This window comes from Equus caballus, chromosome 1 (genome assembly GCF_041296265.1).
Source record: "Equus caballus isolate H_3958 breed thoroughbred chromosome 1, TB-T2T, whole genome shotgun sequence".
NCBI lineage: Eukaryota > Metazoa > Chordata > Mammalia > Perissodactyla > Equidae > Equus > Equus caballus.
In genome coordinates this window covers 120,213,489-120,335,384 of record NC_091684.1, presented here as the reverse complement: position 1 = coordinate 120,335,384, position 121,896 = coordinate 120,213,489, and the positions used below count along the sequence as shown (strand labels likewise).

Genomic DNA, 121,896 nt, shown 5'->3' with positions numbered 1-121,896 from the left:
AGCTTTTAAATTCAACTCACCAACATTCCTATTTTATACATAAACCTAGCAAATTTGAACCATCACCATGATGAGGTGGGGACTTTGATTAATGTTTTGCCCATTCTCATATTTTGTTCCTTAAACCCCTTTAAACATATTAAACTACACTTGTACATTTAATTTTTAATTTGCTTTTTAAGTACGTCTATAGTCTCAATGACAAAAAAACCCAAGCCCTTCCCAAATACTTAAGTACTATTTTATAAACCTAATACATTAAAATATGGCGACTCACATTCTCGAGTGTTCCAATATTGTATAAGAACTTAGATTTCAAGTTAAAAATCTCAAGTCTAAATTAATTACTCGGTTATGACTTTAAATTCTAATCACAAGGCTGGCCTGTAACTCTAACAGCCCAGATTATTTTAAACATAACAAATGCTGAAAAGACCAGATGCGCAGGTTTAAGAATGTTAAAATTATGGGTTTGCTTCTTGAGGACATTTGGATGGACAATTCTACAGTTTTGTCATCCAAAACAATATCAGAGTTACCTTTCCGAGGAATGTCGGGTCGCAGTCTCGCCTGGCAGAGCATTTCATGTCTGGAGACGCCCCGCCTGGTGCCCACCCAGCCTGGTGGGCTGCGCCTGTGGCACGTTGCTCTGCCAGTCCCTCTCCAATCCCGTAGAGGGCAAGTCTTCCCAGTCAAGTCTCTGGACATCTGTCACCCAACACCTAATTCTTGTCTCTAGTCACAAACACTTGCAGTTCCCGCCCTGGTGGCTCCATTCTTAACTAGTCTATTTATGGCTTCATTCAGCTATGGATTCTTTTCCACATCTTCCTATTAGCAGAGCCAGCAAATGACATCTGGCTGACTCTCCCCCAACTCTGTGACACCTCACTGGGACTACCTGGTAATGTGGTCCCTGTGCCCCGATCATCTCTCTCTAACCAGGCTGTATTGGCCTGGTGGATTGTGCTATCTGGTGGCCGCAGCCTACCCCAGCCAGATGTCCAACAGCATGGACAGGATGACAGGGGTGTCTTAGCCCCTCCATGGGTCCTGAGTGCCAATCGGTGTGGGGAGCAAGCCCCACCCGCCAGCCATGGGCACCCTCCCAGAGCCAGCCTCCCAACAACAAGCCTACCCACCCATCCACCCCAGAGTGTTCAGAGATGGGCAATAGCAAGTGTTGGTAAGAATGTGGAGTAACTGAAACTCTCATACACTACTGGTGGGAATGTAAAATGGTGCACATGGAAAACAGTCTGGTAATTCCTCAAATGGATAAACACAGGGTTACCATATGACTCAGCAATTCCACTCCTAGGTATAGACCCAAAAGACATGAACATATGTCCATGAAAAAACTTATACAAGAGTGTTGATAGAAGTATCATTCATAATAGTCGAAAAACGGAAACACCCCAAATGTCTGTCAATTGATGAACGGATAAAAAGCAAAGTGGTATATCCATATAATGGGTAATTATTCAGCCATAAATAGAATGAGTACTGACACATGCTATGATGTGGACGAACCTTGAAAACCTTGCGTTAAGTGAAAGAAGCCAGACACAAAAGGCTGAATATTGTATGGTTTCATTTCTATGAGATATTCATAATAGGCAAGTCTAGAGACAGACAGTGGATTAGTGGCTGCTTAGGGCTGGGGTATGGGGGAATAGCGGGGTGAGAGCTAAAGGGAATGTTTTCGAGGTGATGAAAATGTTCTAAAATTGACGGTGGTGATGGTCACACGTCTGTGAACACACCAAAATCCATTGAATTGTATACCTTAAATGGGTGAATTGAATGATAATGTGAATTATATCTCAATAAAGCTGTTTTAGGAAAAAGGCGCACCCAGGGAGGCCCTGCTTCCACTCTTATCCCCTCTGCCCACAGCCACAGGACTTTGTGCAAAAATAAGCAAAGCGTATATATGCACACACACATATATATAATTTTTTAATGTCCTCTACTTTCTTACACAAGTAGTAGTGCCTTGTATGTAGTATCTGACACCTTACCTTTTTTTTTTTTTAACTTAGTGCACCCTAATGCTGCTTCCGTCTCTCTCCTTTCTGATGGTTGACAGCACTTGCTGGTGGAAGCGCCACGCACCACCAGGGACACCCGCGCCGCCTGCTGCTTCATCTCTGTCCAGCTGGCTCCCTGGGGAGGTTCCTGGATCCCAGGGCAGGTGAGTGCGGGCCTGGCGATGTTGCACACTCCCCTCCGTAGCAGTGGAGCCGCTGTGTCTCCCTGCCGCCAGGTAGTTGGCCCCTGATTGTCCACAGACGCCTCTGCGTTCTCATCTATAAACCGGCTGTTGTAGGAATCAAGCGAGTCAGTACAGGTCAAGGACGGAGAACAGTGTCTGGGACATAATGAGCATGATTTAAGTGGGAACTCTTATTATCATTACCCTCACCTTCAAGGCCGAGCCAGCCACTGTCTGGCTGGGAAGCTCTGCCCACCGCCTGGCACACAGCCTCCTCTTTGCTCTTTGAAGGCGGAAACAGCTGTGGCTTCACCCCAGAGGACAGTGGGCTTGAGAAAGCCCTTCTCACGAGGAGCATTTGAGCAGAGGCCTGCACGGAGTGAGGAGCAAACCTTGATATCTGGGTCAGAAAGTGCAGAGGTCCAGTCAGGGCCCACTTGCTGTGTGCCAGAAGCTGCAGGGAGGTCCATGGCTCCAGTAGGGTGGGGGCTGGCAGGAAGGTGGGGGAGAGCAGAGCTCTGAGAGAAAGGCAGGTGCCAGGTGAGGTAGGGTCCAGCGCCACTGTGATCAGGAAGGAATGCCTTCTTCAGTTCTCACCAGAAAAGGACTTGTCTGTCTGCCTCTGCATTTGAAAGGCTCCCTGAGGGTGTGGGCTGGGAATAGGTTGCATGCAGCCTCTCAGCCCAGGCACAAGAGGATGGGTCTGGACCCAGAGTGGCAGCCGTGGAGGTGCTACAAAGCTTTCAGAGTGGGATCTGCCTTGAAGGAAGGCCAACAGAATTTGCATCTATCCATCTCCATGTGCAGCAGGGCCTAGCTGGAGCCTGGGTGTGCATCCAGAGCTGTGAGCAACAGGCCTATAGCTGCTGCAGAGACCTTCTAGAAGCTTCTAGGGTGTATGTGTGGGGGGCGGGGTGAGAAAAGCAGTTGAGGAAAAAAAATGACTGTGGGTCCCCAGATGGGTCTCTAGGCCCACTCCCCACCTGACCCACGTCTGGGGCCAGTGCAGAGCCCACATTATTAAAATAATATGACCAGAACTTCCAAAACGTCACCTGCCCAAGTCACTCTGCTTTGTGGCCCTTGTATGATCCAACCCAAGATATCCCCAGGGGTCCTCTGGACACTGTGGCCCTAAGGGCTCCAGAACACAGAAGCAGCAACCACATGGGATGAAGCAGAGCAGCAGTGGCCCCAAAGGACAGGCATGAGGGGATGGAAGTGGCTGTGCCTCTGGAACACCCTTGCAGGCCTCTGCAGGGAGCTGGACGCCCACTTGAGCAGGTGGAGGACATAGGACATGTGGTCATGCAACAGAGGAACCTGGAGGATCCCAGTTATAAGGACACTGGTGAGGGTCAGGGGAGAGGGTGCAGGGCCACTTGTGGCAGCTCCAGGTTCAGCCCCTCACTGGCTGTGGCCACAGCCATGGCTTGCTGAGCCTCGGAGGCCCCCTGTAAATGAGAAAGATGGAGTCTCCCCTCCCTCTCTCTGGAGATCATCGTCAGCATCAATTGGGCTCACGTGAATAAAAGCCCCTTAAAATTACAAAGTGCAAAGAATAATGCAAGAGATGATTGTTATCATTATTACCCAAGACCGCGGCATCATTTTTCTATCGTATAAGCAGTGAGTATGTCTGTGTGTGTGTGCGTCTAGAGTGGATTCAACGCAGTCTCAGAACCAGAAGGCTGAAAGACATTTGATGGGTTAGAGATACAAACTGCAGCAGCAGGAGGAGAGCATCAAGGGGTTCCTCAGCACAAGCTGAGCCCAGAACTGACCAGGAGGCCAGCTGGGTTTTAACTGTGTCCCTCTGCTGTGTGGAGAATGGCAGGGTTGTTGGGGAGGGAGCAGGGAGACCAGGCAGGAGGTGAAGGGTTCCTGGAGCAGGGTGCATGGTGTGTGTGACAGTGGTGGGATGTCGACCACCCCATGAAGGGACCAATAGCTGGATTTGGTGGATGTGCCATGTGGGAGAAAGAGTGAAGATGAGTTGGCTATGAGATCCGAGCCTAAGCACCTGGCAGTGCGGAGTTGCCATCACCTTATTGACGCCTGCAGGTGGCCTTCTGAGGAAAGCGCTGTAGTAAATCTGAAGCCCAATTTTGGAAAATAAGAGACATGTTTTTTGGCATGCAAAGTTTTGCTCTTTTCACTAAGCCACTCATCCCCAAGTCATTCCAGATAAGAAGAGTTATTCAAGAGCACTTCCCACACTGGGGTCACAGGGAGGTCCCTGGGGGACAGGGAGGTGGCCCATCCAGGAGGTCCCTAAAGAGGGGCAGGAGCCTCCGAACTGCCTGGGACTAAGTAGTCTGAGAGGACGTTCACTGGAGGGGAGGCTGGCCCTGAGGGCCTTGGGGTTTGGGTGCAGACACAATTCCAGTGGACATGGCACCTGGCACCTTGTGCCTCCTTGTGACCCTACACAGGTCCCAACCAAGCCCATTTTCCCCGTGAGGAGGTGAGGCTCGGAGAATGACCTCTCTATGGCTGTGAGGGTAGCATGTTCCGAGCTGAAAGCCTGGTCCGGCTGTGTCTGGCGCCAGGACCCAACCTCGCCATGAGGGAGGGCAATGCAGGCAGCCCCGGGTCCACTGGGCGGCAGCTCTTAGAGGACCAATGACTTTCTTAGAACTATAGTGCAGTGACTAATATTTTCCTTGTTATTTTTACTTTTCAGAGCTGAGCAACTGAAGGGAAATACTATGAAGGACCACAAAATACAGGTGGAAGAAGCTCAGTCCAATTTCATTTACCACGTTTATCCTGCCCTTCAGGGGGACTGCAGGGTTCTCCCAGCCACGCAGGAGTTGGTCAACCCTGCATTTCTCCAACTGCAGCCTGAGCTGCTGCTTTGCTCTCCCCGGCTCAGAGAGGTGCAGGAAGGACATGAGGGACAAGAGGAGAGACTACCCTGGGTTATCCAGGTGGTCCTGATATAATCACAAAGGCTCTTATAAGAGGGAGGCAGGAGGTCAGAGAGGGGAGAATTTGCAGGATCTGAAGATGGAGGAAGGAGCTAGGAACCAAGGAATGCAGGCAGCTTCTACAAGCTGGGAAGGGCAAGAAACAGATTCTCCTCTGGAAACTCCAGAAGGAACCAGCCCTGCTGACACCTTGAGTCTAGCAATGTAAGCCTCATTTCAGACTTCTGACATGCAGAGGTGTAAGAAAATAAACGTGTGTAGCTTTAAACCACTGCAATTGTGGTCATCTGTCACAGCAATAGGAAACTAATACAGGCCCTATGCTTCCAACACCACCTCCATCAGAATGTGCCTGTCCTGTGTACCACTGCTATGGAACTCTGATCCATCATGGTGGAGTCAAGTCAGTGCAGAGACAGCAGCCCTGCCAGGAGTAGCTGGATGCTGTTGCTGGGTGAAACTGCTTTCCACCTGGAAGGCCTTAGGAGTGGTGCTAATGGCAGGAACTTTATCATGGGATAGAGGAGGCCTGACTGGCGGGACTGAGCTACCCATGTCCCCAGAATAAGTTACAGTCTAACCTGTATTCAAGGCCCTCTGCTGTCGAGCCCAACCTATCCAAGGCCAGCCCACAAGCCAACATGCCAGACGAGGCCATAAGGAGATAGTTTCAAAATGTCTTGATGATTGTGCCCAAGTTGGTCGCCCTGGAAAATACCTTTGCATACTAACCAGGCTACCTTGCAGAATGTAAATCCCTGTGTGGCAGTCCTGGCAGGCAGTGTTTCAGCTTCTGCTTGAATACCTCCAGCACTGGAGGGCTCACTGCCTGCAGGCCAGTACCAAGTAATGGTAAATTCTTGTATTTTGTGAGCCTTGGCCAGCTTCTGTCCCCTAGGACGACACTCCCTCCACCAGATGCCACTCCTCACCTATTCAAAGACAGCTCTCTGGTTACCCCAGGTCCTGTGTTCACTGGAGACCTGCTGCAGCCCAGGCTGGCACAGCCGGGGTCTCCTCCAGATTCGATCCTGTAAGATGGGTCTGTCTCAGCCAGTATTTGCAGCTACCTTTTGCGGGCTTTGGTCAGGGACTTACCATCATCCGCTGGTCTGTTGGCCTTTTGAATTCTCACTCTCCTAACCAGCATATTAACTACGACATTCCCACCTATGTGCAACCTTCCCTCACACTCACAGCACTTCACCTAACTGCCACAAGTGGGACCTTTTAATCCAAGTCCTAATAAAACGCAGAGGGGGTGGGGCCCACGAGTGTCCTGACGCTGCCCCCTACCAGACAGGGAGCCTGATATAGCCCCGAGGTCCTGTCACCACAGACCCTCCCCCAACTCTGCTTATGTGCTGTGTTTGTGCCACACACACTATTAAGTTTGTTTCTTAAACACCAGAAAAACCTATTGCTTGAGTATTTTCTTCCTTCTACACTCCCGGGGGCCTCTCAAGGTCGCAGGAGACCTCTGGCGCCTGAGATGAGGGGTCCCTGAATGTCGGGCCCCCAGCTTCTGCAAAGGAACCCCAACAGGAGCTTGCAGCTTCTTGTAAACCCCAGCAGTGACCTCACACCGAGGGCCTGCTTCTTTCCCGTCAATATTTTTAAAGCATTCGGGCTTCTCTCAACACAACTATTTATGGAAGCGGATCCATCCGCGTCGCCGCTATCTGGGGAGTTCCTGAGCGACAAGGCACCATTTCCGAGAAGGCAGAACAACGGCTGTCCTGGGAAAACACTCCAACCAAGACTGGGCTCCAAATGTCTCGGCACCAACAAGACTTTTGTTTGAAAACACGTGCTTGTTATCATGAGGGTTCAGCATGTACTTGGGTGTGTTCACTTCACACCCCCTGCTCCTAATCTGATACAGAAAACAAGTTTTTATCAGGAAATGCCTGCCGGTGTAGATGTCTCTTTAGGCAAAGTCTTTGACCACCAGCAATACCTTTCGTTATTACTATTTCACATTTCTTCGTGGTTTTCATGTACCCTATAAACAATAGGTGGTAATCTAAGGATCGTGTACAGTCCCCACGCAGTCCTGGGTCTGCACCTGGCTGGGGCTGTGAACGAGGGGCGGCACCGCACCTTCCTTCCACGTGCTGTGGCTGGCACAGGGCATGGACTGGTTTTCGTCCCCACCTTCTCCGCCGGCTGTGGGCTTTCCGCTGCCCGTGTGGGTATGCCCTGTTTTGGGGGCAGCCAGGGGTGCTTGATGATCACAGGAGGCTTAAATGAGCTCTGGTATCAACACAAACAGTTCTGCTGGCCAGACCCCAGGACCCTCCGAGCACAGGGCTGGCCCATGCGGCAGCAAGCTTTGAGATCAGTTCCCATGGCAACCTTAGGAACTTCAGTGGCTGCAAACAGGGTGCTTTCTGGACTCTAGGCAGAAGGGCAGGGGAGCAGACATCTGGCTGAGTGACAGTGTGGTTGCACTAACTTTCAGAACCTCCGAGGCGGCCTGGGGTTGAGAGATGTGGCTGCTGCTAGGGAGAGGAAGCACAGGTGTCTGTGGGGAGTCCTAGGGAGAAGCACTGCCGGGTGGGAACCTACCATTGCTGCCTCCCCGCGAATCCAGCTTTCTCCTTAGTGCTCTTGGAGATGGAACTGTGAGGCTGAGCTTTTTGCAAGGGCCAGAACGTTTGGGCCCAGAGGTGGGAATGTGATAAGCTGAAATGGGCGGGGCTAGGCGGGAGGGGACAGCCCAAAGAGCCTTCACTCTCTGCAAACGGCTCTTCTGCAAAGCCTCCTTTCCCTCTGTGGGGCCTGCAAAGTTCCAGGTTGTTTTCTGCCCATCAGCCAGTTTCATACAACTGCTTGAGTTTGTCCCTTTTGGTTCCCCTCCCCTCCCAGATCCTCCCCAAAGCATGCCCTTCACAGGAACCAGCTCGGCAAATAAAATAATGAATCATAAATTTTATTTCAAAATGTAAACGTCACTAAACATGCATACACGTTAAAACAATAAAATTTACAATTTAGTTAATTTTTTTCTTTTTGCATAGGACATCATTACAATATAGAATCTATGCCATACAAAATACATACAAAGTTTTATCCGAGCAAGCCAAGGCCAGGTTGGGAACTGTACAACTGTAATACTTCACTGTAGTGATCCAGGAAAGATGAAATGTGGCTTTCAGAAGCATGGTGTGGTGCTGGTTTAAAAAAAAAAGTTCCTACAGAAAAGGAAAAATGTGTGCTTGATGGAAATGGTCTTGGACCCTTGGATTCTGCCTTGGGATTTTGGCAAATGATTCCAGAGAAGCTCCATCAAAGGCTTTGGATGGGGAAGGGGTCATTTGTGAGGGTCTGGGGGTGACTGAGACCCCAGTGCATGCACCCAACACACCCACACAAGCAATTCCCAATCACGTGGAAGCCACAGCAAGCCCCACATCTGACAATGTATAGCTGCTCAGGAGAACCTCCTGCCATGGCCTTCAAGCCCTGGGGTCCTCACCACACTGGGACCCTAGAAGGTGAAGCCAGGGGAGTGACATCTCTCACCCACACTCCCAGAGAACAGGCACCCTGACCCGGAAATGGATGCCCCTGACCCCAGCAGTGTCTGAGCCATACTGGGAGGTGGCCGACTCCCTCCACATGGAGGGTGGGCTGGGGAGGGAGCCACCCTGGGCTCTGAGTGAGAGGAACAGCCTTCAACCAGATGTGGTCACCTTGCAGGCATTCAGTTCATATACTTGCTTTCCAAATGAAAGTGTGTAGCAGCCTGTCCACTGGTCATAGGATGACATCCCTGAGGCCTGGGAGAAAGCTGATCGTGCGGTCCACCCCATGCTTCCTGTGTCCCCCACAGGCAATGTATGATGCACGGCGTAGGGGACGCTACTTCTCTTCCATCCTGTTCATCTTTAAATAAAAGTAGTAAGGTTTTAAAGCTGCATGAGAAGGGGAGAAGATGGGCAGGGCCAGGGGGCTGCACTGCAAGTCTGACATCGCGGAAGGGGTCAGCAGAAACCAAGTGTGGCCCCTCTGCCCTTGTGAACCCTGAGCTCACACCTCCCACCAAATTCAACTCTCCTAACCAACGAGGGATGGAACCGCCGGTGGAGGAAGGCCTTCTCCCTAAATGATGTTCAGGTATTTATCAGTAGTAAGCTGGATTGGGCATCCAAATTCTGGTACAAAATTCTGTGGAATGTGTCTAGGATGAATCTTTGAAACCTAGCTTCAGAATCAGGAAAACCAGTCATAGGAACTGGCTCTTCCCAGGGTGATCCTCAATTAAAAAAGCATTGGCCCACACCCTCAATTTTAGCTTTGGAAAATATGGTCACCAGAATTGCATATGGATTCTTTGGATGGCAAATGATGTGGGTGACCCAAAAAGCATTTTTTACTGCTTGTGATGTGACTAATATATCAGACCCTTACCTTCTAGCACTGTGCCTTTGACTGAATGACCTTTTAAAAATGGGCTAAAAAAGAAAAAACAATCAGTGATACCTGTCAGAAGTCAAAATAATCATGTAGCCTCGTAAACACAGCCAAAACCAGGAGTCAAGAATGAGGGGATGCTATTGCTCAGATCATGTTTTCCTGTTAGGTGGCACTCCTGCTCGCTGAGATCAAGGATGAAGTCCCCGGAGAGTGCCATGACCCTGTGCAGTCCACCTTAGCACCTACTTCTGTCAAGAAAGGAGGCTGGGTCTCCTGGAGGCTCTGGGCTGGGTGGCAGAAGACTTGAATGGAGACCTCAGTTCTGCCACACTTCACTTGGGACCACAGAAAGCCATGAGCCCTCTCTGCACGTCTCAACAAGTGGGCTGGGGGCTGCCTATGGCCTGGCTATCTGCCCTACCTCTGAATCACCCTTCACTGATCTGAACTGTGACCCAGGGCATGGTGAGGTCTGGGGACGCCAGTGCCACTGATGTTTGCACCTGGAGGCTGCACCGTGGCGAATCCTGCACCGGCCCGATGCATAGCCTCAGAATAAAGAGGGTGTGTGTCCCAAACCTTGAGTGCCTTGGGTGGGGGTGCGGGATACAGGTAGGCTACCTCCAGGACCATGTTCCCATCAAGGGCATCACTGCCCGTTCCTACATAGCACCTGACAGGAAAGGACCCCGGGACCCTTTGTGGAAGGGACTGTGTCCATCTGTCTTTCTGGATGGCTGTAAGATTCAGTAGGCATTTGGGGAGCTGAGAACTGTTCCCCTAATATGGCTGACACAAAGAGGGGATTTCTTGGTTGGGATGTGAGCCGAACACCAGCCTCCTGATGGTTGAGTCCAGGGATACTTTTAGGCTTTATTGGAGGGGAACTCTCCCTTCACTCAGGTAACCTTTGCTTTAAGACCTCTGCCCCCTTAGCCTGTGAGAACTGAAGTCTGCTACAAAATAAAGGTTTGAGTTTTCACTATGATTTCTAGGAGTCCTATGGGTTGGTTCCTCAGTCACACGGAAGCCAGCAAGCATGGCCATAAACCAGAAAAATGAAAGACCCTGAAATAGACCCAGGCTGGGAAGACATTCTATATCTTAGAAGAAAATGCAGGCTGTTTCAGGAGGGTCCTCCCGTGTAACTGCTTTCCGTGGGGCCTGAGTGAGGGCGTCTTTCCGAGGCCCACCACCCTCTTCCACGTGCATTCCACATTTCATGATGATGAGATGCTAGTGAGAGCCCATTTGAACCCAGCATGAGAGTCAGAGATCTTTCCTGCCCTTCAGGTGAGATGAATTTTAGCCCTAGATGGGTCTGGACAGTCCGCTGCCTGAAGCCCCAGGCTGAGTGTCCAGAAGTCGGAGCAGGAATTCCCTCCGGGTGCCCTAAGTCAGAAAAGCAGTGTCCCACCTCACAGGCCAGGCCCATGGCGGAAGGGCCACACCCTACCATTAGACAAGAACTACTTTGGGAATGAAGACACACTCGTTTGCCAAAAATAGCCAATGCCTGCATATTTCTGTTTTAAGGCAATGTTACCCTTCCATCTATCAGATGGAACAGCCCTGGGTCATTTAGAGGAAAAATTAAATTAAGTGCTCTCTTTGGAAACAGCAAACGCCCGCTTTCCCTCCCCCACCCCCCCATCCCACCTCTAAAACAAACCGGCTCTTCTTTTATTCCAAGACAACTGGGTTTAGAGTCCTTTTCCCCCTTCCTATGTGCAGATAGACGTGGGGCTGCAAACCCTCCTTCCGAGATGCCGTGGGCAGATCACAAGGAGACCCTGCCTCCTCCAGGGACAGCACTGTGTGGCCTCCGAGAGACATGCAGCTCCCTCTCCCTGCCTTCGGGGACCTGTGGACGGTGAGCACACCAAAGGACTTTGGAATAAAATTCCCGAACCTGGAATGTGAGTTCCTGAGACATGAAATGTATTCAGAGTGTGGCTTTCTCCACCTCACACAGACACGGCTTTGGGAGGGAGCTCTGAGGCCCACTGGGCCTCGCTCTGGAACTGGGCATGAAGGTCTCTCACCCCAGGCACTCAGGGTGCTCTTCATCCCAAGGCTCCACAGCGTATTCTGCTCTTTCTCCTGAACCAATGCAAGCAGGGCTGTCATGCAGCCCAAATGGAGCATGGCGGCAGAGGCAGCCAGCCCTGCACCTGAAAAGAGAAAGGCCGCCCTCCCCACTGGTCCCCACCCAGCTCCCACCCACAGCAAGAACAAGACTACTGCCCAACTTGGTACCTAGCATGCTGCTCAGAAGCTACCAGCACACCATTGGCCAATTCCAGCTGACATGCAGTAGAGTTAGAAGTGGGCACCCAGAGTGTTGCAGACGGCAGACTGCCACCCTTGTGGTCACTGTGGACAGAGGGCTCCTGTCCACTCTGGAGTCAGCCCAAAGCAGCAGCCAGGGGCTGGGGGCACCAGCCAGGCCTAGGTCTCTGGGTTTCTCTGTGCTGCACCCCACACCATGGAAAGGCGGGGGTGGAAGCAGAATGGCCACCACCAAGGCACTCTGGGCCCAGGAAGCTCATCTACAGCCCTCTGAGGTCCCAAGGGTCGTTCCTCCTCGTCAAAATGAGCAGAGGTCTCTGAAAGATATCCCACATTTGCCCCAAACTCACACCCCCGCCCCAACACACACACACACACACACACACACACACACACTCTGTCCTGGGCTGTATTTACAGGCCCTAATTCTCGGGAGGAAGGGAAGGGCAGTGCTTGGGCAACAGTGCTGGGATGGATGCTCCAGCTGGATGCAGAGGAGGAGAGCATTGGAGCCCAGCCTGAGGGACCCACCAGGGCTCGAACCCCAACCCAGCTCAGGTTGGGGCTCCAGGAGAAACTGCTCTGGGAGAAGATGCCCAGCCCTCTGCTACTTCTCTCCTAGCAGAAGCAGGCTGGTGGTGGGGCCCCGCAGCCCCAGCACTGCACAGGCAGGGTGTGGGCTGGGGCCTTCCGGGGTGGGCAGGAGGGGAGAAACAGGAGGGAAAGGGAGGAGTCAGGGATGCAAAGCTTGCAGAGAAGCTGGAGGTTCGCTAATTCTGAGCTGGGCACACGATGGGTCTGAGAACAGCATTTCCCAAAACTCTCCGTCTGGTGTTCCCTGGGGAGAAAGCAGAACGCACGTTCTCCGACGGCATTTCCCATACCATCTGCCTCACCACTCCCAAAAGTTCCAAGTCACAATGCTCTGCCCTCTGGCTACAGAACAGTCTCTGCGAAGTACCGACTGCGGCCACATGCAGGGCCCCATACACAGAGCTCTAGCAAGGCGGCCCACAACCTCCCCCACCACTTCAAACAGAGGAGTCTCAGGGCAGGGCCGCCAGGAGAACTCGGGAACTGAACGCACCAGCGACACTTGCAGACTTTTTTGCAGAAGATCAGACTTCTCAGGCTCGTTTTCCAGTCAGAGAACATGGTGAAATAGTGAAAGGTCCCATGTGCCTTCTGCAGGGACCCAGGGTAGAGGCATCCCTGTACAGGGCACAGACCTTGGGCAGGTCCCAGGCCAGCGGGCGTGGCCGGGCCCTGTGGGCTGTGCAGTATTCTGCCCACCAGGGCCTGCCCCTCTGCTCCCAGTGCTCTGGGACGCCCAGGGAGAGGCTCCTGGAGGCAGGGAGACAGCGGACAGCCCTGGGGTGGAATGCCCCTTTGCCCCACATGGCTTAAGGCAGCCCCCTGAACACTGGTGTCCTCGGCCCGGCTGGGCTGCGGGGCAGGGGCTGCAGGCTGGGTGGGTGGGCAGGATGAGGGTGACGGGGGGCCCCTGCTTAGGAACAGGCCCTGGAAGCAAATGTCAGTGACATGCCTGCTCCCAAGTGATGAGGGGCCGCCCCACAGGCCTGCCAAGTGCTGCGCTCCGCCTGCGCTGCTCTGCCTGCTTTGTCCCAGTGTGTTCTAGAACCTACCAGAAACCTCCAGAGTGCAAATCTATGTACAGAGTAAGGCGGCAGGAAGAAAGGGGTGTCCTCACTGACCTCGTGGAACATGTCCATCCCTGAGAAAGGGGGTTCAACACCGCGAATCTCACCTTCGTGGGCATGTCTATTGTGCAATCTGTGGATGGTGTTTTTTGAAATTTTTTTTGTTGTTTTTTTACAAATTAACTTTAACACCTGAGGTGAAGAAAATTTTGCTTTTTTGTTGACTTCATAAAGTTCTCTCTTCTTTCTTATTACAAAAGGAAAAGACACGGAATCACAGAGGGAGTGAGAGCATCTGCTCATGGCTGTCGTGGGCCGGGCCGGCTCGCGGGCCGGGCGGGCTGGGCTGCTGCGCAGGCCCGGCGGCGGCCCCGCTCAGGGCGAGCTGGCCGGGCTGATGGTGGGGCTGCTGGCGTCGGAGCGGCTGTAGTCGCTGAGCGAGCCGGTCCGCGAGCCCCCGCCGCGCCGCTGCAGCATGCCCGGGTGGAAGTTGGCGTGGCGGCGCGCGTGCTTCGTCAGGTGGTCGCTGCGCATGAAGCGCTTCTCGCAGATGGGGCAGCTGAACTTCTTCTCGCCCGTGTGCGTGCGGTAGTGCCGCGCCAGCTCGTCGGAACGCGCGAACTTCTTGTTGCAGTCCTGCCAGCTGCAGGCGAATGGTCGCTCACCTGCGGGCGACATGGATGGAGCGTCAGTCTCAGGGCAGCCCACAGCCTCTCCTGTGTCCCCAGACCTGCTCCTCCGCAGCCTCGCCATTCCCACCCCTGGGTGCATCCCCTCCCTCCGGCCCTGCCTCCACCAGCCTCTTCCACAAATCCATCAGGGCAAAGGTGCGCGTGCCAGTGCCCTCCCGCCCGCACCCTGGGAGGTAAGCAGGCATCTCCCAGGATGAAATGGCAGCATCTCAGGTGCTGTGGCATGGCAGCACGGCCCGGGGCCCCTGGCAGTGGCTCCCCTAAATACACAGCAGAGCGTGCCACCCAACAGCCTGTGCAGGGCCACCTTCTCCAGGGCTCTGAGGAGCACAGGCCTGTGCTCAGGCTCTAAGATGGCAAGCCAGGAAGAAGGGGTGGAGGGAGTCCAGGCGCCTCATGCGAACCCCAATGGAGCCACACTCCAGAGCCCTGCACCCCTGCAGGGCCCTGAGACAGTTCCCCAAACAGAGCGCCCTGCCACCATTCTGACCCTCCTCGGTCTCCTCATCTATAACATGAGGGGGTCAGATCGGGCAATTTCCAGGCCCTCAGAGTCTATGACCGAGATGTCTGGTTCACCTCGGCAGGCTCCATCTAGAGTCTGCTGCTCCTTCTCACAGAGAAGTTCCAATGTGGCAAACCGGTGACAGCCAGCAGCTGTCAGACAGCAACAGGCTCCTGAAGACCCAAGCATGGTGACAGACAAGGGTGCCTGCCCAGAACACCCTGTGAGAGGGAGGTAATGAAGGTCAGCTACAGTCCAGACCCTGCTCCATCTCTTCCATCTCCTGCTCAGAGCAAGGGGCAGGCCAGCATTTACCCAGACAAACTGAACCACAGAAAATGACATCCACTGCTCAAGAAGAAACAGCAGAGGGTTCTAGCACCCCAGAATGCAGTCCTTCTGGCACTGGGGGGTGGCCACACAGGTACTCCTCTTGCCCTGTGTCTCCCTTTCCCTCCCCTACTCGGGCCCCAAAACAGAGAGCCAGTCCTTGAAGCTGGCCCACCAGTGCCTAGCAGAGGACATCCACACTACCCACCCCAAATGACCCCATCAACTTTAAATATAAACAGACACCCAAAGAAGGCCAGATGGCCCAGGAAACAAGTGGCATGAAAGGGAAAGGCCAAGAGCAATGAAACCACCGACCCCAGAGGAAAAAGAGCAAAGCCAGAAAACAGAAGAGAATGCTAACCTAAAAATTCTCATTAGTATTCTCAGAGATATTTTAGACAAAATTTTATGTATAAAGTAAACAGGATACCACAAAAAGAAAGTTCAGAAAACAAAAAATAGTCCTTAAAAATCGAGAGTAGGGGCTGGCCCCGTGGCCGAGTGGTTAAGTTCGCGCACTCCGCTGCAGGCGACCCAGTGTTTCGTTAGTTCGAATCCTGGGCGCGGACATGGCACTGCTCATCAGACCACGCTGAGGCGGCGTCCCACATGCCACAACTAGAAGAACCCACAACAAAGAATACACAACTATGTACCAGGGGGCTTTGGGGAGAAAAAGGAAAAAATAAAATCTTAAAAAAAAAAAAAATCGAGAGTAGTATTGCTCAAATAAAAATTCCATAGACAAGCTGGAAATATCCTCAAGGAAATAACCCAGAAAAATAGAACAAAAAAACAGCTCTAGAAAATACGTGAATGTCACAGCGTTCTCGGTCTCCTAGTAATGCTGCAGCTGAGGGCTGTGTGTGGCTGTATTTGCTCTCCTTATTGATTTTATGTTTTGGGGAGAAGCGGGTGTGTGCGTGGGTATTTGAAATCAAATAGGACAGCAAACTGTCATTTCCCAAACCTATCTAATAGTTACAAACAGTAGGAGCTAAAAGTTCAGAGTCTCAGGGAATCAATTCTGGGGGTGCAACATCTAACTAACAGAAGGCAATGAGTAAAACAACAGAAAAAATAGAGGAGAGGAAATTACCAAAGAAACAATAGAATAGTATCTGACAGAGTTAAAAAGGAAGAAGGAGGAGACAGGAGACTAACATGGAAAGGAGTGGCACAGAGCGGGACAGGGTAGTGAGTGAAGGCTCCTGCTGCGAGAATTTCTGCAATGTCAGAACACTGGGTAAAAAGAGGAGATCACAAAACTTAATCGAGGGAGAGAGAGGGAGAGAGAGGAGAAACAAACACCAGGCCATCCATGAGGGAACAAGGCTGGGACAGACACCAGATTTCTCCTAAGTCACAGTGGATGCTAGACAACAGAGGAACAGGGCCTTCCAAGTTTACCTCTCACATTCCAGCAAGAACAAGAAAAAACTGAGAAGTCAGGGAAGTGAGTGGACAATGAAGGGGCGTTTCAAGACAAAAGTGAGGCAGAGACCTGGGGGGCCATGGGAGCAGTGGGCCAGGACTCACAGGGGATACTTCCAAGAAGAAAAAGAGTTCTATGCATCAGAGAGTATGATCAAGAGGGTGAATAAACTTCAGGACACGGTGAAGGCACATACTATTCTTGGGTTAAAAAAAAAAAGGCGAGGCAATTAGAAACTCCAGGAAAAATAGTAGACATGCAAGAAAACTGTGATCTAAATTAGAACCAAACTAAAATGCCACATGATTATGAGCAATCAGGGAAGAGCTCTGAGCCAAGCACTGTTGTAGAGGCTTTTTCTGTGGTATATTATTTATCCTTCACAACAACCCCATCAGGCGGCAAAAGGGAATGAAATCCCAGCACAGGCCCTCACACAGGGAAGCAATCTTAACACAATCATGATCGTGTGAACCCTAGCACTAGCTGTCAGCATTTAGAATCAATCTTATAGACCGAGCCCATACAAGTGACTCACGGCCCCAGTAGAGAATGTGGATTTAAGAGAAAGGAACACATACATGCAAACGAAATCTCTAAATGAGATTAAAGTTATAAGGATAATTTTTAAAAATTTATGAATATATCCATCAATTCAGGTAGAGGTTAGCAGAGGGATGGAAATAGGTAAATCCTTAAATTTCATGGCAGGGATTTAACAGATAGTATCTAAATTTGATAAATCAAGAAAGAGCAATAAAATCATATCGTTTATGGTAGCAACCACCAACATAACTAAAATCAGAGGAGTGTTGGTCTCTGGGGAGTGAGGCTGGCTTGGGAAGAGAATTTTTTTTGTGATAAGCTCTTCTGTGTTACGTGTCTTTTTAAAAAATAATATGCATTTATTTATTTGACAATGATAAAAGGAAATGTTTAAGTATAATTCTTTAAATATCTAGCCCAACATTTCCCAAACCATATTCAAAGCAATGTTATAACTGAATAAATTGATAATCAGTTCCAGGGAAAAAAATCTTGTCAACAAAAAAGTTTGAGAAACAGAGCATGCTAATTCCACGCTAGGAGATTCACACCCACATTTGTCATTAAATGCCTAGAAAGGTCCAGCATGAAAGAGAATGGTATTATTTTGTGTGACTGGCTGCTGAGCTCAAGAACTTGGTGCATCAAGGCTGATGGATGAGGCTCAGATCCAGTCTCCTTGGTGTACTGATGGTGTGGCCTCAAAGAAGAAAAGACTCATTGTCCGTAATAACGTAAATAGTGGCCCCTCAGAAGATATGTCCATGGGGCCAGCCCCGTGGCACACTGGTTAAGTTTGCGCTCCCCGCTTCAGCGGCCCAGGGTTCGCAGGTTTGGATCTTGGGCACAGACCTACACTGCTCATCAAGCCATGCCGTGGCAGTGTCCGACATATAAAATAGAGGAAGACTGGCACAGATGTTAGCTCAGGACATCTTCTTCAAGAAAAAGAGGAATACTGGCAACAGATTTTAGCTCAGGGCGAACCTTCCTCACCAAAAAAAAAAAAAGAAAGAAAGAAAGAAAAGATATGTCTCAGTCCTGATCCCTGGAACCTGTGAATGTGACCTTATTTGAAAAAAGGGTCTTTTCAGTTGTAATTAAGGTAAGGATCTTGAGAAGAAAAGGAGAAACGTCACAGATAAGAGAAGGTCATGTGACAACCAAGGAAGAGACTGGAGTGGTATGTCTACAAGCCAAGGAACTCTAAGGCTTGCAGGCAGACACCAGAAGCTTGGAGAGAAGCATGAAATGGATTCTCCCCGAGGCTCTAGAAGGAACTAAAGCTGCCAACACCTTGTTGTGCCAACACCTCTGCCTTGTGCCCTCCAAAACAGTGAGAGAGTACATTTATGTTGTTTTAAGCCACTCAGTTTGTGGGAATTTGTTACAAAAGCCACTGGAAATGAACACACTGTCCTATTCTCATAGTGGGGTCCACATGCTGATTCCATAGGGTCACACACAACCACTGGCATTGTGCCTGGCACATGCCAAATGCTTACTCCTGAAATGTTAGCTATTATTGTTGTGCTGATCCATTATTCTTATGAACCAGGTCTTCTCAGATCTGGGTCTGTGAGGGGGGAAAAAAACAAACCTAAATTCAGATTCACCCTTGCTTTATTTAAATTTTTTTTAATTTAATTTTATTTTCATTTTTCTCCCCAAAGCCCCCCAGCACATAGGTGTACATTCTTCGTTGTGGGTCCCTCTAGTTGTGGCACACGGGATCCCGCCTCAGCGTGGCTTGATGAGCAGTGCCACGTCCGAGCCCAGGATCCGAACCAACGAAACACTGGGCTGCCTGCAGCAGAGTGTGCGAACTTAACCACACGGCCACAGGGCCAGCCCCTCACCCTTGCTTTTTAATAAGCCCTGGGCCCTCGGTGGGGACTTGCAATTCTGAGAGGCACGTGAAGTGGGTGTAATTATAGATGGGCTATGTGATGTGGGACCACAGAGAACTGCAACATGAATGGGATGGAACACTGGCACTCAGCAGCCTGGAGTGACCAAAGGGGGTAAAGTCTAGCATCATGACTCAGTTAGCACACAGCTCTTGGCCTGTCTGGGCATCATAAGCTCGACGCTTTCATTGAGCACAAACCCAGTGCCTGGGCCTGGGGACACAGTTGTGACGCAGACAGATAGGGTCCTCCCTGCTTCATTCTCTATATCTCTGTCAGCCTTTTCCAGGAGAGCAGACAGCCGTGGCCCACAATAGATAAAATATTTAAAAGTTATGATTCATGCTGGCAAAGAGCAGAACCGTGGTCTGGCTGGGCTGGCCTCTGGGTGGTGACATTCAAGCACACCCAGGAAGCTGACCAGGAGCAGCCAGAAGAATGGAGAACAGAGGCTGGCCTGGTGGTGCAGGGGTTAAGTTCACACGTTCGGCTTCTCGGCTGCCCAGGGTTCGCCAGTTCAGATCCCAGCTGCGGACATGGCACTGCTTGGCACGCCATGCTGTGGCAGGAGTCTCACATATAAAGTAGAAGGAGATGGGCACGGATGTTAGCTCAGGGCCAGGCTTCCTCAGCAAAAAGAGGAGGATTGGCAGTAGTTAGCTCAGGGCTAGTTTTCCTCCAAAAAAAGAATGGAGAACAGGTGAGGGAAAGAGTCCTCTGGGACAGCACCTCTCACGCTTGTAGTGAGGAACCCAAAGACCATTTGTTTATATGCGTCATGTCCATTGATATTTGTCATATTAGAAGTTAAAAGTGAAAACAACTGAAACTCAAGCACACATCCCAATAGCTGTCAGAGGGTGTCATGTCAACACACATCATGTAGCCTCTGGAATGCTCCATTGTACTCTTTTGAGAGAATGAGGGACAAATAATGTTATTATTATGAAATAGTTTTAACCTCTTGGCCCCCTGGAAGGGTCTCAGGTACCTACAGGTGTCCCTGGGCCTCACTTTGAAAACTGCTCTTCTAGGGACTGACCCCAGGGTGGTGTGGGGCTGAGGGAGTACATGGGGCATGCACCCACAGTGGGGTGGGGAGGCTAGCAGCTCTGGACCCTACAGAGTCAGCCCACTGGACTAAACAAATCTGAGTTTCCTTCTTGCTGGGCTCAAATTCTGCATCTGCCTCCTCCTGGGCATGTGACAAGGATACTGCAATAGTACCACAGGGCAGCTACAAGGAGAGTGTGCTCAGTCCAGCTCAGCAGAGACACTGGCCCTCTCAGGAGGGGAAACCTGATTCCAGATTCCAGAACCCTGAAGGGAGCTCAGCTCTCCTGCAGCATTCTGAAGCCTAAGCCTGGGATGGGCCCACTCTGGTTGGGCTGCCCCACTTTCAGGAGGAGGGAGGGCTGCAGGGGGCTGTGGCTGGGTGTGTGCAGGAGGGGGTGTGGGACAGGATGGTGAGAGGGCCTTGAGACGGGGAGGCAGGGTGAGAGGAAAGGGGTTGAGGTCAAGTCTTGCAGGGTGCTGGGCGTAGGGGGCGGGGGAAGGGGGAGGCTGAGGGAGGGCCAGGGTCACAGTGGGGAGCTGGGGAGGGGCTAGCCCTTGCGCGGGGTGGGCTGGCATGGGGGCTGCCGGTGTTGGGCCGAAGGGGTGAGGGCTGCAGGTTGGTGGCTGGGAGTACGGGGGCGGGGGCGCACAGCGAGGCGGGGGCTAGGGGTACGGGGCACCGGCGCGCAGCAAGGGGAAGTGGCTGAGGGTACGGGGCGCGGGTGCGCGAATCGGGGCCTGAGGGTACGGGGCGTGGGGCTCGCAGCGAGGGAAGGTGGCTGGGGGTATGGGGCGCAGGCGCGTGAGGGGAGGGCTGGGGGTACGGGGCGCAGGCGCGCGTGTGGGGGGCTGGGGGTACGGGGCACGGGTGCGCAACGAGGGGAGGTGGCTGGGGGCGATGGCGCGCCGTGAGGGTAGCCAGGCAGCGGGGGCGCCAGGGCCTAGGGCGCGCGGGGCGCAGGTTACATAAATGTTCCCTGGCGCCGCAGCGAGGCGGCCGAGAGCGATTGCCTCATCTTATCAAGGAACAGGGCGTCCCACACGCTGCTCTTGCCCAATCTCCAGGCCGGGGCGGGACAGCGTGTTCCCTCCGAGAAGCCATGAGTGGCCGTGTGGGGAGTGCAGGGGCACTCCTTCCACCTAGCCCCCGACTCAGCGCCCACCCCGGGGCCCTGCCCCCTTGTCCCCCTCTGCCGCGCCCCTGCAAGTGCAGCCGGGCTCACGCCCATCTTCCAGCTCAAACCTTGAGCTCAGACTGGGGCGGAGGTGAGACTCCCTCCCGCTCCGCCCTCCTGTCCAAAGGGCGTGCTCCCAATTATCTCGCTAGCTCAATCCAGTGTTGGCCAAACTGCCAGCCCCCACAAGGTGAGTGGGCTCCTCCTGGCCCCAACAGCACCTGCACAAACCACCACCTTGGTTCTTTTCTGTCTGTAAGCCTCTTGTGGGCCCTCTGAGAGGGCATTTTTTTGCTGTCTCCACAGTGCCTCGCGCTGAGCCGGGACCAGAGCAGCATCTGCAGACCAGGGCCTTTTGTGCCTGTGGGCAGTGAGTGCCTGTCCCGACCCCTGGCCTCCTGCTGGGTCTTTTCAGTTCAGGCTGGCTGTACCAGCCAGGGCTCTGGAAAGCCTGGCTGAGCTCCGCTCTGTGGAAGGGAGAAGGGAAGAGATGCATCTCTACCAGGCACACCGAGAGAGACAGGCACATGAGTCCATCAGCTTAACAGGGGTGCCCAGGATCACAAGAGCAGATCGCAGTAAGCACTAGGAATTCACATGGGTGTGTGTCTGGGGGGTGATGGTGAGAGGCAGGGGCAGAGTCAGAGGGTCAGAGAGAGACTCAGGGAGAAGGCTCCACAGAGAAAAAGCTTTTCCCGGGCTCCCAGGCCCCAGTCTCCAGCTATTCACCACCAGTGAGTGGGCTGTCATTCATCAACAGGTCTGATCTGTGGCTGCTGGCATGGGGCCACTTCCAGCTCCCAACCTCAAGATTGCCGGTGTTCTTCACTCCAGGGAGTCCTGCTCATTCTCCTCCTCTGGGTCAGCTTGGCAGACGGCCAACCACTGGGGCTGATCAACTCCCAGCCTCCAAGGAAACCCAGGCCCACAGCAGCCCCAGGGTCAGCAGAAAGGCCTGTCCTCTGTGGTGGGGAGTGGACTTTCCTACTTTGTTTAGGAGGCCATTTGGCTGTTCTACTGGTCACTTAAAATGCTGGTGGTTTATAGACCCACACAGAGCTGATACACAGATGCCCCGTCTCCTGGGAAGTCCAGATGGGAAGTTGTTCCCCACCATGGGAGAGATGAGGGAGGTGAGGCCCTGGAGAGAGAGCTGCCACTCAGCTGACACCCTTCTCACCTAGGGCTCGGCCTGAAGCAGGCGAGGAGCTTTCTGCATGGAAGCAACCCTCGCAGTGGTCAGCACCGGCCCCACCCCCACCACAACACTCCTACTCATTTGTTAATGGCCTCATCTCACAGTTACTATGAGGGTTAAGTGGGAGTGCACACATGCTTGTACATACGAGATATGCTGTTATCACCGGTGGGTCTCCTGGGCAGCGTGTGCCTCAGTGAGCCCATAGCAAACTGTTGGCTGCATGTTTAAGCCCCACGCCAGGCAGTGTGACCTGGGCCCTGGCCCTGCCCCAGGGCGCTCTGGTCTAGCGCTGCTGCGGTGCTCCAGCGTTGCCGATCACATGCTCCTTTACACTCCTGCACATGCTAGAGCTGGCAGGACATAAAGGGAGGCAGTGCCTGGCTGGAGACTGCTACACACAGCCTCAGGAGCGCAGTTTAAACAGGAAAATCTGCCTTCCGCAGATGTGTGTGTCTCGACATTTCTACAATGGATGCAAGTGTAGTCATAAAGTAGGCATTTTTGTTGTTGCTTTGCTTTGTTTTGGCACAGGATAACTTGATCCTAAAAGTCATCCAGAAAAATAAACCGAAAGAAATAGCCAGAAAAACTCTGAAAAAGAAGAATGATGTGTGGGGGTACTGGACTATCAGATATTCAACATACTCTCCCATAGGCTGATAACTAGCCAGTGTAGCTGAGTGGGATGCCAGAACTAGACCCTAAGACAGGGGGAACTCTGCTTAGCATAACGTAACATCTCAGATGGGGTGGGGGAGAAGGTCTAAAAAATGTGTTAGGACAACTAGGTAGCATATGGAAAGAAAGTAAGGTTCACGCTTCACACCCTACACCAGGATAAATTCTCAATGGGCCAAAGATTTAAATGTGAAAAATGAAACCACAGATGTTCTAGGAGAAAACATAAGAACATTCCTTTCTAATGCTAGGATAGAAATTCTTTCTATGAATCAAAGTCCAGAAGCCATAAATGAAAAGATTGATAAATTTGACTACAAAAGTATAAAATACTTCTCCATGGACAAAGTCACCATAAGCAAAGGCAAAAAAGATAAATGACAAACTGAGAAAAAAATACTTGATGTTCATATCACAAAGGGCTAATCTCCAATATAGAAAAAGCTCACAGAAATTAAAAGGAAAAATAAATACCCAATCGAAGAATGGGCAAAGGCTATAACTGACAGTTCATAAAAAGGAACCACAAATGACCCTCAAACATCTGAAAAGATGCTCAACCTCACCCATCAGGAGACAAATGCGAACGACACCACTGAAATCCTCCTTTTTACCTCTCAGAAGGGTGAGGCTGTGGGAACAGGCCCTCTCGCTCTTTGCCAATGGAAGTACAAATTACCACAGTTTCTTTCCAGGGTGACCTGGCGGGCAGACCTATGAAAATTACAAATGTGGGCACCCTTTGACCCCACAGCTCAACTTTTAGGAAACTATTCTACAAATATACCTGCACACCTACAAAAATGGGATATGTGCCAGATTATTCAGTGCAGCAAAAGCCTCAAAACAACTTGTGTCCTTCGACTGGGGCCCGTTAAATAGATTATGGAACACTCATATGATGGAATACTATGAAAAAGAAGCAGAATGAGTTCTTCCCGAACTGACATGGAAAGATCTCTAAGGGATACTATTGAGTGACAAAAGCAAAGTTAGAGCTCAGTGTGCGAGACAGGAGGGTAAACTGTGAGTACACCTGTGTGCTTGTGTGTGTCTATGCAGAAAGGTCCTCTGGGAGGACGCCTGAGAGAGTAATAGCAGAGATGACCTGGGGACAGACAGCTGGGTAGAGGAGGACAAGGGGCGTTGGGAGAATTTTCCTTGGAAAACTAATTAAACTCCTTGGATTTTGAAACACACAAATGTATTTATCTATTCAAAAAATTAAAAACAAAAATTCATTAACAAACTAGGAAATGCTAGCCACAAATAATGCAAATTTAAAAACAAGTGTTAAAGGAACAACACTTCGCACATTCCGGGCCAGGCCCATTCAGGCCGCGTGCGGCCTCACATTTTCCTCAGCACATTCAGAACAGGGCCCCCAGAGCTCCCCTTCAGCTAGGTTCTCCTCAGAACATGGCAGGGGTGGGGTGGGGGGAGCTCCTTGGAGTATGAGAAACTAAAATATGGTAATAAAGTCCAATCTATCTTTCTAGAAGGTGTTCCCATGGCAGGAATCCAGGGTTCAAGAGCCCCTGGGTCACACCTCAAATTGTTTTGGTGGAGGACATTCCCTGATAAATGGTCTGGCAGACACAGCCTGACTTAAAGACGACAGTGAAGAATTTGAACGGCAGCAGACCTAGGGTTGTAATTATGTTCCAGAGGCCCCTCCAGGCTCCTGAATACCATGTTCCTGTCATAAAAATCATTTTATCCTTCCTCACTGGACTGACCGTTGAGAACCAGCCAGGGTGGATGGAGCAGGCGTTGGCTGCCTGCCCTTCGTCCCTTCACAGCCCAGGCAAGTTTGTCCAGCTGTCCGGACACAGACCCCAAGTTCAACGCAGGAGACTTGGTCCCCTCTGCCAAGGACTGGTGAGGGGGCAGGAACCTGTGCAGGCTTCTGGGAGAAGGTTTTCTCTTGAGACCAAAAAAAGGAAAAGGGAGGGAGGATGGGAGGGAAGAGAGAGGGCAGAGTGTGTGTGGGTGGGGGAAGCGGGCACAGTACTGAAAGGCCTCTGGCGAGCTGTGCTAAGCTGTGACGTCTGGGGTGGCCCCAGTCACTGGTGGCCACCTGGGGAGGTCTGCAGAGACTCACAGAGGAGCCAAACTGCTCCTTGATGGGACAAGCCTTCAGGCGACCCAGGCTGCCCACACCACCCCTCCCCAAAGAAACAAAACTCTTCAAGGTCAGCCAGGCCCCCTCGGAGAGGAGGGCCTAGCACAGAGCAAATGGATCCCCTTCCTGCTGCCATCTGCCAGTGTGCACAGCCAGCCACCCTGCTCTGCACCCCAGGGCCCCATGCCCACACCCCGGACTCTGGGCAACCAAGGGAGGGGCCCCTCTCTGCAGAACCTTTGGCAACATTCTGTCCCACTTCCTCTTCCTGTGTTTCCCCTTCCCCCAGTCTTCATGTCTTTACTCCTGTCTTCTCCCCTATGCCTCCTGATGGGTCTTGCAGAGGGACCCGCCCGCTCCAGCTGGCTGATCCAATCCACAGCACAGACATCTGCAAGCACACAGCTTCGCAGGTGCGCAGCTTTTACTTTTGACATGAGCAAGCTCATGTGACTCTACCAACCCTGAGAGACAGGAGGGTGTCGAGATGAAACCCATCTCAGAGATGGGAACTGAAGTAAAAGGACAGTCAAAATGACCTCACCAAGGTCACACACCCAGAATGGCCAGGCCTCAGAGTCTAGATTTCACCTAGAAGGAAGACATCCTTACAGCCCCTCCCCACCGTGGAATAGAATCTGCTGTGCAAGCTGCCCAAGCTGACCTTGGCCATTAATGTCCCAGGAGGTGAAACCAGAAGAGGAACCATGGAGGCTGATGCCCCATCTCACAGACAGGGCACTTAGGCCCAGCACACTCCAGGCTGAGGCGACCCTCCTGACACATACCCCATAAGGTCCCACTGTTGGCACCCTGGGGGCTCCAGTTTCCCAGGGAAAGGCCAGCAGTCCCCAGTCCCTCTGTAGCATATGGCTGCACCTAAGAGTGGAAGGAGCTGGGCAGCTCTTTTCCAGGAGGCCCTGCCTGTTTGAGGAGGGCTGAGCTCCCCCCCGGCAGCATACTCCAAACAGTGGGGCTAAGAAGTAGCCCAGCACCCACACCTGGCCTGCGCCAGGCGCAAGAAGCAGACCCCGTTTCCCTCAGGAAAAAAGTCACAAGCTTTCAAAGAGAACATAGCAACACAACCTACTTTTCAGGGTTGGCTTCGTAAAGCAAATAAATCAGAGTAAAAATGAGTAAGTTGTTTTACTATACTCCAAAAATGCCTTTGGATTTGAGGGAGCTGATACAAAAGAAAACTCAGTCACTGACCAACCTTTTCTAGAACAGTGGAAGAGTGCTGGGCAACTGCTCCAGACACCCAGGGAGGAGCCCGAGAAAGCTCCCAGGGCCTCTCCTACAGCAGCCCAAGTCACTAGAACCCCCCCAGTTGCTGGCTAGCCTCAGCCACTTGGAGCAATTTGTACCCAGTGTGTTCTGGGTTCAAAAAACCATCTGCAGAGAACAGGCTACTGGAGCAGTAAGCCAGAGGCCTCACCCCTCAGCAAACCTGAGTTCTGTTCAGGTGCATCCCAGCCTACGCACGTGCCAGAGAGGAGGAGGCCGCCGCCACCTTCCCCTGCTGAAGAAATGCACACTGCTGTGTAGAAGCATGGGTGCCATTCTGATATGGGGCAGAAGAGCACTCCCAGGGGGCCTTCAAGGCTCAGGGGACAAAGGCCAGCCCCTTCCCAGTCACAGGCCTGGCCAGGGCCTGTCCACCGCTTCTCCAAGCCCATCCCTTCCTCCTCACATCCTGCCTAGCCCTCCACCCTGTTCCTGTGCCCTTCTCTGGCTTAGCCTGGAACAGGTCTCAAAGGGAGCTGACCCTGGGGACACTGGCCAGGAAGAAAAGCAGGTGCCGCTCTGCACCGCCCATCCACAGCCCCCTAGAAGCCCCACGGCTGGAGTGTCCCCTTCCTCAAAAGCTTTGCAGGAGATTCTATGACCGGATGCTACCTGGGTCTGCCTGAGCCAAGTGAGGACTGGGGAAACCTGGGACAGGCTGCCAGGGCAGGAATCCAGTCCTGTACCCTGCCTCCTTCCCCAGGATCTCAAGGTGGGATGTGGGGGACCTGGTGCTCCTTGGTGTCACCCCCAAGGCTTCATGTGTTGAATGGGGTGGGTGGACAAGGGGAAGGTGAATATGGAGTTCGCCCGGCTGTCTCTCTCTAATGTCCTCATAAGCCACAGACAGGCCCACTTATAAGCAGTCCCATTCATGTGGGCCAACCAAGAAAACAGACCCCAGAGTAGCTGAGCCCCACTGTCCCAATGCCTACAGGAAATGCACATGCTGTGGAGCTATGTCTGCAGGAAGAAAACACAGCCGTTTATTTTGGGAAGACAGGATTCATGCACGTTTGTTCTCTCTGCATTCCTATACTTTTCAACTGAACTGCTTTTAGCAGTCAGAAAGAATGCAATGCATTATTTCACAGAGTTGTATGTAAAGATATTTATATATACATTCATATATATATATATTACAAAATAATAATGGTTTCATCCCAACTCCAGCTCATAACTGGCCTGCTTCCACAGAACCCAGGACCTCTAACCTCTGATGAGAGAGTAGCACTAATTTACATGCACTGGTGCACGTGTCTGGAAAGGTCAAAAGGACCACATGCCAGGAATTTCAAGAAGGTGTTTTCTCCCCTTTTTGCTAAGGGTTACAAAACACATTTGAAAATTTCCATTCCCAAGGTCTCTTCTAAACAGCAATAATAAAATACTAGTGGTTTCTGCCAGCAAGTAGCCAGAAGCCACCCCAGGCAAGGGATCTGGAGTCTCTCCCTCTCTCACACACACTCCTTATTTCTCCTAAAGGGACATGCAGGGAGAGGGACATTGGCTCCCACCCTCAAAACTTTCCCAATCCTAGACTGCTTCATGCAAGGGTCCTTCTTCAGGTGATCGAATGCTGTGAGGGCACTCATGTGAGCTGCACCCAAAGAACAGATATAGATGTTTCCATTTCTTTCCTCTCTATTCTGATGGTCACATGACTAACTGCCTCCAAAGGGAAGCCAGGAGCATCTTCCCTGAACTGAGCAGAGCGACTTACACCAAGCCCCCAACTCCCCTCTCCTTTGCAGTCTCGAAGGGAGCATCCTCGGCTTCAGGAGCCAGCGTGCTGTCAACAGCCACTTCTGGGAACCTGCGATCTACTGCCCACCCAGCACTGACAGCCGCTGACAGCCCAGGAATGACATTGCAGTCAGTCTTTTCAGGGATTTCTCAAACAAGGAAAGGCAAGGACATGAGTATGGAATTCACACTTAAAGACCCAGGTTTATTCACTTGATAAAAATGTTCTCCATTTGAGGCTGATCAAAAGTAAAGGCAACTCATGTCCAGAATACATAAAGAACTCTTAAATCTCAATTATAAGCAAACACTTGATTTTAAAAATAAACAAAAGATCTAAACTCAACCAAAGACAATATACAGATGGCAAACAACTATGTGAAAAGGTGCTCAATATCATTTGTCATTAAGGAAATGCAAAGTAAAGCAAGGAGATGGCACTATACACTTAGGAGAATGGCTAAAATCAAAAAAACCTGACAATACTAAATGTCAGTGGAGCAACTGGAACTCTTGTTCATTGCAGGTGAGGGAGCAATAGTCATTTTACAAGATAGTTTGGCAGTTTCTTATAAAGTTTAAACGTGGACTCACTATGCATTCATCAGGTAAACTGAAAACCCATCCACAAATGTTTATAGAAGCTTTATTCATAACCAGCAAAAACTGGAAGTAAGAGCTTTCTACAGGTGAATGGATAAACAAATTGTGATATATCCATGCAATGGAATACTACTCAATGATAAAAAAGGAAGGAGCTATTGATTCACATACACAAAAAGGATGAATCCTAAATGCATTTTGCTAAGTCAAAGAATCTAGACCCAAAAGTCTATATACTATATGACACTATTCATATGACACTCTGCCAGAGGCAAAACTACAAGAATGGAAAATACATCAGAGGCTGTAGGGGTTGGGGAATCAGGTGGCTGACCACAAAAAGGAGTTCTTAGGGTGATGAAACTGTTGTGTCTGGTACTCAGGTGGTAGATACAAGATTCTCTGATGGTGGAGCCAGTGTCTCACGGCTGGAGAGGGAGGTTATGAGAGATAAATGACTAAAGGTATGTGTGTATAAACAGGCTAGGACACATACAGGTTTCTGGGCTCTGTCCACTGAGAGGGGCCAGGAACAGTGACACTCCAGGACAAAGGAGTATGTCAAGCACCCAGATCTTGGTTTCTAAATACCGTTTTCCAATAAAAGGAAACAAGGATGCTTGGAGAAATGGCTGATTCTAGAACTACAGCAGGAAAAATACAAGATGAGCCTGAAACATCTCATAATGCCAAAAATTAGGAAATGCACAAAAATCCAAATTGATGGGGGTGTGTCAGAGGGACAAAGGAACCAACCTGACAGAGGTCCTAGCCAAGGCTGGAATATTTGAGCAACAAAATAAATGACAGTGGTAAGTCATGTGGATATCATTCTCCCAGCTATGTGATGTGTTGAGAAGGGCACTTCACTTCTGTGGTATTTTCCCCAAAAAGCCATAAACCCAATCTAACCAGGAGAAAAGCATCAGACAAACGCAAATTGAGGGACGTTCTACAAAATATTTGGCCAGTACTGCCCAAAAGTACTGGCTCCTCAAATGCTTTGGGAGCTCTGGCTCAAGCAGTGGTCACCTTTGCCAACTGGACACTTCCCTGATCAGTGATTACCCACCTTGAGGACTAACGCATGGGAGCTGCCTGATGACTATGGCAGCGACAGCTAAGCACCTACTGGTCCAGCAGCCATTCTCTCTGTCTTCTTTCCCCAGAGAACACAACTTTAGTTTGCAATAGCAATGTACCAGGTAAAAATGCCTCCTTCCTGACTCCCTTGCAGCTAGAACTGGCTTTGTGAACTGATTCTGGCCAATGAGTTGGGGATAAGCCACTGATGTGTTTTCATGATAAAGAGAGCCATATTCCCTCAGCCCTTCACCTTTGCCCTTCTTCTTGCCTGTAGGATGTTCTAACATTGTAGGAGCTCAGCTGTTGCATGATCATGGGGTGGCAAGTATGACTAAATCCACATGCCAACAACGACTGAAGAGAAAGAAAGAAGGAGCCCCCCTCTCTGGTGGCATCCTGGAGCTGCTACACTAGCCCTGGACTATCCATGTCAGGACATGTAATCAGAGAAAAAGAAACCTAAACCTGCCATCCTTAGGTTTAGACCATCTCCTTTCTGCATACAACTGTCTTCTTGTGCGCTGCCTTTGAGAATACTGTTTGCTGCAGCTCTGGGTGTAATTCCTAGCAAATACGGTTGGACAAGAACAAAAAGAGGACACAGGCAAACTGGGGCTGCAAGGTGCAGCCCATGACAGTGGGTGGTGGGAGTCTGCGATGGGAAGGAGTTCTCCTGCTGATCAGGGCAGGTCCCCACAGTATCCTCTCATCTCTCCCAGACCTCCCTGCACTGAACCTAAAGCCAAACAGGGACTCTGGATAAAGATGGCAGATCACCACCTTCCCATCCCCAGTGCCTCTAAAATGAAAAAAAAGGGAGATTTTATTTAAAGAACAAAGGGAAAGGAAAAGGAGATAACAATAATTTGGAAGCTGGAAATTAGAACGATGGCAGAGAAAACAAAGAAGCGACCCACATAACCCTGTACACCATGTCCCCCAAAGGCTCAGGAGCCCCTGGCAGTGGGTGTGCAGTGGGGCTGAAAGAGGGGACCCCTGAATGTTAGTTAAAGAAGCAATGGACACACCACAGTCCTCCCCCTGCCTCACAGACGGCTGCCTACCTTTCTAGTACCTGCCAAAGACCAGTTTACTGTCTGAGCAGTTCAGTGGAGGTAGGGGCTCTGGGCTGGGGACCCTAGACATGGCTCAGGGCAGGCCAGCCTCCTGGACGGGAGCTTGAGGAACAGCTCACCTACTCCATGTTGCCACTCCCAGTCCTCTCCCCACCCGGCTTCCAAGAGCTGCAGTCAGGACTATATCCCTGGGCAGGGATAGGGAGTCACTGAACCCACTTGTGCACCCGGACCCCCAACCAGGTCCTGGCCTCTGGGCAGCATCCCCAGACACCAAAGATCGCCAGATATCTGAGAAGAGCCTCCGACACAGAAGGTGGGCAAGAGATCCCACCTGCCAAGCAGAACAAGGCAACCCCAGATAATGCAGAGGCCACGCAATCTGGAGAGAAGAAAACTTCCAGAGCTGCCACTCATCCTCAGTGGTGAGATACGGCATCTGGGAAGCAAGAACAGGATGCTCCTTAAAAAAATGAGATCCTGAGGGGGCTGGTCCCATGGCTTAGTGGTTAAAGTTCCACTCTCCACTTCGGTGGCTTTACAGGTTCAGATCCTGGATGAAGACCTACTCCATTCATCAGCCATGGTGTGGAGGGATCCCACGTGCAAAGCAGAGGAAGATTAGCACAGATGTTAGCTCACAGCAAATCTTCCTCAAGCAAAAAAAAGAAGATTGGCACCAGATGTTAGCTCAGGGTGAATCTTCCTTAGCAAAATAAATAAATAAAAATTAAAAAGTGTAATTAAAAACAAAAAAGGAGATCCCAAAACCTCAGTCTGAAAGTAAAGGCACAGGAGGAGAATACTGCAGAGAATAAAATCTCAATTTCAGAGTTGGAAGAGAACATTGAGAAAGTCTCAAAGAAAACAGAGCAAAAGACAGCTACATGGATGATAGGAAGAAAAAGGTAAGAAAATGGAAGGGTCAGCCCAACAGTTCCAACTCAGATAAAAGGAACCCAGAGAGCCCTGAGAACAAGGAAGATGGGCTATCAACCAGAGCACGTGCAAGGATGAGTTCCAGCAGCCGTGGGTACCGGCAGCCACACCAAAGGGCATGCAGCAGGAAACAGAGCTGGGGCGAGGCATCGGCTGCACCTAGGAACCTGGGATAAAGACCCAAAGCCAGAAGTTCCAGAGAAGGAAAGAGAGGTTCAGGAATCAGAATGGCTTCAGCCTTCTCAACAGCAGCATCTGAGGTCAACACGGCACAGTGAGGCCTTCCAAACCTGAGAGCAAACCAGGAGCCATGACTGGACACCCGGCCCATCATGAATCCAGTGTTAGATCAGGAACAAGACTTTTCCAGACACTCAAGTCTCCAAAAAACAGCCTCCCATGCCCCCTTTCCAGGCTCCACAAAAAATCAGAGGTGTGGGCTCAAGGAAATGGAACCCACACAGCAGGGATGTCTCAGGACGATGAAGATGACCAAGCCAGGGGTTGTCAGAGGTCTGAAGGAAGACCCCCAGAGGACAATGCTGTAAGGGCCACATGGCCAGGGGGCAGGGGACAAGTCAGTGACAACAGCACTGGGTAAATCAAGCAAAAAAGGTAACTATTAATTCCAAGGAAAAGAAATGTGTGTAATACCTGGGTCACCCGCAACCAGCATTCACTTAGTCCCGATCGTTACTAAATCCTGAATGCTGACCTCATCCAAAATATCCTGCTGTCATAATGGGGGGCAGGGGGAGGGTGACAGGGAGCCTGTCTCCTCTGCCATGGTGGAAAGTCAACAGATATGGAGAAGAGGCCCTGTGAGCACGCCATGGAGAGCTAGGATGGTAACTACCAAGAGGCAGCTGAAGAAGCCAGCACAGGCTGCCTCTCGGGGAGGGATGAGGAGGGAAGGGACACAGCCAGGTACCTGTTTATCATAACAAAACGCGCAGGACGATTGGGGCCTTAGGTTACATGTATACTCTGGTAAAAATTTACAAAATGGGATGTTTTCTACAAAACATCTTCAGCAGCCAAGGCGTTCCTTAGAGAATCACCTTGCCATCCTTGTCACCCCTCTTTGGAAGCTGTGCGAAGTGTGGGCCCTGCCTGCACCAAGGTGTGAATGGAGCACCTGTCTTGCTCCTCCCTGTCCTCCTAGCCAGAGGAAAGCCCTTGTTGGGCAGCTGGGCACCCTCCCTGCCTCCTCATGTCACCCCAGTAGCACTTCTATTGTCTTTGTTGTCATTGCTTTTGACTTCATAAACTTCTGTGTGCAGACAGCTCAACACTGACAGAATGGTTGTTTCCTGGGTGCCTTCTTACCTGGAATGAAGCTCTGATGTGAGGGGAAGGGATGGTGAGATGGGAGCCACATCACTTCCCAACTCTAATGAGTCACCTGGGGTGACTTCAGGCTTTGGCTTTCTTTATTCCACGTTTAATTAGTGCTATTCTAGCATTAGACACACTGGGCTTTCATTTAAAAATGTGCAGCACTGAAATATTAATGGATAAAATGATACAGTGTCCAGGATTTCCTAGAAAACAACTGAGGGCAGTGTGAAGGGGAGGCTGGGGTGTGGGCATTAGTTACATGCTCCTCTCAGCCGAGGTGTCTGTCTGATGTTTTCCCTGACAGAAGCTAATGACTCTACAGATGTGGGGTATAAGCGCATGCCTCAGGCCCAGCCTGGAGGCCACACTGCTCCCTGTATTTCATCCCTCCTCTGGCTCTCCCAAGGCCCACTCACGGCACCCGAGGTTGGGTTTGGTCGGCTGCTCCTCTGCCCGCCCTCCCATGGGCAGGGTGAGGCCCTGCAGGCCTGGGCCAGTGCCCTGGACTCGCCATCACAGTTGGTCCATGCAGGCCCTGCACTCACTCCCATGGTTGGGAGAGCAGAGTGCGCTGGACGGGGACTGGGCCTGGCCCCGGCCATCCAGCCGGAGGCTGTCTCCTAAGTCTCGCTGTGGCCAAGCGCCACATCTGACCCGAGACTACGCATGTCTGTTTGGTCCTGGTGTCTTGGTACTCCAGAGAGTTCCTGACTCCCAGCACCCTGTGAGCTAGGCAGAGTCACGGGGGTGCTTTTTCCCAGAAGCAGCCTGCTTCCCGTTTAAAAGGAGAAACAGAGACTCGACAAGGAGTCCCTCTTCTCTTCTGCACATCAGTGCCCTGTGGGTGCAGAGTTCTCGGTAAGAGAGGGATTGGTGGGTCCCCGCCCGCTGGGGGACATCCCCACCGCCCAGGCCCACCCACCCCACCCAGCGTGGGGAAGGCCGGTTGTAGGGAGCTGCCCCACGTACCCTGCCAGATCACTGTGGGAACTCTGGCCACAAACGCCACAGCCCCCCTTCCCGGCAGCTATTCTTGGTCTGTGTCTCCCTTTGGGGGGGAGGATAAGGGTGGAAATGATCAGAAGCTAAAATTAGCAAACGGCAAACAATTGAGGCCAGGAATCCGAGGTCAGCTGAGGATAACGGTTTGTTTTCTGCGGCCCTGAGGTGGTTTGAGCAATAAAGGGAATTGAAAATGAAAACAAATCTGGAAACAGCCAAGACCCTGCCAGGACCAGGCCAGACACTGGGACAGCCAGGCCAGATGGTAGGTACTTTGCCCAGCCCAAGACCCTCCCAGGGCTCCCCTCCTCCCAAGGGGGCCTCCTGCTGTTTCCCTTGGAGCTGGCTTTCTACAGCGGGAAGAACACCTACAGCTCCAGGTTACAGAGGGCTCGGAGGGGTTGTCCAGGCACCAGCCTGGTTCTGACTTCCCTTCCTGGGAGGGCCAGCATCAGTGGCTGTAAAACCCCCAGTAACTGTGCTGTAAAACCAGGACTACCAGCCCCTCTCTGATTCCACAGGTACTCGCCTTTTAACACGACCCAGTAAAACTGCCTAAGTCACAGACCAGGAAATGAGGCCCAATAAGGGTCTGCGGCAGGTGGGGTCACACAGCCAGCAAACGGTGGAGCCACCCTGAGCCTGGCTGCCTGAGCCTGGCTCCCTGCCCAGGGCCCCTGCCACCACCCTATGCAGCCTCCCCTACTCCTGAAGGCCCACCACACACTCAGAGGAGGTGCCAGCAGAGCCTGCAGCCCGGGCCACAGGGCTCAACCACAGCAAGGCATGGCTGGGAGGCAAGGGCCACGGCCCCAGGCCTGAGGGAGGCAGGAGTTCTGGCTCCTGACTGCCACAAGGTGGGCTGGCTGCACAATGGCTACAGACAAGACAAGGGGAGGATGGCCTGGCCTCATCACTGCTCCACGGTCAGGCAGCTGCCATCCCTGAAGAACTCCAAGTAGCCACCCTGGAGGTCCCACTGCCCAGTGGTCTGCGGGTTCTTTCTTGATACCCATAACTTTGAACCTGGAAACAATGTCCTCCCTTCACCACTCAGGGCACTCAGCTCGACGTGATGACACGCAGGACTTAATACAGCCTCTTTCTAAAGCACAGAGGAGCCTGGAAGTACAGGCCCTTTAAAAAGGCCCCAGACCCAAGGACAGGGCTCCTGTCCCCAGGACAGAGCAAGTGCCCAGAGGAGCTGGAACCATACCAAGTGACACCACCACACACATGTGCTAACCTCAGCAGTTGCTGAAGCTGCCACAGCCAGGCCAGGCAGAACTCACCCAGCTTGGGTCTGCCCAGGCCTTCCTTGCTGGCAGGATCAGAATGACATTCTACCGCAGGGGCTGACAGAATCAGTGAGTCCAGGGCTGCTGTTTCCTGTCCTCGTCCCTCAGAGGGTGTGCCCTGTGGACCCTGGGGCTGACAAGAGGGATGAAAACCCCTAGGTGTGGCCTGAGCCCCAAAGGTGAGAAAAGCTCCCATGGCTGCCTTCCAAGGCCAGGCGCTGCTGCAAGAAAAACTCACCTTTCCCTGGACCAGGAGATTTCGGCACCCTGGATGTCCGAGGCCAGACCACACAGCCTCCGACCCTGAGGGTCCAGAGGTGGGGCGCACAACAGGAGATTCTGAGGCTTGTGGGGTAAAGACCTCTGTTTATCTCATTCACTGCAAACCCTTCTGGACATTTAATAACACGCTCCCTGACAGGTGCCAGACTGGACGCTCTCATGCATTGCTGGTGGATGTTAGACTCATTCTCCCTTTCTAGAAGGCAATTTGCCCCTAAATGCACGTTCCCTTGCTGGCTCCCAGGCATTCGTGCTGTGAAAATAACGAGGACGAGCCCACCATGGACAGGCTGTCGGTCACATGCTGTTCCAGAAGAGCAAGTCACTGGAAGTGGCACAGCTACCACCCCAAGGCCCATTTAGGACACCGGAGACCAAGAGATGAGGATGCACTGGGCAACCACGAAAGGCCAGGTCGGAAAGCCAGTCAGCACCTTGGGGACATGAGCAGGACAGAATGTCAAAGTGGGAAAGGGCAGAACATAAAATGTGTGAGACAATCTCAAGTTTTATATTAAAATACACTAAGGCAAAAATGCTGACAGTGGTGACCTGTGGGTGGCAGGATTAAAGGTATTGATTTTCACCCTTGTTAATTTCTCTCAATACTTTTCTGTTTCCCAAATCCTCTTTCACGAACATGCGTAACCTTGACAATCAGAAATAAAAACAAATGCAATACACTCAAATCACAGTCCCTGGGCAAGGCAACTTCTCCCAAGAAACAGGAACACATGCACATCTAGCCCCATCCCAGAGCACCAAGAGCTAGTCCAAAATACAGGTGAGCAAACATCTTCTGACCATTGACTGGACCCAACTCAGAAGCTGCCACTAGGTCCAGGGATGGCGGATTTGGGTCATCTGAAAAGGCAAGTCATTCCTGAAGATGCCATGGATTCTCTACTTGGATGTCCTCCAACGTTCCTGCCGAGCATCCCTATTCTCGCCATCACTATCATGTTCATACAGAAAGGCCAGTAAAATCTAGGCTCCTCACCTCTTCAAAACTGCTGTAGCCCCAAAAGCCCCCTGGGCAGGGGGTGCCAGCCTGGGTTCTGGCCTGGCCATGGGGCATCTCAGAGTTCCATGGGCCTTGCCTTCTCCACTGGCCTGGGCCTCCTCTAAAGCCCCCTAGATGGCTGTGCCCCGACCAGAGCCATAGTGTGATCCTTTGAAGTCAGACCAGAGACTGCTTTACACACCAAACCACTTTCTGTAAACACTGGGTAGGCGAAACAGGTGCAAATACCAAGCCCTGGGCCTCGTTTCCTCTACCCCACACCCTGGGGACACAGTTCCCTACACCCTGAGCATGAGCATCCAATGTCGACAGAACCTAAGGGAGCATCCTCGCCTGGAGCCTCACACACTTCCCCTTGAGATCTACAACGAGATAAAGTTCACAGACGTCCACCTGGCCGGCCAGTCGTCCACGTGTGACCCAAGCGGAGGAGCCCAGGACGGTTCTGAACAACGGACCTGCGTGACCTGTGGGATGAGCAGATGGGTGTCTAGGGACAGATTCTACCCTCCCCTCCCCTTCCCAGCCAGGATCCCCACTCTGACCCGGGCAGACCCTTCCCCTTCCTAGCCTGGAATTTGCACACTGGCTTAAAAACAGAGACCGCATGTCGCACCACTCTTCAAGTTCTGGGAGGTCAGGGGAATTCTCCACAGGGCTTCGCTTGGTAGAGAAGAACCACAGCATCCCAAGAAACATTCACAAATACTACAGGGCTTCTCTGAGGACTTGGCAGTTTCAGCAACTCTCTGAGCACTCCTGGTTCAGCCCAGGACACATGGCTAATCACTTGTTCTACTGTCTCGCTTTATGTGGAATTCCAGAGACATTTCAACTCATCTGCTTTTTGTTAATTCACGTCCAACTCCCCACTGGTGGGGGGGCACTGGAAGCTGTGACCCCCAGGGAGCCCTTGAGGCCCAAGAGAGAGGGGTCCAAAGCAGCCTTGAGGACCTGAAGCCCTCTGCTCCTGACTCCAGTCCTCCCATACCCGACCACCAGGGGCCTGGCTGCACCCATTTCCTCCCCACCACCTGCCAGGTGCTAAGAAGATGGCATCAGCCACACACTCACAGAGCATGAGGCCCATGGAGTGTCAGAGATGAGGTGGCTGACTAGAGGCCGGCAGTGCTGACACCCAGCCGGGGCCCAGAGACTCAGGTCCAGGATGAGGCACAGCAGGAGGCAAGCACACTCTCAAACCCCGGTCCCCTGGCTGGCTGCCATTCAACCCATGAGAGGGCTGCTACTCCCACTGCAGCCCGACAGGGCACACTCTTCCCACGTGGGCCAGGCCAGAGGGTGGGACAGTAGCTGTTGGTCCATCCCCGGGTCTGGGAAATTAGTACCCAATTCAGGACCCACACAGGTGGGTCGCTGGAAGGAACTGGGCAGCAGCATTTCCATAGGTCCTGGGAATCCACCAGATGAAATGACAGTCACAGACCATGACCCTGCAAAGTCAGATGACAAAAAGCCCCTGCGAGTTGGGGGAATAGGTCTGCAGGGGATACACCACCCCACCCACTCGACATCTGCACCCTGCGGTTCTGGAGAGGATGCCAGGCCTCCACAAACGGCCCTGAATGATGCTAAAGTCAATGGCAGCAGCTGAGGCTGCACACCAAAGCCCAAGACACAGAGGCCTGGCGTGCAGGCCGAGCCCCGGGCTCACAAAAACAATGCTGTCAGTGCCTGTGTAGGCAGTTGCACATCTGCAGTCATGACTGGCCATGCCAGGGGCACCAGGAGGGCTTCTTCCTGGGGCTGTAAGTTGGTAAATGAAAGTTCACTGAGGTGAGAACAGGGCCAAGCAACAGTGCTCTCTGGGAGGTAAAACTGCATGTGCCACTTAATCTCTTCTGTGAGCTTTTCCATATTTTCCAAATTGTTTGCAGTTAATGTATCATTTTCAATAAAAACGTGTGTGCATGTGTACTTGCGTGTGCCACGCGTGGCGGTCTTCCTCCCAGAAAGCACTAAAGCTGGGCTGACACAGCCATACCCTTGGCTTCCACTGTCACTTTAGTGCAAGACCAAATGAAAGAGAAGCGCAGGAGCCACCTGCTACCACCATTTGCTTCTGCTGCATACTCTTCTCTTTTCTAGACTTGACCCCTCCTGTGGTCTTCCTGACCAGGGATGAGCAGCATGTCCCACGCACCAGGCTGGATCCCTGGGCAGAGGGATGGTATGCTCCCATCCCACCAAGTCCTGTGTGTCTTCCACTTTCCTCCACCAGCAGGAAAACCTGAGGTTTGGATCTTGTCTCCAGAAATAGACAAGAGGTGCCCCAAAAGAGCAGGAAGAAGCCACTGAGATTGAAGCAGATCCTCAAGCAGTGTTCAGGAAGGCCAGGCTGGAAACACTCAAGTACGAGACACAGACCCGACTTTTGGAAACACAACTTCCCTCCTCACATATGGCCTGGCACCATCCTCATGGGAGGTGGGTATGTGCTGCCCGGAGGGGTATGCTATCTGTGAGAAGCCAACAAAATGCCTGAGTGTTCTACCAAAGATGCCCAAGGAGGGGGCATGCACGCAGCCTTGGGGCCCCAAGGCCAGGGACACGGAAGGGCACGATGGCTTCCTTTAGGCCCAGCCACCATGACACCCACTTCTCCTTTCTTCTTCCCTTGGTTTCCCAAGTCATGCTGCCTCCCTCTCTCTCTCTCCCCTCCCTTGGGTCCCCCCCATCCAGATCCGGCTGGTGAAAGGCTGCCAGAGGACGTTTCTTCCCACCACCTCCGAGGACCAGCACAACCACCCCGTGGATCTCTACACCCTAGTGCCCGGTCTCTCATCACCAGGGTGACACCCCCTCCAGCCCCAGCCCTGCCTCCTTTGCTATCCAGCCTGTCACATCCTCCCCCTCAATGACTGGGGCTGCTCCTCTCTGCTCCCACGCACTCCGCAGTCTACCTCCAAGCCACCCCCTCCCTTACAGGAACATTGCTCACAGTTTTGGAAAGACCCCCGTCCCCTCTCGCCACCCACAAACACCAAGAACGGCACTTCCCAAACCACTGTTCAGTCCAGCACAGTCTCGGGAAAGAAGCCGGTTGCTCTGATGGCCCTGGTCTCCCAGGCTGTTCCCAAGCTCAGCTGCAGAAGCCTTCTCCTTGGAAGGCTTGGTGCTGCCAATCAAGCTCCGGGGGGACACCTGTTGATGCCGGGAGAGCATCCAAACCCCAATTCCTTGCCTAACTAACTTAGTTTCTTGAGCCCTCAATACTCCTACCTACTGAGCTTGGCGCCCTGTCACAGACCGAAGCCCACCACGGCTCCGGCTGAAGGCCAGTGGGCAGGGGAACCTTAGATTCCCACCCAGAGCGCCTGCTGTGCTGCCCAGCACTGAGGCTGCACCTCTCCCTTGCCAGCCCACCCAATCTGCCATTCCGGTCTACACCTCCCTGATCTCAGCAGCCTGGCTGCTGACCCTTAACCCTGATGGTATGGGGGTTACAGAGTGGTGGGCGAGGGGTGAGCCAGCCCTGCAGGGCCACCAGCCCACCCAGGTACTGACCCATACAAGGTCAGCAGGAGTCCAGGCCTAACTACTGAGTGCCTGAGACACGCTAGTCCCTATGTAGAAACTGAAAGGCTTTGAGGCACAGCTGGTGTTTTCATTTCTTCTTCCAGCTGAAGGTGATGCTTTTGAAAGAGAAAACAATGTACAGAAGTGAACCACTGTGACAAAGTGGGTCATGACCTTATGGGAGGGCCACCCCAGAGCAGAGGCTGAGGTCATAGGGGCAAAAGCAGGAGGCTTTGGGCCCCTGGTCTGGAACCCCCAAGTCCCTGAGTCCAGGTAGGATGTGAGGAGAGAGAGGAGGTGGCAGTGGCAGCAGCAGTAGGCCTGGGGTGTGGGGGCACCAGGGCCTCATGGAGATGAGAAAACAGAGCCACACTGTGGCCAAGAGGAAGACCAAGAGCAGGGCTAGGTGCGTGGGCTTCCCACAGCCATGTGGGATGGCCCAAGCCTGAGCCTCTGAGGATGACCCAACAGTGATGAGGTAACACGAGGAGGGATCCTGAGCACATCCATCTTACTTCTCACCAACAGGACGGGTCAACGTTAGAGGGAACCAAACCAGGAGGGAAGGCAGTGGGCTGCTGTGGAGAGCTCAGGGCTGGGCTCTGTGAGACGGCCGCTGGGGACAGCCCCACTCCTGACTTCCAGACCAGGGAGGGACAGAGAAGGCTGTGGGTTTCAGAAAAAGGAAGATGGTGCATCCTGGAACCACAGATGAGTGATCTTCCCAGAAACAACAGAGTCAAGAGCATCGACCTGGTGTTCTGTGCAGAGCAGGCCTGGACTTCCGCTAGGACAGGCTGGAGGCTCATGAGGGGCACTGGGAAGTGGGGCATTGGGGTTCATGCTGGGCAGAGACGGGCACTCGGGTGTCATGCTCCCTCTGCACACAGGCCCCATCTGAGCTCTGAGGACATCACAAGAAAAATCTGCCCTGTGATATTCTTCCTCTAGAGCCGAGGTCAGAGCACATTTATTCCTTGTCAGTGGCCAAAAACTTTACTTGTGGGACAGCAAAGGCAAGGAGCTAATGGGAGCTGGGGGGCAGCCGGAGCCCCCCCAGGAGGCCTGCCCATTGTAAATGGGTGGTGTGAATACAATTTCATGTGGCTGAAATCACTTGAAGACTAGCTCACCTCTCTGGCTTTCAGGACTCCCTCCACTCCTCACACTCACTGAAGTGCTTCCTTTTGCTATCCGAGTGTACCTTCCCTGCCGTAGTCAGGTGGAGTCAGGTAGGAGCACCTGCCATGCCTTAATTAAGCAGGGTGAAGCTGGGGGGTTGGGGTGAGGGACACAGGCTCCCCAGGCCCAGAGCAGCATACGCAGACAGGGCCACATGGTACTGGCCTCACAGATACCATGTCCTCAAGGGACAGAAGCACCATCCAGAGCCAGCGCCCTCACGGCACTCAGGGAGCTAATGAAGAACCCCATGTCCCCCTGCCCCTGGCACCATCTGCTGACACCCCACAAATGCAGCTTTACACTGCCCTGGGCCTGGCCTCAGCCTCCACATGTAGCCCTGTTGCCTTGACCCCTGGCCACCTTCTCTCCCCTCTTGAGAGCCCAGTGCTTCTTAGCCAGGCTGCAGGATGGGTTGGGAACCTACTTCCTGCTGGCTTGTGACCTTACATGCCTCCTCTCTGCTCCACTCTGCCCTTTGTTCTGGCCAAGCTCTCATCACTGCCTCCTCCTGCTGGACCCCACAGAGCCCCGACCCAATCACCATTCTCAAAGCCTGGGCAGTCAGGGTGGCACCCCACTGAAAGGCCAGAGAGGACACCAACCCACAGCCCCAGAAGCACCTACCCCAGACCTCGAGGGCCCACACTCCCAGGCCCAGCTCCAAGCGTCAGCCTGCACATAGCCTGCAGCCTTGGCGGCTGAACCTCACTCATCTGACTTCCCTCCCCTCCACATCACCAAGGTGCGGAGGCAGGACCCTGTGCTAGCCTCCAGACAATACAGCCAGTCTCAGTGGGGCCTGTCCTCAGAGAACAGGGAGAGTGCCCAGGACTGCTGAGAGATGAAAGGGTCACAGCCCAAACCCCGCCCAGCCTTACTCCTGCCCCTGCCAGCAATCCTCCCCAGCTCTTTCCTGCACTGGAATCTATGAGATTTTGTTGAAAGGTTCTACTGCTTTTAGGAAAAAAATCTACAAATCCAAGGACCAGGACTCATTGCCCACATTCTTAGGATACATCCTGGGTCAGCCATGTTTGGCCCTGGGGAGAGGTGTAGGATGACAGAGGAAACAGTGGAAACAGGTCCTTCAGTGCGGGCTCCTAAGAAGAGGGCGCCCCCTACCCTGCCATGGGCCAGGCAGGGGGCAAGAGCAGGCCACCCCCAAAAGGCAAAGGCCATTAGCCAAGGCACCAAGGAGCCAAGTTTGCCAAGTACCTAGGCTGCTGTCAGTTCCCAGCCTTGGTCCCGGCACCCCCAGCACCCTCCCCAGAACCCCGTCAGCTGGATGCACGGAGAGGTCTGAGCCACAGCCCACTGTCAGTTGGTCCTGGCCTAAAAATGCAGGTGAAGGCTGTGAGGAAGACATCAGGAGACCACTCTGCCCACACCCCCAGCCCTGCTCGAGCGAGGGGGTAAGGCCAGGTGCCAGCCACCCTCCAGGTGCAGGCTGCTGTCAGGATAGACCTGGGGGCGCCCCTGTTGGCCTGGGGGGGGATGAGGGGGGTAGCAAGTCCTGCCTCTGGAGCTGAGTGACAGACTCTAGACTATGCAGGCACCAGGTGCTAACCCCAGGTAGCTGAGAAGGTGTTGGTGGGTGTTTACCCAAGGGGCTGGGAGCGTCTTAGTCTGTTCTGGCTGTAACAAAATACCACCAACTGGGTGGCTGACAAACAGCAAAAACTTACTACCAACAGTTCTGGAGCTTGGGAAGTCCAAGGTCAAGGTGCCAGAATGGTCGAGTTCCAGTGAGGGCCCTCTTTCTGGTTTACAGCCGGCACCTTCTCACTGTGTCCTCATGTGGTGAAGGGGCAAGGGAGCAATCGGGGTCTCTTTTATAAGGGCACTAATCTCATTCCTGAGGGCTCATGACCTAATCACCTTCCAAAGGCTCCAACTCCAAATACCATCACATCGGGCATTAGGATTTCAACACATGGACTTTGGGAGACACAAACATTCAGATTACAGCAGGGAGCATGCCCCAGGCCAAAGTCATCCTAGAGAACTGGCCATTTGTGCCACAAGTATTCACCGAGCAGGCATGAGCCTCACCCTCTGTTCAGTGCATCCTGTCTCACTGGGAGGAGAGACACCAAACAAACTATCACACAAAAATGCACCCAGAGGAAAAGTGAGGGCAGAGTGGGTGGGGGCAAGACATTTCTCCCAGGGAGAGACATGAAAGCAGGATGACCAGGTGGGGGATCCCAGAGGGGTGAGCCTCAGCCCTCCAGGAAGACTGAGAAGGCAGATACCTTGTACCTTCCCAAGCCGATTCAGGAACCTGGACCAAGAGATGCCAAGTCATGGTGGCCCACAGTCAGAACATCCATATCCCACCGAGCGTGCCCACAATCCAGGCTAGCCGGCTCTCGACAACAATGGGCAATTTAAGTAGAAACTTTCCCGGGCCATTTCCTGTGGTTGGAAATCATCCCCTAATACATGAAACCCAGTTTGCGTTACTATGGCCCAGGGTGCTGCTGGCACAGGTGGGCACACGGCCCTGCCAAGACCCAGGAGCACCCAGGCCACCCGCTGGCTAAAGCACCTTCCCACTCTGGTTCCCAAAGAAGGCTGGACATCCCTCGGGTCCTTGACTTCTCCATGTAGGTGAGCATCCTGAAGGAGGTCTCCCCTCATTGCCCAGGGCAACGACTGGGACAGTGCAAGTGCAGAGGCCGGTTCTGCAGGAGGCTCTTCTGGAGGACGCACCTGTCCAGCCTGTCTGCACAGACAGCTCTGGCCTGTCCACCCCCAGCCTCTTTACTATGAAGGACATCCAAATGCAGCCACCACAGGTCTGGCCGCTGTTTCTCTCAGGGTAGTGTTGGGAGGAGAGCTGTAGCAGCCACATCTGAACTCATGGGTCCTGTGCAAACCTGCAGGGTGCACCCAGCTCAGGGGCCTCTCCAAACCCAAGTCATTTGAAACAGAAAAGGGAGAAGACATGCTCAAGACCCCATGAGCAGGGCATGGCAACAGCACAGGTCCTCAGGGTCCTCCATCTGAGCAAAGGAGCTGGTCCATGGGAGGACTCAGAGATCTCACACCCCTAGAACAGCCCCAGCCCCAACCCAGACATTCACAAATATCCTCTGGAACAGTCAGATGCCAGGAGAGAGAAAGGAAGGCTATGCCAGCACCCAGGTGTTAACTCAGAACAGATGCCCTCAGCTCTTATATTCATTCAAAATGGTCACCTCAGACCACACAGGAAGCATCCTGATGCCAAACACACTTATAGAAAGATGAAAAACAGGCAGAAAAGGGGACAAAATCATGGTTGGATGACTGAAAAGCCAGCCCCAAGAACACTTTCATACTTCCATTTGGGAAACAATTCTCATATCTGCAAACATAGAATTGTTGCCCCCCAAGAAAGAGAAAAGAAAGGAAAAAAAATATCCGCAGATGGCCCAAAGCTCAAGAAAGCAATTACTCCTATAAACACAAGTGGAATGTGTGCTGAAACCAGAGAAGCCCAGGAAAGTTATAAAAATAGCAAACGTAGGTCCTCAGTGGGATTCCCTGGCTGTGTCTGTCTAAGATGCTCTGACAGCAGAGACAAGCACTCTCCACTTGAAGGAGCCACTACGAGTGGTCTGGGGAAGCGAGTCTCACGGCAAACAGGATTCTGTTGTTCTTAGATTGAAGAGGCTGCCAGTTATGAAACCCGTCATGGCCCGGGCCTCCCTGAGGGGTGCGCATCCTCCCCCAGAGACTGCATGCTTCTGGAAGTCTTGCCCAGAGCACACCTGGACTCAGAAAGTCCTTCCATTTGGGTGGAGTCACCTGGCAGGACTAGCACAGCCACTTGTCACTATGAGATTGTCCAAGGGTACTGACATCCAGAGGAGGGAGAGGGTAAGGCCCAACCCTGTGCCCATCTCAGGCAGGCAGGCACCTCCAGAACTGCTCTGATGACCAGTGACCGTGTCTTTCACCTCAAACTTCTAGTTCAGCTGCTTCTGCTCTTTAGCCTAGCCAGGTACAACCGGCTGGTACCTGGGAGGGCTCGGTTACCTGGTAACAAATGAGGCTCACCTGAGATGGGGCTGCCACTCCCTAATGTGAGCACAGCGGCCCAGGCAGTAAGTCTCCATAGCAACAAGATGCTCATGGCACCTCGCCGTCTGCTCTGCCTTTCTGCTGGCGGCTCCTAGTTCATCCTCCCACAGCCCAAGAGGAGCATTTTACAGACTCAGGAGCTGAGGCTGAGACACAGCTGGGGCCACACTGCTTGTGAAGCTCAACACACACGTGGTGACACAGGGCAGCTCTGGGAGGGCCCTGGGGCATAAGCTGGCACTTGCTTCAAAAAAGTAGTTCTAAATTGTCTATTTCTTTTCAAAAGAGAGGGCAGCAAATACATCTGTTCATTCAGAGCAGTGGGTGAAATTCTGCTCCTACAGGTTAAACACACACACACCACATACACACACACATACCACACACACGAACACACATGCTCATGTGCCACACACACGCATACAACACATGCACATAACACACACTACATATAATACACACACACCCCTCCTACTGGGTGCTTCACACACACTCTCCTTCTGTCCTCAGAGGTCAGCACACCCTGACCTGCTTTACAGACGAGAACCTGGAGCCAGGCTCAACCTGTTCTCACTCCAAAGCCAGCATCCCCATCAACATTCCACTTGGTCTCTCTGTTTAAATGACAGTGCATAATCAGACAAAAAGGCCTTTCTCTGACAAAAACAAAACATTGAGAGGCTCCTTTCTGAAGGTTACTAAAACACAACACAGATGGAGTTAAACTTCCATGTAGCCAGGACGAGAGACGCAGCAATGACGTGCGGCTCAAAGTCCAAATTGTTAGGTCTGATGAAGGGCACAGAGGTGCTGGGTATTGGACGAAACTCTCCAATGTGTTAGTGCTTTGCACTTCAATACTTTTCAATATCATTTCAATACTTTTAATTGGAGTTTTCTCTCAAACACCATAAAAAGTAAATTCTTCACAAAAAAAGTCAAATTCTGCATCCATCCTTGAAAGGGGTTCCTTACGAAGGGAGAAAGGATGACAAGAAGGCTGCTTGGTGCCCAGGTAAGGAGGGTGCCCAGCGCTTGATGGGAAAACCTGGGAGGTTCAGCATGTGACCAAGTAACACCAGGGACTCGCTCCAAAATAAATGCAGCAGATCTGGGCATTTCCTTCAGGCTTGGGTTGGTGGGTCCAGCCCCCACAGCACTCACAACAGCCCCTGCTGCAGGGAGACGCTTTCCAAACAGGTACACCTGTGGGGCTGGCAGTGAGGCCAGAGGAAGGAGGGCCCACAAGGTAGGCCTTCCCAACCTGCACACCTTCAGCCTGTGTCGAGGGAAGGGACCCACAACAAAGACAGGACCCTGGATACAGGCCTAGCTATAACTCCACAGAGGCTTCGAGGACACACCACCTGTCCAGAGACCAGGGTCAGCCCTACTGATGATAGCATGAATGAAGTCAGATTTCTTGTATACTCACCTGGTTCTTCCTACCTGGTGGCAGGTGACTCTGTTCAAGGTAATTTGCAGGTAGATGAAGCAGGGACGCCCAGGGATGCCCAGGTAACGGGCAAAGCCCCCCAGGTCCCCACCTGGCCCGGACTTCTCTCAGGGTGCTCCCACTGAGACGGTGGACAGGAAGACACCCAATGGGCACATGCAGCCCAAGCTACCTACATGAGCAGTTATGGTTTAACACCACAGTGTCACCTTGTACCGAGGTATAAAACTAGTTCACACTTTGGCCTTCCCAGAGAATGCGACCTCAAGGGTGGGGAGAGCACTGCTTGAGCTCAGAAAGACTTACTGGTCTATCAGACGACTTCCAGAAACTCAAGTTATGGGGATCTGAACACCCTGAGATTTGAGAGGCATCTCCCCCAAATTTCCCATGCAACTTATCAACCTCAATGCCACTACAGTCCTGGCATGGTATTTAACAGCTCCCGGTGCATGGGCCCTTGCAGTGCACCCCGCCTGCAGCTGGCCTGCAGCTGTGGGCAGTAGGGGCTTTTTGTGCTGCTCTCACCCTGCTTTGCACAGTTTAAAAGAAAAAGTCAATGAATCACCAGAAGAAATGTTCCTCCTATAAAGGGAATATAAATGTTTATTAAGAAATTAGAGGGGCCAGCTCCGTGGCCTAGTGGTTCAGTTCGTGCGCTCCGCTGTGGCCGCCCAGGGTTTGGATCCTGGGCGCGGACATGGCACCGCTCGTCAGGCTACGTGGAGGCGGCATCCCACATCCCACAACTAGAAGGACCTGCAACTAAGATATACAACTGTGTCCAGGGGGTTTTGGGGAGCCAAAGCAGAAAAAAAAAAAAAAAAAGATTGGCATCAGTTGTTAGCCCAGGTGCCAATCTTTAAAAAAAAAAAAAGAAGAAGAAGAAGAAGAAATTAGAGGGCCAGCCTTGATGGTCTAGTGTTTGGAGTTTGGCGCGCTCCCCTTGGGTAGACCAGGCTTGGTTCCCAAGCATGGACCTACTCCACTTGTCTGTCAGTGGCCATGCTGTGGTGGTGGCTCACATACAAAAAGAAGATTTGCAGCAGATGTTAGCTTAGGGTGAATCTTCCTCAGCAAAAAAAAGGAAAGAAAAGAAATTATAGGAACCAGGTCAGGGATTTTGCTATCTTAGTCACTCCTGCTAATTAAAGGGAAAAAATCAAAATAGAAGCCCATCCTAGAAACTTGAGACAATGAGAACTTCTCTTGCCACAAGCACTTTGAGCCCTAGATCAGCCGGTTGCCAAGGCGATACAGTGTTTTCCTCTCCTTCTGCTCTGTAGGAGGATGCTGACTGACCAGGAACAGCCACCAGGCTGCCTCCTCCAACACCCCAGGAGAAAGGCTGCCAGAGCATCCCCAGAGGGTGGGAGGAGGAAGCTGCAGCCTCCCCACCGGGTCTCCTAGTCTGAGCCAGGGCTACAGCACAAAGGAGAGGTGTCTTCACCTGCCCTCCTCAGGCCCCTGGGGCCCTGCTCTCTGGCACATCCACCCTCTGCTAGTCCTGAGGGCTGTAAACTCCTGAAGCCAGGTTAAAAAACATGCTTGGATCCCAGGGTTCAGTTCAAAGAGGAGGAAGAAAGGAAGAAGAGGAGAGGAGAAGAGAGGGGAGGAGGGAGAGGAAGAGGGAATGGGGAGGACAGAGAGGAGGAGGGGTCAGGGAGGAGGGACAGGAGGAGGGGATAAGGAGGAAGAGGAGGAGGAGGGGAGGGAAGGGGAAGGGAGGGGAGAGAGTGAGGGAGGAGGGGGAGGGGAGGGAGAGGGGGAGGGGTAAGAGAAGGAAGAAGGGAGGGAGAAGGTAGAGGAGGAGGAGGAGGAGAAGAGGTAGGGGGAGAGGGGGAGGAGAAGTGAGGGCACACCAGGCTGAACCCTCAGCTGGAGGGTTCACCCAGCCATGGCCAGACTCCCACACCAGGCTGCTGGCCCCAGTCCAAGACAGAATGGCCTGAGAAGGAGTGCCCCCAGTGGGGACCAGGAACTCACACACTCCAGCTCAGCTCCAGGCTCCCAGCTCTAACCTGAAGGCCAGCCCTGCCTGAGCAGCCACAGCTGGGCACACACTGCTCCTTCCTTCATTAGCCTCAATGTGATACAGCCCCATCAGGGGTCGTACAGAAACAAACATCCCTGCCAAAGCCTGCGCCACCTGGGCAGATGCCTGGTGACTGGCTTCCTTCCAAAGGAACAATCATCCTGAGCTTTGGCGGGGGCTGACCACGTGCACATGCACACACATATACGGGCACACACATCAATATCTGCCTTCGGAGGCCATGAACAGTACTGAATGTGCGAAAGGAAGGGCTGAATATGGGAAAGAGTTTTAAACGCTCGGCTCATAATTCAGGGAGATGAGAAAGATCAGGGAAAGGTTGAAGTTTTTCAAAGCCTAAAGTGAGTGAACTTAAGAATGATGCAACTTGTCCCAAGCAAAATGCTAATACGTAATACCCAGCCCACTATTAGGGAAGGGCAGCTTCAAATCAGAACCTATAAGAAGCCAAGGCTGAATTTCCTGCAAGACCGTAAGGCCTGATACTAACTCAGGAGAATCACATATATGCTCACCAACACAGCAGCACAACACCTATGACAGCAGACACTTGTCAGTTGGACCCTGCCACCAAGAGGGCATGGTATAAAATGCTAAAACTACATTTCGTCATCATAAAATAGAGCATCCTGCAAAGCCCTTCAGACCCTCCCAGAGAATCCCCTAGTGCTTATAGCCAAGTGACAAAATAATTTTAGAAAACAGGATTTGCCATGCAAGCAGACACAAAAGGACACTCTGGAAAAGATGGAAGCTGTAGCATGCAGGGCTGCAGGGAGCCAGGGTCCCTGTGGGTCCTCGCACAGGGGCCTCGTCCTCCCACCATGCCATGTGTGCTGGAGACAAAATGGCAACTGATGAACAAGCATAGGGCAATCCAGAGTGTGAGGCCGCCAAGAAAGTGGGCAAGGCCTCAGTGACGGATGGAGGGGACCTGTGGATGGCATCTACGTGGCCTGCGTCCCTAGCCACCCCACCACCAGTCACTTAGCTGTGGGAAAGGACCTTGAGTGGAGACAGGGTAGCCACCAATGACCAATGGGCAAAACAGATGTGACTGGTCGGGGCAATGAGGACAACGGGCAGTAAGTCAGGGAAGCAGATGAGCCAGAGTGTCAACTCAGACAATGGAGAACCAGCCTGTTCATCACTCATTATGCAGCTTAGATCAGTATCAGCGGCAACTTTGTAATTCATTCCCATTGATCATCCCTCCTTCAACTGAAAATATTTTGAGGTTTTTTACTGGTAAGATGCCTAGGGTACACCAGTGATACCAAATCCTAGCTCCCAGACCCTCTCCCTGATCCCAGACATGGTTTTGAGCAACTCGCCCAGCCAAGCAAATCATCACTCAGTGCCAAGGCCATGCCTGGGCCCTGGTCTCCGCTCCTCCCCACTGAAAGGGCTGAGTTCTGAGGTGCACGCATGCCTTTTCTGTTTCCTCTCTTTCCCAACACTTCCTGGCAAAAATTTCTATTCTTGATCTGCCATTAACTCTAGCTTCTACCTCTAGGTCCAAACCAAATTCTTTATCCTTCTTTTTTAAGTAAGCGTTTATACAACAGGAGAGAGGTAAAGACAAGCAAAAAGGCTCAGAGAAGGAATTTACAAGTGGTGGAAATTCCTGGCTATATCACAGATCCTGCACATACTGGAGGAGAATGACCTCAGGTCTACTTAACCTGAGGGCATGAGAGAGGCCCCATCCCAGGCCCTAGACCACCTGCCAGGCTGGCCAGCCATCACCTTACTGACCCGCTCCATGTCTGTGCGGTGGGCCTGGGTGGGGGGCAGGAAGCCCCCTGAGCTCCTCTGAGCACTCTTGGCCCTCTCCCATGCCCAAGCTTCCTTCCAGCTGACCCGTGTTTGCAGGAGACAGGCACACACCAGAACTCCACCTTTAGAAGCTCCTTCTGAGATGGTAGCCCAGTGCAGGCACTCAGCCATGTGCTCTCTGGGGAGTGGTTTTTAATTTGGGCCCCATTTCTTGCAAAGCTCTCCCATGATAGACCCTGGGCTCTTGCTCCAAGGAGACAAGCCTGTGCCCAGCGCTCAGGGATCACGGGTCACTGACCCATGCAGGGGAGGCCACGCCCCTGTGGCAGCAGCACAGGGACATTTGATCTGAGGCATCAAGCCTCAGCGCTTTTCCAAACAGGTCACCTTGGGACAGACTGGCCAACGGCCACGGAGCGCAGCCAAGTTCCTGGTTAGCGTGTGTTTTTGTGTGATGAACTTCAAAAAAGGAGAACAATAAACAGATCCCCCCTCCACACACACCCCAAAACAAAAACCCATGGAAGCATGCCCTCTGTTCTGTTTGTACAGAATGATGTCAGTTAAAACGATGGACCTGTCAGAGCTGTCCCCGACCAGGCACACAATGCCCAACAGCAAATGGTGATACAGCCCAGCCCTGGGTCCGGAGGGAACAGGAGCAGGGTGGAAGGCACACCACAGCCAGGACACTGCAAGGGCAGGGGGCTGGCGGGGCACATGATCGGCTCTTTACCATGGCCTAGTTTCAGTGAGGGAACTCCATGCCTCCCCTGAGAAGCCTGGCTTGCACACAGCTAATCCACAGCTGCTGGGGCGGGGCGGTCGGGGGGCATGAGGGTGGACCCTAAGACCTAAAACTGAACAAATGAACCAGAAATCACAGGTTCCACATAAACATGTTTCAGGCTTAGATGCTCAGTTCAGCCACAACAACAAACAGGATATCACGTTTATGTGAGTGAGCCTGTGCGCACGCACAGCCAAATGGCAGAGCTTTTGGTTGGGTGAGAATTTCTCTGTCTTACATTAAGTGACGAGTGTCAAATTACTGCCAACAGAGTAAAAAGTTAGCATTTGCATCTCCATTATATTGACCCAGAGCGATAGCTGAGGCCTTCTGAGCTCAGCGCTCCCACCCAGGACTTGGCGGCCCTCCCCACCACCCCATCCCAGTCCCACCCCAGCAGCTGCTTCTGAACTGCCAAGCTGGAGAGAACGCTGAATTTCAGTCCCATCTTGATGAGAAGTTGACTTCTCAAGAAAATAATCCCTCTTAGGGATGTGAAAGGGAAGAAAAACAGGCTCAGGTGTGTGAACTTAGATCAATATTTGTTTTTTTTCTGGAAAGCATGTAGAGACCCACCAGGACTTAAGAGTACTGCCAGCTGCAGGTCCCACCCAAGCCTGGGAGACAGGTCACCTGTGGCCATAGAGCCACGGTGCAGGTGGGCTAGCCAAGGTCACGCCCACAACCACCTTCTGAGCTGGCTATAAATACCACCCAGAAACATTTTCATTCCATGTAAAATTAGGGGTCTTGTTTATTTGGGGAAGGGAACACCTAAAACTCAGCTGAGTTGCCCTTTGACTTTAAAAAGACTTCCAACAGCAGAACCCAGAAAATCTGGCACTGTCAGTCAGTGCGGTTGGAAGATGAAGCAGATACTACCAGGTGGACTGGACACAAGGCGGTTGAATATCTAAAGAACAGATACTGCCCCCTTGGACATCTGGCCATGTGCAGGACAAGGAGCACCCTGGCCCTCCAAAAAGCCACAGTCTCACAGTGTTACCTCACAGGGTCACCTCACAGGTTACTTATTAATTATCAAGGGGAGAATGTCCCTCTATAGTGGAGAAATCTGGCAGACACCACCCTAACCACGTGCCCCAGCAACAAGACAACCTGACACCACGTGTCCCCAGTGTGGTGCATGAAAGTGCCAGCATCACCCGTGTCATATTTCTGACCAGAAACAGTTGAAGCTGGACCTAATCATGAGGAAACAACCCAGACTGTGGGATGTTCTATAAGACAACCGGCCTAGATCCCTAAAATGCCCATGCAACAAAAGGCCAAAAGATGGGGGACTCTTCCAGATTAAAGGAAACAAAAGAGACAGGACAATCAAATGCAATGTGTGATCAACTGGATCCTGGATCTTATACAGGACACTTTAGGGATCATCAGGGAAACTAAAAATGGACTGTGTATTAGATAATATGTAATACTGAAATGGAGAAGAGAGGAAGGGAAGGGAGAAAATATAGTATTTAGAGAGAGAAGGAAGGAAGGAGGAAAAGACAAAAAAGTGACAATATTAACTGACTAATCTAGGAGAAGAGCATACGAGTGTTCACTGCGTTATTCCCTTAACATTTGAGATGTAATAAAGATTTGTAGGGGGAGCAGTGTGCTGGGAACACCCAGGCTTCGAATACCATGAGGCCCTGCTGCCCTCCCCGGTCATCACCTGGTATGCAGGTCCACACACGAGTGTACCCAAACTCAGAATCGTGGCTGCCCGAGCACACACCCAGCTCCCCCTCATCTGCTGTATGGCCTTGGGCATATTTCTTAACCCCTCTGAGCCTTAGCGCCCTTACTTGAAAACTAGTAATAATAATAGTGCCTATTTCATGGGGTACTTGTGAAGACTGAATAGCTTCCTATAAACTAATGCAAACAGAACAATGCCTGGCCCCTAGCAGCAGTGCAGAAGGATTAGATACAACTGTGAGAGCTGAGTGCCTCATTCCAGGAGTTTTTATTTTAAAAACTATTATAACTGCCTTCTGAAAGCACAAACCAGACACCCTTTGACGGTGCCCTGATTCCTCAAGATCACTGTTACCAATGTCAATTGTTAGAGCGTGCAGGCCTCAGAGACCACTGGGAGGACAATATGCCCCTCCACAAATGTCCCCATGTTTGTCCTGGAGCTGTTTGGCTCTGCAGGGTTTCTTGAGTTATATATCTAAATACACATGCACATGCATTGGGTACAGGTCACTAGCTTGTTTCTTTGTTTCCTCCCTTTTAGCCGGCCACCAAGGTACCTCACCGTTCCCTTTAGATTTGTAGGCTACGTCTGGCAATCCGACAACCACCTGGATCCGTGTAAAATCAGAGCAAGCAGGCCCAAGAGTATGAGTGGACTGCGCAGCACCTGCTCTGAAGGGGCAGGGCCCCGCCTCTGAAAGCTCCAGAGAGTTGAGCACCACACACAGGGCTGCTGCTTAGTGAAGTGTGGTCCTATCAGCTTGCTCACAGGAGGGCCTCCAGCCCTCTTTCAGCTAGGGAGGGAGGGAGGGGTGTAAATGGCCTCACATCAGGGCCCCCACCCAGTGCCAGGCAGGGGTGGGGGGGCCTCGCCCAACTGCTGCAGGGGCTGAGCTGCAGGGTAAGCAAGTAAAGACGGCAGGAGAGTGGGTGTGAATCCTGAGAGAGTAACAGTGGTTCTGCTGGTGGTGTTTTAAATGTTCTCAGAATGAAGCTCTCACACATGCAAAAGGAGAACTGGGAGAAGTAAAAAAGGTCAGGACAGCAACACAGCAGGAACCTCAGACAGCAGGAACCTCAGTACTGGGGAGACCAAGAATGAACATCCATCTATTTCCTTTAAAAACATAATATGTCTTTTAAGCAACATAATAACTCCACAACAAATTTAAAGGTTGCCTACACTACCATCAATAACACCACCAGGTCCCAATCCTACAGAAATGCCAGCTCCTCTGCACCAAGACATACACCAGAGTCCACTGCTGCACAGCTGCTAAAAGAAAGGTGCCATAGCTGACCACACCTTGGAATACCATGCAGCCAGGAAAAAGAATGAAGACGCCTTGTTAAGCAAACACACAGAACAAAAGCCTGAGGTAGAATGTGTTTCGTAGGATCCTATATTTGTATTTTGTAAATGTCTATGTGGATGCACACACGCACGCATACATGCAAATCACTGAAAGGGTCTGGAAAAAGACACACCAACACAGGGCAACAGCGGTTAGCTGGGGGAGGGGAAGGCTTGCATATTCTGTCCACACACTTCTGCATTGTGTGAAGAGTTTCATAACTAGGCCCACTGGCTGCCTGGGACTCAGGGGGAGCAGCCAAAGTGCTGGTCCTCTGCCAGCCTGGCTCTGCCCTGGGAGGAAGGGTTCCTAGCCACTCACCCTGCACTCTGACAGGCTGCCTTCCCAGGGCAGCTGCACCAGGAAGCACCTGCGAGGGGTCCCCACAAGCAGCGGGCTTGGAAACAATCCAGAGTTTGTGTTCGGGGAGGGGACCTAAAAACCCTGCCCCAATAATCTCACTCATGATCCAATCCCCTGTGCAGTGGGTAAAGATAAATTTCAGACCAACCTTGCCCAAATTATCACAGGAAATGGTTGAGAGAATGCAATCTTACTCTACTTCCCGCCCCCAACCCCAAACAGGGCCAGGTGACCAGGAACATCTCACAGGCTCTCAGGAGGGAGGGGCCATGCACTGCACAGTGCCCACTTTTCTGGCCAGGCCCCTAGAGCTGCTGAAATGGGCCAAGCCCCAGCAGTGTGCAAGGAGATGTTCTGGCTCCTGGCGATGGAGGGAAAACAGAGCACAGAGGCATTCTGAAAACAATTCTTTGTGGGAACAAATAAGTAGGAACGTATTTAGGGCATCTCAGCCAAGAAAGACTGAGCGACCATTCTGCTGGGGGCCTGCCAAGCCCCACCACTCTGGACAACAAACAGGAATCTCCAGAGGCAGGACCCGGCCACCTGGGGTGGGGGGGAGCGGCGGGGGGGAGAGGGGTCTGCCCTCAGAGGGCCCCAGACCTTTCCTTAGGCAAGTCCTCCAATTTTCACATTAAAGCCCTTCAGACTCCAAAAAAATCTGCTCCTAGTCTTGCTACTCCCCAAAGAGAGTCTTAGTACACTTCCCAGGTCTGGGCTGCGAAGTTCTGATCCAACAAATAATACGTGGCTTGAGTTGTCGTAAAGACATTTGTGTCTTTGTTTTGCTTTATCACGCATTTGCTATAACATCAACAATTACCTAACTGTGGCAGGGGGTAATCAGCCCCCAGGATTACTACTGGGGAACGGAAGTGGGGGACCACGCTGCCATACAGTTAACCAGGACAGGAAGCTCCTGGCGTGCAGTTGGTCAGGGTGGGGGTGGGAGATCAGAGCAGCGCCAGGGAAGGCCAAGTTCCCCCCAGAGTCAAAGCTGACCCTTGCACTTCCCAAAGGTTTTCACAAACACAGCCTTCCAGGTCAGGGGAGACATCACCAAGTTGCAGGGAGGTCTGAGGACCCGTCCCTGGTCACAGAGCTAGACAGAGCAAGGTGCCAACTGCCTTCTCGCTAAAGTAGATTAGATATTCACCCCTTGCCATGAAATCGCTATGAGGGGAGGGGATCCCTAGTGGAGTAGAAGGCCTGGCATGACCTGAGCCACGGCCTGCAGACAACCGGAATACACTGCTGGGAGCCCACAAAGCAAACCGCATACACCTCAGGGCCAGGGTCTGCTGCGGGTCTTCTCAGGGTGCCTTGGCCTTTCTGTCACCCTCTGCAGCCTCTCCCTTCTGTGGGCTGCCTCTGTCTCTTCTGTGAGCACCAGTTACTTATACTTTGCACACCTGGGCTTGGGCTGGAAATGCGCTTCCTAGAGCTGCTCTTGGCCAGAGGCCGGTCCTTGGTTCATAATCAGATTCACCTAGGGGACAACTTAAACCGCAGAGCTCAGCTGCAGGTCAGCATCCGGGACCTGGAAATCTGCATTTCCAAGGGCCCAAGGGGAATCTGTGCTCTTCTGACTTGGAGGTCGGCATCCGCTCTGGAGGTAGGCTTCCAGTTTCTGCACACCTGGAGGGCCGGCTCCATGCTCTAACAACAGACACAGCACACTGCAAGCGGAGTGTTGTTTCCATCCTCTTCTGCCCGCCTAGGTTTTCCAGGCACCCCGCAGAGACTGGCTTTCACCCCACTGCGGGAGACGCGGGTTCCCAGAGCCCCTGCCTCAATCCTCTAGCAAAGGGGCCCGCTTAGGGCCCATAGCGCGTGAACCAGCGGGCAAGCGAATCCGGAAGCCATCCCGGGACAGAGACGGCCCCGCCCAGGATAGGGAGCCCCGCCTCTCGGCCAGCCCCTCCGCGACTCGCGAACTCAGCTAGTGGGTGCTGCCGGGTGGGAGACCAAAGTGAAACTGGCTGCAGAAACATTTTCCAACATTACGGTTGCCGCCAACTACCGGCCTTGCCCTGGACCGCGGCCCTCAACCCCAGCCACGCCCCAAGCGCTCACCCCCGCCCTAGTACTCAGGACGCACCTGGTTCCGAACCAAGGTTGGCCCCTCCCCCACAGTCACACCCACCCTTGCAGGTACGTTGCCAAGCTGAACCAACACTCCTACCCTAACCCCACACCCGATCTGAGTTCACACACCCTTAATTCTGACTCGCAAAGCCTAGAAATGGCCTCGCCTTCACCCCTGACCCCACCACCTGCCACGTGGCTGGGGCCAGCCACACCAGGGGACCAGAAACGCAAGGGCAGCCTCCGAAGGGACTGTTCCTCCGATATCCGTTGTTTTTGACACCGGCATTCCTAGGACCGCTCAAGTCCAAATTTACCGAGAAAAAGGGGCCTTTCAGCTCTAGGGTCGTGAAAGCTGCGGTTTTAAGTCAGTTTGTGAACTATCTTACAATGGAGAAGGCTCAACCTTAGGTTACAAGGAAACAGTACAGGTACATAAGTACATATACGGGTTTTGAACCTGCCCCAAATGTGGAAAAGTTAAGTGTGTCACAAAAGAGTTCGCGTGAGCCCAGAGGAAATATACAGTTCTTTAAACCAAACTGGGAGAAGAAGGTTGCCATCTATTAACACGTTTCCACCTTGGTGTTTTAAAAACAAAAAACAACCACAATGAATCAAATACAAGATCCTGAGCCTGCGCGATGGAAAGTGCTGCCCTGGAGTAGAGGGCGGGCGGCGGTCCGCGGCCCCCAGGCTGCCGGCTCCTGCCATCCGCCCCGTACAGGTGCCGCCCGCACGCATCCGGCCCCGGCAGGTGAGAGCGGGGCCGGGAACAGGGCGGCGCAGACCGACCGTCAGTGGGCAGGGCACTCCTTTCGGGAGAAAGCGCCGCCAGGCCGAGGAGCCCCTGGGGTCGGGCGCGCCCCCGCCGGCCGGATGGGCGGGGCTCCCACAATGGGCTGCGGACAGGGAACCGGGACCGCCCCCCTCGTCGGCCGTCGCTGGCTCTGGTTTCGACAAATTAAACCTTAGGGCGCTGGAAAAATTACAGGAAAAGGAGAGCGAAGAATGTGCCGAGTGGCTGGAGGGAACCCTGTCCCCGCGTGAACTTCGCCCGCCGCGCGCCTGGGCCGAGCCGGCCCCTCCCCTTCCGAGCGCGCGCCCGGCCCACGGGGGAGGGGCGGACGAGGGCACCCCCTACCCTGCGGCTCCCGGAGGCGCCGGCCACCCATCTCCCTGAGCGGCACCGCCGCCCCCACCCAGCTCGCCCGCACCTGCCCGCCGCCCCCCGGTCTGGGCGGGGTCCCCGCCCCCAGCCCCCAGCCCAGATGACGACATCCGCCCCCGCGGCCCCACCCGAGCGCGCCGGGAGAGGGGGCGTGCCCGGCGGGGGCGCGGTCGCCGGGCGGGCGCCGGCTCCGAGCGCCCGCACCCGCCTCACGCGGCGCGCTGGGCCGATCGCAGGACCCAGCCGCGGGGTAAGGGGCAAGGTCCCAGCGGTTCCTAGCCTGACCGCCCCCTGAGCCTGGCCGGCGGCTCCGGGGGCGTGTCCGGGCGGCTCGCGTTGGCCGGGGTCCGCGCGCTCGGGGCGCCCCACTGACCTGTGTGAGTTCTCAGGTGCGCCTTGAGGTGCGAGGATTTCCCGTAAACTTTCTCGCAGCCAGCGTAGTGGCACTTGTGCTTTCTCTGCGGGGACTCCAGGTCGGCGCGACTTCGGCCCCGCCGGCCCCTTTGTCTGAGGCCGGGCTCGCTGCTCCCCGCGGGCCCCGGCTCCCGCTCGGCCTCCAGCCCCGCCTCGGGCTCGGGCTCGCTCCACGCCGGGCTGAGGGGCGCGGTCGCTGCGCCTTCGCCGCCAGGGGAGGCAGGCTCGGGGGCGGGTGGCGGCGCGGGCGGCAGGCGGCAGGGGGTCCTCGCCTTCCGGGCCGCGGCGCCTTCTCTGCGCTCCGCCGGGGCGGGCGCCGGCGCCTGCTGGTTGAGGTCCGCCAGGATCCGCGCCACCACGAAGAGCGAGGCACTGTCCTTGCCGTCGCGGCGCTCCTCGACGCGGGGCAGCGTGGCGGCGACAGCGGCGGCCGCGCCCTCGGGTCCGGGCTCAGGCCCCTCCCGCGGCCCGTGCACGACCGCGCGACTCGACATGGAAACGAGGCACTCGGCGGCGAAGTGGTCCACATAGGCGGCGGCTGCCATGCTGCGGGCTCCGGCCGGCGGACCGGCGGCACTGCTTGTCGCTGCGAGTCGTCAGCGGCGCATCCGCACCCACGGCCTCCGGAGAGCGGGCTGGGGGCGGGGGCGCGGCGCGCCCTCTCCGCGGGCTGGGCTGGGCGCGCAGCCGCCTCTGCCGTCACCAGCGCGGCTCCGCGTCCGCGAGTCGCCCGCCCAGCCGAGCACGAAAGAGTGAGTGCATGGGGGGCGCAGGAGAGTTGGGACCCGCGCGGCGTCAGGGGCGGCCTATCCTAAGGATGCCGAGCGGCGACGTTAGGGACAACCGCGCCAAGTCGCGGCCGCAGCCTCACCACTCATTGTGGCAGGCGAGACAGCCGCCGTGCGCGCCGCGGCTCGGTGTGGGCGGCCCGGCCCCGGGGGTAGGCGGGGCCGGGGCCACATCTGGACCCGACGTCAGCCCCCAGCCACATCCTGGCGGCGCAGGTTACAGGCGGCGGCCGCCGCCGGGAGCTGCGCGCGCGGAGGGGGCGGGGATCCCGGAGCGCGCACCGGCGGGATAGAGCGGTCGCGCGCCCGCGCCTGGCCAGGGGGCGTGGCCGAGGACAGGGGCGGGCACCATTGGCCCGTGGATATGCTGCAAGGCCAATCCGGGACGCCAAGTGGGGCCTACCCGGCCTCAGGGCTTGCGCGCCCCAATAGGCGTGCCCCCTTGGCCGGCGGGAGGAGGGGCGGAATGGAGCAGGGAGCCGGCACGCTGACGTACGACGTCCGAGGGCGGTGGGCCGGGGCGTGGCTGCGCGGGCTCTTCCTCCCCCGCCCCCCTCGCATCTGGGTCTCCGCCGGGTATTTTCCTGCCAGAGCTTTTGTACTGTGACAGCCTTGAACCCCAGCGTTGGGGCGAGCGCTTGGGAGGGCGCCCTTTTGTCCCGCCAGTCCCCGCCCGTGAGGGGCGCGTGGGTGGGTGCGCCTCCCCGGGGCTCGCCTCCGCTTCTCTCCTCCAGAGCGAGGTTTGCGCGGCGAGGAGGCGTGTCCCCTCTGGCCAGGCGCGGGGCTGCCGGCTTCGCCTGCGGGCGGAGCGACTCCTGCGCACTCCACCGTGGCCGGGCTCCTGGGTGGCCGTGCCCGAGGCTCAGGCCGCTCGCCCCCTCCACGCTCTTCCCCTGCTGAGCTCCAGGCCTTCGGCGCGGCCCGGCAGGGAACGGGGTGACGGGTGGGGCGGGGCTGCTCCCGCAAGAGGGATCGGCACCTCCCCCGGCTGGTCCGGGCGGCCGGGAACCCGAGGCGGGCCGCGCTGCCCTTGAGCCCGGGTCAGCCAGAGCTGGACTGGCGCCAGACCAGTGGTTAACCTGGCAGCATGGGTGACGTGCCCACCACGTCCTGAGCTTGCAGGAGCGAACTACGTGCTGCGGGCGGCCGGCCCCGCGCCCGGGGAACGTGGGCCCCTTCCTCCCCTTCCCCGCCCCAGGCCTGCTGCCAACTTCCAGGCTGCCCCTCTCCCACCGCGGTCGGGGAGGCTTCAAAAGCCTCCAGCAGCGAGGACCCCGCCCACCGCGCCCCACCCACCGCACTGTCTGAGCTTCTTGAAGGAAATTCCCGGCCGCGCCCGGCGCGGTCTCCCCGCCCCGGCCTGCCAGCTTGCTCTTGACTCTCACTGGTGCCCCCACCCTCGCTCACCCCACGGCCCCCGCCATTCTTCTCCAGGCCTAGGCCATCGCCAGAGAGGCCGGTGCGTGACTTCCTACTGCCTCGGAATCGAGCGCAGCAAGCCCCTCTCTGGGCCTTCGCCAGCATCCCCTGACCTGGGGAGACTGACGCCCGAGTCTGCAGCCACTGGTTCATTTGCCTCAATGGAGGTTCGAACGTGTCAACTGCCCTCCCGGGGAGCCTAGAGAGTGAAGGCAGCCTGGGCATTCGACCTCTGTGAACTGAAGAGAGGTCGATGGGGCAAAGTTGTGCTGCGCAGGCCGTTAAGAGCAGTCATTTCTCACCGAATTAATTTGGAGCCTGGGTAGAAAAAACTTCTCTTTCCAGATAACTAAGAGAAAAGGAACCAGGTATTCTGGGTCACTAGTTATGGTGAACTGTGAAGTAGCGTGGACGTTCGAGTACCCCGGGTGTCTTAACTCAAACCCTCAAGTTCCCTCACTGTGGAGCTGTACCCTCCGGAGGACTACACAGCGCACTGTGCTGGGATGGGCTCTGTATGGCCAGCTGGGTCAGGTTCCTCTAAGAGGGTCTCTTCTTGGCAGGAAGTTACCATTCTCCCAGGCAGATTGTGTTGATGACATTTAAGAGATTTGTGTTCTGACTAAATAATGATTCAGAATGTTCCTCCAGGCCCACCACATGTCACAATCACTCACTTTGTTAAGAATGGAGCTGGGTGTACACTAACTTACCAGCCGTACATCCCCTCCCTGTCCATCTCCAGCCAGCAGGATTCTGCCCAGTCTTCAAGGTAATACATCTTTCCGCTTTCTTTTTTCACGGCCCCTGCTGGGACACCCCAGCCTGCACACACATGGTGGGCCTCGTACCAGTGTGCACTGTTCTAGGCATTGGGTGATGCCTATGGACAAGACACCTGCCCTGGATGAGAGCAGGTGAGCCTGGTCAAGGGTCCTCTGCTCTGACACGCACCCTACCCCATCCACAGTACAATACAGTCCACAGGCCTCCCCATGAGTGTGGCCTCCCCACGGGTTTCAGCTGTGCTCGGTGGCATTCTGAATACAAAACTCAGTCCCTTGCCTGGTTTCTCAAGCATTTGATGACTGTTCACTGGAGGAAATCTCAGGCCTAGCATCTTTTATCCCAGCCCCATGCAGAAGTATCTTCCAGATAGACACAGTTCTCTCCCCGGAGAAAATCTCCCCCTAGTGGGTCCATGTTTTCCTTGCTAAATAAGATTTTGACACAGGTGGCTTATGTATGTAAGAGGATGGATGGGGATCAAGTGTCAGATGGAAGGAACAGAATAAAGAAAAGCAGAGTAGGGATGATCAGACCAGAGCAAGTGGGTGGAGATGTGTCTGTGGAGTAAAGAGGCAAAGACTGAAGAGGTGGCTGCCTCTGGAAAAGGTAGTGGGTTGATAGCATGTGTTGACTCTAACTTCTGGAGCCTCCTGAAACAACAGAAAGTTTGTTTGTTGTCAGGCAGAAATTGGCAAGGATGGGGCAAGCAAGGCACAAAGTAACAGCAACACAATTTTTGAAGCTAAGATCCTTTGCAGACCTGAGGAAATGAAACCCTGATATGTAGCTAGGAAGGAAAGCCAAGAACAAACTCTGCAGAGTCTCCAGAAGGTTCACAAATGGATGGCACGAGGTACCTCTGGACGTTCTTGTGAATGGGGGGCTAACATAAAAATAATTGGCTAAAAGTCTGCTTAAGAAGCACTGAGATCCCTAGCTCCCCCACCCACCCCCCTCAATTCTGTAGAGCCTTCCCCATCCTGACAAAAGACTGGATGTTTATTATCTGAAGAAGGTAAAAGGGCGCATCTTGGGCTGGGAAACACCAAGCACAATTAAGGGCAGAGGTGCCATTACAGGAAGAGGGGGATGAAATGAATGTACAGATATAGGATGCTGAGACCACCTCCCAGCTCCCTTTTGGGGATTTCAGAATGCAGGCAGCCAGGAGACTAGAAGGGTCTTCCCAGGGGCATCATCCCAGGCCAAGGAGAACACCTGAACTTTCTGACATCTGCCATTGCCCAACTAAACAGCCAGATCACCCTGACACAGTTAACGAACCCCATGCACGTGTACAGAGCTTCTCATCAGTCTTTCACAGGGAGCCGAAGCTGAGCTGGCATCTCAGGAAAACCCATGTCATGAAATCTAAATCCCCAGTAGATTTTTTTAAAGCAATTTAGAGGAAACAGAGACTAAGCAGAGAGAAGTACAAGTCAACATCACTACCAATAACGTCATCAGAGAAATTAAAGAAAACATTGCAACACATATGAAGAGATTAAATATCTTCATATGTTTAGAGAACAGACAAAGAGACTTCTTGGAAATTTAGAATAAGGTAACAGAAATGGAAAAACCTTCAAGAGAGGGATTGGAAAATAAAGTTGAGGAAATCTCTATGAAAGCAGGAAAAAAGAACCCAAAAACGGGAAAGAAGAGAGAAAAAATAAAAAAGGACTATCCAAAAGTCCATTGATCAAATAATAGGAACCCAAAAAAAGTGGTCAGAGAAAACACAGCGGGGAATCATCAATGAATTAATGCAAGAAAAGTCTCCACAACCGAAGGCCATGTGTTGAAAAGGCCCACAGGGAGGCTAGCACAATGGGAAAAAATAGCCCTCCCCAAGGCGTGCCACTGTTGAAGTTCAGAATAATGGGGACAAAAAGTGTCCTGACATTAGAAGCAGTTCACATAGACAGTCAGGAGTCACAGTGGCTGTGAACTTCTCCACAGCAACAAGTAGAAGTTAGAAGGCGAGGGGCAAAGCCTTGGAAAATTTAAGGAAAATTATTTTCTAGTCTTTACCCAGCCAAAGTATAAACCAAGTATTTTTAGATGCACAAGGTCTCAGAAAATTGACCTTCTGTGCATCCTTTCTCATGGTAGGAAGCTACTAGAAATAATGCTTCACTAAAATGTTAGTTTTAGTGTTAACCAAGAGAGAAGCATCTGATCCAGAAAGCAGTCATTCAACATAGGAGTGAGGGGGGGAGAGACAGAGGGCCTCCAGGCCAGGCTGGAGCAGGTCAGAAGCTCTGGGACACTTCTCCAGGAGGTGAAATAGATAGAATCCCTCTCTCAGTCAGGAGAGGCTGGACCATGCTGCAGTACAAGCAACCTGCAAATCTCAATGGGTTATTTCTGGCCATGCTCTGTGTCCATCGTGGCTCCAGAGGACACCTGGGTTACTGGAGCGCCTCTATCTAGAACATGCTGGTCGTCATGACAGAGGGACAGGGAGAGCATCGACCCAGAGGTGTCACTCATGCCTTCTTTCCCACACACAAAGTACACTTTCCCCCTTCCCGAGTGGGTCTGATTCACTCTCATGAACCTTTTAAATCTGGATCTAGAGGCCAGAGACAGGGAACTAAGAGATTAGAAGGATGACAGGAATTCGAGGTGAGGGAGATTCTGCAGCGTCCAGCTCCAGGTCCAGGACCTCTCTAAGAGGCTCAGCGGTTTCTTGTGGTGATGCCTGTGGCTAGCTCATGTGGTTCTTCTTGGTCTAGAGACCTATGACCTAAAGATAAATTGCAGCCTAGAGACCTGCAGTCTAGAGACCTATGACCTGAAGATAAGTTATCTTCAGCCCCATCCCACCCCCAGCCCCAATACACAATCCCGATGCCCAGTGGTGGAAAGGGACAGAAGAACACAACATCTCAATTCAGAAAGGGGAGGGGTGGGAGATACCCAGCAAACAGTGTCCATAGCAATCCTGATATCCTGCTGTGCAGATATTGCCCCATCCTGGAGTGAAAATGTTTCTTGAATAGTCCCAGTCCTGCTCCCTGGGAAGCCCTGGCTAGTCCACTGTTCTATGGGGCCCTGCTCCTACCCTTGGTGGGGGGTTCTTCCTTTGCCATCATCCTCCTTGGCTGCACTGGGGCGGGAGTGGCGGGGAGCACTGGGGAAGATGCCCTCCTTGGGGGCTGAGCAGTTTTCTCGGCCCACATCCTGCCTGTAGACAGTTGAAAACCAAGCATTATCTTAAATTCCAGCCACAAACCCTATTAGTCCTTGTACAAGGTTTCTTTGGCACTATTGGTTTCTCAAAAATTTAGTTAATTTCTTATCTAATTTGTTTGATTCCAGTTATCTTCATTGTCAATAGCCACTCACAGTGCTTTTCAAGACATTCTTCTCTCTCAACTTAATTGCAGGTTCTTTGAGCCTCTTGGTCTTTGATGGTAGAGTAACACCCCTAAGTCTCTTTTCTCTGAAACTTCTAAGTTATCGCAGGTGACAGTTTACCAAATGTTCTACCTCTGGATACATGATGGCCATCCTTCTAGCCCCTACAATCAGTTTTCTCACTGCCTGATTGGTCAGCTTTAAAACTATACCACATTATCTTGCTTTCTCTTGCAGCAACGCCCTACTCCTGGTTACCATTCTCTGTATCAGTCATGAGCAGCTAAGTTATGCTACAGTAACAAATAGTTCCAAAAGTTCAGTGGCTTCAAATACCAAAAGTTTCGTACATTGAGGGTTGGCTAGGGACTGCTCTGTGGCATGATCACCCTCACACTAGCACCCAGATCAATGAGGCAGCCACTCTGGAACATTGACAGTCACCATGGCAGAGGGAAAAAATACTTTCTGGACTGTCTTGCACTGGCAACTAAATGCTTGGCCCAGAAGCGCCACACATCACTTCTTCTCACAGCTGGTCACATGGACCAACCTACGGATGCAGACCCATGATATCCCCAGGGAGCAAGGAGCTGAGCTGTTCAGTGAGGTGTTAATGGTTTCCACAAAACCTGGTGTGACTTGAGATGATATCAAGAAAACTGGCAAAGAGTTTGGGGTTGAATTAATGGTAAGACAGCTAACTATGTGAACAGAGAAGAAGACAATCAAGAAAGATCTCCAAAGAAAACAAAAGGACGGTCCATAGTAGTTGACCATTTGGCTCAGTTGCACAGAGTGTTTTCATAATGGTAATAACAAATGTGGAGCATTGGCATAATTAACTGTGCCGTGTCACTCTCATGAAGGAATGGGGCCATCTGAGGTGTGTGCGTGGGCAGAGGAGGTGGGAGGAAGGGGAGCTAAGTCCACATCTACATACCCAGAGATCAGCTGACAGCTCCTCAAACTGAAGACCCAAGAGGGAGCAATGTGGCCATGCTGTGGTAAGCAGGATTCTAAGATGACCCCAACATTCCAGCGCCTGGTCCACCCACGTTCTCCTAGTCAGTCAAACACTAATCTAGGTGTTTCTGTGAAGAGATTTTGCAGATGTGATTAAGGTCCCAAATCAGTTGACCTTAAAATGGGGAGATTATCTGAGTGAGTCTAGTGGTCAGAGATAGGGCAGTCAGAGAGATTGGAGGCATCAGTGGGAATTGAGGTAGGGGAGATTTTTTGTTGCTGGCTTTCAAAATGGAGAAGGCCACATAGCAAGGAACCCTGGTGGCCTCTGCTAGCTGAGAGTAACCCCCAGCTGACAGCCAACTGGAACTGGGGACCTCAGCCCTACAATCACAAAGAACAGAATCCTGCCACAACCACATGAGCTTGGAAGAGGGCCCCGGGCTCCAGAAGAGACCATGACCCAGGCAATACCTTGATTTTAGCCCTGTGAGACCCTGAGCAGAAAACCCAGCTGCACCAAGCCCAGACTTCTGACCTACAGAACCTCAAGATCACTAACGGGTATCGTTTTAAGCTGCTAAGCTTGTAGTGATTTGTTACACAGCAATAGAAAACCAACGCACATGCTGTTCGAGTCATGGAAATAATCAGGTAAAAGAGGCAAGAGGGATTGTGTCTGGGGAGTGGGTGGGGTGAAGGACTCCGGTGATTCATAACCTTGTAGCTCTAAGTGATCTGCATGTATAACTTTGATGTAAAGAAAAATTAAAATTAAAAGATTGTGTCAGAGACTATCAGCCACCCAACTGCTATAGACTGAATGTGTCCCCCAAAATTTGTATGCTGAAGCTTAACGAATGTGATGGTATTAGGAGATGGGGCCTTTGGGAGGTGATTACATCATGAGGGTGGAGGCCTCATGAATGGGATTAGTGCCCTTATAAAAGGAGACCCCCACAGAGCTCCCTTGCCCCCTGCGCCATATGAGGACACAGCAAGAAGACGGCTGTCTATGAACCAGAAAGTGGGTCCTCACCAGACACCAAATCTGCCAGCACCTTGATCTTGGACTTCCAGCCTCCAGAACTGTGAGAAATAAACGTCTGTCTTTTATAAGCTGCCCAGTCTATGGTATTCTGTTATAGCAGCACAGATGGACTAAGACACCAACTAAATCCATCCTCTCTTTCCGTAGCAGTGACTGACCACACTTCCCACACTCCTGTGCAGTTAGGCGTGACCAGGTGACTACGTTCCCAGTGTGGAATCTGAGTGGAGGGCCTATGGACTGCTTCTGCACTGGGGCTTTTAAGAGAGTGGGTCTCCTTCCTGCATGTTCTCTTTCCCTTTCTGCCAGCCTGATGCTTATGACAACAAAGCCCTAGGGGATGATGGAGCCACCAAATAGAAGAGCCTGGGACCCAGAAATCTGGCCAAGAACACTCTCCCAGATGGTCACTGTGTTTGAGCCATAATAATTCAGAGCCTACCTGTTACTGGAGCTTAGCCTACCCTAATATAAAGGTGAAAGGAGACAGAAATAACTAGAGAAGAACAACGGAAGAAGGTATACGAAGAGAGGGCTTGGTGCCAGGCAGAGTGAGAGCTATGCCTTGTTCTATAGTGTTCTTCTCTGGGGTTGGCTTCTGGCAGCCAGGCTGTGGGTTACCAGCTCTAGGCATCTTCCTCCCTCCTTCCCAGGGCAACTGCTGCCTGTTAGTCCTGCATCTGCTCACAAGCCATGGCCTGGAGCTGGGCTGAGGGTGGCTGGGGTTTATCCAAGACCATCCTGTGATGTCCTGATGCTCAGTGCCTCCCACTTACAGAGGGCAAGCAGTGTCCTCTTCACCCAGCCCACGGGTCACTGTGCGAGAGAGCCTCCCACACACTCGCTCACCTGTTTCTACCTGTCTCTTCACTTACTCTCACAATATCCTGAAGAATCTTTCACTCCACAGAGGACTTTGACCCCAGAGCTTTTGCAACCCTCAAGTCTGACCATTTCAGAAGTGGGTGGTTGGATGAGGAACTTCTGATCGAAGCCCTTATCACAGTCATTGATGTCTTGACACGTGAAAAGGAGGAAAACAAGCCATTCTCTGTTGTGTGACATGGGGATGGGGTAGAACACTCTTTTCATGTCCTGTTTCCCAGTGGTCCTGGAGTGCAAAATAATTCACCAGGTTGTAAATGATGAAAGCCAACTTCACATCTGGTGCACTTCTACATGAGGAAAGATTAAAACCAGAAATGCTTCTGAGGCTAAGCCATCAAAAGACTGGAGAGACATTTACAGTGTCTGTACAAATGTAGGAGGAAAGCACGTTAAAATGATGGATGGTCCCTTCCAGACTTGCTGGAGCAGATGGCTACCACTCATAAATACGACAACTGACATGGGATCCCGCCCTCCTTCACAATGATCCAGGAGGGTCTATGGTCTCGATGATAATTGTCCATTCTTCTGTTCATCCCCCCACTCTCACTCCTTGGTCGTCTGCCATTCATAGCTTGTAATCCTCTCCCTGGGTGGGTGCTCAGGGTCAAATGCTGCATTTCATCCTTTTGACTTGACTCAGATTCCTGCCAAGCCCCGGTCAATAACAATAAGCCCCAACCTTCAGGAACACTTCAGAGCTCCCCTGACACATTGACACACATGGGAATGCTACATGGAAGGTGCCATTCCTTTCCTTTTTACATGTGAGAAAGCTGAGCCTCAGTCAGGCTGAGAGACTGAGGCTACGCATAGCAAGATGCAGAGCCTGGAGTCTCAGCTCCGAGGTCCTTCACCTCACAGCGCTGTCTCCACCCCTAGCCTACGGGAAGCTAGCTAAATAATGTGGGGATTTATCAAGTCAATTAAATAAGAGCAAGTTGGTCCATTCTGGGCTCTCATGGGAAGCCTGTTTAATAAGTATTCCCATTGATGGGATTGGGAGGATTTGCCATGAACGATGTAGGATAAGACTCTAATTCTTGGCTGTTTGTGTGTAAGACTTAGTGAAGAACTGAAGGATGGCGAGGGTTAGCTGATAGGCTACAAATGAAGCAGTGTTTTGTTTTTTGTTAGTGCTGAAGGGAGTACCAGATGGTATTATGTGGGCATCATAAAGTCACAGAGTGGGGCCGGAAATGATGTGCTGGGTCACACCTCTCCTGGGCAGGTGAGTTCTTCAGTATGGGCACACGGGTCTGTTGTCACCTTTGGGGGACATCTAACCATCATTCACATCCTCCACATGGTCAGCTGTTTTCCTAGGGTTTGGGCTCCTTATGTAGGACAGTATATTGAGAGAGTCAATAGCCATTAAACCTGATTTTATAGTTAAACTAGTTGACTTAAAATATTTTCAAAATGTAGTGTGGGTTGGTTCTGTCTACTCGAGCCTCTTTGAACTGGAGTATTTGACTTGGGATTTGGTATTTGGTATGAAACTTCTTTCATATGTAAAGCAGAGAGCTACACAACCAGGACTGTTGATATTCCAGGAAAACAGAAATGTTTTCCCCCAAGGAAAAGGAAAGCAGAAGCAAGTGGAGGTTAGCAAGATGTAAGCACTGAGAGTGACCCCCTCAGAGCCTTGTGTACCCCACATATGTCTCAGAAGGATCTCTGCAGCAGAGACAAGGAAAACAACCCTGAAATCCCTGACTTCCCCTTTCTCCCTTGGAGCTGGGCGTGCCTCGTGACTCCATTTGGACCAACAGGATCTAAGACGGCCCATGGAGACATGATTTCCAGGAACCCCCGTACAGGGAGAGGGGAACCCTTGATGCCGTCCGCTCTCCCTGCCCCCACAGCCCGGGACCCAGAGCCTTGCTGGAGCTCCAGGAGCTGCCTTGAGGGCTGAGGAGCTGCTATCCTTAGCCTGCTGCGACCTTTGGTGTGCTTTCATGAGAGAAAAGAAGGAGCTCCTCTCTTCCTGAAGCAGGCTGTGCTGGGTTTTCTGGAGCACACAGCCTCTCTCCAGTGGGATGCCTGGAGCCGGCATGTCCCTCTGCAAAAAATGCAACACGCAGAGCCCTTAGGGCCTTGAGGGCTCCCTGTGGGAGGGCCTGGAGGGAGAAGGCCTGGAGAAGGAGGACAGTCTGATGTTTGGACGGGAGAACTGGCTGGCTGTCTGCTGGGTGCCCTGGCGGAAACAGCACAGCAGCCACCTCTCCTTTCTTCTGCAGATGCTGCCGCTACTCCTCTCTACTTGCTTTGCACTTGGGCTCTCCCCACCTCGAGGCTTCCTCGCACAGTGGTTCCCATGTGGCTCAGTTTCTGCACCCTCTGCTGACCCTCTGAGTCTCCAGGGACAGACCCCTAGGAGGAAATCTGGTCGACGAATGGACAGCCCTGTGGTAAGTGGTTCTCACAGCTGACCTCCGTGTGGGCCCGGGACAGTGGAGAGACTGCCCTGGTGAAGCTCTCAGATCCGCTCTGCTGCATGGCGCTGGAGCCAGGGAGCTTCCTAGAAGGGCCGTGCAGAGGAGGGGGAGGTGTGTCTGAGTTGGAGTCCCAGCTGGACCACTTCTACAACCTGGAGTCCTCATCCTAAAATCAAAAGCATCCTCCTCCCTCTCATGCTGGGCCAACGCACTGTTGAACACCTCGGTGCGACAAAAGGCTTCGCAGTGCTCGGTCTGAGGGAGATGCCCACCAGTGGTAGCAGAAGGGGCAAAAGGGTACTGTGGGCAGGGCAGTGCTCAGAATGCCAGGACGTCCTCAAACTCATGGGGCGCAGCAGAGGGCCAAACAGCTCCTACTTTTCTCCCCAACATTTTATTTTGAAAGTTTTCAACCATATTGAAAAACTGAAAGAGGAGTACAAAGAACACCTTTACGCAAATTCACCAGTTGGTGAGTGTTTGCCGCATTGTATTTTGTGTATTATATTTTATTTAATTTTATTTCTCTCTCAGATATCTATATCTGTTTTTTTCCTGAACCATTTGAAACTACTTTGCTAACACCATGACATTTCACCCCTACATACTTCCAAAAATAAGGACTTGCTCCCTGAGAAGCCACAAAGCCATTATTGTGCTTAAGAACTTTATCATTAATTTATGAATATTATGGGTTGGGGGACAATGAGGGGGTCACCAGGGCCCAGAATATCTCACTGTCCCCCTGCCATCCTTGTCTGGACCTAAAGGGACTGAGCTGAGCCCTGACAAAGGCACCAGGGATTTTCTTGCCTTTAAGAGGTTTGGTCCCAAGACCACAGCCCTCGAGCCTCACCCTCAGCTGCCTCAAACCACAGGCCATCTATAGCCTGTCCCCGCCTTGTCACCATCTCATTCCTTCTTATAAAGACAGAAAAGTGCACCCTTCTTCTCCCTAGAACTACCCTCGAGAAGGAAGGGGATCATGTCGAGAAGAGTCGGGGGTCACCAGCACACAACCTGCTTTTACCCACCCACTGATGACAGCAGCACCCAGGCTGCTCAGGCTCTTATCTGGCCCCCACAATGGCCCATGATACAGACTGATGTGTGTGTCCCCCCAAATCTGTATGTTGGAGCCCTAAACCCCAAGTGATGGAATTAGGAGGAGGGGCCTTTGGGAAGAAATTAGGTTTAGAAGAGGTCATGAGAGTAGGGGCCCCATGATGGGATTAACATCCTTATGAGATGTGGAAGAGACACAAGAGAGCTCTCTCTCTCTCTTTGCACCATATGAGAACACAGCAAGAAGGTGGCCATCTTCAAACCAGGAAGAGAATTCTCACCAGATGCTGAATCTGCCGACACCTTGATCTTGGGCTTCCATCCTCCAGAACTGTGAGCAGTAAATGTCTGTTGTTGAGCCATCCAGCCTGTGGTATTTTGTTATAGCAGCCTGAGCTGACAGAGACACCCTGATACAAGAATCATTATCCCCTTGCACAGGGGGAAACCACCTCTGAGGCACAGCAGGCCACACTAAGGCCACACCCAGGGCTGGGGTTGGACCCCTGTTCAGATTCCAAGCCCAGTTTGTCAGTTAGAAATGCTTTGGGCTACAAGTAACAGAACCCAGTTAATAGTCATTTAAATAAATAGAGGTCTCCCTTAATAAGATGTCAGGAGGTGGGCCTTCTCAGGACTGAAGAAGTGGCTCAAGTGTGCCCACAGGGACTCATCTCCTTCTCCCTGCCCCTCCACTATCTTTAAAGTGTTGATGTTCTGCGCTAGAGACACTGGCCACAGCTCCAGGTCCACAGTTAGGGTTAGAAACAGGGATTCAGGGGATGGTAGACACACATGACCTCCACCCGCTGTGAGAAAGCAGCACCTTTCCCAGAAGACTTCAGCTTCACCTGGCCCAGCCACAGCAGTGACAGGAGACTGAGGAAGCGAGTCCCTGACTTCCCAGCCCTTGTGGGAGGCAGCATGGGACAGGGGCTGGGCACATCCCGTGTCGGCCACCCCCAGCATCTCCTTACAGATCCTGCTTTCTGATTCAGGGTGTTTGCTAACCAGGGACAGTTCAAGGGACTCATTCAAATTCTCACTGCCCTGCCCTGTAAGTTTTAGGTGGATACTTAGCAAATGAGCATGCTCTGATGTGTAAGTATTATTTTCCTAGGGGGGCGGAACAGGAGATGAAGTGTTCCTAATTCCATACCTCTGACCTGCCTCTGAGATATTCCAGGGTTTTCTGATGAGGGTTGCTGGCTGGTTTGTTGGAGGGCTAGCATGGGCATGGGATTTTCAGGGTCATGGTGAGCATGGTCGAAGTGGCTGTGACCCCACGGAGCCTCCTCCCAGGTGGGATGGGGGGGTCCCCTGGATCTAAAGGGAATGCGTCCTCCAGTCTTTCTTCCTCCAGCTATGCAGTGTGCCTCTGTCTTCTTCCACTAAGATGAATGGTGCTGCACAGGGTCACCCTAATGCAGACCACAGCTTTGAGGGAAGCCCTTTCCACACAGCTGTTTCCTGGTTCGAGGCACTGCCCACCCGCCCCATGGGGACACCCAGTGGTAACCTGCCTTTCATCTGCTCTCACCATCCTGAGGGGATCCCCTGCCCTGTGGTTTCCCTACACTGCTCACTGTTCTCAAGGCCTCAAGAGCCACTCCCCGGGGTATGTGGGTGCATTTGCAACTGTGGCCAGCAGGACCCTTGCTCCTTCAGGTTAGCTGGCGACACACACAGAGTTCAACGTTTCTCCCGAAAGCCAGAGTAGCCACAACATTCTTATTTGGAATATTATCATAAAGTTAATTTAGTTCCATGAATGTTGGCTGGGTATAGGCATTGAGGTATGGCTTCTGGGCTAAGTACTAAGGGTGCCAAAATGCAGAAGAAGCTCACAGCCAGGACACGGGACCCTCTGCAGAGAGAAGGGAACAGAGCTGGCCAGAGCCAGGAGGGACTTCCGGGAAGGTGAGGTGTGTGTAGGGGCTGGGTCGGGTAATGGAAGTCTGTGAGACAGGAAGTTATTCAGGTGTGATGGCAGAAGTAACCCAGGACCAGAGAAGTGTGTTCAGGGGCCAGGAAGTTCCGCCTGGCTGGAGGACAGTGCTCTAGGAGGCAGGTGACACCTGCTGGTACAGGGGCCCCAAGAAGCTTGGCAAGGGCAGAGAGGGTCATGTGCTGGGGGTGTCCCTGACATAGGTAGGAGCCTGAGTTGGGGATCCCAGGAGAGTTGACATCCTGGCCCAGGTGGCTGGATGCCATAGGAAGGCAGAGAGAAGGTTGAGAAGTTCAGAAAGGGAAAGGGAAGGAGGGGCCGGGGAGCCTCAGGGATGGCTGAGAGGAACATACCCTGAAGGGCTGGGTCCTTCAAACCTTGGCTCTGCTGTGCCACGCTGGGCTGACTAGAGAACCTCTCTGAGCCTGCTTCCCCATCGGAAAACTGTGGAAAACACCCTTGTGAGAGAAGCATCAAATAACGTAATGCTGGGAGGCATGGGTATGGTGCCCAGTATGTGGCAGGTGCGTGTACCACAGCAGTTTTCTTCTCTCCTTCAAGTCTAGTGTCACCATTAGTCACCAAGTGACCTGGAGACCCCGTTTCATCAGGCAAGGTCAGGTCCCCTCCCCTGGCCCTGTTCTAGGTGAGGTCCTGGGCCTCTGGGTCTTACCATGGCCATGTCCCTAGCAAAGGCAGTATTCTCACCATGGACCCTTGAGGTCCCTGGGTGGTGGCACAGGGAGCAGATGCTGGCAGCTGCTGCTGGCCCTACAATGTGGCTTTTGTCAGCTGGGTTGGCTGTCCAGCCCAGAATGACCTGTGCTGGGGAACAATTCCCTAGGCTTTCCAGAGCGTTGCCGTGAGCTCTCAACAAAGCATGGGAGAGCAGTTGCTGCAAGGCTTTGGGCAATGCTTTTGTTATGCAAATATAGGGGGCGGTTCCCAGCTCACTCTCCCCTCAGCACACTAGCTATTTTGTGATGCAGATCCAGTAAGGCCTCTGCCCTAGGCCTTGGAGCTTGCTCTGCTCACCCCCAAGATCCTCCCCAGCCAGGCTTAGTGAGCACCTCTGGGCACCATGCTGGCCTCAGGACCTGGCTCTCGAGGACTCCTCTGTTCAGCAGGAGGTGACAGGCCCAGAGAAAAGAAGCAGAGGCAGGAGGACATCACCTCAAATTGTGCAACCAGCAGGGAAGAACTAGACCAGGCAGCTAGGAGAGGCCCCTCTGAGCAGGCTTAGGCTGAGCTGGCTGGGAACAGCGTATGGGGTAGACAGCCTAGTAGGCAGAGGGACTGCGAGTGCCGAGGCCCCAGGGTGGGACAGCCAGTTCCAGGGCAAGACTGGCTGGTGGGAGGAGGGCCCATCCATGGTCTCCTGGGCCTGCATGGCCAAAGGGAAGGGCCTGAGCCCCAGACCAACACACTCAGGTGCCCTTCCAATCCACGGCACACCAGCCTGGATGGTGATTTGGCAAATTTCCAAATTTCTCTGAGCCTTGGTTTCTTCATCTGTAAAACATGGATAGGAATAGCCTCTATCATAGGGTTGTGGTGAGATGAAATGAGATAATCCAGATAAAATATTGAGTTCAGCGCCTGGCACATAACAGGCATGCAATGTCTGATGATAATGGACAGCAATTTGGCAATATTTACCAAACTTGGAAGTATCCACTCATTTCCCAATAATGCTAACTCTAGGAATTTTTCCTACAAATATTCTTGCATGTACAAAATGACATATGTTCAAGGTTGTTCTTCACAGATTTCTTTGTAGCAGCTGGAGATTGGAAATGGCCCAACTGTCCATCTATAGGGGTTGGTTAAATGGATTATGGTTGTCCACTCATTTAGTACTCTTCAGCCAAAACAAGAAGGAAGTTGTCTTGTGTACCCATATAGAGGAACTGACTGCACAGGAGCTGGAGGGGTAAACCAGCCCCCTGCACAGCGAAGTCAGTGCCCTATGAAAAGAATGGGGCCGAGCATCACAGGGGCCTAGGATACACTGGACCCAGGGAAGAGGGAGGGTGTGCCAGGAAGAGTGGTGTGCAGGGCCAGGGTTGCAGCTGTTACATATACACACCTGGAGGTAGAGATTGTCTCCTGCAGAGACAGACTGTCTTGGGACGAGGTGGCACACACAGCTCTGCAGTGATGGAATAATACAATCAGTCACCATGGCAACAACTGGCAGTTGTAATTTTCAGAAAGTGGGCAGTGCCCAGAACACAGGAAGAGGCTGCAGGCTCCCGGCAGGGTTGCCTCCAGGCAGCACCTCTGTAACCCTGGGTGTGCGTGTGGCACAGCAGTGTCCTGGGCCTCAGTCTCCCCATCTGTAAAATGAGGATCTGACTGGGGACACCTCTCCACCATGGCACCGGAAGGAGAGACTGAGAGAAAAGACGAGAGCATACTTTAGAACAGGCATGGGACTCTGCAGACGCAAAGGCTGTTAGCCTCCCAAGGCAGGCCCAGAGGGATGGCTTCGTCCCACTTCTATTCCCTATTGCCCTCATTAGAGACAGCTACGCGCAGCTCTGAACTTCTGTCACCAAAGCTTCTTCTGGATAAATAAATATTGACTAGAGAAGAGGAAGAAGGCAGATTGCATTTCCTTTTGGGAGGTGGCTACCCAGCCATGCTGCCCACAGGGGCCATCTGTATGAACCCAGGTGTGAGTCCCTGCCTGGTGCTATCCACCCGCTTTCCAAGAAGCTTGCCCCACCCCCCGGCAACACCACCCCCAGCCCTTTCAGCTTTGAAAAGTAATTCTACCATTCCCATCTCCCTAGGAAACACCACCCAGACCACTGGCCTTGCCCCGTGGCATGAAGCCAAACTCCCGTGGAACATGGATAGCTATGGGGGTTGGGCTATGATGGTGGTGCTCAGCACCTCCCAGGCCTGACCCTGCTGCGAAAGGGAGCAAATGATCTCTGACCTCTGGATGTGGCAACCCCAGCCCAGCACGCAGCCCCTCCTCTGTCCACATGGGCCTGGGACGCACAAGGCCTCATGTCCCCTCTTGAGACTGACCTTGTAGATCAACACAGAGGATAAGAGTAGGGAAGGCTATAGGGGGCCTCATGGAGGCGAGGAGCCTGGAAGGGCCACGGACTGCGCTTCTCTCCAGGTTTTTTAGGTGGTGCCCACCCCCTCCGCCAGGGCCCGGTTGGGGCGCTGGCCAGGCTGGCTCCAGGCAGCAGCCTCCCTGTTCCCCCTTCCCCACTGCTGTCTCACCGACACCCCACAGCCCGCTCATCAGCCTTGTCAGGGCCTCTGCACTTGTCCCCCATCTCTTCAGGGCCCCACCCTCCCCACCTCGCTGGAATTAGGAGGGGTTGACCTTGGGGGTTGTCTTAGTTCTCAATAGCTTAGTTCTCAAACCACAGTCTGGGGCGGACAGGGAGGGTGAGCCACACTCAGCGGGCAAGAGTGACCACTCTCAAGCACCTTTTAAGAACAAACAGTAGTAGGGGCTGGCCCTGTGGCTGAGTGGTCAAGTTCGCGCACTCCGCTGCAGGTGGCCCAGTATTTCGTTGGTTTGAATCCTGGGTGTGGACATGGCACTGCTCATCAAACCATGCTGAGGCAGCGTCCCACATGCCACAACTAGAAGGACTCACAACGAAGAATATACAACTATGTACTGGGGGGCTTTGGGGAGAAAAAGGAAAAAAAATTTTTAAAAAAATCTTTAAAAAAAAATAACAAACAGTAGTATTATGAACAGCAGGGAATCAACGTGAGGTGCTAGGTAAAACCACGTGTAGTTCAGGCGGCTTTGTAGAATGCTCTCTTGTGTCTTATTCACTCTCGGTTGTTGGGGGCGGGTTTGGAGAAAAGTCTGAGACTCCCTTATGGTCTGACCTGGTGTCCCTGTGCCTTTCACAGACACCAGTGCTAGCGAGTGACCGCCCGTCACTACAGGAACAGTTCTGTCTACTGCGGAGGGACTTCAGGGTGGGTGGCGTGGTCTTGAGCTGCAAGTCGTGGTCGTGCGTTGGGGGTAGTCTCTTTATGCTGCACAACAACTCCAAAAAAATCCCCCATGGTCTTGAACAAACCAAGAGCGTCTGCGCCAGCCTAATGACAGAAATATTGTGAGAAATTAAGCATCTGCCATTTAGATATTAGACTCTATTTTAGGTTGAACCTGTTTAGAGATTATGTTTCTTTCATCCTAAACACCACCTCGCAGCACATTCCTGGGGCACTTTGTGGCTTTGGGGACAAGTGTTGGACCTCTCAGGCCTCGGTGCCCCTGGCTGACATTCCAGGGTCGGGGCAAAGAGCCTTGCTCAGCTAGATGCTCACAGCTCAGCACGTCCAGCAGTCTAGGAGAATTTCCTCCATTTCTCCACGGTCTCTTTCCTGCTCTCCCCAGTCCCCATCTCCCCCGCCAGGTCCTGAGGGCAGGAGACGCCCAGTGCCTTCTGACTTTGCCCTGACACAGGGCCCTGTGAAGGGAGCGGAGTGCCGGAGTTTCCCCACTCATGTCTGACAGGCAGGGCCCTGGGACCCACAGCAGTACAGTCCCTGGCCTGACCCTGGGCTGGGGACCAAGCAGGGAGGTGCCCCCAACCAGAGCAGCTGAAGAGGCCGAGGCCACCAGGCACATGGCCCAGCCACCAGGAGGCTGGTTCAGAGCCTCCTCCAGCTTACCCCTGCCCACTCAGTGCCCAGCACACTGCCCCGCTCTGCTCCCTGGGCCCTCCCCACCCGCAGTGGCCTGGCTGCCTCACTCTCCCAGGGGAGAACCCAGGAACTGTTTCCGCAGGGACATCTGCACTTTAAGTGCTTCAGGCATGCCTTTGTCTTTCTGCCCTGTGGTCTCCACTGCACAGATGACAACACTGGCTCAGAGAAGTGACATATGCCTCCCCTGGCCACCTCCCACCTACTGCCCTCACTTGCTTCCCCACACCAGGGGTCATGACTTCCCCTGTCTAGGGAAGAGCCAGGAATCATGCTCTTCAGGAGCTCATCCCTGGTGAGCTGGCCTCCAGGCTGGGGTGGAGAGTGCTAAGGGAACCTCCAGCAAGTCAGCGTGTTGTACTTTGCAGAATGTGCCATTCCTCCAGGCCCTCACACATGCTGTTCCCTGTCCCAGCCAGACAACACTCCCTGGGCATCCTTTTCCTGCTCTGGGTGCCTTCTCTGCCCACCCAATCTCCCAGCCTGTGCACTGGGCCGTCATTTACCGCTGACTCTGTTCATTTGCCCACTGGGCTTGCTACTAGGTTTTGAACTTCTTGGGGGCCAAGCTGGGCAAGAGGGTCCTGGCACGGGGCTCACAGCATCTGGAGAGGGTGTGCCAATTCCCTCTGCCCCACAGGGCACCCCCCACCACACACGCAGAAAGGCCCAGAGTCGGGTATGGGGTTGGGAGTGGATTTTCCAGGCCCAGAAGCATCTCTTCACTTACATCTCCCTGATTGGTGAAAATCACCACTGTGATTGTCTTTTGGAGCAGCGAGGCACTGAATATCCAGGGCCTCTCCGTGTTGGGGGCCTTCCTCCCCTGGTCTGAGAATGTCTGTCTCAGCAAACAATCCCACCTAATTATCCACAGAACCAAAATAGGTTAAAAACCCTGGGAGACCAGGCCCAGGTAGAAAGGCCTTTTTGCATTTTCTTAAAAGCTTAATGCAAATCCAACACAAAAGGGAAATAAACGTATCTGAGGGTATCGCTGCTGAAGTTTGACCCATTACTATGTCATTCAAAAGGAAGAACCAAAACAGACCCTTCATTTGGTTCCTAAACATTGCAGTGAATGAAAAGCAATTTTCCCTGCCAGGCCTTTTTAGGGAGCACCCCTAACTCTGGAGCCTCCCTCCAGACGGCCCAATCCTGTGGGGACCAGCGTCAAGCCTGGTAAGATCTCCAGGCAGGATTGGAGGTCAGTTAAGGCCCTGTGGACCCACATGGCTGCAGGGCCCCAGAGGGATCCCACAGCTGGGTGGCAGTGGCAGATGGGCTGTCCCTTTCTGCCCAAGAAGAGCAGCCACTTCCACCAGGCAAGGGACGATTGGTGCCTGCTGGCTAAGTGATGGTGGTTTTTCTCAAATCCAGGCTAAGTTCCTCAGGAAAGAAACATCTCCCTTCCTCCCAGATGCTCTACTTAAAGAGGATGCTCAGGCAGCCTGGAGAGTCCACCAGTACCACCCTCATCCTCCAAGGGAAGAACTGAGGAAGGGTCTTCCCACCACAGTCGCAGAGGGTGTTCCTGAGAGCCTGGCTGGATACCAGGCCCCTGACTCTGGCCCCACTCCCAGACCCTGCCTCACACGGCTGGAGGGGAGCAGGCTGTGCAGAGGGTGTGCGTTCTGAAGGCTGACAAGGGCAGGGGCAGGAGGCACACACTTCTGGGGCTCGGAGATTCAGGCTAAGCAAGGAACTCCAATAGCCAGTGCTCTCCCTGGTCCAGAGGGGAGAAGGCTCCCGGCCGAGGAGAGCCCCCTTCCCCTCCCCCAGTGCCCGCTTCTGGAAACTCTGGAGCCTCTCACACCCAGGGGCCTCTGGACAGGCCTCCCGCTGCCCCACTGCTCAGCCCACTGAGGACCCAGCCAAAGCGGGGGTGCCAGCGTTTGGGGGGCTTCATGAACTAACTTTGTTTTAAAAGGGGATGAAAATAAGTTGCCAAGTTTTAATTTTGCCAATTAAGGGTGTTGTCACAAAAACAATCTCTATTTACCATAATCATTTCATTATAAAACGATGTTTTAACGTCTAAAAAAATCTTGTATTTAAAAACTGTATATACATTCAGCTTTATAAAAATTGACCAGGCTGCCCTTGTTTTCTCATTCTACCTGAGACCAGGGGGCTCTGTGGGGAACCCTGGAGGGAGGCTGAGTTGGCCCAGCTGAGTGGCCTGGTGGTGCCAGGGCTCCCTCTAGGTCCTGCTAGTTGGGAGACTGATGGCCAGGCCTCTGCTGAAGGTTGCCCGCTCCCCAGACGCAGCCCCTAGGTATTTCCTGGAGAGCACATGGCCCAGGGCCCTGGAGGGTTGGGCAGGGTGCATCCTCCCTCCTCAGCCTGGCATCTCTGGCCTCCCAGGCTGGCACCACCGGCTGGCCAGGGCTGTCCCAGACACGCGGCTGTGCTCCGCCTGAGCCAGCTGCTGCACAAAGCTGCATTGTCGGCCTGCGCCTGGCAGGCAAGCACGTGACAGCAGAGGGTGGGCGGCTGGCCGGACGGGTGTGCCCCACTGCCTTCCTCCTGGTCAGGACTCTGCATCCTTGCATCTGACCCCATGCAGCAGGAGCCAGCCTGGATGGGATTTAAGGGGACCAGGGGGCAGAAGAAAACACAGAGGTGTAATACCCTGGGGGAGGCCTCCTGTCTAGGGTGCTCGAACTGGGCCCCTTCTGGGTTGGCCCAGCACCCCGACTTCACCTGAGCCTCGTCCTTCTGTCTCTGTTACTGGCCCTTCTCCATGAGAGGGCCTCTGAGTCCAGTGTTCTCAGAGCCTTGGCCCGGAGGCACAGAGCGGGGCTGTGGGGTTGCCCAGGCCAAGGGCATGCTGTGGGGAAGAGCCAGGCAGTACCTGCTGAGCTCAGGGCTCCCTTTCCCCTCCGAGTCCATGGGTGGTTCTGACGCAGGGCCTTCAGCCTGGGCTACACTCAGCTGCAAGGAGCAAAAGGGAGCCCTGAACACAGGGCTCCAGCTGCCCAGAGGTTTGATCCCCAGGAGCACAGGTTTCACACATAAAAGAAAATAGCAAGAACACTCTGCCCATGTCCACTGACTCCTCTGTGAGCCCACAGACCTGCTCAAGGCTCTCACAAACTGAAAAAATAAAAATACCCAAACGAAAAAGCAGAGGGAGGCTGGCCCCTTGGCCGAGTAGTTAAGTTCACGCCCCTGGCTTTGGAGGCCCAAGGTTGCACGGGTTCGGATCCTGGGCACGGACATGGCACCATTCATCAGTTGCCACATGCCACAACTAGGGAGAAAAAGCAGAAAAATTAAAAAAGAAGATTGGCAGCAGTCGTTAGCTCAGGTGCCAATCTTTAAAAAAAAAAATAGCCGAAGGTCTTCCCCAGACCCGGTATGTGCACATCCACCACTGTATTCCTCTCCTTCCCAGACGCGGGAATGATGGAGGAATGGTTGGTGTACAGTCACGTGCCACATAATGACATTTCAGTCAATGACAGACCACATATATGACAATGGTCCCAAAAGACCTAGGTGTGTGGTGGGCTATACCGTCTAGGGTTGTGTAAGTACTGTAGGGGAGGAAGAAATTTTCTTCTACCCTTCTAGGTTCTTCTGGCTAGAATTAAATTGACGTGAGACAGATTAACAGAAGAACAAACAAAAGTTTATTAACATGTATATGTGGAGGAATCCCAGGAAAACTGAGTAACTCGCCAAAATGACTGAAGCCCTCACTTTAAATATCATCCTCAGCTAAAGACAATGGAAGATGCTGCGGGGTAAGGAGAGTCAGGGACTTCAAAGGGAAGGCAGGCAATGCACAGGTAGGTGGAAAGGAGCAAAGGTCTGGAAAACAGGTGTTTGGCCGCACAAAAACAGAAGAACACCGAGGGGGGCCAACAAACAGGCTTTTTTAGGTTCAGGAACTGTCAGCAGCTAGTTCATGTGATGCTAAGGTGACAGCTCCCTTCCTGAGACATATTTTTTTAATCCGAATTCTTTTAGGCCGTTAAGGGGGAGGTAACAAGGAAAAGAGTCTTTTGTTTCTTAAAAACAATCAGCCTAAAATAATCCTCGTGTTAAAGAGACACATTTTGGGGTGACAAATTTTGTTCCTCTTCAGTGCACTCTACAAGGAAATCACCTAACGACACATTTCTCAGCACATATCCTCATTGTTAAGTGATGCATGACCGTATTACAAGGCATCTTCTACACAATGCAATATCCTGCCATCTGAAAAATACAAGAGGCCGGCCCAGTGGCCTAGCGGTTAAGTTTGGTGCACTCTGCTTCAGTGGCCTAGGGTTCACAGGTTCCAATCCCAGGTGCTGACCTACACACTGCTGATCAAGCCATGCTGTGGCAGTTTCCCACATACAAAATAGAGGAATACTGGCACAGATTTAGCCCAGGGACAATCCTCTTTAAGCAAAAAGAGGAAGACTGGCAACAGATGTTAGCTCAGGGCCAATGTTCCTCAAACAAAAAGAGAAAGATTGGCAACAGATGTCAGCTTAGGACCAATCTTCCTCACCAAAAAAACAAAACGAGGAAGATTGGCACAGATGTTAGCTCAGTGCTAATCTTCCTCAGCAAAAAAAAAAGTAAATAAATAAAAATATTTATGGAGACCCCAGATGAATACAAAAAGAACGCACCCCCAGCCGTTTTCCTGGAAGGCCTCATCTTGGTGAGGGTGCCACCATCTTCCTCTCAGCCCTGACCAGACCCCAAGGTGTCCCCCTAGAGTCCTCCTTCCCCTCGTTCCCTGCATCCCTCTGTCATGTCCCCCTAGAGTCCTCCTTCCCCTCATTCCCTGCATCCCTCTGTCACACACTGTATGGAGGCCAGTGCCACCCTCAGAGCCCTCAAAAGGAACTCTGTTGCAGAGCCTTCCTCCAGCTGTGCCTCCTCCCCATGGGCGAGGGGTCTGCCGGCCCAGGGCACGTGTCCACTCAGAGCCTATACCCCTCCTAGGCCATGCAGCAGGTACCAGGGGCCCGGAATTTCCCCGCCAAACCCCCCCACCTGCTTCCTGGGCCTTCATGGACCCCTCCAGGGTGTCTTCCCCATAGGTGTGCACACCTATGCGCTGAGAAGGGCATGGGAGCACAGGGGGCAGGTGGAGCCGGGGCCAGTGCTGCTTCCCTGGGCTGCCATCAACAAGTCCAGGATGCTGCATCTGCACCTGGCCTTCTAGGTAGTAGTGTGTCAAGGTGAGTAAAGAGAAGGTTTATCATCAATGGTGTATCTGGCTTGACCTGTCACTTTCCCACATTAGGATGTAGACCAGGTCAGCTTTCCCTGGTGCTCTGCCCTGCAGGCCTGAAGAATGCTTTGGCTAGTAGGTTTCAGATCTGTCCCCTCCGTCAGCATCCTGCCTGAGCTGGGGGCAGCGCGCCTCACCCACTTCTTCCCCTTCTGCTAACACAGAGGTCAGACCATGCTCCTTCCCAGAGGCTCAGCATGCTGAAGTGACAGCTCCAGTGCAGAACCTCAGGCCTGGACCTCGCCCCTGCACCCCCCCCCCCCCCCGCCCCTTCCCCATGTTCTCAAGGCTTTTACCTTCTCTTGGTTGTCATCACCCTCTGCCTTGCACGCCCCTCCCTCTTTGTCCCCACCACTCCATTATCCCCTCAAAACCTCCCCCCCGGTCCCCTCCCCAGAGAGCACAGTAGGTTGCGAGCCCACTGGCCATTCCCCGCTTCCTTGCTGTTTGAGACCTGCTGTGATTCAGGTCCCCCTCTCCCACCTGTGACCTGAGGATCAGTCCTGATGCGTCGTGGTCAGCCATTCTACCCTCACCCCCTTGCAGGGGGGCTGTAGGTGACCTGTCCTGCTGATGAGAGGTGAGCAAAAGTCTGCCAGGAGACCCTGGGAAAGGTTTCCTCTCTGATAAAGTAGACTTACAGGAAGAAACAGTCTAGTATGTTCCTCGGAACTTTGCTGTGTCAGGATGTCATGTCATTTACCAGCTGAGAGGGAAGCCACACCCTGAGGAGGGCCGAGCCTGGCATATGCTGCCCTTGACTCTCTCTCCACTTCTTGCCATGAGACGGCCCGCTTCCAGCTGCTCCATCCAGCTTGAGCCTGGGTCTTTGTCGCCTGTAGCCAAACACATCCTGCACCCAGCCCTGCCCCATGCAAAGCCTCCTGGGCCTTCCCAGGATCACTTCCCCATGTCGCACTCAGCCCCCCACGATGCATCCCTGAAGGGTGGAGGTCATCTCTTGCCCATTGCCATGCCCTGCCCTCCCGACCTCACGTTCCAGCTGCAGGCCAGATGCATCCACTGGCGTTCAACAGAGTTTGCTGAAACAATGCTTTTCTTGAGAAACGTCCACGGGTGAACCTGCCTGCTTTGTTGTGCAATATCCTTAAGGTCCACGTGGTATTAGATTTCTGAACTGGGAAAACATTTCTGTCTCTCGAGATTAATTAACAGCTTCTCTTGCAGGCCCACAGTCTCTCATGCACAGTTCCGAAATCTAAATATTTCTGAAAACCAAGACTTTTCTCATAAGTTAGCAGTAAACTTGATAGGTGGCAAAACCTGACCTGGTCAGATAAAAGGATGGTTAAAAGGGGCCCGCCCCATGGCCGAGTGGTTGAGCTCACGCACGCGCTCCGCTTCGGCAGCCAGGGGTATTGCCAGCTCGGATCCTGGGTGCAGACATGGCACCGCTGATCAAGCCATGCTGAGGTGGCCTCCCACATAGCAGAACCAGAAGGACCTGTAACTAGAATACACCACTATGTACTGTGGGGCTTTGGGAAGAAGAAGAAGGAAAAAAAAAGATTGGCAACAGATGTTAGCTCAGGTGCCAATCTTCAAAAAAAAAAAAGACAAAGCCCCAGAATGAATATTTGCATATTTCACTGAGGAAATATGAATGCACTTAATATGGGTTGCTGCCCCAGATCCTGTTAGAGTGTTACTTAATATGCAGTATATGCACATTATTACTGGTCTAAAATGCAAATGTGAATTCAGAAAAACATCCTCCCCCAAGGATTTCTGATAAGAAGTGGTGGGACTGTGTTGGATAGCAAGAGCTTTGAAATTGCTTTATTTTTCTTTTTTTGCCCTGGCTGCCAAGAAGTTCAAATTAAAATAATTAATCTTACAGAAACTAGCCTTTGTCTAAAGTTTCTTAGTACAATTATCCTGTGTTTTGTAACTTGCCTTTTAAAAATTACCTGTGCAATACAGCTTTCTTGAATTTGTCTTTTATTTTAACCTGCTTTACATTATTATTTTTTAAGCAAAATGACCATAAACATTGCAAATGAGTGAATTCAGAGGATTCTGTGGACTATTGGGACAGATGGCCCCAAAGTGTCCCTGTCTGCCATCCTGCCTCCTGGGGTGTAGGGTTGGGGGTAGGGCTGACAGGATTATGGATTGATTCTCCCTGTGCCTCACACACACCCAGGGGAAACCAGAGACACTCCCCTGCCATTCCTGGTGACCCGCCTGCCTCGCCGGCTTCTCAGTCAATTCATCCACTCTTGACATACTTCTAGTCACCACCCAGATGCACGGACAGCCCTCTCAGGTCAGGGCCGCACATTGCTTGCTTGCAGGTGTGCACTGTTGACAAGCTTCTCCCTAACTCTACCATCAGAAGAAACCTGCTAGGGAGCCTCGAAAATAATGTTTGCACAAGTCGTACATTAGGAGTCAATTTTCATATAAAATCACATGTGTGAATATACAGATGATAGAGCACACATGCTTATGCACCACTTTAATAAGGGTGACAATTGCTAAATGGTGGGGATTGGAGTGATTCTTTTATTTTTTTTCCTGATATGTCATTATATTTAATTTTTCAATGATGAGTAATTATCACTTTTGTAATAACAATGAGGAATACAAGTTTGTTTTTAATCCTTTGGCAAATACTATTACAGAGCAGGTTCTTAGGGCATGGCAGCCTTTTTCTAATCAAAAGCTTCACTGGATCTTCATAAGACACTTTCAAGTGGATGTGTCAGAAATGTATCTTAAAATACAATCCAATTGTGCAAAAATTACTGCAGGTAACTTTCTGAGGCTGTCTCCTCTGTCAGGTAATGTTTAAAAGAGCTGTTTAGAGCTTTGATACATGACGTCAAAACAGTCAGATAATTCAATAATTCCAATGGAAATTGGCAGACTTTCATTTCTAGATATGACAGAGCAACTGGCAGCAGACTAGCCCTCCGGCTGCAAACAAGTCAAAATCTGGAAAAAAACCATGAAGTGACTATTTGCAGACACTCGACAATAGGCAGTACAGGAAAGTGATCCCTCGGAAGAACTAAACACATAACATAAGCCCTATAATTTACCTGGCCTCTTGACTGCAGACATTTACTGGACCCTAGCGCAGAGAGGGGACCCCAGCAGATAACAGCCATCTCGTTGAGCTAAGGAGACAAAGCCTGGAGTTTGAGAAGGCTGAGGAAGCTGGAATTTGTGAGGTAGAGAACTGAATAGGAGAGCTTTCCAGCCAGAAAAGGGGTTCAGAGATCTGCATAGGGTTCCTTTGAGTCTTTAGATGAACACTACTGTCTACTCGCATAAGGTGAGGTGGGGCTGGACAAAGAACAAGTACAGGTTGCTGTAAGTATTGCAGTTCCCAGCACTCATACAGGGATGGGAGGCACTCTAATTCTGACCAGTCAGAGTGGGGAGTCCCCATTGAACACCAAATTCATTCCATAGAGACTCCAGAGAGTCCACATCTTAAGCATAGGGCTGCACTGACACTAGATAAAGGCTCAACAAAGTTTAAAAACAAGTCTTGAGAGGTTCAAGTTGATGCACAAAATAAGTAGGTGCCTGTCAGAACAAAATGCAACATTCTGTAAAGGAAGACAGCAAAATCCAGACATTCAACAACATAATATTCTCAAGTCCAGCATTCAATAAAAATTTATAGACATGCAAAAAGGTGGGAAAATGTAACCCATAATGAAAAGAAAAATGAATCAATAGTGACATAATAAGAAATAACAGAGATGATAGAATTAGACTTCAGAGATTTTAAAACAGCTGTTATAAATATATTCAAATACTTAAAGAAAAACAAAAACATAATGAGTGGAGAAATTGAAACCACAAAAATACAGAAACAAATGGAAACTCAAGAGCTGTAAAAATACAATATCTGAAATGGAGAATACACTGGATAGAGGTTCCTGATCTGAGCCAGATGGAGTAAGCACGTGTCACATTGTCTCTCCACTGACATGCTTCCTGGACAGAATATGTGGAGAGGCTATCTGGGGACCCTGAAAAGGGAATGGTAGGCAGATGGGGAGTGAGGCCAGAATTTGAAGTGCCATCGTATTGGTGGTAGGTTGCCCATTTACTTTTCCTCCATTATTGCCCAGCCTGGACTCAAAGGCACCTCAAAACCTGGAGGGGCATCATGGGTATAAACAAAAAGAGCTCCAAAAGAGCCATCCCTGCTGGTTTAGTGGTTAAGTTTTGGTGCTATCACCGCTTTGGCAGCCTGGGGTTCACTTCCCAGTCATGAAACCACACCACCCATCTTTGGGTTGCCATGGTGTGGTGGTGGCTCACATAGAAGAACTAGAATAACTTACAACTAGGATATACAGCCATGCACTGGGACTTTGGGGAGAAGAAGGAAAAAAAAAGAGTAATGTTGGCAATAGATGTTAGCTCAGGGCAAATTCTTCCTTGCAATAAAAGAGAGTTCCAAGAAAAGCCCTCTCCTCCTGGTCTGAGGAGCAGGAAAGGAGACTCCTAAGGGCCAGAGAGGTGAGGAGGATACCCTGGTCATTTTCCTGGTCTCTGTCTCCTCAACACCAAACAATCCCACAGGAGTGATGGTGACAGTGGTGACAACAATGGAAGTGGCTGTTAGGAGGGTGCCTAAAGCTCTAACACAGAGGAAACTTTCTCTCTGACCAAAACAGCTGTGGCACCAAGAGTGTGAGACAAAGTCTAACTGCCTTTTCTCTCCCTGTGCCATCCCGTAGATGGGTCCTAGATGCTATTGCGGTTACGGGAAGTGGGCAGCAGAGGGGGAAACCAAAGCCCTGGCTTTCTGGCCACTGGAGGAGGAAGAGAGGCTCTAGGGGGCTGGAAATAATGGAGAGGTAGGAGCTCAAGAGAGTAATCCCAAAGAGCTATGTATGAATTTCTGGGTTCACCTCTGGGCTTCACATGCATGGATCTGTCCTTAAATAGCACACTGCAGGCTTGAGAATTGAGCTAAAAGACTACTATCCAGATCCTAGACTCGTGGAGGATGCATAGGCAGAGCAAATCTAAATAGCACTGCAAAGCCTTTGAACTCTGAATTGACTTTGGAACCGCAGCTCACAGAAGGTGGGTCAGAACTTACTGAACCTAACCAGGTCAATGGTCTGCTAAGACAAAAATATCAACATTCTCTTTAGAATGTAAACAAAACACAGAGTCTCATAACATAATATTCAAACTATCTAAGATATAATACAAAATGCCTTGTATTTGAAGAACCAAAAAATTGTCAACCTGAAAGGAAAAAGACAATCAAAAGACACCAATCCTGAAAAGAAACAGATGTTGGAATGACCAAAGACTTAAAGCAGCTATTATAACCATGCTTTAATAAGCAAGGGGAAACTCCCTTGAGATGAAAGGGAAGACAGAAAATTTTAGCAAAGAAATAGAAAATATAAACAAGAACCAAATGAAAATTTTAGAACTGAAAGCTACAATAAGTGAAATCAAAAATTCACTGGGTGGGCTCAATATCAGAATGTAGAACAGAGGAATGAGTCAGTGAGCAAGAAGATAGAGCAATACAAATAATCTGATCTGAACAACAGGGAGAAAAATTAATGAACAGAGCATCAAGAGTATGTGGGATAATACCAAAAGATCTAACATTTGTACCATTGGAGTCCCAGAAGGATAAGAGAAAGACTGTGGTGCCAAAATAATATTTGAAGAAATACTGCCTGAAAACTTCCCAAATTTGGTATGAGATATAAACATACAGATTCAAGAAAGTCAGTGAACTCCAAGCAGATAAACTCAAACAAATCCATGACCAAAACATCATATTCAAACTACTAAATATAGACAAAGAAAAAATGTTGAAAGCAGCCAGAGAAAAATGACACCTTAAATAGGGGCAAGAATTTGAACGACAGTGGATTTCTCATTAGAAACCAGCAAGGATAGAAGGACACGGCACAATATTTTTACAGTAATAAAAGGAAAAAATAAAACACTGTTCACCCAGAATTCTACACCCAGTGAAAATATTCTTCAAGAATGAAGGTGAAATAAAGACATTGTAAGATAAGGGAAAATAAGAAAGTTGGTTGCCAGTAGACTTGCCCTAAAAAAAGTTCTAAAGGAAGTTTTGTAGCTGGGAGGGAAATGATGCCAGGGGAAACATAGATGATCAGGAATTAAGGCAGAACAACAGAAGTGGCAAGTATCTGAGTAAATATAACAGAGTACTTTTATCTCCTTAAATTCTTTAAAATAGGTATGATCACTAAATGTACAAAGTGTAACACTATTTGATGAGATTTTCAATGCATGTAGATGTAACATGTATGACGATTACAGCATACAGAGAGGAGATTAAAGAGACCCACACAATGGTAAGATTTTTAAATTCCATTCAAAGTGGTAAAATATTAATTCTATGTAGATTTTGAAAAGTTGAGTATGTATTGTAATACATAGTACAACCACTTTAAAAAAAGTCCAAAAAGATAGAGTAAAAAATTCGAGTTAAGTTAAAATGAAATACTAAAATATATTCAAATACTCCAAATGAAAGAGAAAAGGAGAAATACCAGAACAAAAACAAAGGGAGAAAACAGAAAATAAATAATGAAATAGTAGACCTCAATCCAAACTTTTCAAAAGTTCCATTAAATGTAAGTGATCTAAACACACAAATGAAAAGAGGGGGACTATCATAATGGAATTAAAAAAACAACCAACTATATGCTGTAGGTATGAAACCCACTTTAAATATGATGATATAGATGGGATAAGAGCACAAGGGTGCAAAGTGATATACCAAGCAAACACTAATAAAATTAATTGGAGTGGACATATAGATATCAGAAAAAGTAGACTTCACAGCAACAATGAAAGGTCAATTCACCAAGAAGACATGAGTCCTGACTGTGTATGCATCTAACAAGAGAGCTTTAAATAAACAAAGCGAAAGTTGATTAAAACTGAAAGAAGAAATGGACACGCACAATTGTAACTTGAGAATTCAACACTCTTCTCTCAGTAATCAATAGAACAAGTAGACAGAAAATTGGTATTTACAAGAAATGAACACCATCATCTACCAAAGGGATATAAATGACATTTATAGAATACTCCATCCAACGATATCAGAACACAAATTCTTTTTTTTCGAGTGCATGTGGAACATTCACTAAGATAGACCGTCTTCTGTGTCACAAGACAACCTTAGCAAATTTAAAATAATTTAAATAATTCAAAGCATGTGCTCTGAGTATAATGAAGTTAAACTAAAAATCATTAACTTAAAAGTATCTGGAAAATCAACAAACACTTGTAACAGTTCTAAATAATCCATGGACAAGAAGAAGCCTCAAGGGAAATTAGAAAATACTTTTAACTTCAGTCATGCATCTCTTAACGATGAGGATGTATTCTGAGAAATGCGTTGTTAGGCAATTTCGTCATTGTGTGCGCATCATAGAGTGTACTTACACAAATCTAGATAGAACAGTCTACCACACACCTAGGTTATATGGGACAGCCTATTGCTCCTAGGCTACAAACCTGTACAGCATGTTATTGTACTGAATACTGTAGGCAATTGTAACACAATAGTAAATATTTGTGTATCTAAATATACCTAGACACAGAGAAGGCGCAATAAAAATACGGCATAAAAGATTTAAAAAATGGTGCACTTGTATAGGACACTTACCATGAATGGAGCTTGCAGGACTGGTGGTTGCTCTGGGTGACTCAGTGAGTGAGTGGTGAGTGAATGTGAAGCCTAGGACGTTACTGAACTACTGTAGGCTTTACGAATACTGTACATTTAGGCTACATTAGTTTACAAAAAGATATTTTTCTTTCTTCAGTAATAAATTAACCTTAGCTTGCTGTAAGTTTTTTACCTTATAAACAAACTTTTCTTTAACTTTTGTATAATACTTAGCTTAAAACACAAACATATTGTACAGCTGTTCAAAACTATTTTCTTTATATCCTTACTCTATAAGCTATTTTTCTATTAAAATCTTTTTTTTGACTTTTTAAACTTTTTTTTTAAAACTAAGACACAAACACACACATTAGTCTAGGCCCACACAAGATCAGGATCATCAATATTACTGGTCTTTTTGTTTTCTTTTTTTTGAGGAAGACTAGCCCTGAGCTAACTACTGCCAGTCCTCCTCTTTTTGCTGAGGAAGCCTGGCCCTGAGCTAACATCCATGCCCATCTTCCTCTACTTTATATGTGGGACACCTACCACAGCATGGCGTGCCAAGTGGTACCATGTCTGCACCCGGGATTCGAACTGGCGAACCCTGGGCCGCTGAGAAGTGGAACATGTGAACTTAACCCCTGTGCCACTGGGCCAGCCCCTGCTCTCTTCTACCTTTACATCTTGTCCAACTGGAAGGTCTTCAGGCAACAACATGCGTGGAGCTGTCATCTCCTATGATAACAATGCCTTCTTCTGAAATAACTCCTGAAGGACTGCCTGAGGCTTTTCCTGGAGAGATGTCACTCTTTTCAGTGGTGATTTGCTTGGTTTGTTTCTTTTCTTCATCACAGATTTGCTTGCAAGCAGATAATGCACCATGAACATTCTTCTCTATTAATGAAAACATTTCAGTGTTGGGATCCATGTTTTCAGACTTTTTAAGGAGCTTGCTGGGGTCTGCAAAAGCTTCTGCTAGACTCTTCACTGTGAATTTTTTGGGGGGATTCTTCTTTTTTTTCTTCTCCTGCAATTTCCTTTTCTCTTGCCTATTCTTCAAATATGTGTTCCTGCTCCAGATCCAACAATTCTTCATTAGTCAATTCCTCAGGAATAACCTCTAGGAGCTTCTCAACATCAGCTTCATCCACACTCAGGTTAAAATTGTTTGCCACCTCAACCACAGCCCTGTTGATTTTTGCCAATTTCTCATCCTTGGCAAATCCTTTGAAGTCACGGAGGAACTTAAGTGTCTTCTTTCAGATGCTGTTCATACACTCCTTGGTGAAATCACCCCAAGCCTGAGAAAGGTTCTTGATGCAGTTACAGATGTTGTAATCCTTCCAGAATTGCATCAGTGTGTTCCTCAGTTGCAGCAATAGCTTGGACAAAAGTCCTCCCCATATAGTATGCCTTAAAAGCTGCTATAAATCCTTATCCACTGGTCGGATCAAAGAGGTGGTATTTAGAGGGAGAAACATTGCTTTGGTAATGGAATAAAGACCACCAATAAAAGGGGGATGTCTGGGAGCATTATCAACAATAAGCAAAATCTTGAAATGTATGTTATTCTACAAACACTGCTTCTCCATTTGGCTGGCATAGCAATTCAGGAGGGCATCTTGGAAGAGGAGTTGGATCATCCATGACTTTTTATTGCTTGCGTAGTACATTGGCAGTGTGTACTTACTGATATACTTGAAGGCCCTGGGGTTCCCACTGCGCCAGATCACAAAGAGTTTCAATTTGTAGCCTGCAACATTGTCCCCAAGCAAGACTGTTATCTTATCCTTAAAAGCCTTGAAACCTGACCTCCTTATGCATAAAAGTCCTTTCAGGCATGTGTTTCCAGGATAGGGAGATTTCATTCATAATGAATATTTATTCTGGCAAGTAATTTTCCTCCACAGTCAGCTTATCTAGAGTTTCCAAAAATTCTTCAACTGACTTCACATCAGCATTGTAGACTCGCCACTCACTTTTACATTATGTAGTGAATAATGATTCCTGAATCTTTAAACCACCAGAGCTAGAAACAAATTCAACATTGTAGTTGGGTCCAGCCTTTTCTTTCAACACTGCGAACAAACTTTCTGCTTTGGCCATGAATGGTCATGGTATTGAGAGAGATACACTTCTATATCTGGTCTTTAATCCAGGTCATTAGAAGCTTCTCTGTGTCTGACATGGGCCCTTCTGAAATTTTTGTTAGTCTTCTTGCCTTCGATGAAGCAGACCCTTTAACAGCTTCCATCACTTTGTTGTTCTTCAGGCTCATAGCTATGGTGGAATGGGGCATACCTGACTGGCGAGCAGTAAGCATCACTGATTTTCCATCTTTGTAGTCTTTAGTCACTTTTAATTTCATTTCCAGGTCAATCACTGAATGTGGTCTCTGACTGGCAACATTAGCAGTGGATTTTGTACACTTAACAGCCATGATGAAAAAAAATAACACAAGATTGAATCAAGAGCATGAGAAAGTGATGCAATCAATGGCTGCAGTAAATATGAGATGTGTGAGGCCACTGACAGTGTAACACGGCATACTGTTTTACAGTGAACTTTTCTTAATAAGTAAAAAGGTATAGTTGAAAGAATGATAAAAAGTATAGCATAGTGAGGCCAATCCAATGGCATAGTGGTTAAGCGCACATGAAAGCTTTGGCAGCCTGGGGTTCATGGGTTCAGATCCCAGATGCAGACTTATATACCACTCATCAAGCCATGCTGGGGTGGCGTCCCACATACAAAACAGAGGAAGATTGGCAACAGATGTTAGCTCAGGGACAATCTTACTCACCAAAAAGAAAGTATAGTATAGTAAATACATAAACAAGTAACATACTTGTTAATTATCGTTACCAAGTATTATGTACTGTACATAATTGTATGTACTATACTTTTATATGAATGATAGTACAGTAGGTTTGTTTACACCGACCATCACAAACACATAAGTAATGAATTGTACTATGGTGTTACAATTGGCTACAGCATCACTAGGGGATGGGAATTCTTCAGCTCCATTATAATCTTATAGGACCACTATTGTATGTGTAGTCCATTGTTGACTAAAATGTCATTATGTGATGATGACTGTAAGTGAAATTGAAAATATAGTATATCCAAATTTGGGGGATGCAGCTAAAGCACTGATTAGAGGAAATCTTTTAGCACTTAATGCTTTTATTAGAAAAGAAGAAAGATTCACATCAAAAATCTAAGCTCAATAAAGTAGACGAAGGAGAGAAAAATACACCTAAAGTGAGCAGAATAAAAGAAATAATAAAGATAAGAGGATAAATCAATAAAACAGAAAAATTATAGAGAAAATCAATGAATGGGAAGATGGTTCTTTGAAAAGGTTGATAAAATTAATAAGCCTCTAGCCAGACTGACAAAAAAAAAAGACAGAAAGTACAAATAACCTATACCTATATCAGTATTTAAGAGGGGATATCACTAATATCCCACAGACATTAAGTGGATAATGATGGAACTCTATGAACAACTCTATGCACATACATTTGATAACTTAAAATGAATTGAACCAACTCTTTGAAAGCTACAAACTATCAAAAACTACCCAAGAGGAAACAGACAACCTAGATAGTTCTATGTTACTTGAAGAAATTGAATTTGCATTAAAAAAATTTTTGGAAAATAAATCTTCAGATCCAGAAGCTTGTGTTGGTGAATTCTATTAAACATTTACTGAAGAAATAACACCAATTCTGCACACTCTCCTATTTAAAAATTAATAAAATAGGAGGAAATTTTCTCAACTTAATTTATGAGGCCAGTATTACCCTGATACTAAAACCAGACAACAGTACAGGAAAAGAAAACTATATACCAATATTCCTCATAAATATAGACACAAATAATCTCAACTAAATATTAACAAATAGAATCCAGTAATATATTTTTTAAATTACATCATGCCTAAGAGGGGCTTATCCCAGGAGTGCAAAACTGATTCAATATTTGAAAATCAATCAATATAATTTATCATGTTAACATACTAAAGAAGAAAAACTATATGATCACATCAATTGTTGCAAAAAATATTTAAAAATTTCAAACATCCCTTTATGATTAAAAGGAAAAACTTCTGGGGACCAGCCCCATGGTGTAGTGGTTGAGTTCAGCATGCTCCACTTCGGCAGCCAGGGTTCATGGGTTTGGATCCCAAGCGCAGACCTACACCACTTGTCAGCTATGCTGTTGTGGCAACACACATTCAAAATAGAGGAAGATTGGCAAAGATGTTAGCTCAGGGCTAATCTTCCTCAGGAAAAAAAAGCTCCCACAAACTAGGAATAGAAGAGAACTTCCTTAATTTGCCTAAAGGCATCTATAAAAAACCTACACTAACATCATACTTAATGGTAAAAGACTGAATGCACACCCCTAAGATCAGCAACAAGGCAAAGATGTCTGCTCTCACCCACTCCTATTCAACATTCTATTGGAAGTAGTGGCCAGTGCAATTAGGCAAGAAAAGGAAATAAAAGCATACAGATTTTATAAGAAGGAATAAAACTGTCCCTATTTACAGGCAGCATTTTTGTCTGTGTGGAAAATTCTCATGAAGTTACAATAGAGATCTTAGAATTAATAAAGTAGCTTTTCAGGGTTTCAGGATAAAAGATTAACATGTGAAAATCAATTGTATCTATACGCTATGAATGAAAAATTACAAACCAAAATTAAAAAAATACCATTTATATCTTTCAAAAAATGAAATATTAACTATAAATGTAATAAAACATGTTCAAGATCTATATACTGAAAACTACAAAACATTGAAGAAAGAGATAAAACAAGACCTAAATAAATATAGTGATCCACCATGCTCATGGATTGGAAGACTCAGTCTAGTTGACATGTTAAGTTTCTCCAGATTGACCCCCAGATTCAATATCATTCCAATAAAAACCCCAGAAAGACTTCATTTTTGTATACATAGACAAGCTAATTATACAATTTATATGGAAATGAAAAGAAGATAGACTACCAAAAAGAATTTTGATAAAGAAATGGATTCACACTACTCAGTTTTAAGACTTACTATGTAGTGACAGCAGTCAAGATGGCATAGTATTGCTGAAGGGATAGACACGTAAATCAGTGGAATAGATCGGGGAGTCTAGAGATACACCCATATAAATACGGCCAATTAATTTTCTAAAACATTTAAAAAATTGAGATATAATTCACATACCATAAAATCCACCTTTTACCAGAAAATATCATAAAATCTACATTTTAAAGTGTACAATTCAGTTGTTTTTAGTGTATTAACAAGTTTGTACAAACACTGCTATCTAGTTCCCAAACGTTTTCATCATCCCTACAAAAACCTGTACCCATTAGAAGTGTCTCCTCATTTCCCTGTCCACCACTCATGGAAACCACTAATTTACTTCTGTCTCTATAAATTTGCCTCTTCTGGACATTTATGTAAATGTAAACATATAATACAAGGCCTTTTGTGTCTGTTTTTTTCACTTAGCTAAATTTTTTTGAGGTTCACCCACCTTGTTGCATGAATCAGTACTTCTTTCCCTTTTATGGTTGAATAACAATTTATTGTATAGATATACCACATTTTGTTTATCCATTCATCAAATGTCATTTTTTCCACTTTTGGCTATATGAATAACGCTGCTATGAACATTAGTGTACAAGTTTTTGTGTAGACATATGTTTTCATTTTGCTTGGGACTATACTTAGGAGTGGAATTACTGCGTCATACGGTAACCCCATATTTAACTGTTTCAGGAACTGCCCAACTGGTTTTTGCGCCATTTAACACTCCCACTAGTGGTGTATGGATGTTCTAATATCTCCAAATCCTTGCCATGACTTGTTCTTATTTGTCTGAGATATTTTATTGCAGCCACACAAGTGGATGTGAAGTGGTATCTCATTGTGGTCTTGATTTGCATTTCCCTGATGGCTAATGATGTTGAGCACTCTTCCTTCTTCTTGTCGATCAGTTGTGTATGTTTTCTTTATTGTTTTTTTTTTTGAGGAAGATTAGCCCTGAGCTAACATCTGCTGCCAATCCTCCTCTTTTTTGCTGAGGAAGACTGGCCCTGAGCTAACATCCATGCCCATCTTCCTCTACTTTATATATGGGATGCCTACCACAGCATGGCTTGCCAAGTGGTGCCATGTCTGCACCCGGGACCCGAGCTGGTGAGCCCTGGGCCACCAAAGCAAACGTGCACACTTAACTGCTGCACCACCAGGCCAGCCCATGATCAGTTGTGTATGTTTTGTATATTTGTATATTTGGAGAAATGTCTGTTCAAATCCTTTGATCACAACTTAATTAAATGAGATTTTTTTAATTGTTGAATTGTAAGAGTGTGCATATGTGTGTGTGTATATATATATATTCTGGATACTTGACACACCAAATATATGATGTGCAAATTTTTCTCACATTCTGTGGGCTGTCTTTTCACTTTGTATAGTGTTATAATGAAACACAAAAGTTTTTAATTTTGATGAAGTCCAATTTATCTATTTTTATTTTTGTCACTTGTGCTGTAGGTGTCACATCTAAGAAAACATTGTCTAATTCAAGGTGATTGAGATTTACTTCTATGTCTTCTTCTAAGAGTTTTATAGTTTTAGCTCTGACATTTTGATCTTTGATACATTTTTAGTTAATTTTTTTAAGTGATATAAGACAGGGGCGCAAATTCATTCTTATGCATGTGAATATCCAATTGTCTCAGCATATTTATTGAAAAAGAAATTATTTCTCTGTTGAATTGTCTTGGCATTTTTGTTGAAAATGAATTGCCCATAAATGTATGGGTTTATTTCCGGACTATCAGTTCTATTACATTGATTTATATATTTATCATTATTTCATCCCCACATAGTGTTGGTTACTATAGCTTAATAGTAAGTTTTGAAATTGTGAATTCCCCTGACTTTGTTCTTCTTCATCAAGATTATTTTGCCTATTTTAGGTATCTTGTATTTCCCTATGAATTTTAGGACCAGTTTGCCAATTTTTGCAGAAAAGCAAGCTGGGATTTTGATAGGGATTGTGATGAATCTGCAGGCCAACTGGGGAAGTATTGCTATTTCAATAATATTAAATTTTCTAATGGATGAACATGCAATGTCTTTTCACTTATTTAGATCTTCTTTAATTTCTTTCAATGATGTTTTCTAGTTTTCAGTGAACAAGTGTTGGACTTCCATTGTTAAATTTATTCCTAAGTATTTTATTCTTTTTGATGCAATCATAAAGTGAATTGTTTTATTAGTTTCTTTTTCAGATTGCACATTGATAATGTATATTAATACAATTGATCTTGTATGTCGATCTTGTATCCTACAACCTTGCTGAGCTCATTTATTTGTTGTAATAGTCTTTCAAATGAATTTCTTATAATTTTCTATATACAAAGTCATGCCATATACAAATAGAGATACTTTTACTTCTTCCGGTTCAATCTGGAGGTCTTTTATTTCTTTTTCTTGTTTAATTTCCCTGGCTAGAATCTCCAGTATAATGTTGAATAGAAGTGGTTGTTTTGTTCCTCATCTTAGAAGGAAAGAATGCAGTCTTTTACCATTAAGTGTGATGTTAGCTATGAGTTTTTCCTAGATGCTCTTTATCAGCTGAGGAAGTTCCTTACATTTTTAGTTTGTTGATCTTTTTTTTTTTAATCACGAAAGGGTGTTGGATTTCATCAAATTCTTTTTATTCTATTAAGGTGTTTTTGTCCTTTATTCTATTAATATAGTATATTACATTAATTGATTTTCATATCTTGAACCAACCTTGCATTCCTGGGATAAACCCCACTTTGTGATGGTACAAAATTCTTTTTACTTGTTGTTACAGTTGGTTTATTAGTATATTGTTAAGAATTTTTGCATCTATATTCATAAGGGGTATTGGTCTATACTTTTCTTTTCTTGTGATGTCTTTGGTATTGGAATCAGAGTAATCCTGGCCTCACAGAATGAGTTGGGAAGTGCTCCTGTCCTTTCTATTTTTCAGACAACTTTGTGAAGGATTGCTATTAATTCTCTTTATTTGTTTATTTATTTTTTTGGTGAGGAAGATTATCCCTAAGCTAACATTTCGTACCAATCTTCCTCTTTTGCTTGAGGATGATTGTCCCTGAGTTAACATCTGTGTCAGTTTTCCTCCATTTTATATGCAGGATGCCGCCATAGCATAGATTTACAAGTGATATGTAGGTCCACTCCTGGGATCTGAACCCGTGAAGCCTGGGCCGCTAAAGTGGAGCATGCAAACTTAACCACTATGCCACCAGGCCAGTCCATATTAATTCTCTTTAAATGTTTGATAGAATTCACCAGTAAAGTCATCTGGTCTTTTCTTTGTGGGAAGTATTTTGATTAGTAACTCAATTTCTTCACTTGTTATAGGTAAGTCTATACAGATTTTCTATTTCTTCCTGCATCAGTTTCAATAGTTTGTGTCTTTCTAGAAGCTTAGCTATTTCATCTAGATTATTTAATTTGTTGGCACTCAATTGTTCACAGTATTCCCTTATATTCTTTTCTATTCCCATAAGGTTGGTAGTAATGTCTCCTCTTTCATTCCTGATCTAGTCCTTTGAGTCCTTTTCCTTTTCTTTCTTTCTTTTTTCTTTTATTTTCTTTTTCTTTTTCTTCCTTTTTTTTTTTTTCTTGTGGTCAGCCTATCTAAAAGTGTGTTGATTTTGTTGGTCTTTTCAAAGACTTAACCTACAGTTTTCTCTATTGGTTTTCTATTCTCTATTTCATTTATTTTTAGCTCTAATCTTTATTATTTCCTTCCTCTGCTTGATTTGTCTTTAGTTTTCTCTACTTTTTCTAGTTTCTTAATGTGGGAGTCTAGGTTTTTTACTTGAGATCTTCTTTTTAAATATAGGTATTTATAGCTATAAATTTCCTTCTAAGCTCTGATTTTGTTGCATCCATAAGTTTTGGTATAATTTACTTTCACTTGATTCATCTCAAAGTATTTTCTGATATCCTATATGATTTTTTTGACCCTTTGGTTATTTAGGAGTGTTTTGTTTTGTTTCCATATATTTGTGAATTTGTCAAATTTTTTCTAAATGATTTTTGACAAATTTGCAAAGGCAATTCAGTGAAGAAAGAATAGCCTTTTCAACAAACGGTGATGTGACAATTGGACATTCATATGCACAAAAACAAACCTCAATGTAACTCTTACATGTCATAAAAAATTTATTCAAAATTGATCATAGATCTAAATGTAAAACTATAAGCTTTTTAGATGTAAACATAGGAGAAAATATTCATGATCCACAGTTTAGGTAGAAAGTTCTTAGATTTGACATCAAAAGCATAATCTATTTTAAAAAAGTAAATTGGAGTTCACCAAAATTTAAAACTTTTACTCTATGTAAGGCACTATTAAGAGAATGAAAAGACAAGCTACAGATTGAGAGAAAATGTTGCAAATGACATGTATGACATATACTCAGAATATACAAAGAACACTCAAAACTCAACATTAAGAGACCAACAATTAGATTGTTTTAAATGGGCAATACTGGGGCCAGCTTGGTTGTGTAGTGGTTAAGTTCACATGCTCTGTTCAGCCGCCCGGGGTTCACCGGTTTGGATCCTAGGCGTGGACCTACGCACCACTTATCAAGCCATGCTGTGACAGGCATCACACATACAAAGTAGAGGAAGATGGGCACAGATGTTAGCTCAGGGCCAAACTTCCCCAGCAAAAAAGAGGAAGATTGGCAGTGGACGTTAGCTCAGGGCTAATATTCCTCAAAAAAATAAATAAATAAGTAGGTAAGTAGCTAAATAAATAAATAAATGAATAAAAATGGGCAATACCAAGTGTTGGTGAGGATGCAGAGCAATGGGAACTTTCATTTATTGTTGGTGGGAATGTAAAGTGGCTCAGACTCTATGAAAAATAGTCTAGCAGGTTCATATAAATTTAAGTATTTACATTTACTATATGACACAGCAATATCACTCCTAGGTATTTTCCCTAGAAAAGTAAAAACTTATGTTTATATCTGCACATGAATGCTTATAGCAGCTCTTTTCATAATCACCCCAAATTATAAACAACCAAATGTCCTTCAATGGATGAATGGATAAGCATCCATTCGAGGGAATACTTCTCAGCAATGAAAAGGTCGAATTACTGACACATGCAACAGCACTGATGAATATAATGCTCAAAGGCATTATGCTGGGTGAAAGAATCCAGTGTCAAAAAGTTACATAATGTGTGATTCTATTTATATGACATCCTAGAAATGACAAAACTATGGGGAAAGAGAACAGATCAGGGGTTTCCCTGGGCTACCTGTGGCGTGAAGAGTTTCACTACAAAAGGCGGCACAAGGCAGTTTTGGGGGAGATGGAACTGTTCTGTATCCTGATTGAGGTGGCATTTATGTGAATCTATACATGTATTAAAACTCATAGGACTGTACACCAAAAGAGAGAGAGAGAGAGAGAAGCCCGTTTTACTGTATGTTAATTTAAAATACATATATAAATTTGGAAAGCAAATACTGGATGTGCTTAACAGAAGAGTCACAGCAGAAGAAAAGGCAGTTAACATGAAGATAAGGTACTAGAACTACCCAAGCAAGAACACAGAGAGGAAAATGACTGAAGAAAATGAACACAGCCTCACTGACCTGTGGGACAACATCAAGGGGTGAAATATCTCTAACAGGAGTCCTTAAAGAGGCGATGGCAGATAAAAGATATGAAGAAATAGTGACTGAAGACATTCCCAATTTGATGAAAAATATAAACAACCAAATCTAAAGATTGCAAGGAAACCTAAGTAGAATCCACACAAAGAAAATCACAGCAAAGATTATTTTATTCAACTGCCTAAAAACCTGTGTTGAGAAAAATCTTAAAATCAGTCAGCAATGAAAGACATATTATATATGGAGAACAAAGGTAACAATGACCATCGGAAACAGTTCAGGGCAGAAGATGGTCAAAAGGATGTCTTTAAAGTGCTGGAGGTGTGGGGGAGCTGTTAATGACTTGGCATTCAAAAAATTTCTTCAGAAGAAAGTTGACTGTTTACAATAACAGTGATATCGACGTCTTATGGGATTTGTAACTTATATAGAAGAAATATAACAGATAATAATTGGATGGAAAGGTAACAATAGACAGAGTGGGAAATGAAAGTACACGATGTTAAGGTTTACATCTATGTGAGCAAGTATACTATTATTTGATGAGTTAATGATGAGTACTGTAAATCTAAAGCAACTAGTAAAAGGATAAAGATAATAGATAGAGCTAGTAAGCCAACAGAGGGGATAAAAGTGGAATATTTGAAAATATGCAATTCTGGGACAGCCCCGAGGCCAAGTGGTTAGGTTTGCTCACTCTGCTTTGGTGGCCCAGGATTTTGCTGGTTCAGATCCTGGGTGTAGACATGGCATCGCTCATGAGGCCATGCTGAGGCGGCATCCCATATGGTACAACCAGAAGGACCTACTGGGGGGCTTTGGGGAGAAGAAGAAGAAAGAGAAAAAAAGAAGAAGATTGGCAGTAGATGTTAGCTCAGGTGCCAATCTTAAAAAAAATGCAATGCAAAAAAAGATCGGAAAAAAGAAAAAAAGAACAAATGGACAAAAAGAAGATAAATAGCAAGACGGCAAGTTTTAAGCCAACCATATCAATAATTTTTACAAAATAAACGAACTAAATTAAAGGCAGAGAACATTGTACTGAATTTTTAAAAACATCCAAATAGTATGTTACCTACAAGAGATACACTTTTAATATAAATCCCAGAAAGGTAAACAGTAAAAGGATGGAAAAATATGTATCATGCAAACATTAATCATAGATGATACGAATTGCTTCATTAATATCTGCTAAAGTATACTTCAGGAAAAGGAATATTACTAGAAATAAGGAGGAGCATTTCATATTACTAAGAGTATCCATTCATCAAAAAGACATAATCATCTGCTATGGACTGAATTGTCTCCCCCTGAACTACATATGTTGAAGCCCTAATCCCCAATGTAGCTGTATCTGGAGATAGGGTCTTTAGGAGGCAATGAAGCTTAAATGAGGTCATAAAGGTGGGACCTTAATCCTATTGGACCTTACAAGAAGAGGAAGAGACAGCAGAACTCTCTTTGTCTCTGTCATCGTGTGCACAGAGGTAAGACTGAGACAACACGGTAAGAAGGCTGCCGTCTGCAAGCCAAGGAGAGAGGCTTCACCAGAAACCAAACCCAGTTGGACCTTGATCTTGGGCTTTCCAGCCTCCAGAATAAATTTCTGTTGTTTAAGCCACCCAATATTTGTTATGGTAGCCCGAGCCGACTAAGATACCATCTTACATGCATATGCACATAACAACAGAGCTTCAGAATACATGAGGCAAAAACTGATAGAACTGAAAAGAGAAATAGACAAATCCATTATCATAGTGGAGATTTCAACACAGAATACACAGAAAATCATTTTGGATGCAGAAGACTTGAACAACACTATCAACCAACTTGACCTAATTGACCTTTAATCCCACAACTGCAGAAGGCACATTACATTCATGCACATGTGGGGCATTCACCAAAACAGACCATATGCTGGATCATGAAACAAATCTCAATACATTTAAAAGGGCTGGAAATACTACAAGGAATGTTCTCTGACCATAGGTGGAATTCAACTAGAAACCAACGATGCAAAGGTGTCTGGATATTCCCCACATATTTGGAAGTTAAACAAAATACTCCTAAAAATTCCATGGGTCAAAGAAGAAATAACAAGGAGAATTAGAAAGTCTTTTGAATGGAATGATAGCGAAAACACAACCTATCAAAAATTTCAGGATATAGTTAAATAGTGTTTAGAGGGAAACTTATGGTTTCAAATACTTACATTAGAAAGGAGGATGGTGGGGGATAGTGGTGTTCAAGTCACACTTTGGGAGACATGAGGACAGCTTGTGAGGGGCAGAGTGCCAGAGCAAGGAGTCCGGCACGGGGTCCTGAGCAAGTAGACAGAGCCAGAGAAATAAGTCAGTGCCTTGTGGGAGGGTGGGAGGTGGGGGTCTGAGCTCCTTGAGTGCCAGAGAATTCTCTCGACTGCACTTTCTGCCTGAAAATGGAGTAATGCTTTCTGTTCAATGCCACCCAAATGCCCAGAAAAGCCTGAACAGCAGTTTGGCTGGTGCTGGTAGAGGAAGGTTAGATCTGATGGGAGTTGGGCAGCTGAGACCTGGGGGTCCAGGGGGGTCAGGCACACAGTCCGAGTCTGTCTGAATTCCCACCGCCTCCCTCCTGGAACTGACTGCTTCAGCTTTCCTATTCTTGTCTCTCTGAGTGGGGGCAGGATGGGGCTGCTGTGTTCTGACCTCCAAGTGAAATCTGAATAATTGATGCCCCAGTCTAATGTTTCACCCAATTGTCATAAAGCAAGAAACACAAGCCCAGTGTGCAGCAAACGAGGCCCTGGACAAAGGGCTGTTTTCATCGCCCCCTTTCCCCTGGCCTCAGGTCTGTGTGGCTCTCTCCCCAGCACATGATCAGTGACAATTGTCCTGTGTTCTCCCACCCCTCCCCCAGGAGCCGAGGGAGGGATTACTGGGGAGGCGGCTCCCCCAGGGTGCGGGAGGGCTGCCTCCTGCCCCTCCCCACTGTGGTGTGTGTCATCTGGAGCGTGTGCCCAGCTGTTGCTGGATACCCTCTTGGTATCGCCTTCTCTCTGCTGAAAGCTGCTGCGAGGCTGCTATAAATACAGAGCCTTCACCCAAACAAACAGGACAGATGGGTTCCCAGGGGCCTTCGAGCTCCATGTGCTGGTTGGGAGGACTATAGGGGGAAGGGTCGGGGGACATCCTGGGGACTCCCTGAGCTCCAGGCACATGAGAGAGAGCCCAGCCCTGTTTAGATTTCTGGTGCTCAGGGGCCAGGACCATTTGTCACACCCTGAGGGGGAAAAAACACAGTAAATAAACTTTAAACACACAGCTCCATGAGCGGATAACAGGTAACAATTAGACCTCTTCTGAGCTGGCGCTCAAGGCCATGACAGCATGTCTAGGCCACGGCAGGAGCTGCATGGGATGTCAGTGCCAATCTGGTCACCGTTGGAACTGCAGGAACAGGGGTGGCGGGGCAGGATGTGGCTGGGCTCCCTGCAAGTCTTCCCAAATCAGTCACGTGTAGTATCTTGGAAAATCACAGAAATCCCTGATCAGCTCAAGTTAACTCCCAGCCCCCTCAAGTGAATAGGACTGGGCCCTGGAGTCATTTGTAGGTTGGGACACAAAGGACCTTTCTTTTGGGTGGGATCTTTCTCTGATGAAGGTAATTCTCACTTTGGAAACAGAGTGAGATTTGCAGACCCTGGCCTTGGGTTTATGGTGGTGAGAAAGGGCATGCAGACCATGGGGCAGATCTGAGAGCAGGGCAGGCTGCGTGATTGGAGGGCCCAGGGCAACCTGAAAGTGCAGAGCCCTCTGTTCAAAAAGCAGTGAAAAAAATTGTTTTCCTTTCTTTCACCGCCTCTCTCTCAACCTGTCATGATTCTTTAACTTTTTAATTTAATATTGCTCTCCTTTGGGCTCAGGGATACTTGTGGGGAGAGTACAGACCCTCCCAAGCGCCCAGGGCTCTGTCCTGCAAACCAGTGTGTGGGGAGTGTGTGCTTGACCCTCCAGCACCCACCTGCCCATGCCCCGGCCCCCCTGCCCCCACCCAACGGCTGAAGTCACTGAGCACTGGGCAGGGGAGTGGGCAGCCAAGAGCCCTTACTGGGGAAGCAGTGGAGATGGGACCCTCACACACCCTCCACTGCCCCACTGACTTCACTTACAAAACACAAATTCAAGGATAAAGTACTAAGAATTTCAAGATGGTGACTGCAGAGCATTGAACTCCGAGCCCAGCCTCCTTCTGAGCGCTGGGCCTTGTGCAACTTTGGCAACTTTGCGGGTGGTACACCCATCCAACTGGCTCTGTCTGCCAAGGCTTTCTCCTGCCTTTCTAAGACAAACGGAGTGAAGGGTGCCCTGCCTGAGGGGCTGTTGCAGAACAGGAGGGTCTGTGTCAAGCCTTCACCCTGAGGCAGCCACAGCAGCGCAAAGAATCAGATTCAGAGACAGAGGGAAAGCAGGCTGACCTGGAAACAAGAGTGGATGCTGCAGTGCTCCGCCCAGACCACACTCCTTCTTCAGAGACTACCCCACCTGCTGGGAACAGGACCGCTGATGGTTTACAGCTGAGTCCCTCCATGGGATCATCCTTACCTAAGATGATGCCCACCGAGGGGCCAATGACCAGCTGATGTCATCGATACAGAGGTCAGCCCCCTTTCTCCACTTGAGATGGCTCTGGAGGCCCCAGCGCTCCTGCAGGACCTGCTGAGGCCTCAGGTACAGTGGCATCCTGGGTCCTTCTCCCCATCTGCCCAGTCCTGCCCTCCCCACTTCCTTGCACTTGCCTGGTGTGTCTCCCAGGAGGAAGATTCTAAGTGGGATCACTTGCTAACAGCTGGCACCGAGGCCCCAGCACAGCCAGTAGGTGGAGCATGCTGCCGCAGAGGGGTCATACCCCGTTCACGGAGGGCAAGCTCTGAGACATTCCAGGGAGCAGGACCTGCCAGCTGGCATGGGAGAGGTACAAGGGAACAGGGGGGCCAGGCTGCTCGGAGCACCACTGGTTGTTGAGGAGAGAGGATGACAGACCAATTCAACCCAAAATGTGAAAGCCAGAGGGCCTCCCCGGAGCATTCCAGGGAACCCTAATCTCTGGCAGTTGTCAGGATTTGAGAGAGAAAGGAGAGGAACGACAGTGCAGAGGAGGACAAGGCTCAGAAGTTTCTCCTAGGAATGGTGGAGCTCTCAGCCTCACCGGGTCAGGTCCTCTGCAAGGTCACCCTCCCTGTCCTTCTTGAAGGTCACACAATGGCCTCAAGCATGGCAGGTGTCTAACAAGACAATGCTTGCTCCCTCAGGCCCTACCTCCACGCTCCCTCCTCCGCGCTCCTTCCTCGGCGGCCCTCTGGCAGCCTGACTGACAGGGTCAGATCCCAGTGCAGCCTACAGGGAGATGTGGACCTGCTAAGGGAGGGGAGGGCTTTTGCTTTTTATTGTGGTGATATACACACAACATAAAAGTTGCCATCTTAACTGTTTTTACATTCAGTAGCGTTAAGTAAATGCACCTTGTTGTGCAACCATCATTGCCGTCATCTCCAGAACCCTTTCCACCTTACAAAACTGAAACTCTGCACCCATTAAACAATAACTCCCTATTCCCTCCTCCTCCCAGCCCCTAGTAACCACCATTCTACTTTCTGTCTCTATGAATTTGATGACTCCTGATATCTCATATAAGTGGAGTCATACCGTGTTTGTCTTTTTGTGTCTGGCTTACTTCCTTCAGCATAATGTCCTCAGGGTTCATACATGTTGTAGCGTGTGTCAGAATGGGAGGGGAGGGGTGTTATTACAAAGGAGCTGCAGGCCTAGGCTGGACCCGGCAGGCCAGTGGGGTGTGCCTGGACTGGGTCCTGAGGGTGCTGAGCAAGGAGGGAAGAATACGGGATAAGGGAGAGTCCATCACTGTGGGCACACTCCCTGTGATGCAGAGCTTCACATCTTGGCAAGGACCCCAGGAGACGGTGCTCCTGTGCCGCAGGATGGCTCACAGAAGGCTGGGAGGGAAGATGGCCCACACTGTGTGAAGAGAAATGCCAGAACTGTGTGGAAGGGACCAAAGGCTCAAAGTGAGGCAAGACAACCCAGAAGGGGCTGAAGGACCTCCCCCATTGACCAACATGACAAAGAAAGCGCTGGGCTGGGGTGGCGAATTGCTAAGAAGCTCAGTGGTGCTGTCCTCTGGGTTCTGGGCTGACAGTGGAGGTTGACAGTGGGGGACGACAGGGTCTTGATGGAATAAAGGACACATGGTGACGTTCAATCATCAGAAGCAAGGTGAAGGCAATTATCTCAGTGTGTGACAAGATCAGAGCTGCTGCTGGGGGCCCTGCATGCAGACATCAAGGAGGTGGTTGCCTAGAACACAGCATCCACAGAGGCGGGCTGGATGGGCAGTCAAGAAGGGCACTGCTTCATTTGTGTGATAAATAATACTGAGGATGGATGATCAGGAGGCTGAGAGCAGCCAAATCATGAGGCCTTGGTTGGCTTCTGGCCCTGAGCCAGTCATCAGACCCAGAACCCAGACAGAGGGAAATGTCAGTTCTGTGTAGAAGGACCCACAACCCCATGGCAGGTGCATGCACTAGTGACTCCTTTTGGCCTCCCCAAAGGAAATCTCAGCCTTTTACTTGAGTGACCATTCATAACTTTCTAGGACTGGACGCAGGGTCTAAATTGATACTGGAGAACAGGGGGTCACCACAGCCCGCTGTTGGGAAGGAGAAGATGGGCTCAGGTCCCAGGTCTGGCTCACTGTGGCCCCCTTGGTCATTTTCCACTTCTTGAATGGATCATCGGGATGGAGCTTCTTGGCAGTCAGCAGAACCCCCACATGAGTTCTTTAACCTGTGGGGTAACATCTATCAGAGTGAGGAGAGCCAAGTGGAAGCCTCTGAAAATCTCCCCTCCCCTGGCCAGAATAGTAGATCAAAAATAATACCCCATCCCAATGGGGATGGCAAAGATTAGTGCCACCCTCAAAAATCCAGTAATTCAAGGGTGGTGGTCCCTATCATATCTCCATTTAATTCACAAGTCTGGATCCCATGAAAACTAGATATATGATGGTAGGTTATATGGATGTTATGGACTGAATTGCACCCCCCACAACTTCATAAATTGAAACCCTAACCTCAATGTGACTGAATTTGGAGATGGGATCTTTAAGGAGGTATTTAAGGTCAAATGAGGTCATAAGGGGGAGGCTCTGGTCCTATAGGACTGGTGTCCTTCTTAGAAGAGGAAGAGACTCCAGAGATTTCTCTCTCTCTGCTTATGCACAGAGGAAAGTCCATGTGAGGACAGCAAGAAGGCAGCTGTCAGCAACCCAAAGAGATCTCACCAGGAACCGACCCTGACTACACCTTGATCTTGGACTTCCGGTGTTCAGAATGTGAGAAAATACATTGCTGTTGTTTAAGTCGAGGGGTCTGTGCCATCCTGTTACGGCAGCCCGAGCAGACTCATACAGTGACTTTACGAAGCCTTTATCAAGTAGAGCCCCAATTGCAGTGGTTGTGTCAGATGCAGTATCTTGGGAAGAGCAGATTAACACAGTTCAGGGCGTGGCATTGGCCACCCATCCAGGAATGTTGTCTTTTCCATCCTCAGGAGAAGAAGGATCAGAAGCAGTTTGCATTTGTGGTGAGCGGACAAGTGTACACATTTATCCAAAGGGGCTTGGGCCATCTGGTCATTTGATGAACGGACAATTCATGTACACTGAGTTCCTCCTACAAATGGCTTGTCTTCCAGACTTGCCACAAACGGAGACAGCAGTTTTTGGTTAGTCTAAAAAAATGGGATAAAAATTACTCATGCCAAGGTGATGTAGGAGCTGGCAGAGGGGAGAGAGGTGCTGGGGCTGCAGCTGGGGTAAAGGGGTCCAGGGGTTCTGCTCACTGGAGCAGCTACAGGAAACCAGCTCTGTGGCTGGGCGAGAGGAAGCGGTGCTGGAGAGGGTTGCCATATGCATGTCTGAGGATGGGACACCAGCAGTTGGGGGCAGGGTCCTTGGCCTCGCAGGGGAGCAGGGCAGGGGCTGTCCCAGGCCTAGTGGAGATGGGATCACTTTGCAGATCAGATGGGCAAACCCTAGAGTGTCTTAGGGACAAATTTGTGTTAGGACGTGTTGAACGTGATACCTGGACAGAGCCCCACTAGACCATGTGGTAATTTTGTGCCAGTCAGTCATGGGGCCCTGCCTCTGTAGGCCCCAGAGCCCAACCAGCCTAGTGACACCTAGGGCCCATGCCAGGCTCCCCGAGAACACATGGCCTGGAGCCTGCAATTGACCCTGAGACATTTGTGAGGCCCTGGGGCTCATGTTCTTATGGGCCCCTCTGCTGTCAGCCCAGCTTTGTCTCTGCTGCCTATAAAGGTCCAGTGGTTGACCGCAGCTCCTCTCCTCCACAAACCTTCCCATGATGTCCCCAAATGGAGTGGACCTTACAAATGGGCTGAGGTTCACACACCCACAGATACCCATGCTGAGCACTCCTGTCCCATTCCCACCCCAGGCCTCCCTGCACCCACAAGACAGGCAGTGTGGTCCTCAGGGGTGGGGAACAGCCCCTCCTTTATTCCCACTGTGCAGCTGGCTCAGGGAAGAGAGCAGTCTGTCCCCACCCAGGCCCTTGGGACCCTCCTTGCATCCCTGGGCTCATCCAGCCATCACACCTTCCAAAGGGGAATTCCAGAGCCAGATATTAGGATAACAAATGCTTCCCCCTGTTCCTCTGGGAACTGATCAGGAGGTGGGAGTAAGGTGTGGTGCTGTGAGGTGGCCGGCCGTGTGTGGAGCCTGCCCTCTCTGCATCAACAGGCCAGTCCCCATCCTCCAGGCCCCATGATTCTAAGTGGGAGTGATGAGGCCAACTATGGAGGAGCTCCTCTACCTGCCCCTTCTGCACCAGCTCTGGGACCTCCCCAAAGGGCCTTTCACTGACAGGAGGCGCCTAGGGAAGAGGAGGGTGCAGCCTGCTCACATCACTTGCTAGCTGTGGCAGCCCCTGGAGCGACATGTCCTTTGGTCCCCTGCATCTCACCCGCTCTTGAGGCACCCCTCCTGAGTATGCCCACCTGCTTCCTGCCAGGCCTCTGGCTGGAGGCCCACCTTGTAAAGAGCAGTGAGTATCAGGGGCGGAAAGCATCCAGCCCTCGCACAGCTGGCCCTGGAGGCACTGGAGGGGTCTGGAGAGACTGGCAGGGGCTGATCAAGGGCGGTTCTGCAAAGCCTTAACAGCTAGCTGCTCTGTAAGTGCAGGGCTCCAGGGCTTCACCATGCCATCATCCAGCACACCTTTCTGTTGGTTATTGTTTTAGAAGGACGTCTTTTGAAACTTTGAGTGAAGATTAAGAGAATGAATAGAGGCATGTTTCCTTAATATCAGCTTTTGCTTTTACACCTTAGTATAAAGTTCATTTGTCCAAAAGATTCAAGAAGCTATGCCGAGTATTTTCTCAGCAGTGTCCTGGACTCTTAAGGCTCAGAGTGGCAGTATCCTGGAGAGAACATCCCAGATCCCCAGGGTGGATGAACCACAAGGCCTGAGCAGCCCTGGAACCAGCAGCTGGAGGGATGGAGGAAGAGTCACCCATCCAAGGTTTTCAAGGGAGCAGCTCCCTTGGCCCCAGCGACACTGGGGACAGAATCAGGGTCTTTGGGGCGAGTTGCAAGGCCCTAGAGTCTGCACAAAGGACAGAACTGTGGTCCATAGCTGTGAGACTAGGGCAGGACTCGCAGTAGAGGGGGTGACCTGCACAGGCCCCTCAGCCCGGTGATTGGGGTGTCAGTGGAGGGTCCTCTTCTCGCTCTGAGAGCATATTTTCAGGGTTGTGGGACCACCTCACTCACTTCTCTGAGGTATTTTGGATCCAATCAGGCCTGGAAGGCAGTTCTGGCCCTGTGGAAACTCAGGATGGCAGCCTAGTCAACTGAGTGGGGTCTGGGGAGGGATGGCCTGGATTTAAATCTCTGTTCCTCGGCTTGCTGGCCTCATCACGTGAGAAGGTTGGGTAACTTCTGTAAACCGAAGCTTCCGGATTTAGAAAACGGGATTAAAATTGCACATACCTCCCCAAGGGTTTTGTGAGGAGGAAGGAGGAGAATGAAGGTAAAGCCAGCTGCTGCACCAGAGGCTGGCTTCAGTGGAGCTGCCAGCCCGTAAGAGGCAGGGTCTCCAAGCCCAGCTGGAGGCGGTGGTCAGAGTGTGCAGGCCCAGGCAGGCCTGCGCAGAGCAACAGAGCACTTGGCCTTGAAGGGACCATCTGATGAGGCTTGTAGCTTGTGGTGAGGAGGCAGGTTAGGGCCCGCGTGGCCTCCCCGGAGCAGAGGAGCCGCAGGGCGGCCGACAGAAGCTCCTCTGGAAACGGAATCCATCCAGCCTGGTTCTGAACCCAAAACAGTCTCCCTCCCTTGGGACAGGAGGAGCATGGCGGCCCCTCTGCATGACGCAGACTCCTAGACCAAGGCAAGGCTCCTCCTATGCATGCAGCTCCCAGCGTCTCCGCCCGTGGGGGTAGGAGAGGCCTTGGGGCTTCTCTGGAAACTACCAGAGTGAGCTGGGTGTCAAGGGCTAAGGAGGGAGGAGGCCTCTGGGCAGGAAGCACGGGACTCCTGGTGCCCAGCCACACCCAGGCAGGCGGCCCTCGTGCCTGGCTGCTGCCCAGACCTCTACCAAAGGCCAGCCCTTCCCTAGCAGTGTGGTTTATTTTTTTCTTTGAATCACCAATAACAGGGCAGCCTTCTGCAGAGGCTTCCTGAAGCCCACCTTTACATCTCCAAGGCCAAAGTCCAAACTCCTTGGCCTGGCAGCCAGGTCCCTTACCACCTGGGCCTGCCTGGCTCTGTGAAACCGAGCCCCTGTAGCTCCTCTGCCTCCCCTCACCTTCCCTTCGTGCTGGCTGGTCTCTGCACCGGGAAGTGCACTTGCTTCCACACCTCCAGGCCCAGTGGTTCCAGAACTTCAGTAAATACGAGGCTCCTTCAAAGAGAAAAGGCTGATACAGCTCAAGCCTATCAAGCCAAGCCCGGCACTTGTGGAGTCCCCGCCAGGACTTGAACGCCATCTCGTCCTCCAAACTGGGCTTGGCATTATTATTAGCTCCATTCTGCAGCTGGGGTTTCTGAAGCCAAAGCCAAAGAGCTGGTAAGTCTGGAGCTGCGATTGAAACCTGGGCAACCCAGGACCTTCCTGGTGGCCTGGAGCAGGTGAGTGGCCTGTCATGCCACTTGCTCTCAGGCCAGCCAGGCCATGTTTGGGCCTCCTGACCCAGGTTTACGACACAGACAGAAGTCAGCATGCCCGCCTTTGTGGCTCCCCGCCAGACCCTGGGCTGGGGCTGGGGGAGCAGAGATGGGCAGGCTGCAGCCCTCCACCCTGTATTGGCGCTGGTGGCCTCAACATGGCAAAGGGCAAAGGGAACCAGGAGGAGGGCAGGGCAAGGGATTCCAGAGAGGGCTCCTTCACCTCTTGCTGTGCCAGGCACACAGTAGGTACTTTAATATCCATGGAACAGATCATCACCAGGAGGAGCATGCCTAACTCTCAGCCCCAAGTGGCCACAGAGGGTGAAGCACCCCTATCAAGTTTGTGTCCCAACATGGGACCCCTACCCCTTGAGGAGTCCATTAATATCTACCCTGGGAGCTTTACAGTACTGTCATGTGGGCACCCAGATGGAGGGGGCAGTTTCTGCCAAGGTCCCAGCACTCAGATGCACACAGTGAGTTCAAGGGTGCCCCTGTCCTATTCTGACTATGTGAAGTCCCCGTGCACAGGGAATATAAGCGTACAAATCATCTATACCACTGGATGAGAGAATTTCAATGTAAAAACAGGGCCATTGAGTTAAACTGGTGGCCTTAGTGTCAGAAGTGGTCTGTTGGTGCTCAGCTCATCCCTGCCCTTCGTGCTCTTTTCGGTATTTCAAGGGGCTAGGAGCCTGAGAACTACATTTCCCAGACACCCTTGCAGCCAGATTCTAGTTAAGTGCTGCCAGTGGGAAGACCCGGAAGGAAGTGACAAGGTGGGAGACGGGAAGAAGCCACTTTGCTGCTCTGATGGTGGGGGTGGATGATACCTCTTTCGGTGATAATGACAGAGGTCCCAGCAGCATGAGCAACAGAGGTGATGGACAGCAGGGTGGCTGCTGCTCAGGGGCTGAGGTGGCACCTTCAGAAGCTCAAATACAGGTGCAGAGGAGGAGCAGCTTCCAGATTTCTGAGTAACGCTCTCTTTGCCTATTTGCTCCTCCGGCCTTTCCAACACCTTTATCAACAGTTCCTAGCACTAAATCCCATCTGCTTAAAACAGCTGAAATGCTTTCTGTTTTCCCAGCTGGAAATTAACTGCCAATAGAGCTGTTTGCCAATTAGGTTTTTCCCGGTCTGGGTATTAAACCAGCTCTCTCCTGGCTCTCCCTGTGGTCACCATGTCGTGACTTTCCTCTTTCTCCCTCCTGGACCTGGACGCCAAGCTGTCTCTCCTCACCCTAGTTGGAACCATTTTCCTTTGGCCCACCCTTAGCCCCTCTAGAAGCACAGACTCACCCAGCATGGGGATCCCTGGGTCAGTAGGGAGGAATACATGATGCTCAGGGACATTCTGGGACAGTCTTCCCTGAGTCATTCTGGGCTTGAGGCTCCAGTGTTTACACCTCTCCAGCTTCCTGGGAATCTCGGAGTTCTCTCGAATTCAACACAGAATGCGCTGCTATTCTTCCAGTCCTTTCCCTAGGACCAAAGCCCTAGTCTCTAGGGAACCCTCATCCATTTCCCTGCTCGATCTCCTCTTCCCCCACTCATCCTTCTCCCTCAATAGCTTGTTGCTGATGAAGTATCGAGATCAGAGTGTGGCCTTGAGAAGTGCCACTTCGTCTTCATTGATCACATCATTCTCTGGAAAGTGACATGGAGATGTGTCACCTTTTCCACATTCCCAGGGGCTCAAAGGACACTACCTGCCAGATCCCAAATGCTTCTGTTGCATATTGTTGCACAATCCATGACCCCAAACAATGATCTGTTATTTCTCACAATTCTGTGAGCTGCCGTAGTCATGTAGCACTGACTGGGGTCACTTTTTTGACTATATTCAGTTGGCTGCCAGGCTGGGCCAGAAGGTTCTAGAAGGCTTCCCTCACCTATCTAGCACCTTGGTGGTCTTCCACATTGCCTGTCTACATGCTTCGCTTGGGCTTCCTCACGGCATGGCAGCCTCAGGGCAGTCAGACTCCTTATGTCGTATGGAAAGGCACGTGTGTGCCCTGGGAAGCTGAGGCGGTGGGCAGATAAAGGGTGAAAGTGCTGTTTCTTCAACTCGTGACCCAGCCTCGGGGCCCAGGCTACACTCTCAGGGGGCCCATCTAATGCCTGTGCCCAGGACAGCAGTCTCTGATCTCTCCCTTCACCCCATAGGCTCCTTTGTGTTGTAACAAGGTTTGACAGGAATCACGGGGCCCAGAAGACCACCAGGAAGCAGGGACAGCATCCCCAGAGGGTAGAAGCCCACAGGTATGGCAGCAGCAGGAGGTGACAAAGACTTTCTCCTTGAACAAACTCTAGCCAGGCTTCTCTGGCTCTTCTCGACTAGGCCTCAACCTTGACCTAAAGAAACTGCTGACTCTCAGCACAAACGATTTTGTCCATTCTCCCTCCCATCCTCTCCCCTCACACTAAGAGACTTGAACAAACACGAGCATAATTTCCAACAGCTCACAGCTGCATCCCGAGGATGACAAGTCCAGTCCCCTCAGCTTCCTGCCTGAGAAAGCTCAACACTGTCAGGAGAATTGACTGTTTGTTCGAGCCAAAACTTGGTGATGGGAGATGGGCCCTGAACCCCATCTTACAGCAGGTACTTGGGAAAGCTTGTAGTTGCAAGTCCTTTCTCTGCTGTTTGAGATGCAAACCTTCTACCACCCAGAGCTGTCTTCTCAAGGACCTGGGAGCCTTTTGAAATGGAAACATCCAGGGAGCTAACGCCCACTCTCCTCAGAGGTTGGGGGCTCAACTTTGGTGGGTGAGTGGGCAGGCAGTCGCCTTGCTCGAACTTGGACCACTGCCTGCTATGAAGATATGAGAAGGTCCTTTCTCCTTGGATAAGTGCCAATTAACAAACCCATGTGGCCCAGGCCCTTCCCCTGCACACTCCAGCCTTTAAAAAATCTCCAGCCTTCTGTTTTGGCCAAGTTGAGTTTAGTTCACGCTGGGCCCTCCTGCCTATTGCAGTAGTTATTGCGGAATAAACTCCATCCTGCCCTTTAAGTAGTGACCGTCTTTGTTTATCTTTGCCAGAGGCAGGAGGCCATGACTGAGCCTCACCCTCATTGCTACCTGCCTGTGCCCCATGAGGTCAGGCAATCCAGGCTGTGTTTGGATGCTCCCGTCTCCATTTGCAAGGAGCCTCTCCAAGGATAAGTGACTCGTAAAATAAAGCTGTTTGTCCTTGGAGGTGGTCACAGAACTGAAGCTGTCATGGTGGGCCTGCTCAGGGATGCGCACTTTCCAGAGGCCTCCTTGAGCACGGCCCAGGGAAGCGCAGCGGGGCACAGACCGCAGGATGCTCTTGCTTTTGCAAAATCCCTCCAGGATTAGGAAGCAATTTTCTCCAATGTTACTGCAATAAGAAAAATTAATTAATTAATTAATTTTAAAAAAAGAAGACGGAGCAATTTTCCTTTTGACATCTTTTTCTGCAGAGAGAGCCAGTCTCCACCCCTCCAGGACCGAATCTGTCGTGAAGCGGGTTGTCGGTAAGATGGTCCTTCTGAATTGGTCTGAATGGCATTGGTAACCAGGGGCCTGTGTTGGATTCAGGCTGCCTTCACAGGCACGGCGGTCAGACTCAAGACAAACCTGAGTACAAGCGTGGTGGACAGATCCCCGCTCCCCTGCCACCAGAGGCTTCAACCTTAAGGTGCTGAGCGGAGAAGGGGACCCAAGGGCAGACGGCAGAGAGTCAATCAGAGCACACTTGGGTGGGAACCATGAGGCTACCACCCTCATGGTCACAGAGACTGTGAGCTTGAATGACTGTGGACACGAGATGTACGTATGGTAACACGGATGCCAGCACCACTGGGCCGAGCTCATGTGAAGGGGGCACAGACAGAGCTCCAGAGGAGGGAAAGCCCCCGGAGTGGGCAGGTGTGTGTGTGCATGCATGTGTGTATACATGTTGGGGGGGCTGTATGTGCTTTGTTGGAGGGTGCACGTGTGTGGGGTTGTGGAGGTGGATGCGTGCTTGTAGATGAGTATTCGCATTGGTGTGGGTGTGTGTGGGTGTCTGTGTGTGCATGAGGTGCAACTTCTGCACGGCAGGTGGGCACTGAGACTCAGGAGTCTGGGCAGGGTCAAGAGAGGAGATGTGCAGGTGGCAGCAGCCATGAGAGTGGGGACAGCTTGGGGGGCAGCACCTAAGAAGTCAGGAGGGGACATCAGGAGCCCTTGGCACTGGGGCCTTCTGTTGCAACTGGTTCCTCCCTGGGAAGCCTGCTGTCAACCTCAGGACCCTGAGATGGAGGCTGGGCCCTAAGCACACCCCCATCAGCCACCATACCAGTGGCCCCAGGTTCCTGAAATGTTGCCTTCTGAGAACAGAGCGGGTTGAAGCCGGGGGTGGGAGTGGGACAGGGTGGGGGGCTGACCAGAGCACCTTCTGGGAGGAGGGGAACCAGAGCTAGGCCTTTTGTCCAGCAGCCTGGCCCTTGGACCTGGACAGTGAAGACCTACAGAACCCAGGATGAAAGACGGCAGGCCCCACCCCAAACTGCAGATGCAAAACACACTCCTCTGCTGAAATGAAAGCAGCTCCTTTCTAGACCTTCTGACTTCTGGACGCTCCCTTTGCAGCTGCCTCCCCACCACTGTCTGCCTTGTGTTCTGTCTCCTTGGTGGCCTAGCTCTGCTCTCAAGAGAGCCGCAGACTCAGGTCCCAGTGCACCCAGGGCCCTGTGGTGAACTGGGAGTCCCACGCCCCGGGGCTCCTCTGCTCCTTCCCCAGCCTGGGGCAGGACCTCCTCCTGCAGGTGTCATCAGCCCGGCTGCCTGTGGCTAGCCCAGAGAGCCAATGACAAGGCACCGAGAGCCCAAGCCCTATTGTCTCTAAACAAATGACACTCTCCCTGTGTCAAGGGGTCTTTGGGGACTTGAGAATGGCCCACCCAGGCAGGCCTTCTCTTTCTCGCCTTTCACACCAATAGCGCTGTGTGGGCAGGAGGCTGCACCCGCGGCCCAGCTGCACCCGTGTCGCGTGTTTGTCTCTCCTTGTGGTTTCTCCTTGGGGTGAAGCAATGTTTCATTTCTCGGCACAACGACCGACTGAGAGGGCCTCTCTCCGCAGTGTCAACATATTCTGATGGGGGAGGGGGTGTTGGGAGGGGGCTCTGCAAGAGCCTTTGGGGCGCTGGCTCCTTCTGAGCCTGTTAATACTGAAGGAATAAGAAGCCCCAGTGTTCCCCCAAGGCACCTGGGTGGAGGGAGAGGCTGCCAAGGAGTGTTCTAGAAAGATTAGGAGGCAGTGAATGCCAGGCACAGTAGGCACGGCTCCTGGGATAGACGTTTATCATCAACTGCAGGGCATGGGTGTCTCCACCAGAGAAGGCACCTGGCTCTGGGCCAGTGACCCCTCTCCTAAGGTCAGGCTGGGCTGGGCCAGGCTGGCACCCGCACGTCCCAGCTTCCTGGAAGTCAGCCCCGCCCCAATTCCTCTTCCTGTTTCTCTCACTCCCCCTCACTGTATCCCCAGCTGACCCCGTTGCCTCGTCTGAGGGCCACCAGGGAGTCCCTCCTGGTGCCAGGTGTTCACCACCTGTTGACTTATTTCTGAGACCCAGGAGGGCACTGTAGGATGACAGTAAACTGTGGAGTGGGACCAGAGCCCAGGACTGGTGGCTCTTTCCTTGCACCATCAAAGGGCTGTGCTACACTTCTGTACCCTGAGCTGGCCCCAGGGAGACTTCCACATCAGGGGGCTGCCCCTCTTAACCTGGGAAGCAAGTTCCTGACCCCGGGGCCTGAGCCTTCACATGGGCTCCCTGAAGCTTGCACCCCGATAGGCCACCCCATAGGGGTCTCCAGATCCCTGATCCTTCTGCTCCTCAACCAGAACCTACCTGCCTGGCTGCAGCCCCCGCAGGGCCATACTGCATTTTTCCTCAACATCCCAGCCACCGCCCAGGTGCTGTTTGGGGTGGCCGTGTGTGCTGTACATCAATTCTGGCAGCCCTGTTCTCCACTTTCCCAGCCTCCCTTACAGTGCGGGCGGCTTTGTGACCCTAACCACAGTCTCTGGGGAATCTTTTGCTTTCCTGATACCAGCAGAATAACACAGCTGGCCAGCTCCTTCCTCTTTCTTACTCCCTGATAGATTATTGCCCTTGGGCCCTGTCTGGGGCTCTCACAGGGAGAGGAAGGCCCGGAGAATGCTGTCTGCTCCAGCCTCTCATTCTGTGAGAAAAACAGGCCACTCCCCTGAGCCTCTCTCATGGTTGTCTGTCCCTTGCAGCTGGATGCACCCTGACTGCTGCCCCAGAGGGTCCTGTAGGACAGGCCATCGGGGCCCTGGAAGACAGAGTTGGGGGCAGCGTCCTCTGGCTCCCCGCTCTCTCAAACCCGTGGCCTGGAGAGTGCAATTCCCCTCCCTGAGGGGGCTGTGCTCACTACATGCTCTCTGAGTAGTGTTTGCCCTCCGTGCCTGTGCAGGCCTCCAGAAGCCCCTTTGTCACTTTCTTCCTGTCATCCTCTCTGGCCCAGAGTCTGCAAAGGGGAAGAGAGAAGGTAGGGGACAGACTGAGGGCTCTCCAGGTGAAAATCTCCAGCAGTAGCTCAGCTGGAGTCTTCAGGACCAGTTACTCTGTAACCAGCCAGGGTGAAGGGCACTTCCTGAATGTGCATTCTCTCCCTGCTCCTTTGACAGCCTCCCTCCCCCAGGGTCACATGGGACACTCACAGGCTTCTCCTCCTTGCAGCTCTCAGGGGTCCCCAATCCAATGCTCAGTCTAGGATGGGGCACTCCACTGGAAGCTGGGGACCTTCCTGAGGGCTCCCTAAAACTGTCACCACTCCTCCCCTAGGTGGCTCCAAGCTTGGGACCTCATAGCCACCTTCTCCCTACTCAAAGACAAAAGGTTCCAGGTCCTACTCCTGGGGTTTCTTCCTCTGCATCGTAAGCCCATAACTAAATTTAAGTCTCAGCCTGCTAAATACACGTTTCCTGAAGGCAGCCATCAAAGGAGGGCTGAGAGATGGGCCACGGGGGCACTAGGAGCTGCTTAGATGGAGCCCATGGGTGCTGGGGCATGGCTTTCCTGGGAAGACTGTCTGCGCCACAACTGAGGGAACCTGGACACGGGCCCACCCCCCACCCCTGGCCTGTGACTGGTAGCTGGGAGTGGGAACCAGAAAAGAGCCCAGCTCAGGAACCTGCAACCACAGTTGAGTTTCGGTTCAGCCAGCATTTGGGGAACCTGGCTTTGTGCTGGGATGAGCTCTTAGCCCTGGCACGGCGCCAAGAGGAACAGGGGCCAGACACAAGGTGACCAATCCCTAGCATGCCAGCTGGGTGGCGAGGGCAGAGTGAGATTCTCAAGGCTGGTGAAGGGCTGCAGCTGTGGCGGGTACAGTGCAGAGAGCGTGGCAGGCGTGGCTGCAGCATGGGGCAGGAGGCAGAACAGATACGCAGGCTGGAGTAGGGCGAGAGTCTGATCTTAGGCATTACACACAAAGGAAGCCTTTCAGGTCCTGAGGCAGCCCAGGAGGAGTGACAAGCTAAGGCCAGAGGTTCAGAAGATGGTGCCAGTGGTGGTGGCAGCATTCGAAGTCACCACTGCCATGGCCTTCAAGGGGGCATTGATACAGACCTTTCTGAGTCGTGGAGTCAGTACAGTGAGTCTCCTCAAGTGGCGCAGGGAATTTCTAGCTCAAATCAAGAGATCCAGGATGTAGTTAAAACCTGAAAAGGACAGTCACCTTACAGGTGGAAACAGCACCAGGTTTTCATGATCTTTGGGTAGATGATAGATGATAGACCATAGAATGCGTTTGTGGGATAAAACATTTTCAGAGTCTCCAGGGTCTTCACGCTTAGGCTAGGTTTTTTAGAGTAAGAGAAATTCTGCAAAAAAGTCTATGCATAATTTAGGTCTTTTGAAAACAACCAATCCTAGCTGGCTCTAGGCAAAAAGAGGAACTTAGGACAAGAAAGCCACAGTGCAGTTTCCAAGAGCCCAAGGGCAGGGCGTGGCAGCCTCTGGAACCAGGGCCCAGAATCTCAGCCTTGGGCACTGCAGGACCTAGTCTTCTCTCTGCCTCCTCCCAGTTTGCTCTGCATTGACGTGGAGCTCCTTTCTCTGCAGCCGGGTGGCCATGCTGCCCAGACCACACATGGAAAGTGACCACCCCCAGAACTCCCCCAAGTTTACATCTGTGCAAAATGAGCTGGGATCTCCTGGGGCCAGCTCCATACTCCTGAGGAGTGGCTCTGGGTCAGCCCCACCCCTGGACCAATCCAATGTGGCTGCTGTGGGGCAAAGCCACACTGTAGACGCTGCTCTGTTTCTTCCCCCCAAACAAAATCCTACCTGAAACTCTGAATATTCCAGAGGTGTCCCTGGAAACGGGAGGCAGATGTCTCTGAGGAGCTCAGTGTCCTCCGTGCTCACCTTCTCCTTCCCTCAGTGAATCTGGAACAAACCTTCAGAGCCAGTTTGAAAAACGAACAGATCTTCCCATCACTGAAACTGAGCTTTTCCTCCTACTCAGGTTGCTGCCACCTCCTTCTCAACAGCACGTATCTCCCAAGTCCCAGGGCACACTCCGGCCTCCCCACTGCGTGCAAGGACCTTGGGTGCCGGGAGCAGGAGCTCGGCAACCAGAAATCTCAGCTTTGGGCCGTGCATGGAGAGGCTGGGTGATGAACTGGGTCAAGGATGGGCCCCCAGCGCTGGCGCACGGTTCCTCCA

General features: G+C 50.7%; 1 protein-coding gene, 1 long non-coding RNA gene and 2 other non-coding genes across 4 annotated transcripts; 1 reads left to right on the top strand and 3 right to left on the bottom strand.

The window, feature by feature from the left end:
• Positions 1–8,065: 8,065 nt before the first annotated feature.
• Positions 8,066–63,481, bottom strand: KLF13 (KLF transcription factor 13). Its single transcript, XM_070268348.1, has 2 exons — positions 58,810–63,481; positions 8,066–14,191 (listed from the first exon to the last, which is right to left on the bottom strand). Exons 1-2 carry the CDS (start codon positions 59,393–59,395, stop codon positions 13,902–13,904), a joined length of 876 nt encoding a protein of 291 aa, XP_070124449.1. The 5' UTR covers positions 59,396–63,481; the 3' UTR covers positions 8,066–13,901.
• MIR9051 (microRNA mir-9051) lies at positions 10,455–10,559 on the bottom strand. The gene is given in 1 exon segment (NR_128071.1): positions 10,455–10,559. It is a non-coding gene; the product is annotated as a microRNA mir-9051 (primary transcript).
• On the bottom strand, positions 11,787–11,921 carry MIR9045 (microRNA mir-9045). The gene has a single exon (NR_128062.1). It is a non-coding gene; the product is annotated as a microRNA mir-9045 (primary transcript).
• LOC111775546 (uncharacterized) lies at positions 58,574–71,989 on the top strand. Its single transcript, XR_002811250.2, has 3 exons — positions 58,574–58,686; positions 70,361–70,531; positions 71,857–71,989. It is a non-coding gene; the product is annotated as an uncharacterized lncRNA (long non-coding RNA).
• Positions 71,990–121,896: the final 49,907 nt, after the last annotated feature.

What these genes read in the sequence shown, in the direction of transcription:
- KLF13 (XM_070268348.1), bottom strand. Translation starts at nt 59,395, where the DNA reads ATGGCAGCCGCCGCCTATGTGGACCACTTCGCCGCCGAGTGCCTCGTT. An exon ending in GCACCTGAGAACTCACACAG is followed by an intron (nt 14,192 to 58,809) that starts GTCAGTGGGGCG and finishes TGTCGCCCGCAG; the next exon opens with GTGAGCGACCATTCGCCTGC.